This window comes from Vicia villosa, unplaced genomic scaffold (genome assembly GCF_029867415.1).
Source record: "Vicia villosa cultivar HV-30 ecotype Madison, WI unplaced genomic scaffold, Vvil1.0 ctg.000101F_1_1_3, whole genome shotgun sequence".
NCBI classification, from domain to species: domain Eukaryota; kingdom Viridiplantae; phylum Streptophyta; class Magnoliopsida; order Fabales; family Fabaceae; genus Vicia; species Vicia villosa.
In genome coordinates, this window is record NW_026705013.1 from 144,869 (window position 1) to 289,047 (window position 144,179).

Sequence of the window (144,179 nt, forward strand, 5' to 3'; positions counted from 1 at the left end):
AGCCAACAACTTGAAGAGTTGAAGAAGAAGAAGATCAGAGATGCTGGAGTTCTTGGGATGATTCAAAGAGGAGTCTCTCTATCCATCTTCCCAAGGATTATGAGAGCTAAAACATCAAAAGAAGCCTGGAGTATCCTACAACAAGAGTTCGAAGGAGACTCAATGGTGCGAACGGTGAAGCTTCAATCTCTTAAGAGAGATTATGAAAATGAAAGGATGAAGGAGAATGATAGCCTGAAAGAATACTTCAACAGACTCTCCGAGTTGGTGAATCTGATGAAGTCACATGGTGATACGATAGAAGATCGCAGAATTGTTAACAAAATTCTGATTAGTTTGACAGCAAGATTTGGCCCAATGGTGGGTGTGATAGAAGAAACCAAGGATCTATCAACCTTGACTGTTCAAAGGTTGACGGGGTCTTTGAGATCCTACAAGCAAAGGATGTTACGACATTCTGAAAAATCAATTGAGATTGCCTTTCAATCTAAACTCAATATTCAGGCCTTCAATGGTGAAAATAAGCCCCAAATACAAACTAGAGATGAGTCTTCTAGAGGTGGCAGGTTTGGAAGAGGCAGAGGTAGAGGTCGAAACTCACGTAGCAGATCTGGAAGAGGCGCAAATGGTGGAAGATGGAATTAAGCATCAAACAAATGGTGCAAAATTTGTAACAGGATTGTGATATGATAGAAGATCGCAGAATTGTTAACAAAATTTTGATTAGTTTGACAGCAAGATTTGACCCAATGGTGGTTGTGATAGAAGAAATCAAGGATCTATCAACCTTGACTGTTCAAGGGTTGATGGGGTCTTTGAGATCCTACGAGCAAAGGATGTTACGACATTCTGAAAAATCAATTGAGATTGCCTTTCAATCTAAACTCAATATTCAGGCCAACAATGGTGAAAATAAGCCCCAAATACAAACTAGAGGTGAGTCTTCTAGAGGTGGCAAGTTTGGAAGAGGCAAAGGTAGAGGTCGAAACTCACGTGGCAGATCTGGAAGAGGCGCAAATGGTGGAAGATGGAATGAAGCATCAAACAAATGGTGCAAAATTTGTAACAACTATTGATATCAACCCATTTTCATTTAAATACAAGAACTTTAAACACAACATAATAAATTTCCCAAATCTCTTTAATCACCCCAAAGTAGGGTGTAGATTCCATAACCGGGTTTTTATCTTTAGCACTAGAGAAGTGCATGGACTCGGCCACAATCATAACCCTACTATTTTGCGTGGTACTACGTGTCATACCCCAAATTTGTCCTACCCTTAATTTCTAACTGGTTTAGGCTTCGCATCCATGTACATACCTCCCATTAGGTCATTTAACACATCATGCATCATTAATCAATAAATCTGGTATGTGGTCGAGGATCTTGGTAATTAGGGTTCTTTGTGGCTTTAAGGCTGTCATCTCAAGTAACTCTTTCATCGTCAACATGCACCTAAGGCAAATGGATTAGGGTTTCTTATTCATCATGATTGAGCTTGTTGACTTCCATCTACTAAGGCTATTTGGTTTAAGGTTTCATGTCACTTGGAGCTTATGGGGTGGATTGTGAGAGAACGGGTCATGGTACAAGGCATAAGAGACAAAAGTTTCTCTATGGTTCAAAACACGTCCTTCACTTCAATACTTGTGGCTTGTAATGCAAGCTACTTGGTCAAAGTTTAGATAAGTCATTGAAATCGATATGAAGATTAACGGCTTAAAATCATAAAAAGAAAGAATAAAGAGAAAGGTGAATATTCATGCGGTTTCTTGGTACGAGTTGCAAGGTATCAAGGCATTATCATTTCGATGCAAGTGTCAAGAGTTCTCCAAGTTACAAATGCCATCACGTATCCAAAGTTACAAGATGAAAGATGAAGAAGATTTGACACTACAAATTTACCACTTGATTCAAGTTTGGCCAATTGAAGAATTTAAATATGGGAATATCAAGTGAAGTACAATGGAGGGAAAACTCAAGATTTGAATAAAGTTACAAAGAGCCAAATTACATTTCCAAAGTTCAAATACATTACAATTACCAAGAATACATCACAAAAAAAATATACAGAATTACATAAAAATTCCAACTTTGACTTTTGTCAATAGTTGACTTTTTGGGTCAACTATTGACCGAGTCAGACGTTGACTATGTTGACCAAAGTCAAACTGAGTCTGAACCCTCACACGAATCTTCAAAAGGCTTTAGCTTCTGCTTGGTCTTCAAAGTTCCAAAGTGCTTCATGGGCAAAACCTCATATTATACCCAGGTGACTACTACAAGCTCTGGTTGAATTCCATGTCATGCTTTCACAACTTGAAGCTCATCACCATAACCAACCGAAACTAACCTGCATCAAAGCAGACCACAACAGAATCATGTTCAAGCAGCAATCAGGAGAAAAAGTCTAAACCTGTACAATTCAAAACAATCACACTATACCCTACAGCCTGCAGGTTCAAAGAAAAAGAAGCTATTCCAAAATAAAACCAAATGCACACAGGTTCATATCTATTTCCATGTACAGCCACTGCAAATACATCCATCAACACAAGCTTGGAAAGATACACACATACCAGAATTTCTAAACTCATTCCTACAGTTACTAACAATTTCTAACATTACAAAAACCAGTACAACCATATACCTTTCAATAACCAAACATAACCTGCTACATTCAAACCACATCACTGCTAATGAAATCCAGCCCTGCACATATTCGCATAACCAGCTCCATACACATCAGAGAAAGATAAGACGAGTCTCGAAACCATTCAAACATACACATTCAGGTTAGAAGTAATCCAGCAATTCACTACACCACATATCCAATGTTTAAACCATTTCCAAACCTATCAAAACAAAGTAAAACAGTTATACATTCAATTCAAAAACCGATTCTAACTTTCTTAATTTCCTTCATTCTCAACTCTCACAAACCATAACAAAGGACTGATGGGGTCAGAACCAAAAAACCTGCATAATAAACAACCACTTTGTAACAAACCTCTAACTGTCAAAACAGTATTAACCAACTCACACTTCTGCTTACAACTGCAATAACCAACTCTCTAACCATTCAATCCTCAGCCTCCAATTCATAACCGAAAGTCATCATCTAATGGCTCAGAATCACCTCCCTCTAACTGAATTCAACTTCCCTCTTCAACCTATATAACTGAACCTCTCTCACTGATTCAACCTTCACGCCATTTTTTCATTCACCACCTTCACTCCTTCTCTTCACACGCCATTCTCTTCCATTCACTCTCTCTCCATAATCATCTTCAACCTCCTTCAATCACCATCACTTCTGCAACTTCTCTTCTTTCACTCTCTGCAACTACTCTCCATCTCCTCCATCAACGCTCTCCACTTCACCTTCACTATACGCTCAAATCGCCACTGTTGCTAGAGTCTCAACCTCTGAGATTCTAACAACAGAGCTAAACTCCACTCAATCCTCTCTCAACTCATCCTCACAACGCAACGACCGCACAAGAACCTCAGCACCATCGCAGAAGGAAAAATAGAAAAAGAAGAAGAAGAAGAAACGGAAATTGAGAAACGAATTCAAGAACGTCACCTGAAGATCTTCGTGCTCCCCTGAGTTTATTTGGACTTCGTTCTCTTCATCTTCAAATTCAAGAGGCACCGGACCTGTCTCCGGTAGGTAAGCCTTGAAACTCCCTCTGTCTTTCGTCTCTTTCATACTTCTGTGTGGATTGAGACTCTATGAATCATAACCCTAGGGTTTCGTAATCTGATTGTGCATCCTTGCTATGTAATCGGAATTTGTTCACCTAGGGTTTACAATGATTTTTGCTAGATTTAGGAAGATTGAAGTGAGTTCAAACGAAACTAGGCAACAATTTAGAAAGATGAGGGGAAGACGAGTGGGGTGGTGTGTTAAATTTGTGGTTCTCGGCCGTGCCGCCGCCGGAGACGGCTTCAGATGCGACGGCGGCGATTTCAGATAAGAAAGGAGAGAGACGAGAGTAAGAGTTGATAAGAAGCTCAATAGTCACATGAAATTGAACCCTAATTCCTTTTTTTCATTTTTAGTTTCCTTAGTGTTTTTAAATTCTTTTTTTTATTCAAATAAAAATCTGAATATGACAATCTGGATCATACAATCCTCATTGGGCCCAACGTACTGCTCATTACACCCCCTGTAGCCCATTGCACCGTTTTTTGGACATACGAGATTCTGAAACAAAACGCCCTTGGGCCAAACTTCCTGGGCCCTGCGCCCAATTACTGAATGCACCACTGAACATCATTTTCACCCCCCTGATCCATGTAGAATTAACTAGCTATTTAGTTTTTTACTTAGATTTCTATGCTTCTTTTAGTAATAAAATCATTAATTTTCTTTTAGACTTTAATACAATTTTTGTCATATAAAAAATGTTCATAAAAAAATGTTAGCTTTAGGTTTACATTTTAGCTTCTTTAGCTTGATTAAAAATTCCATTCTTTCATAAAAACCATAAAAATAATAGTACTTTTAATTCACTTTTGTGCTATATTTTGACTTGTTCTTTTTCATGCTTTTATGCTATTTTCAATATTCTACTTAGTGCTTTATTTTTCATGTTTCTTTTACTCCTAACCTTAGGTAGAAACCATGACAACATTAGGTAGAAATTCCCTTCATATTAGGCTAGCTTTCATTTAGGCTAGTTTCTTTTTTCTTTTACAACCTAAAACATCTAAAAATATTCAAAATAAAATCCCTCTAAAAAATACAAAGAAAACACTTAAAAAACACTAATAAAAAGTGAAAATCATTAAAAAGGGAATGGAAGCTTGGATCTCCCTTGCTTTAGGGAATCATTCGAGTGCCTGGATTTCCCTTGCTTTAGGGTTCCATTCGGGCGTAAGTTCCCAAATTCTAAAAAACACAAACCATAGAGTAACTCGAGTTTCCCTTGCTTTAGGGATTTCCTCGAAACACTCAAACCCTCTCTCTTCTCTCCTTTCTTAAGGGCATTGTTATCTCCGCTCTATTGCATCCTAGGCTGTCCCCTTATGCAAGAGCGCGAGCGTTAACTCCGCCCAACTAAAAAACACAAAAACAAACAAAACTATGGAGCCGAACTACGGTCGCTCTGATTCCTTGTAAGGGATACGTAGGCATTAGGTCGCGGGGCCTAAGCGAGCACACTTGTAAATAATTCCTTCTTTTCCCCGTATTTCTTTTGCATTCATTCATATATAGACATAGACATAGTACACACCCTTTAGATAGAAACAAACATAGGTGGATACCATCGAGTACGATGGGCGCGAGGGGTGCTAATACCTTCCCCTTGCGTAACCGACTCCCGTACCTTGATTCTCTGGTCGCAAGACCCTGTTCCTTCCTTTGTTAGGTTTCCTGGTATTCCTTTCCCTTATGGGATAAATATATTGGTGGCGACTCTGTTCATTTTTCGCGAGCGTGCGACACTACGGTCATCCTTTTACTTTGTATAAAAGGAAGTTTTATTAATATCATATCCACTCCAAGTTATTATGTTACATTTAAGCTCATAGGAAAACCACTTAATTGTTTTTGAAGCCCTATCATCACTGGCAATTTTTTCTTTAAACCACTCAAAGAAACTATTATTATGCTCTTTTAATAACCCTTTTTCATTCATCTTGGGGTACTTTTTCTTTATGATGCTTTTGTGAGCAGATAAGTAAGGTTGAACTTCATCCATGTTATTCAATAAATACAAATACGCTTAAACAACCACATAAATACTTAAGCTCTTGACCTTTAAACCTTGTGTACCCACACCCTCACATCTTCCATCATGACAAGACTTGGGAACCCCTACGGCATTCACTTCCTACAAATAGTTAGAACAAAACTCAATTGCTTCTTTTACAATGTACCTCTCAATAATCGATGCTTCCGGACGGTGTGGGTTTTTGGTATACGCTTTTAGGATCTTCATGTATCGCTCTATTGGATACATCCACCGTAAAAAAAATTGGACTACGTAATCTAATCTCCCTTACTAAATGAACAATCAAGTGAACCATAATGCCAAAAAATGAAGGAGGAAAAAACATCTCTAATTAGCACAATATAACTGCTGCCTCATTTTCCAAATCGTCTAACTTTAATGGATCAATGGCTTTGCAACAAATTGCATTGAAAAACAAGCACAACCTAGTTATAGTCTTCCTAACATTTTTAGGCAATATCCTATGAATAGCCACTAGTAGTAGTTGTTGCATTAAGACATGAAAGTCATGAGATTTTAAGCCAACTAATTTTAGATCTTTAACCGATACAAGCCTCTTGACATTTGATGAGTAACCATGTGGCACTTTGATACTTTCTAAACATTCACAAAAACTTGTTTTCTCTTTTTTAGACAAAGTGTAGCAAGCAGGAGGCAAATACGTCTTTTTACTATATAATGTTATCATCAAGAATTTCAATAATTAAAGTTATGAACATGTTATTTTAATATCAAAAGGTAAGGATAGCTTAATTTGAACAAATAGGTGGAACCTATATATTATGAAGTTAGCTCTTCTCGTATACCCATCACATCAAATCTAAACGAGCATTAATAACATCCTTTGTCTTGCCTTGAATGTTGAGAAGTGTTCCGATTACACTATCACATACATTTTTCTCCATGTGCATCACATCAATACAATGTCTTACCTCAAGACTAGACCAATATGGAAGATCGAAGAAAACTGACCTCTTTTTCCATATATTTTTCACAATAGGTCGCTTTTGGTAATTTCCAAAGACAACAGTAATGCCCTGTTGTCATTCATAAACTTCCTCTCTAGTTAAGGGCTTTGGAGCAACACCATGCTCTTGTTCCCCATTGAAAGCTTTCCGCAATCTACAATGTGGATGTTAATGCTTTAGAAATTTTCGATGCCCGAGATAAACAATCTTTTTTCCTTTTTCAAGATGATGGTAACATGTGTCTTTTTCACATATATGACAAGTTTTATGCTCTTTAACTTTATACCCAGACAAATTTCCATATGTCAGAAAATCGTTGATGGTGCAAAACAACATGGAATTCATATTGAACTGTTCACCAGAATGCGCATCGAAAAAATCCACCCCTTCCTCCCACAAAACTTTTAAATCATCAATCAGTGGACTCCTGGTTGTTTTGGGCCCGAAATCATCATCGATAACATAACATATTTACGCTTCATGCACATCCTAAGAGATAGGTTGTAAATCATCGGAAGAACAAGCCAGGAAGAATGGTTAGTATTTAGATTACCAAACAGATTCATTCCATCAGCAGAAAGTCCAAGTCTAAGGTTTCTCGACTCTTTGCCAAATTTTGGAAACAAAGAATCAATTTTCTTCCATTGCAAAGAATCAGCTACATGGCAAATTTGTCCATCACATTTTCTTTCTTCTGCATGCCATCGAAGATTCTTTGTGTCGTCTACATTAGCGAATAATCTCTCGAACCTTGAAATGATCGATAGGTACCATACCAATTTCGCGGGAGAATCCTTTTTGACCTCCTCATCATCACTACATTCACCATGTCTCTTTTTGTAGCATGACGCCTTGCACTTTGGACAATGGTTATAGTTTACATACTCCTTTATGTATAATATGCAATCATTAGAGCATGCATGTATCTTTTCATACTCCAAACCCATCAGACACAATATTTTCTTTGCCTCATAATAACGACTTGGCAGTATGTTGCCTTCTGGAAGCATTTGTGTCAACAATTCAAGCAATTTGGTAAAACTTTTGTCAGTCCACCCGTTAATTGCCTTCAGATTAAACAATTTTAACACGACTGACAAACGTGTAAAATTTGTGCATCCCGGGTACAAAGGTGTATCCTTGTCATTGCATAAACTATCATACGCATGTGCCCTCTTAAACGAATCTTGTCCAATATCCCGCATCATGTCTTCTAGACGATCATCCATTTCTACACTATCATTATCATTTTAGGACACATTTGACTTTGCTACTACTTCACCGTGCCATATTCATTGTGTATAACTTTGATAAATCCCTATACAAATTAGATGATTCATGATTTCTTTCTTACTACGCTTTGGTTCTTGATTTGCACAACGAACACATTGTTGCACCCCAAAATTTGCCCTCTTTTCCGTGCTATGAGTTATCAACGACGTTTATTTCGTCGTTCAAAAATCGAGAAAAAATAATAAAGAGTTCCATTGTACATGGTGTGCGCAATCGCTAATTCAACTGAGATTAATTGGATTCCATGTCAAGATATTCTTGTGTGCTTCAATGCTTATCTTCTTCAAGAATTCCTTAAGATGTTATTGTTATGTCGGATTAGAGTTTGAGTGCGGATCATGGCATAAAGAAATAAAGTGGCGATCAAGACAATTGTATGGTCCCTCCGTTGCTTATGACTTGTTGCTTATAACGTGAGTTAATTTGAGATTGAGTTAGGAGCTCATTAAAAATGCAAGACAATTGAATTTGAAGTTGATTCGGGTGTTTCCATAACTTCGAATTTTGTTCAAGATTTTATAAAGTTTTTAAACTTGCAAAATTATTGAGTTGTTCATAAGGTTTGCTACAAGGTTCACAATGTTAGGTTCATATTTCATTCAAATGCTATTCATCGTCCAACTTCATCCATTTATCAATTACAAAGTTCCAATATCCATACAAAATTCATACAAAAGCCCACTTACAAAACTATACAAAAAAAATCAATTGTCTAAATCTATTACAAATCATATACAAGAAACCATAAAAAAAGGATGACATGAAAAAACAAATAACTGGCTGCTAGCAAAATAAAATCCACTTGCAACTTCATCACTTGAACCGAACCTGCACACAAAGAAAAAGGAACCTCATTCTCACTTCAATCTCAAGATGTAGCAAACTTCTGAATGCTCGCTATTCATCATCTCCATCATCTTCTTGAATCCACCGCGAATCTTCATTCACCACAAAATCAACAACAGAGAACCAAAAAGAGATAACAGAATTGAAAAAAAAAGCTCTCGGAAACTTCATAACAGAAAATTATCAGAAAAAAGATGTAACAAACTTCTTCCCTCTCAATCTTCACTCTCCATCTTCTTGATAACACCACAATTCACAGAAAAAAGATAACAGAATACAAAAGAGATGTAACAAACTTTTCTGGATCGGAAATTTTCATCTTGCTCTCATCGTCTTCATCACTCTTTTTCTCGAATCAACCTTGGAAAAAACCTTCTCCAATTCTTTTTCTCTCTGAACTTCATCAATCACAGAGTCGCGAGCTCCTTACTTTCAATCTCTGCAAACAACAACCATCATCATCATCATGAATAGTATCGCAAAACCAGAAGAAAAAAAAGAAGCAGAAGGAGAAGCCTACCGATGTTTGAAAATTCAACCGGACTTATCGATATCCTTCAGAAACAACGGCACAACAACAACGATTTCCATCATGTAGCCTTCATTCATCTCACATCATCATCAACACCTGCAATCGGCGACTTCGTTATCGATCTACAGAAAACAAATGCAAGAACAACGTCGCAACATCATCGTAGCACCGATTCAGAGACGAAAACGAAGAAGAATGGATTCGAAGCTTTACTAGATTCACCTCTGAATCTCTCGTCGTCGTAACATTGTAGGAGGTGGCGTCGGAGTCACTCTGATGCGAAACAAAATTGTTGCGGAGTTGAGTCGGATGTATGAGGGATAAAGGAGGAGCATTGTGTTGGTCGTCGTTGATGTTTACGGCGGCACGCGGCGTGGTTCGATCGGGGAAGAAGGGAGATATGGCCGTCGTCGTTGTTCTCGTGGTGAGAAGAAGAAGAAGAACGAACATCTCCATGGAAACACATGTAACCCTAATCCTTTTGTTTTAATTTTCAATTTTAGTTATGAGTAATTGTGATTAATGAAAATTAATTGAAAAGCTGATTGGCTAATTGTGATTAAATGATATAAAAAACTGAAAAATGTGTTGAATCAAGTTTAGAAACATGGATTGGATCAAACAAGTTGGACACAAATATGAAGAATAATTGGGCCTCTCACACGAATTCCTATCCTCACCCCTTTAAGTCCAATTCATATCTGTTTTGACACAAAATTGTAACAAAAACATTTTCCTTGGGCCATTGGGCCTGCTGCGCCCCATTCTCTGTTTACACCTTATTTTCACTCAATAAACCCCCCTGACTCCATATGTTTCTTGTTAGATTTTAGTTTTGTTACATAGTTTCTTTCTCTATATTTTTGCATGATAAAAAGGTAATACAAAAACATGTGATCTCTTATTTTTGTTAGTTTTTAGATAGAAAATGTCATGAAAAATATTATGTTTGATTAGAATTTGCTTGATGATAAAAGATAATAAAAAACATGTAATATGTTCTCTTGTTAGAATTTATATGTTTTGTTACATAGTTTAGTTCTAATTCTTTGATAAAATGCCATGAAAAATATGATGTTTGATTAGCTTTCTCGCATTGATAAAAAATAACCAAAAACATGTATTATTTTCTTGTTAGAATTTAGATTCTTTTATTACATAGTTTTGTTCTATTATCTTTTAGATGAAAATGCCATAAAAAAACAATTCAATCTTGTTAGATGTTGTTTTAGAATTTACTTAGAATTTAGCTTCTGTTATTTTCTATGGCGGGTGCGTGTCTCCTTGTTATTACTGATTTGTTTGCGGAGATGTGCGAGGTACTTTGAGAGGGTTCGATTGTGATTTGATTGCTTTGTGTTCCACTTTATTTGTGGGACACGAATTCGCTTCCGATGCGACTTGATTTGCACTGTCTTCCACTTTATTTGTGGGACACGAACGTATTTCCGATGCGATTCATCTGATCTCTCATTCATTGAGATGTATATTCCTATATTGTCTGGCTTGTGTTTCTCTTGCAGGTTGCTTGCGTGGTTATGCTCGACGCGTATCACATGTCGCTCGTGATTGCTTTTCACGATAATGCTTTCCGACTTTGCTTGATGTTGGCTTACGCGAAGTATCCCGGACTTCTTTGCTTACGCTTGCTAGCTCATTGCGGATTTGCTATCCGTTTGGTATCGTTCCCTATTCCCTTTTACTTCTTTCTGTACTTTATAGCTTTCTCGCATCATCCTTTAACATGAGAAGTAGGACTTAGACATGCATCTGGCCAAGCCCTCGAAAGAGGCTCTGTTTTTGTTGGTGTGTTTACATTTGTGCTTTGCGGCAGGGAGTCACGGTGTAATAAGTCCTATATGGCACTCCGTTAAGTCCTCATGGAAGGCACGCGGGAAGGGTTAGCAATCAACCCCCGCCTAGTCTCATCGAGTCTGTTCAGTAAGCGCACGCTACGCGTTGCTCGCTTCTGAACCAGCACAAGATCTTGTTATCGAGTATGTCAGGTAAAGGGTTCATGCAATCGGACCCCCGCCTTTCCTATAGCTCGCGTCGCTCGACATTGATGCTCGGTGTACGCACGCACCGTTTTTCTTTACGATCTGTGACGGCTTGGTTGCTGAGAGGGGTCCGCCCTCTTGTCTATGGCCCGATCATTTTCGCGAGGTCTGATGCTTGGTTGACTTGGGTTGAGCTGCTCCCCTTGGCTATGGAGGGACCGCCTTTCTACCATTCGGCCAGTGTCGTTGGTTTGTTTGCTTTACGAGCGGATGCTCGTTTGTGTGCTATCTTTATTTGCTTCCGCTTCTCCCTGTAGGTTGATAGTTTAGTTTAGACTGGTACTGTAATACGGTGAACTGACTTTTTATTAATCGAAATGTCGCGGTAAGCAAGAGTCGCCACCGACTTTTATTTTATCCAAACAAATTCGGAAAGGCAAAAAGAAACAGAAAAAAACCTTTTTAAAGAAATCTAAGTTCGGGGGGTAATTTATGCAAAGGGAAGGTGTAAGGCACCCTTTGCATCCATGGTTTTCCATGGGCTCTTAATTGCTTTGCTTGCTCGTTTGTTTAGAAAATGTAGATGAAAGAGATAGGGACTTTAGCTCGTAAATGAGCGTAGCCCTTTTGAAAAATTATGAGAAAGAATATAATGAAAGTTTGAGCATTGCAAGGCAATTAGGGGCAATTACCTTAAACTCAGATGATAGGTCTCTTTTTAGCCTTTCAGAATGAAAGGGTCTATCCTTGCCATAAGAGGGCAGGAAGCCTTTCGTTTGGAGGTTGAAGGATCGTCGAAGCATCCTTTGCCATAAAACTGTCCCATGCCATAGAAGGGCAGGTAGTCTAAGGCAAGGATCAGAATAAGCCATTTTTCCGTTAGGCAACCAGAAGATACCTCAGCCATTTTCCGTAGGCAACATCCGAGGGTCGAGGTCATAATTGTGTATCGAAGGCAGCATCATTTAGGGTCGTATGACCTTTTAATTATCGAGGCAACAGGCTGAGGTATCCTCGTATTCGATGGACGTGGCTTATTCTGCAAGAGACACAAGGCAACAGGCAACAAGGCAACAGGCAACAGGCAACAAGGCAACAGAGAGGTTACCCAAAAGCGTGCGTGTGTGCACCAATCACGTGATTATATTCAATTATATTATCTTGTAAATTAGCGATTTTAAATTCAATTCATGGTTGCCACTCCCTATTTTACTAACCACGCAGATAATATAAGGCAAGAAACAGTAATATGGGGGAGGGAAATTGTAACCAGCGGATCCCTTAATAGGGTTTGACACAAGTAATAATTAAAAAAGTATTAAAGCCAGGGTTTAGGGTTACCAAACATTCGTAGCTTTGGCAATCATCGAATCCTGAAAATGCAAACAAAATAAAAATAGGGTGAGCGTATGGCTAATTCAGAGGCGAACATCTCTAACCATAAAATAAGAAGGTTGAGACAATAAATTGAAATGAGCAAATAAATGACAGGTACTTAGCTTTTTGTATTTGATCTGATATGGTTAGTAGTCAGGAGAGATCTCAGGGTTAACCCTGAAAAAGACAAAGGCAAAAAAAATGGGGAGTGAATGTAGGCATAGTTCAGAAATATAAGGGCAAACCCTAAAATCAAAATAGACTTTGAATTTTAAAATCGAATACTTAGCTTTGGGTTTTGAAGTGGCGCGTAGTCGGGAGGCACCTGGAAAGACAATCCTGAAAAGGCACAGAAAAATAATATTTCAGTGTAGGGTTATTCTTCGTAAACCCTAATCAGAATTCAACTTGAGTATACTGGTAAATTAATTTAATTAATTATTGGTCTCGCGACCTAATTAATTAAATCAGGGATAAGAAAATTGAATCAAGTGTAAAAATAATTTTTAGGAATTTTTGGAATTTAAATAAAATAAATATGAATTTATTAAGGTTATTTGAATAAATAGACTAATTTTGAACAAAATAAAAAAAGGATAAAATGAATAATATAAATAAAAATAAATAAATATTAGTAAAAGAAAATAAATATAATAACAATAATAATATAAATAATGATATAAACATAATAAGTATTTAATAGATAAAAGGATTTAATTTAATAAAAAGATTTCATAAAGAGAGAAAAAAACAAGTATACGTATATATAAAATTAAAAGCAAGTTATGTAATTAAAAAAAAAGTAAAAAAAATTATAAATGTCTTAGCTTGTGATCTGGTACGGCGCAACGCATGAGGTCCATGGTGTGCCTGCATCCTTGGAAGCGCTGGATCGATCCATCTGGGGATCTGACGGTTGGCAGCATGAGGGTGCGTCGTTTGCACGAATGGGAGAGGTACCGGATCCAACGCCACTCCAAGTCTTCGCGCGCCAAAGCCAATTCGAATCTGGCCTATCAGCTACCGCCACGTATTGTCTTCTTCGTTGAGAAATTGCAGACTGTATTTTCGCAGCGCTTTTTTTCAGAAGAGCTATAAAAAGCCATGTTTTCTACACCTGTGAAAACCAAAAAGCAAGCAAAACTAACCAAAAATTTTTCGCGACCACTCCATTGTGATCGTCCGGAGGTCACGAGTTCCGTGGTCCATACGAATTATTCTAATTTTTAGTTAATCAAAAACCCCCAATTGAAGAACCATAAACCCTAACATGGTGATATGATGAATAGGCACACAACGATCAAATTAGCAAACCAGAAACAATCAGTGCATCAATACAAACATATATGCATAGTTAAATCACGGGAAAGATGCATGAAATGTGGTGTTCGAGGGTTTTTAGAATGAGGCAAACCGTGAGCTATTGGTGCCGATTCAGAGTGATTCCGAGTGAGATAATGATTGGGAATGCTTCTTTGATGCCTTGGGAACCTATTAGAATCGACCAAACACCTTGAATCGGCCTAGAGATCAGAATTCGAATTTGAGATTCTTTGAGTTTTATTTTTTTGGCTAGGGTTCCTTTTTTTGGCTGCAGCCTCCTCCTCTATGATCTGTAATGTTTAGGTACTTATATGAGGAGAATTAGGGTAACAAAAACTGAACAAAATCTTGTTGAATCTTGAATATGCCATGGAAAAATTTGATTGGAAATTTCTCATGAAATCTTTCTATATTTGCTTAATTCCAACCCAATCTCTTCAAATATATAATTTGCACGAATTTGACTGAGTATTTTGACATGAATGATGATTGGATTTAATTCCCATATATTTTTTAAATCAAATATTTGATTTTTTATAATTTATATGAATTATTTATCACTTTTATTTGATTAATAATTCATAAAAATCCAAATAAAATCAAATAATTCGTGGACATCATCTATGGGGCCTTAGATGACTTGTGAATCAAGTTTGGGTCATGAGATATTGGGCCTATTTGCAAAAAGTTCATTTTGAATCCTTTTTTTCTCACATTTTTCTCCCCAAAATAGTCCAACTTTGAAAAGGCCTATCTCCCTCACTTTTTGAGGTATGGAAGTGTTATAAGACTTTTTAGAAACCTTAGAGAGCCCTCTAACCAATGTCTTTGGTCTCGTATCAAAATCATTTTCCATTCTCCTTTTATGACCTTTTAAAAAAATGTCTTTTTGTTGACTTTTGAAAAGGACCTATAATGTATGAAGCCATATCTCTTAAACCATTGACCTATGAGCTCTGTTTCTTGGACCATTGGATAGAGGAATGAATTCCCTTCAAAATGAGCTTTGGTGGGAATTTTTCTGATGAAGTATGAATATTTGGTGAGTTTTCAAAGTTTGGTTGACTTTTTCAGTTCATGCCCAAAATAGTAACTTTTGACTTTTGACTTTTCTGATCTTTCCTTGCATCATCATGATCAACCCTTGATCAAATGATGATTTTAGGGTTATGAGGATGTTGTTGACCAAATATCTTGAACTTTGACTGTATTTTGACTTGAAATGACTGTTTTGCCCTTGAGAGTCGACCGTTGACCTAATCAGGATTTGAGGGACCAAATTTGCTCTGTTTGACTTGAAATTTTACATGGGGATACTTTGGGATGTTTGTAACCCTATGGATTCCACCTTGAGCCATTGATTCAATGATTTTCTTTTGAATGACCTAAACCCTAATTCAGGGCCTTGTATAGGAGAGTGTATTTTGGAGCTTTGTGTTTTGATTTGATTTTGTGCAGGAGAAAATGTGTGGGCAAATTTTGGGGTATGACAGCTGCCCCTGTTCAATTATCTTAAACCTGAAGATGTAGAGTGGTTTGTATGCCAGTCGGTATCTGAAGGTGGAAGATGATTGAACACTAGAATACCAAGAAATTTGCCCTAGCTGAAGTAGGGATTTTTGTCAGAGATGGGCTTGGAGATGCCATCCAGATTCTTGGGATTTGATTGTGATGGGTTTGAAGATGCCATTTGTCTCGATAAGTTTTGAAAGTCAGAATGAATCATACGTTAGATTATATCTGAACTTGAAGTGTTGAGAAGTGGTTGTTAAATGTTAATCGTGTCATTTCTGTTCGTAGTAACAGGAACTTCTACTTCTTAGGCTCAAAGGGGTTGACGATAGATTTAGATCTTGTGAATAGAATACCATAACGGGTCATACATTAGACCATATCTGATTAAGAATACCGGAACGGGTCGTATATTAGACCATATCTGATTAAGAATACCGGAACGGGTCGTATATTAGACCATATCTGATTAAGAATACCGGAACGGGTCGTATATTAGACCATATCTGATTAAGAATACCGGAACGGGTCGTATATTAGACCATATCTGATTAAGAATACCGGAACGGGTCGTATATTAGACCATATCTGATTAAGAATACCGGAACGGGTCGTATATTAGACCATATCTGATTAAGAATACCGGAACGGGTCGTATATTAGACCATATCTGATTAAGAATACCGGAACGGGTCGTATATTAGACCATATCTGATTAAGAATACCGGAACGGGTCGTACATTAGACCATATCTGATAGAGAATGTTTGTTTGTTAGGGTTGATGAGTTATTTGACGAAGTTTTGGAATGAAAAAGGCTTGTCAGAATGAATCTCCAGCTCGATTATATCTGAGAGGAGTGATTGTCGAGGCGGAACCTGAAAACAAAGTATGCAATGTCATGATGCATGTAATGAATGAGATGGGTTTCTCAAAATAAATGAGAAACTTGCATGAAGTGATGTATGCAATGTATAAATATGTTTATGACATATGATATGCGAATATGATTTATGTTGTCCTGATTGAGAAAATAAATCTCTATATCCTTGTGATTTTATTGTCGGATCTTGTCTTGAAGATGCTCAGCTGGTGATTTATGGTTTCTGCTTGGGGATGATTAGTAGCTTAATGTACCCTGACTGGGGATAAGATATTAGTAAACCATGTTGGAGAAGAACAAAGTGTTGGAGAACCAGTAGTGTTGAAGATGTAAACTTTGTTGGGGAGCCATTTCCTTGTCGAGAGTGTTTGAAGATATCTTCTTAATGATTACTCTGTGGGTATATGATCTTATGAAATTGGAATTACGGGAACACAGGGATTGCCTTGAACATTGCCCCCAGTATTATAGTACTACCATTCCTGGATTTGATTAGAACACGCCACTGAGTATTTGGTAAAGATGTAAAAATTGGACTTGCATAGATTTGCCCCAGTTAGTAGGAACTTTGGAAAGATTCGCCTCGCGAGGACTTTACCATGAGCGACATGTCCCCAGTAATCACAAACTTAGGATGATGATTGAACACTCGGCGTCCTTGAGAGATTCTCTGAATCTTGATTTGATTGTCCCAGATTGACCGGGGAATAGTTGTAACCATTTGGGATGTATGCCTTTGACCTTTTTGCCTTTGAGAGATTCTTCGAATCTTGACTTGATTGCCCTAGATTGATTGGGCAAAGCGTGCCATGCCCCCTTGTATACATAGGAGACATTGCTTCTTGGAGTAATTTTGTCTGTCGGGATATCTTTCAGTCATTAGTTGTACCCTGTGCAAATTCTTTCTGTTGCTAACGTTTGAAATTATGTAGCAGAATTTGTTTAATAATAAATTCATGAGATGCAATGCATACGTCTGTCTTGATTTTTATTTTTATTTTTTTGAAAATAGTAACAAAAGATGTAAAATCGTGATATTTGTAAAACATGCTATTTATAACGTGACGTTTGTAAAAATGAAGTGTCAACTCAGCATTTTTGGCAAACCTTAAGGAGTCGGGATACCTTTTGGTGACAGTATGCTTTCGAACTAACCATGCTTCAGTTAGGACTTTCAAGGGTTGTAACGTGGCTTGGTTAACGGTTTAAGAAACAAAGGATAAAGGCTCAAAATTTATTTATACCCATCCCCTTCTTCGTGATGTTCTTCAGCCCTAAGCTTAGTTAATTCAACTTACGCATTCAGATTCCAAGAGACTTTGGATTTGCACCTTTGATAATGATGATGGTTCATCAGCAGAGAGAACTTTTTGAGATGGCAGTCACTTCTTCCTTTTGGGTAGTCACAACATTGTGTTGTTCAGGAATTTATTGACTTCTCTTTTTTCATCTTTTTGATATCCCTAACTTTTGCCTGAACTGCCTCTTTTGAGCTTACAGTCAGCGGGATGCCTTGATTCTTGCCTAAGTCATCTTTTTGATTTTTGACTTAGCAGGCTTTTCTTTGTATATATGTTTTTTCATTTTTTTTTTGAAAGATATTGACTGCCTTGCTTAATGATTGATGAACCATTATTGGCTTTTGGTTGTCATTTCCGACACTTCTTTGATGTGTGCGGATGAACGCTTGTGATTGAAACCTTTGTTGAAAGGTGTACTGAATGATTCTGTTAAAATAGAATGCACAACCAAATTAACTGAGAACTACCCTGCCCCAGGTTACGATCAAGGGTTTTAATTAGCACAAGAAAGAAACTTCTACTTCTTAGGCTCAAAGGGGTTAACGAGGGATTAACATCCTTATATCTCCACTGTTTATGAATTGAAACAATGCCTGTACATCGTCAACATAGTCCGTTCAAAAGCATATTGTATGAGGTTGCGGTATTGTTTTCGTCATCCTCCCTTAAAAGGCTTACAGCTTAGCAGGAGTTGAATAAACACAAAACATATGCAAAGTAAATACGTGATTTAAAATGAGTGATAGCGAAATAATTAATTCAAGACAAACATATGCAATGCACTGATGATGTTTATTAAAATATATAATGTCTATCATAATTCGAATGTTTAAACAAACAGAATAGAAATTGCAAATGAAGGTAAAGCTAATGATCTAAAACGTTCATCCTTCTAGCCACCCATAGTATTAGCAATCTTGTTGTGATTAGGCATGGGAGCAGTGATCACATTAGGAGTTGCAGGATGGTCGAACTCAATTTCACCAGCGTCGATCATATCTTGGATCTTGTTCTTCAACGGCCAACAATTCTCTGTGTCATGTCCAATACTATCAGAGTGATAAGCGCATCTTGCATTAGGATTATACTGATGAGATAAGGTGTTGGGCTTCAGAGGAGGATCCTTTAAAGTAATCAACCCTGCTTTAAGCAACTGTTGTAACGCTTCGGCCAAAGTTATGTTGATCTTTGTGAATTGCCTTTTAGATGCACCTTGTTTACGTTGGTTGCCCCTTTGTTGTGTCGGCACTTGATTGGAGGCTAGGACCGTCCCCACAGTATTAGATACATTCCTCTCATTGTGCGCTTTCTTTGAGGTATTAGCATACGTAGCCACTTGAATTTTACCGCTTCGAATACCGCTTTCAACACGTTCCCCAGTCAGTATGAGGTCAGTGAATCCAGATGACGAACTTCCCAGCAAATGACTATAGAAGGGGCCAGTCAGTGTATTCATGAACATATCTACCATCTCTCTGTCGGCCAAGGAAGGTTTGACTCTTCCAGCTAGATCTCTCCATTTCTGAGCATACTCCTTGAAACTTTCCTTAGGTCCCATAGACATGCTTTGTAGTTGCATGCGAGTTGGTGCGAGATCGGAATTATATTGGTATTGCTTATAGAAGGCAACAACTAAATCCTCCCAGGTATGGATGTTGGTACTTTCCAGTTGATAGTACCATTCGAGTTGAGTTCCAGATAAGCTTTCCTGAAAGAAATGGATCCAGAGCCTCTTATCAGCAGTGTGAGGCTGAATCTTCCTTACATAAGACCTCAAGTGTAGTTTAGGACAAGAGACTCCATCATACTTAGCAAAGGCGGGAGTTTTGAATTTTGGAGGAATAACGACCCCAGGCACAAGTCCAAGCTCTTCAAAATCCAGCCCGGGTACCTTCTGAATTTCCACACTTCTCAGACGCTCTTCTAACATCTTGTATTTGTCATCAGGATGTTCATCCTCATGGTGATAGTCCTCTTCTTCTTCAGAGGGTTTAGCAGAATCATGGTTACTTTTTGCATCGGTTTTGATACTAACATCATCATCTTGCTCATCCTCATCACTATCTTCAGAGGGTTCAGCATCCCGGAGTTGCAAGATTGGTCTAAGCTTTTTCGCCTGAGTCTTCTTACCCTTCTTTTTCTTCTTTTTAGTCAGCATGGCTTTCAGCTCTTCTTGCCCCTTGGACAAATTCAGAATCAAGGCTTGGAACTCAGTGTTTTGAGCTTGGAGATCCTTAACTGATTGTTCGAGATTCATGATGCTGAAATAAACAGCGAGGAAGGATGAGAAATCCATCATAGGAAACCTGTTATGCGATGTTATGAATGCAAATGAAATGTTTTCAAGGATCTTTAGGAATTTAGTTAGCAATATTAGACATGATTTGAGCGTATCTTCGTTTGAAGACTTCTGACTTTCGTCTTTGAGAATCATGCTCACCATATCGAGCGGGTCATCGCCTCTGATTCGGGATACTTCTGAACTAGAAGGTACGTGGCTAGAGGAAAATAAATCCTATTGCCCCTTGTTAGGTGCTAAACCTTTGGATCGGAAGGTATGTGGCTAGAGGAAAATAAATCCTCTTGCCCCTTGATAGGAATTCAGCTTTTGACCAAGACACCTAAAATCGTGCGCCCTAAATTCCTAAGATCCTTGAAAGGGTTAGTCAACATGTTATGCTTATGATGTCATGATGTCGTGATGTTATGCGAATGCAGTTCGTTGGACTTAGTGCGAGATGGTAAGGACAAACAAGTCATTTTAAGAAAACCTGCAAGGAAATGAAGGTTAGTAGTAAACGCAGGCAAGTCACGCAAGTCACACAAGTCACACAATTTTTGGCTTAAGGCTTGCATGGAGTCTGATCAGGTGTCCTTCCCAAGGGTATTTCTATGGATAAGGAGATTTCAGCAACGGGTTCTACCAAGTGACTCAGAATTGTCAGCCCCCTCTAAAGCACCCTCGAACATGGTACATGCATACCACGCAATGATACTTTAGGAAGAAACCTATCTGAGCTGTAGTATCGGGTAGCGACCATAACTTGGCATGCACCAAGAATAGCCCCCCCACTACGTTCCTAAAAGTTAAGATGGGTTAAAGGTTACTAAAGGTCCTTGAGCTCCGACGCACCCAAAGATACATGCATAAACCTCTCTCATGCAAAAGAGGTATACAATAACCAGTGGAGGCCTAACTCAAGTGTGAACTTCATTTTGACCAACCCCAAGCATGCACAAGGGGGGTCTCCATGACTATGCCACTCCTAATCTTAAGTGTTCTTGAATCCGGGAATAGGATTCGTCCTTCAGTTTTCCCAAAACGCCCCTGAAAAATAAAACAAACAAAGCAAACAATAGAAAACATTTTAAAATGAATCCTAAACCTTTAAGGTAACCCCTCTTAATCGAAATATCCCCAGCAGAGTCGCCAGTTCTGTAATACGGTGAACTGACTTTTTATTAATCGAAATGTCGCGGTAAGCAAGAGTCGCCACCGACTTTTATTTTATCCAAACAAATTCGGAAAGGCAAAAAGAAACAGAAAAAAACCTTTTTAAAGAAATCTAAGTTCGGGGGGTAATTTATGCAAAGGGAAGGTGTAAGGCACCCTTTGCATCCATGGTTTTCCATGGGCTCTTAATTGCTTTGCTTGCTCGTTTGTTTAGAAAATGTAGATGAAAGAGATAGGGACTTTAGCTCGTAAATGAGCGTAGCCCTTTTGAAAAATTATGAGAAAGAATATAATGAAAGTTTGAGCATTGCAAGGCAATTAGGGGCAATTACCTTAAACTCAGATGATAGGTCTCTTTTTAGCCTTTCAGAATGAAAGGGTCTATCCTTGCCATAAGAGGGCAGGAAGCCTTTCGTTTGGAGGTTGAAGGATCGTCGAAGCATCCTTTGCCATAAAACTGTCCCATGCCATAGAAGGGCAGGTAGTCTAAGGCAAGGATCAGAATAAGCCATTTTTCCGTTAGGCAACCAGAAGATACCTCAGCCATTTTCCGTAGGCAACATCCGAGGGTCGAGGTCATAATTGTGTATCGAAGGCAGCATCATTTAGGGTCGTATGACCTTTTAATTATCGAGGCAACAGGCTGAGGTATCCTCGTATTCGATGGACGTGGCTTATTCTGCAAGAGACACAAGGCAACAGGCAACAAGGCAACAGGCAACAGGCAACAAGGCAACAGAGAGGTTACCCAAAAGCGTGCGTGTGTGCACCAATCACGTGATTATATTCAATTATATTATCTTGTAAATTAGCGATTTTAAATTCAATTCATGGTTGCCACTCCCTATTTTACTAACCACGCAGATAATATAAGGCAAGAAACAGTAATATGGGGGAGGGAAATTGTAACCAGCGGATCCCTTAATAGGGTTTGACACAAGTAATAATTAAAAAAGTATTAAAGCCAGGGTTTAGGGTTACCAAACATTCGTAGCTTTGGCAATCATCGAATCCTGAAAATGCAAACAAAATAAAAATAGGGTGAGCGTATGGCTAATTCAGAGGCGAACATCTCTAACCATAAAATAAGAAGGTTGAGACAATAAATTGAAATGAGCAAATAAATGACAGGTACTTAGCTTTTTGTATTTGATCTGATATGGTTAGTAGTCAGGAGAGATCTCAGGGTTAACCCTGAAAAAGACAAAGGCAAAAAAAATGGGGAGTGAATGTAGGCATAGTTCAGAAATATAAGGGCAAACCCTAAAATCAAAATAGACTTTGAATTTTAAAATCGAATACTTAGCTTTGGGTTTTGAAGTGGCGCGTAGTCGGGAGGCACCTGGAAAGACAATCCTGAAAAGGCACAGAAAAATAATATTTCAGTGTAGGGTTATTCTTCGTAAACCCTAATCAGAATTCAACTTGAGTATACTGGTAAATTAATTTAATTAATTATTGGTCTCGCGACCTAATTAATTAAATCAGGGATAAGAAAATTGAATCAAGTGTAAAAATAATTTTTAGGAATTTTTGGAATTTAAATAAAATAAATATGAATTTATTAAGGTTATTTGAATAAATAGACTAATTTTGAACAAAATAAAAAAAGGATAAAATGAATAATATAAATAAAAATAAATAAATATTAGTAAAAGAAAATAAATATAATAACAATAATAATATAAATAATGATATAAACATAATAAGTATTTAATAGATAAAAGGATTTAATTTAATAAAAAGATTTCATAAAGAGAGAAAAAAACAAGTATACGTATATATAAAATTAAAAGCAAGTTATGTAATTAAAAAAAAAGTAAAAAAAATTATAAATGTCTTAGCTTGTGATCTGGTACGGCGCAACGCATGAGGTCCATGGTGTGCCTGCATCCTTGGAAGCGCTGGATCGATCCATCTGGGGATCTGACGGTTGGCAGCATGAGGGTGCGTCGTTTGCACGAATGGGAGAGGTACCGGATCCAACGCCACTCCAAGTCTTCGCGCGCCAAAGCCAATTCGAATCTGGCCTATCAGCTACCGCCACGTATTGTCTTCTTCGTTGAGAAATTGCAGACTGTATTTTCGCAGCGCTTTTTTTCAGAAGAGCTATAAAAAGCCATGTTTTCTACACCTGTGAAAACCAAAAAGCAAGCAAAACTAACCAAAAATTTTTCGCGACCACTCCATTGTGATCGTCCGGAGGTCACGAGTTCCGTGGTCCATACGAATTATTCTAATTTTTAGTTAATCAAAAACCCCCAATTGAAGAACCATAAACCCTAACATGGTGATATGATGAATAGGCACACAACGATCAAATTAGCAAACCAGAAACAATCAGTGCATCAATACAAACATATATGCATAGTTAAATCACGGGAAAGATGCATGAAATGTGGTGTTCGAGGGTTTTTAGAATGAGGCAAACCGTGAGCTATTGGTGCCGATTCAGAGTGATTCCGAGTGAGATAATGATTGGGAATGCTTCTTTGATGCCTTGGGAACCTATTAGAATCGACCAAACACCTTGAATCGGCCTAGAGATCAGAATTCGAATTTGAGATTCTTTGAGTTTTATTTTTTTGGCTAGGGTTCCTTTTTTTGGCTGCAGCCTCCTCCTCTATGATCTGTAATGTTTAGGTACTTATATGAGGAGAATTAGGGTAACAAAAACTGAACAAAATCTTGTTGAATCTTGAATATGCCATGGAAAAATTTGATTGGAAATTTCTCATGAAATCTTTCTATATTTGCTTAATTCCAACCCAATCTCTTCAAATATATAATTTGCACGAATTTGACTGAGTATTTTGACATGAATGATGATTGGATTTAATTCCCATATATTTTTTAAATCAAATATTTGATTTTTTATAATTTATATGAATTATTTATCACTTTTATTTGATTAATAATTCATAAAAATCCAAATAAAATCAAATAATTCGTGGACATCATCTATGGGGCCTTAGATGACTTGTGAATCAAGTTTGGGTCATGAGATATTGGGCCTATTTGCAAAAAGTTCATTTTGAATCCTTTTTTTCTCACATTTTTCTCCCCAAAATAGTCCAACTTTGAAAAGGCCTATCTCCCTCACTTTTTGAGGTATGGAAGTGTTATAAGACTTTTTAGAAACCTTAGAGAGTCCTCTAACCAATGTCTTTGGTCTCGTATCAAAATCATTTTCCATTCTCCTTTTATGACCTTTTAAAAAAATGTCTTTTTGTTGACTTTTGAAAAGGACCTATAATGTATGAAGCCATATCTCTTAAACCATTGACCTATGAGCTCTGTTTCTTGGACCATTGGATAGAGGAATGAATTCCCTTCAAAATGAGCTTTGGTGGGAATTTTTCTGATGAAGTATGAATATTTGGTGAGTTTTCAAAGTTTGGTTGACTTTTTCAGTTCATGCCCAAAATAGTAACTTTTGACTTTTGACTTTTCTGATCTTTCCTTGCATCATCATGATCAACCCTTGATCAAATGATGATTTTAGGGTTATGAGGATGTTGTTGACCAAATATCTTGAACTTTGACTGTATTTTGACTTGAAATGACTGTTTTGCCCTTGAGAGTCGACCGTTGACCTAATCAGGATTTGAGGGACCAAATTTGCTCTGTTTGACTTGAAATTTTACATGGGGATACTTTGGGATGTTTGTAACCCTATGGATTCCACCTTGAGCCATTGATTCAATGATTTTCTTTTGAATGACCTAAACCCTAATTCAGGGCCTTGTATAGGAGAGTGTATTTTGGAGCTTTGTGTTTTGATTTGATTTTGTGCAGGAGAAAATGTGTGGGCAAATTTTGGGGTATGACAGGTACCCTTTGTATGCTAACATTAGGTAGCAAGTCTTCCCCCCTTAGCTTAGGTCTTCCTCATGCATCTTTTAAAACACAAACCACACTCTTTGATTTTCTTTTCTTAAAAACTTGTTATTTCCGCTCCATTCCCAAGCGTAAGTCTCCAAAGGTCGAGCAGCGCAGTGTGAATGTAACTCGTTCACCTAAAAAACACAAAACAAACAAAAACTAGTTAGCCGAGCTACGGTACCTCTGATTCCGCAAAACGGATACGTAGGCAGCGGGGTAGGGCCCGTGCGAGTATAACTCTTTCTTTTCCCTACATTCTGCATTCATTTTTGTCCAGATTAGCGTAGATTTGTTACACACCCATAGTTTTAGACACAGGCGTGGATACCATCGAGTACGATGGGCGCGAGGGGTGCTAATACCTTCCCCTCGCGTAACCGACTCCCTTACCCTTTTTCTCTGGTCGTGAGACCATTGTTTTGTTTTGTGGTTTGCTGGCATTCTCTTCCTTTTCAGGATAAATATGTTAGTGGCGACTCTGTTAATTTTCGCGGTAGCGACAGCTGGCGACTCTGCTGGGGAAAGAACTCGACCTATTGCGGGTCCGGACTTAGCGAGTCGATCCTAGCGCTTGTGTGTTTATCTTTGGGTGTTTTATTGCTTTGCATATTTATCTGTTTGCATTGCATTCTATGTGCGCTTTACTTTTCTGCATCATATTCTGGACTGTCTGGATCTCTGTTGTTGGGTGGGTGTTTCAAGAGGTAAAAGGCCCAATACCCAGGCTATGAGTGATACCTTAGGAACTAGGACTAGAGTGGCCGTGACGGACAGAAGGCGTATGCCTGATTGATCTGATCACGTATCCACGGGCAGAGCTTGGTGGAATGAGGCAATATCGTATGATAACGCCTACATTCGATCCTCTGTTGGCTTTTTGACCTACCTTGGCCTAGATTCACCCGTGAGTGGGGCGGGAATCAATCATTGCTTGACAGGTACATTGATGGTGACTTTGGTTCTTGTTCGAGGGTTACCGCTGTTCTCGTTCGTGGGTTACCGCTGTTCTCGTTCGTGGGTTACCGCTGTTCTTGTTCGAGGGTTACCGCTGTTCTCGTTCAAGTGTACTATTGGTTCCTGTTCGTGGGGTACTATGGTTCTTGTTCGAGTGGTGATCTGTGTTCTATTCCGGTGTGTTGTTGACTATGGGTGTTGGTTCCGTGGTTTGACATTCTATGTTCCGTGTGGAATACTATTTGGGGCCGAACCTTTGGCTCTATGTACAGTGTGTTACCGGCAGTCCAGAATGCCCGGTGGGCGGCAACAAGTCCCACCACTTTGCATCATAGCATATTTATTTCCCAAAAGAAACGCAAAAAAAAGTAATAATAACAAGCATTTGCATGTCATGTTTTTCAGGGCCATTCAAGAGTTCACTCAAGTTGAAGATGGACATTCCCACTGATACTGTCAAAGAACGTACGAGGCATACTAGAGCTTACAAGATTCCGGATATTGATGTTTCAGGGTTGATAGGTTTGAGTTCTCGGTTGAAAGAGAAGGTTCTCCGTGACTTCAATCGTGATTATGGCAATTTACTCTCCATTCTCAATACATCTTTTGATCCGATGGCTTTGATCACTCTGTTTCAGTTCTATGATCCGCAGTTGAGATGTTTTACATTTCAGGACTATCAATTGGTCCCCACGCTCGAGGAATTTTCTTACATACTCAATATCCGAATCATTGATGATGTACCTTTTGTTCAAGTTCCCAAAGTGGTGAAGTTTGAAAAGATAGCTGAAGCTCTTCACATGGGTATAAAGGAAGTGGAAATAAATTGGAAGTCATCAGGTGGTGTTCCTGGTTTCTATCTTTGCTTTTTGATTAGTAAGGCTGAGGATGCGGCCAAGAAAGAGTGTTGGGTTGATTTCAGTCGATTGCTTGCTATCATGATCTATGGTATTGTCTTGTTCCCATCAAGGGAGAACTTTGTGAGTTTGGCGGCAATATGTGTTTTCATTAACAAAAATCCCGTGCCAATGTTGCTTGCAGATGCCTATTTTTCGATTCATTCGAGAAACAAGAAAGGAGGATATGTTGTTGGTTCTTGTCTTCCATTGTTGTATAAGTGGTTCATGTTGCATTTACCGGTGAGAGGACCTTTTGTGCTCAAGAAGAGTTGCCTTAAGTGGTCAGATAGGATTGTTAACCTCACATCTTATGACATCAGGTGGTTCTATTATGTGGGGAAAGTTTGGAACATCATCACTAATTGCGGTCAATATCCCAATGTCCCTCTCATGGGAACCAGAGGTTGCATTAGTTACAATCCCACGCTCGCTTACCGTCAATTGGGATACGCAATGGAAGGGTCTCAGAAGGAGGTAGAAGATTTCAAATCAGTGTACTTTGCTGATGTTAAAGATCCTTTGGAGCTAGAAAAGATAGCGTATGCTTGGACTAAAGTTCACAAGAAAAATGAGACAACTTTGAGCAAGAAAGTTCCTATTGCTATGGGTCCTTACAGGAAATGGGTTGAGGCAAGAGTAGCAGATCAATTGTTGCCATTTGCGAGGTCATGTCCATTGTACGAGCAGCCTCCTGTGGTTTTATCTGATACAGTTGCAGCTGAACTCTATATTCAAGCCAAGGCAGACAACATCCAGCTGAAAGCAAAGGACGAAGAGGTTGGCTTAGAAAGGTATTTTCAAGATCGCGAAAAGGCAGAATTGGCTCGTAAGCTCAAGCATGCGCAGGGTGAAGGTTCAAACATGACACGTGCTCAAAGGCGATCTCAGGACTTGATGGAAGAAAGCTTGTATCGAAAATAGCAGGAATGTGCGAAATTGCGAAGGTCTGAAAGCAGTAGCAAGAGAAAGGTGCAGGATTCGGAAAAGCAATTGACGGAAGAAAAAGCCAAGTCAGCTCGACTTGAAGAAGAGCTCGCAAGACTCCGAGCCCAACGGAGAGGAGATGGAGGAGCTCATCCTGTTATCAGACGATCCTAGTGCTGCTGTGGAGTGGATTTGTTTGGTCTACGGGGTCGATTTGCTGTTTATTTTGATGTTTGTCGCCCATATCCAGGATGTGAGCTTAATTGACGGAGCAGATGAATGCGCAGATGGCGCAGTTCATGGAGGCACTGACTAATGTGACCAAGGGACAGGATGACTTGCGAGTTCTCGTTGAGAACTCCAGAAGGAATGAGAATGGAGGACATCATGGGCTGTTTGATGATGTGTCTGGCAGGATTGATGATTACCATGATCCGAATGAGTTTAATCACGTGGGAGGACACTATAATCCTTTCAATCAGCATCATGGGTTTCCACCTCCACCTCCGTCTCGTCTGTTGGGAAGGAGAGGTAATCAGGGCCGTGGTAATCTGGATTTCAATGGTGAGAACTTTGATCAGGTATCAAGGCATAGTGCTAAGGGTGCACATGAGGAAGTTGAAAGGTATCGTCTGATTGAAGAGCGTCTTAGAGCTGTTGAAGGCAAAGGGGTGTTAGGCATGGATATCAATGACTTGGGGTTGGTTTCTGGCGTGAGGATTCCACCGAAATTCAAAGTTCCATCTTTTGACAAGTACAACAGAGCAACTTGTCCTATGACTCATGTTAAGGCGTATTATAGGAAGATGTCAGTATACTCTGAGGATGAGGGCTTTCTAATGCACTTCTTCCAGGATAGTCTTGCTGGGGCTTCTTTGGAGTGGTATGTACAACTCGAGCGCACTCATATTCATTCTTGGAGAGATCTTGTGGAAGCTTTCATCAAGCACTATCAGTACAACATGGACATGGCGCCGAATCGAACTCAACTTCAGAGTTTGGTTCAAGGTCCGAAAGATTCCTTCAAGGAATATGCTCAAAAATGGCGCGAGCTAGCGGCAAGAGTTCAACCACCAATGACTGAGCGTGAGATGATCGACATGTTCACCAGTACTTTGTCTGGACACTACTACTTGGCTTGTAGTGCTTCCGCCAATTTTTCTGAAATGGTGAGATATGGCGAGCATGTTGAGATGGGCCTCAAAATGGGGAAAATTCAGTTAGGAGCTTCTTCTAATACTTCTAGTGGGAAGAAACAAGCTGAGGGTTATGCCAGAAGGAAGGAAGGAAATGCGGATGCCATATATGGAAGAAGGGGTTCAGGGAGAAACAATTCACAGGTCTATGCTGTCATGATCCCAGTACCGCAACAACAACAACAACATCAGAATGGACAGCGTTCCAACAATGATCGCTACCCTCCCAGGACTAGGCCTCATAGAAAGATTGATCCGATTCCCATGATCTATGCTCAGGTGTTGCAACATTTGCTCAAGATTGAGAAGATTACTTTGAGAGATGCTCCGAATGCTCCAGACACACAATCTCCGAATTACAATGCAAACGCACGATGTGCTTTCCATTCAGGCGCTCCTGGCCATGATACCGAGAGGTGTATTGCGTTGAAGAACAAAGTCCAAGACTTGTTGGATCAAAAGATAATCCAGTTCACTCCTACACCCAATATTGTCAATAATCCGATGCCTACTCACGGAGGTTCGGGTGTGAATGCCATTGAGAGTGAAGAGATAAGTGTTGTGTCTGATGTGGGCAGTTTGACCTTTCCTCTTGTGTCTGTGAAGCAACATCTGGTTAATAGCGGTATCTTCCCGGGCTGTGGTGTGAATTGTGAGAATTGCAAGAGTCAACTCGAAGGTTGTGCTGAGTTGAAAAGTATGGTACAAAAGCTTATTGATGAGGGTCCTCTTCAATTTTATCGAAGGTTGAGAGGCGTGAAAAGTGAGGATGGTGAAGTGGCTGTGATCTCAATTCCTTATGAGCCAGTTGCTCCAATATGTATCCAAGTGCCTATTCAGATACCTGTCAGTATCCCATATGAGGAACAACCAGCGGCGTTGATGATTACCGTGCCAGGGCCAATTCCATATGAGAGTGAGAAGGCCATCCCTTGGCATTATGGTTCAGACGTGTATTACTATGGCACAAAGGAAGAGGGTGAGCCGTCTAAAGAGAAACTTGTGGAAGCCGCAGTTGCAAACACTGATAATTTCGCTGGTACCGGTAGAATCACTCGCAGTGGCAGGGTGTTCTCCCCTCAGCCAATACAAAACAATGCAGATGCTTTGGCTAAGGCCAAAGGCAAACAAGTGATGACTGATGTCCAGAATTCTCCGACTCAGAATGAGGCACCTGATAGTGCTGTGCCTTCCAAGGATGTGGAAGAGTTGTTGAGAATCATCAGAAAGTCTGATTACAAAGTTGTTGAGCAGTTGGGTCAGACCCAATCAAAGATTTCCATCTTGCAATTGTTGATGTGTTCAGAAGGTCATAGAGACGCTCTCTTAAGAATTCTGAATGGTGCCTATGTACCCCAGGAAATATCTGTAAATCAGTTAGAGGCGGTGGCCAACAATATTTCAGCTGGAAATGGCTTGGGGTTCACCGATCGTGATCTTCCTCCTGAAGGGAGAAACCATAACAAGGCGTTGCATATTTCGATGGAGTGTAAGGGGACGACTTTGTCCCGTGTTTTGGTTGATACAGGCTCTTCTTTGAATGTGCTTCCCAAGTCGGCTCTCATGAGAATTGACTATGCTGGTGTTGAATTGAGGCCTAGTGAGTTGGTGGTGCGTGCCTTTGACGGTTCAAGAAGGTCTGTGTTCGAAGAGGTAGATCTACCAATCCGAGTGGGTCCTCAGATCTTTACCACAACCTTTTATGTGATGGATATTCAACCCGCTTACTGTTGTCTGTTGGGACGACCCTGGATTCACAAGGCTGGCGCTGTGACATCCACTCTTCATCAGAAGTTGAAGTATCCGGTTGACGGTAAAGTGGTGATGGTTTGTGGTGAGGAGGATTACATCGTGAGTCACTTGTCTTCCTTCCGATATGTAGAGATTGAAGGTGAAATACACGAGACGCCGTTCCAAGCGTTTGAGGCTGTAAATGCTGTGAGAACTCCTCCTTATGAGATAACGAAGCCAGAAACGGTTATGTCTTCCCTGAAAGACGCACAGGTTGTTGTCAAGACTGGAAAGGTGGAAGGCTGGGGGCAAGTAATTGACGTGCGTCCCAAATTTGACAAGAATGGTCTTGGTTTCAGTCCTGGAAAGCATATTGCATCGCCAATGCCTAATATCCTTAGCCCAGTCAAGTTTGTGAGTGGTGGTGTCATCCATGATGGTCAGGTTAATGCCATTGTCAATGGTGAAGAGGTGGATAGTGACTGTGATTTTGATAGCTGGATTCGACCAAGTGCTCTTGGAGAGAAGATCAACAACTGGACAATTGAAGATGTCATTCAAGTCACACAAGCTCAGGAGTAAATTTCTTGTTTTTACTTTTCTTATCATGCAATAATCCCTACGCTCTGCCCAAGGCGTAGTGAATCATTTGTAGGGCCATGCAGTTCGCATTTTCAAAGTTAATCATGAAATAAAAGGACGTTTTTGCATTCAAATGTTTTGTTCTTTGTCTTTATTTTTTTAACTTTTTCCTTTAAATGGCAATGTTTTTGCACACACTTGCACATAGCCTAATAAAAATAAAACTAAAATAAAAACATCAATCATGCAGATGTTCCACTACCACGGATTCCATTGGTAACAGTTCCGCTATTGCTTATTATGATTTTGACAATCCGATCTACCAAGCCGAGGAGGAAGCTTATGAAGATTGTGATCTCCCCGACGAGTTAGCCAGATTGTTGAAACAGGAAGAAAAGAAAGCAATTCAGCCGCATCAAGAGGCAATTGAGATGGTAAATGTTGGCACTAAAGAGCAAGTCCGAGAAGTCAAGATAGGGGCTGCGCTTGAGAATAGTGTGAAGCAGACGCTTATTGCTATGTTGAAAGAGTATGCGGATATCTTTGCTTGGTCCTATGAGGATATGCCTGGTCTCGATACAGATATTGTGGTACACCGTCTACCTCTCAAGGAAGATAGTCCTCCTGTCAAGCAGAAGCTTCGAAGGACTCGCCCAGATATGTCTGAGAAGATTAAGAAAGAGGTTGAGAAACAGTTTGATGCTGGCTTTCTGCAAGTTGTGAATTACCCACCATGGGTTGCTAATATTGTTCCTGTGCCTAAGAAAGACGGAAAGGTCAGGATGTGTGTTGACTATAGAGATTTGAATAGGGCGAGTCCAAAAGATGATTTCCCTCTTCCCCACATAGATGTGTTGGTGGATAATACTGCTCCTTTCAAAGTGTTTTCCTTCATGGATGGCTTCTCTGGTTATAATCAGATCAAAATGGCACCCGAAGATATGGAGAAAACAACATTTATCACACCATGGGGAACTTTCTGCTATAAAGTCATGCCTTTTGGGTTGAAAAACGCAGGGGCAACATATCAGCGCGCCATGGTGACTCTTTTTCACGACATGATTCACAAAGAGATTGAAGTGTATGTTGACGACATGATTGCAAAGTCTCATACTGAAGAAGAGCACTTGGTTCACTTGCAGAAGTTGTTTGAAAGGCTTCGGGAATTCAGACTGAGATTGAATCCAAACAAATGCACTTTCGGAGTGCGGTCCGGAAAGTTGTTGGGCTTTGTTGTTAGTGGAAAAGGTATTGAGGTCGATCCTGCCAAAATAAAAGCTATACAAGAGATGCCTGAGCCGAGAACAGAAAAAGAGGTTCGTGTTTTCTTAGGGAGATTGAACTACATTGCTAGGTTCATCTCTCATCTTACGGCCACTTGTGAACCAATATTCAAATTACTAAGAAAAGATCAGACGGTCAGGTGGAATAATGATTGTCAAAAAGCATTCGAAAAAGTGAAGGAGTATCTGCAGGAACCTCCGATACTGATGCCTCCGGTGCCAGGAAGGCCTTTGATTATGTACCTCACAGTTCTTGAAAATTCAATGGGATGTGTGCTGGGTCAACATGACGAGTCTGGTCGAAAAGAGCATGCAATATACTACCTTAGCAAAAAGTTTACCGACTGTGAATCCCGATACTCACTGCTCGAGAAAACTTGTTGTGCTTTGGTGTGGGCTGCTCGCCGGCTGAGGCTGTATATGTTGGTTCACACCACCTTATTGATTTCCAAGATGGATCCTATCAAGTATGTCTTTGAGAAGCCCGCTCTTTCCGGAAGAGTAGCTAGGTGGCAAATGATTTTGACTGAATATGATATCCAATATACTACCCAGAAAGCCATCAAGGGTAGTGTGTTGGCAGATTATCTTGCGCATCAGCCGGTCGAAGATTATGAACCGATGAAGTTTGAGTTCCCCGATGAGGATGTCTTGTACATTAGAGATTGTAACATTCCCGGACCAGAGGAAGGACCCGAACCAGGATCGCGATGGACGCTCGTGTTCGATGGTGCCTCTAATGCACTTGGGAATGGTGTTGGAGCTATGATTACTTCTCCATCAGGCTTTCATATTCCGTTTACAGCCAGAATCTGTTTTGATTGCACTAATAACATGGCTGAGTATGAAGCTTACATATATGGTATTGAAGCTGTGATCGATTTGCGAATCATGTACTTGAAAGTTTACGGGGATTCCAATCTTGTCATTAGCCAGATCAATGGAGATTGGGAAACTCGCCATCAGAATCTGATTCCATACAAAGAGCATGTGATGAGACTCATTCCGTACTTCGATGAGATCACATTCGAGCATATTTCTAGAGAAGAGAACAATCTTGCTGATGCTCTCGCTACTTTGGCTTCCATGTTCAAAGTGAAATGGGCCAATGAAGCACCTAACATCACCATCAACAGATTGGATGAGCCAGCGTTCTGCTTTGAGGCTGATGTTGAACTAGATGGAAACCCATGGTATCATGATATCAAGAAGTTCCTCGAAACTCAAGAGTATCCTCCCGAAGCGTCGGTGACTGATTAGAAGTTTCTGAGAAGGTTTGCAGCTAAGTTCTACCTCAACGGTGGGGTTTTGTACAAGAGGCATCATGACGGTGTGTTGCTCCGATGTGTTGTGAAGGAAGAAGCTTCAAAAATCATAGAGGAAATGCACGAAGGCGAGTTTGGTACCCATTCTAGTGGGCATACGATGGCTAAGAAGATCTTGAGGGCTGGTTACTATTGGTCCACTATGGAGATTGATTGTCATAACCATGTCAGAATTTGTCACAAATGCCAAATCTATGCTGATAAAGTGCACGTACCACCGGTGCCTTTGAATGTATTGACTTCTCCGTGGCCTTTCGCAATGTGGGGCATTGACATGATTGGAGAAATTAAGCCTACTGCTTCCAATGGACATCGCTTCATTTTGGTTGCCATCGATTACTTCACCAAGTGGGTTGAAGCTGCACCTTATGCGAATGTTACCAAGCAAGTGATTACTCGTTTTATTAAGCACAACATAATCTGTCGTTATGGGATTCTTGAGAAGATCATTACTGATAATGGATCGAATCTCAATAACAAGATGACGAAGGAGCTTTGTGAGTCCTTCAAGATCAAGCATCATAATTCTTCTCCGTACCGTCCAAAGATGAATGGCGCTGTCGAAGCGGCTAATAAGATTATTAAGAAGATTGTGCAGAAGATGGTAGTGACTTACCGAGATTGGCACGAGATGCTACCTTTTGCCTTGCATGGTTATCGCACCTCTGTGCGTACATCGACTGGGGCAACTCCCTTCTCACTTGTTTATGGCATGGAAGCGGTATTGCCTGTTGAGGTTGAGATTCCTTCCCTGAGGGTTATGAAAGACGTCGAGCTTGACGAGTCAGAATGGGTACAGAATCGGATGAATCAGTTGAACCTCATTGACGAGAAACGCTTAGCGGCTATTGGACATGGTCAGGTATACCAAAAGAAGATGAGAAAAGCTTTTGACAAGCGGGTGCGACCCCAAAGCTATAAACCAGGTGATCTGGTACTCAAAAGAATCATCCTTCCTCAAGGTGATCCTCGAGGCAAGTGGACTCCGACGTATGAAAGCCCTTTTGTTGTGCAGAAAGTATTCTCTGGCGGTGCCATGATGCTTGCAACAATGGATGGCGAGAACTTTCCGCACCCTGTGAACGCAGATGTAGTCAAAAAATACTTCGCATATACCTGATAAAAAAAAGAAAGAAAAAAAGAAAAAAAAAAGAAAAAGAAAAGAAAAAAGAAAAAAAAAGAAAAGAAAATGAATTAGGCAAAAGAATGAAAAAGAAACAAATATACCCGCTAAGTTGAAAACCCGAAAGGGCGGCTTAGGCAAAAAAGGGACAAAAGCGAACGACTACATCTCGCATGCCACCTTGGCAATCACTCTTCATACGTGCTTAGGGCTCCCGACTACATCTCGCATGCCACCTTGGCAATCACTCTTCATACGTGCTTAGGGCTCCCGACTGAGGGATAAGCAAGACTCCGTGTTCTTGAGTTTGCACCTGGCAACTCAAATCCCTAAAGCATTCTCTAATTCCAATTGTCGTGTTTAGGGCTCCCGACCGAGGGATAAGCAAGACTCCGTGTTCTTGAGTTTGCACCTGGCAACTCAAATCCCTAAAGCATTCTCTAATTCCAATTATCGTGTTTAGGGCTCCCGACCGAGGGATAAGCAAGACTCCGTGTTCTTGAGTTTGCACCTGGCAGCTCAAATCCCTAAAGCACTCACCAAACCCCGTCGGGTCCACAAATTCCGGGATGTTGTATCAACCAGTCATTAAATCGGGCAGTGATCAATCCTAATGAGTACAGTCTTCCAAAGCAAGGAGATGAGAACGTCAAGGTTATAAAAGTGATAGCGGGATTGAAACCAATGGATATCCGTTTCACATTGCCATTTCTCTTGTATTAAAAAAGGTGTGGTTACCTCTTACTAGGAACTACTTCGGAAATGTGTTCGCTCTTTTACGAGCACCACTCTGTTTTCTATTAATAAAGATCTTTCTATCTTAAAAAGTTGTTTTCTTTTACTGTTTTGTTTGCATAAAACGTCCTGAGTTTCTGTTAAACTTTGCATATGAAAACTGCATTGCATTTACAATACATGATTTGAAATGATAAAACCTTTGAATTTACTTCGAAGTTTTGTGTAGCTAGGATGGAAGGCCAAGATACCCTGCTATATCCTGGGGCATTTTTATGTGTTTACCTCGCAGGTACATCCTTTCGAATATGCCATGTCAGCGCGTTGGTGGATCTATCCGAGTGAGATTCTCATTCCCCAGCCAAGCGCATTCAAATGAGAGGTCCTCATTCCCCAGCTGGGTGCATTTTGATGAGATTTTCTTTGTTCCAAGATTCTCGTCTCCTCAGTAAAGCACATCTCAATGCATTCTTCATGCTTCAGAAGCCTTATTCCCCGGTGGAATGTCTTCTCCCCAGTTGAATCATGATTGAATGGTATCTGATTCCCCAGCAAGCTCTTAATGAGGTTCTTTGCCCGAATGTCTCTCTTTCCCCAGTAGAGCGCTTCTCTCTCCAACAGATGAACCCACTTTCCTCAAGAGAGTCATCTTATTCCCCAATGGAATGGTCTTAACAAAGGTTCTTATGCTGAGTTCCTTATCCCCTGTGGATTTTTTATCATCCCCAGCGGATCGCTACGCAGAAGTATTCATCTTCCCCACTGAGTTATTTCCTCAGCAGAGATTCATGTGCATCCTCAGCAGAATTTGTTTCCTTCAAGGATTTCCCCAACGGAATGCATCCTATACAAGCAAGTTGGTCACTCCCCATCAGAGTTGTTGCCATGACTTGCCCTTATCTCCACATCCCCAGTGGGTCGAGATTTGATCGTCTCCAGCAGATCTTGTGGCAGGATTCATTCCCAAAACAGAGCTCGCGTCTAGATTTGATCGTCTCCAGCAGATTTCTGATCCATCTTTGCCAGCTCGTAGTTGTGACTTGTGGTCACTCATCTTGTCCTCCCTGCAGAGTTCCATATTCTCTCCAGGACTACTTCAGCAATTCAGTGCTCTTCCGTTGTCTCCCTAAGCAACGTTCGAATCATGCATCATTTGCATAGCATTCTCTAAGCAAGTAGCGTCTTCCTCATCGGAAATGTTATTCCATAAACATTCATACATGCATCATGCATAAATCATCTCATATCTGTTTCTTTTTGCAGGAAAGTTACCCAGATACAAATGCTCCCCATAGAGCAATATTCGCTTAGTCATTACAGGCGTTATCCTGATATTGAGATCAGAAGAGGATTGTCAATTCATCCATTGAAGACATTCTGTTCCCGGCGCACACAGTTCGGATGAGATATCTGTCCTTATTCTTGATGTTCAGATCAGTTGAAGGGACCGCCTCCGGATCTCTGTCGATCTTACGAAGGAGCCAGCCACTGATATCTAGATCAGATGGAGATGTCTGCCTGGTTGACTTTGTCATTCAGAAGAGGATTGTTCTACTTATTTTCTGACGCAGCTCAGATCAGTTCAAAGACATTCCTATTCCCGATGCCCCCAGATCGGTGTAAGATATTTGTTCCTATCCTGATATTCAGTTCAGTTTTGAAGGAACCGCCTCCGAATCTCTATAGATCTTCCAAAGGAGCAAGCCCTCTGGTACATCAGATCAGTTGGAAATATCTACTCCCTGACGATTTAGTTTGTTCAGAAGAAGAAATTCGTTTGCCCAGTCCTGATGCCTAACCATCAGTTGAAGACGTTTTCTTTACCCGGCGTACACAGTTCGGAAGAGATATCTGTTCCTATCCTAATATTCAGATTCAGATTAGTTGAAGGAACCGCCTCCAGATCTCTGTCGATCTTCCGAAGGAGCAAGCCACTGATATCATCAGATCAGATGGAGATGTCTGCCTGATCGACTTTGTCTTTCAGATGAAGATTGTCCTACTTATTTTCTGGCATCATGTCTAGATCAGTTTAAAGGCATTCTTTCCCCGACGTACACAGTTCGGAAGAGATATTGTTCCTATCCTGATTTCCAGTTCAGTTGAAGGAACCGTCTCCGGATCCCCGTGGTCTTACGAAGGAGCTAGCCGCTAATTCCCAGATTAGTAGGAATATCTACCTGATGATTTAATTGCATCAGAAGAGATGTCTGCCCAGATTCCCAGATCATGATTCCCAGATCAGAGATACCTATTACCCGTTGATGTCCAGATCAACCGATGTATCTCCCTCGATTCCCAGATCGACTTAAGACATCTATCCTGATGCAAGTTCGGAGACATCTGCTACGTCTGATACTCAGATCAGTCGAGATGTTCCTTCTCTTGATAACCAGATCATTTGAAGTGTTTCCCCTGCTTGTGGGTGCCTGTTCCTCCTTTTTTACAAGTTGGAGCTTATTTATTATCCAGGTCAATTGAAGTTTTTTCCCCCTGCCTGCGGGGTGGTACATTCTTTCTTATTGCAAGATGGAATCTTCTATTGATCAAGAGCGCAAATTTTCGAGTTCATTCTGGTATTCAATCTCCTTCCACCTCAACGGTTCGAAACGTGCATTTCTCACTCGTCAGGTTCAAGAAGTTTGAATAGGGGCAGCTGTTGCACCCCAAAATTTGCCCTCTTTTCCGTGCTATGAGTTATCAACGACGTTTATTTCGTCGTTCAAAAATCAAGAAAAAATAATAAAGAGTTCCATTGTACATGGTGTGCGCAATCGCTAATTCAACTGAGATTCATTGGATTCCATGTCAAGATATTCTTGTGTGCTTCAATGCTTATCTTCTTCAAGAATTCCTTAAGATGTTATTGTTATGTCGGATTAGAGTTTGAGTGCGGATCATGGCATAAAGAAATAAAGTGGCGATCAAGACAATTGTATGGTCTCTCCGTTGCTTATGACTTGTTGCTTATAACGTGAGTTAATTTGAGATTGAGTTAGGAGCTCATTAAAAATGCAAGACAATTGAATTTGAAGTTGATTCGGGTGTTTCCATAACTTCGAATTTTGTTCAAGATTGTATAAAGTTTTTAAACTTGCAAAATTATTGAGTTGTTCATAAGGTTTGCTACAAGGCTCACAATGTTAGGTTCATATTTCATTCAAATGCTATTCACCGTCCAACTTCATCCATTTATCAATTACAAAGTTCCAATATCCATACAAAATTCATACAAAAGCCCACTTACAAAACTATACAAAAAAATCAATTGTCTAAATCTATTACAAATCATTTACAAGAAACCATAAAAAAAGGATGACATGAAAAAACAAATAACTGGCTGCTAGCAAAATAAAATCCACTTGCAACTTCATCACTTGAACCGAACCTGCACACAAAGAAAAAGGAACCTCATTCTCACTTCAATCTCAAGATGTAGCAAACTTCTGAATGCTTGTTATTCATCATCTCCATCATCTTCTTGAATCCACCGCGAATCTTCATTCACCACAAAATCAACAACAGAGAACCAAAAAGAGATAACAAAATTGAAAAAAAGCTCTCGGAAACTTCATAACAGAAAATTATCAGAAAAAAGATGTAACAAACTTCTTCCCTCTCAATCTTCACTCTCCATCTTCTTGATAACACCATAATTCACAGGAAAAAGATAACAGAATACAAAAGAGATGTAACAAACTTTTCTGGATCGGAAATTTTCATCTTGCTCTCATCGTCTTCATCACTCTTCTTCTCGAATCAACCTTGGAAAAAACCTTCTCCAATTCTTTTTCTCTCTGAACTTCATCAATCACAGAGTCGCGAGCTCCTTACTTTCAATCTCTGCAAACAATAACCATCATCATCATCATGAACAGCATCGCAAAACCAGAAGAAAATCGGAAGAAAAAAAAGAAGCAGAAGGAGAAGCCTACCGATGTTTGAAAATTCAACCGGACTTATCGATATCCTTCAGCAACAACGGCACAACAACAACGATTACCATCATGTAGCCTTCATTCATCTCACATCATCATCAACACCTGCAATCGGCGACTTCGTTATCGATCTACAGAAAACAAATGCAAGAACAACGTCGCAACATCATCGTAGCACCGATTCAGAGACGAAAACGAAGAAGAATGGATTCGAAGCTTTACTAGATTCACCTCTGAATCTCTCGTCGCCGTAACATTGTAGGAGGTGGCGTCGGAGTCACTCTGATGCGAAACAAAATTGTTGCGGAGTTGAGTCGGATGTATGAGGGATAAAGGAGGAGAGCATTGTGTTGGTCGTCGTTGATGTTTACGGCGGCACGCGGCGTGGTTCGATCGGGGAAGAAGGGAGATATGGCCGTCGTCGTTGTTCTCGTGGTGAGAAGAAGAAGAAGAACGAACATCTCCATGGAAACACATGTAACCCTAATCCTTTTGTTTTAATTTTCAATTTTAGTTATGAGTAATTGTGATTAGTGAAAATTAATTGAAAAGCTGATTGGCTAATTGTGATTAAATGATATAAAAATCTGAAAAATGTGTTGAATCAAGTTTAGAAACATGGATTGGATCAAACAAGTTGGACACAAATATGAAGAATAATTGGGCCTCTCACACGAATTCCTATCCTCACCCCTTTAAGTCCAATTCACCTCTGTTTTGACACAAAATTGTAACAAAAACATTTTCCTTGGGCCATTGGGCCTGCTGCGCCCCATTCTCTGTTTACACCTTATTTTCACTCAATAAACCCCCCTGACTCCATATGTTTCTTGTTAGATTTTAGTTTTGTTACATAGTTTCTTTCTCTATATTTTTGCATGATAAAAAGGTAATACAAAAACATGTGATCTCTTATTTTTGTTAGTTTTTAGATAGAAAATGTCATGAAAAATATTATGTTTGATTAGAATTTGCTTGATGATAAAAGATAATAAAAAACATGTAATATGTTCTCTTGTTAGAATTTATTTGTTTTGTTACATAGTTTAGGTCTAATTCTTTGATAAAATGCCATAAAAAATATGATGTTTGATTAGCTTTCTCGCATTGATAAAAAATAACCAAAAACATGTATTATTTTCTTGTTAGAATTTAGATTCTTTTATTACATAGTTTTGTTCTATTATCTTTTAGATGAAAATGCCATAAAAAAACAATTTAATCTTGTTAGATGTTGTTTTAGAATTTACTTAGAATTTAGCTTCTGTTATTTTCTATGGCGGGTGCGTGTCTCCTTGTTATTACTGATTTGTTTGCTGAGATGTGCGAGGTACTTTGAGAGGGTTCGATTGTGATTTGATTGCTTTGTGTTCCACTTTATTTGTGGGACACGAATTCGCTTCCGATGCGACTTGATTTGCACTGTGTTCCACTTTATTTGTGGGACACGAACGTATTTCCGATGCGATTCATCTGATCTCTCATTCATTGAGATGTATATTCCTATATTGTCTGGCTTGTGTTTCTCTTGCAGGTTGCTTGCGTGGTTATGCTCGACGCGTATCACATGTCGCTCGTGATTGCTTTTCACGACAATGCTTTCCGACTTTGCTTGATGTTGGCTTACGCGAAGTATCCCGGACTTCTTTGCTTATGCTTGCTAGCTCATTGCGGATTTGCTATCCGTTTGGTATCGTTCCCTATTCCCTTTTACTTCTTTCTGTACTTTATAGCTTTCTCGCATCATCCTTTAACATGAGAAGTAGGACTTAGACATGCATCTGGCCAAGCCCTCGAAAGAGGCTCTGTTTTTGTTGGTGTGTTTACATTTGTGCTTTGCGGCAGGGAGTCACGGTGTAATAAGTCCTATATGGCACTCCGTTAAGTCCTCATGGAAGGCACGCGGGAAGGGTTAGCAATCAACCCCCGCCTAGTCTCATCGAGTCTGTTCAGTAAGCGCACGCTACGCGTTGCTCGCTTCTGAACCAGCACAAGATCTTGTTATCGAGTATGTCAGGTAAAGGGTTCATGCAATCGGACCCCCGCCTTTCCTATAGCTCGCGTCGCTCGACATTGATGCTCGGTGTACGCACGCACCGTTTTCCTTTACGATCTGTGACGGCTTGGTTGCTGAGAGGGGTCCGCCCTCTTGTCTATGGCCCGATCATTTTCGCGAGGTTTGATGCTTGGCTGACTTGGGTTGAGCTGCTCCCCTTGGCTATGGCGGGACCGCCTTTCTACCATTCGGCCAGTGCCGTTGGTTTGTTTGCTTTACGAGCGGATGCTCGTTTGTGTGCTATCTTTGTTTTCTTCTGCTTCTCCCCGTAGGTTGATAGTTTAGTTTAGACTGGTACCCTTTGTATGCTAACATTAGGTAGCAAGCCTTCCCCCCTTAGCTTAGGTCTTCCTCATGCATCTTGTAAAACACAAACCACACTCTTTGATTTTCTTTTCTTAAGAACTTGTTATTTCCGCTCCATTCCCAAGCGTAAGTCTCCAAAGGTCGAGCAGCGGAGTGTGAATGTAACTCGTTCACCTAAAAAACATAAAACAAACAAAAACTAGTTAGCCGAGCTACGGTACCTCTGATTCCGCAAAACGGATACGTAGGCAGCGGGGTAGGGCCCGTGCGAGTATAACTCTTTCTTTTCCCTACATTCTGCATTCATTTTTGTCCAGATTAGCGTAGATTTGTTACACACCCATAGTTTTAGACACAAGCGTGGATACCATCGAGTACGATGGGCGCGAGGGGTGCTAATACCTTCCCCTCGCGTAACCGACTCCCTTACCCTTTTTCTCTGGTCGTGAGACCGTTGTTTTGTTTTGTGGTTTGCTGGCATTCCCTTCCTTTTCAGGATAAATATGTTAGTGGCGACTCTGTTAATTTTCGCGGTAGCGACACACATAAACAGAGAAAAAGCGTAGGAAGACTTTCTTCAGCATTACTTTCAGCGAACTGTAGAAATTTCATCACTCCATGTTCGTACTCAGCACTTAATCGATTAGCTCTCATCCAAATACGATCCATACATATGTTCTGAAATTACTGCATAAATAATTAAATCATTATGACGCCTACAATTGACATTAAATATTTGTCCAAAAGGTGGGGGTGCAGACATTATTTCTAATATAATTATTTCATGTTTAGCTTAAGTATATCATGGATGGAAGACAAGTATTATATAATTGTTGATTAAATAACTTTTCAAAGATTATATAAAGGGAAATGGATGACATGTTTTGTTTGTTTGTTTGAGTGGCCTCAACACAAATTCTTTTCCTGCAATAATAAATCACGCATGCAGTATTCCAATGATAAAATTCATATGCAAACTATGATTCCAACCTTAAATAATACAAGTCCAATTGCAAAAACAACATTGAATGAAATAAATAAATAAAACATAGATAGTTTTTATAAGAATAATAAACACAAGAGATAAGAGGGATCGGAAGAACGAACTTACAGAAGAGTTGTGGACGGTGAGGAAGAGGTGAATGATTATCGGTTTACTGTGATAAGATTCAAATCAAATTGGTTTGCACAATTGGGTTGGGGTTGGGAAATTTGGGTCGGGAAAACAACAATAAGAAACCGTAAGAAAGGGCATAAAGCGTAAGAAATTGTAAGAAATTTGGGTCGGGCAAACAAAAATAAGAAACACGTACCTGCTTCTTCATAAATGTGCGTTGTGCGCCGTCAGGCTGAAGAAGCTGGCTCAGTCGCGTGCCTTCGGTCTGAAGACGGTGGTATTGGTGGTTCGATCGTAGGCTGAGCAGGAGGTGGTCGTCGCAGATGAAGGTGGTTTGGTCGCGACTGAAGGCGGTCGTAGGCAAGGCTGAAGGTGGTTCGGTCGCGACTGGGAGAAAATAGTGGAAAGGGGTCGCGGCTGAGAGAAAATAGTGAAGAAAGAAGAAAACGAAATGTCTGAGTTTCAGTTATGGTTTTAGTGGAAATGGGCCTTTTCCCATCGGTTATTAATATGGGCCGATGTAACAAAGTGCCAGCTAAGGGCACTTTTCCCATCGATGGAAATATGGGCCGATGTAAAAGCCCACTCAGTAAAGTTTTCACATCAGTTTTTACATGAGCCGAAGTAAGCTAGTGCCAACTAAGGGCACTTTTCCCATCGCTGGAACACGAGCCGATGTAAAAGCCCAGTTAGTAAACTTTTCCCATCGATTTAGGAATAGCACCGATGTAAAAGGCTTTATAAACCATTTTCATTTTAATTACAAGTTTACCACCGCGTTATTTTTTTCATCATTGGAGTTAAATGTCCGATGTAAAATCACTAAATCAAAATTTTTTTCACATCAATTATTTATAAAATATGATGTAAAATCCTTTGACAAATATTTTTCACATCAGTTATCTTGATACCTGGTGTAAAATCTTGAAACCAAATGTCTTAATTTATCCTATCTCTGACAACAAATGGGTTAGTCCAGGCCAAGAATTACCCAAAGTAACAGGGTAATCAATGTGCATCGACTATAGAAAGTTGAATAAAGCTACAAGAAATGATCATTTCCCACTTCCGTTTATTGACCAAATGGGTTAGAAAAGCACATCCACTTCTACTTCCTAGATGGGTATTATGGATTTTCCGAATTCCTATCCATCTGAATGGTCAAGAAAATACGACCTTCACTTATTCTTACGGTACATTTGCCTACCGAAGAATGACCTTTGGCCTATGTAATGTGCCTGCTGCTTTTTCAGCGCTGCTTGATGTCAATCTTCTTTAACTTTTTATAGGACATGATGGAAGTCTTCACGGATGACTTCGTAGTTTATGGGAGCAATATGAGGTTTTCTTAGCAAATTTAGAGAAAGTCCATTGGAGGTGTGTAAAAGTCAACCTTGTGTTAAATTATGATAAATGTCACTTAATTATGAAGGAGGGTATACTTCTTGGACACCTAGTGTATAAAAGGGGAATAGAGGGTGGAAAGGAAAAAATAGAGATCATGGATAAGCTAACACCTTCTACCCCTGTTAGAGAAATTTGAAGTTTTTTTTTGGCCAACCCGGTTTCTATCACTAGTTTATAAAAGATTTTTCAAACATTTCAAAGCCTACTGATGAAAGATGTGGAGTTCAACTTTGATGAACAATGTCTGAGGCCTTTTTGAAATTGAAATAAGCATCAATCTCCACTCCCATTTTGCAACTTCCATATTGGAGTCTGCCAATTGAGATTATGTGTGACGTCAACGAATACACAATAAGCACGTTGTTAGGCCAAAAAAAGGATATTTTTTACTCTAAAGGAATCCCTGTGAGTGTCGCACTAAATGACTTTAAGCAAAGCGCTGCGTGGAAAGCAATCCACAGTTTAATTAATAATTTCATTTGTTTTGTAGGAAAATAATGAGTTTCATCAAAGTGGAGGAAAGTATGTTCTAAGAAGATTTTCATAAGCAATTTTGAAAGACATGAGCAAAAATGAAAGCATTAAGAAAAACACCATTCCAAAACTTCTAAAAACAACCATTTTAAAGAAAATCCAGTGACAGTTACCTTGGGCCGTAAGAAAGCCTTTTGCCCGTAATTGCAACGAATTAGAAAAAACCCAAGTTTGAATTGTATCTATACTTTTGGGGATTGGTTATAACTGGCTCATTAGACTTTAATTTGTTTAGAATACAACAGACAATAACACTTGGAAGTGAGTGTGGCATATTCATGCTCTCGAATAGGTGAAATTCTTCTTTTGGATGACTTTGCATATATCCCATCCTACGAAATTGATGTTGTTTCGTCGTGCTATTCTATATACGAATATCAGTCTTAGATACAACCAAGAAGTTGTGACGACTCTACATTTTTGGATAGACTGTGAATTTGCTCTCACTTTTGAAAACTTATTGTCTTCTTGAACCCCCTATTCGTATGGATAGTTTATATGATTGTATTAGACATGACATCGATGATGACTCTATCTTTTTGGCCGCTTGTTGGTGGTTGTGATGTGCTAGGAACAAATCGGGTGTTGCGAATGAAGTTATATCTTCCTATACTTTGAAACTCATAACAGTAAATTATGCTAATTTTTTAACTAAATATTTTCTCAAGCGTAATTTGGTTCATCCAATGAGAACGATTACATGGAATGCACGCAAAGGTAGCAATATGATTTTGAGTGTTAACGGAGCCCCGGTTATCCTGACATTTTGGGTTTTGGTAGATTGATTCAAAATGCTAATGAGTAATATTGATTATTCTAACATCCTTCATGCTGAGTTGATGAGACTATTTCTCTAAAATTTACTATCAAATTTATCTCAGAGTTTCTTAGTGTTTGGTATCCCTATGCCACAAATCTTTATAAGATTAAAGAGTTTCTCTCTCTAAAGAATAATGATTTCAAATATTTCATATTCTTAGAGAAGAGAATGTTTGAGGTGACTATCTAGCGAAACATGAAGTTAGTAATAATGGAGTGTACAGATGCTTTATAGAGTCTTCTACGAGAATCATGGAAACAAATTCATGGAGGAAAAAGGATACATCACCTTCTACAACCACAATAATATGTATTTGTGGCACCATTCAACTAATTATAAACTAATTAAAAGTAACTACTAATTATTATTATTATTCCTATAAAGTTTCTCATTTGTAAAATTCTTTGATACATATTCATCGCATTCTTTGTTAAAAACAATTGTCTAGTACGCATGAAACAACGATTTGAACCGACAATCAAGCACAGTCAAGCCAAACAATAGTTATGAAAACACCATTTGCACTATGGAAAAAATCTTTATATTGACCATAACATGAATTAATAATAGTTGATTAAAATAGCAAAATGAAGAAAGACACAGTTGTAGTTGTAAGTTCCATAGACATTTTGTTTTGAATTAGTGACAGAAAGGTAAAATATGCAAATCCACTAGGGCTCTTGAACAACATTTTATCAGCTCTATTTGTGAACAAGGGGGCACCTAGCTGTAAAACATGAAACAAATATAAAAATAAAGTTAGAACTTTTACATACTACCAAAAAATCTATAAACATATATTAGTTGTCATAGCTATAACTTAAATTCTATGTATGTAGTGTGTTCATCTCGGTGTAATTGAAATCGACACCGACATTTGTAATTACGTTTAATTTATTCATTTTTTAAAATTATTATCGGTATCGACGTGTTTGTGTAGGTATCATGTTTCTGGTGTCTGCGCTTCACAGCTTAAATTACACCCATCAATTAGAATACTAAAGTTATCCATTTCAGGTCCTACCAAAGCTTTAGATTTCTTGCTGTCATTTCATATGCTTAATAACAATGTGGGTTGGTTCATATCAATTAACATATTGGCTACATATTTGGTAGGCTCGTCTTTAGCATGGATCATTATCAAAGCATAATGACAGCACACAAGATTTTTGTCAAACAATCCATAACTACATTTCACAGAGTGTCAATTCAACTATACACAAAGGTTAGAGGGGAAACAGAAAATAGAGTAATAAGGCAAAAGTATCTATCTTAAAAATGTTGAATGCACACCTGACCTTAATTAATCAATAATCAACAATGTTAACCTCTGCTGAGGGTGAGTTTTGAAGCAAAAACTCCACTAATCCATCCGGTAAGGGTGAATTATATTTCTTTTTTACTTTCAGTGACTCCATGTTACATAAGGAAGAGAACTCAGACTTCAATAAATCGGGAGCATGGGAAAGAACCTAAGCAATCGGGACGAATTAGTATCAGTTCAATAATATTTTTCATAATTGAAAGTGAAACATATCGAGTAGAACCAATTATTTTGTCAAACATGCTCTAAAGTACCTTAAGAGTAGATGAAGTAAGTGTCAATGATTTGATATTAGCAAGCTCAACCAGCCAGTTGAGTAGAACAAAAGAAGTATTACCATCAGTCAAATCGAACCAATACTTGACTTTAATACTTACATGCTTGACCATGGAGAGATTGCCATTGGTCTGACAGAGTTTCCGAAAGGGAAGACCAGTAAAATTAAAGGTAGAAAGACTTGGTGCAGATAGCTCAAATCCGAAATAGGCCGTAGCTGCCCTATCACTAGTGACTATAGTTAAATTGACAAGTGTGGCACTTGATATGCCAAGGATTTTTGCACCCATGACTTCACATTTGTTAATGATCAAACTATTCAACTTGTTTAAAGCAGAAAAAGGCTCCACGCGTCCATCATCGCCGACAAGAAAGGTGAATGACCTTAGATACAAGCTTGTTAATGCCGGCAAATTCAGAGAGTTAGGGAAAAACACTCTCTTATCAAATATTGTAGGGAGGAAAACAGAAAGTTTAAGAGAAGTTAAAGAGCCACATGAAAATAAGCACCGGGGAAATTGTTCAAAACGACATTTGAGATATATATCTAAATGCCGGACATTGTGTGAAACTGCATGTTTTATAATCCGTTTGACTAGGCCAGGCTTCCTAATTGCATAGCGGTGAAACTCAAGAGTGTGTAGAGTCGCTGAGGAATCCCGACAAGACAAGATTTTAGACATGAAGTGGTTGGAATTCTTGACAGAACCTAATGTAAGGACGGGAAGAGACTTCCAAAGGTTGTTCCATCTCTTGGAGAGAATGCAAGTCCGAACAACTCTTTCGGCATTCAAAAAGGAGAGTATGTGAAGTAAAAGGCAGTTTGGAAGCTCACTGAGTCTGTCTTTGTTTTCACAGTTTGGAAGACAGTAATTATCATTATGCCTTCGTCTCTTCATTGTCTCAGAGAAGAAGAAGAATCAAAGTTGAATAAAAGTGGAGTTGTGTTCTTCTATAAAGAAAAAGTTGAAATCAAGATTACCTGGGTTCACTTTTGATTCTTCCTCTTCCTATATCTCGACACAGATGTAATACCCTTTATTTCCTTCTGCTATAAAACCCTAATTATAAAACTTTACTTCTCACTTTTTATAATACCTTCCTCAATCAATTAATTACTTTTTTAAATATACTTTTAATTATATTACATTTTTTTTTTAAATATACTTTTAATTATATTACATCTTTTTCAGTAATATATATTAAATACTCTTTTATAAATATTTATTATTTGACCTTCCTAAAATAAATCTGTAAAATTATATCAATAGCCAATAAATTTTATGATAATCAAAATTGGCTTGGATCCACCGATTCAATCCGTCGAACCGAGAACAAGAACTCTAACATATCCCAATAAATTTTATGATAATCAAAATTGGCTTGGATCGACCGATTCAATCCGTCGAACCGAAAACAAGAACTCTAACATATCCCAATAAATTTTATGATAATCAAAATTGGCTTGGATCGACCGATTCAATCCGTCGAACCGAGAACAAGAACTCTAACATATCTGTTTGGACTTGAAAATCTTTATGCAGAAGATCATAGATTTAAAACAGAAAATCGGGTAAAAATTGGAAAACCAAAGATTTGGAAGGTTAGATCGGATTTGGCTTTATTTATAAAAATATGATAAAGAATTTCATATACACTAGGATAGAGTAGGCATGGCAACGGGGCGGGTCGGGGACGGTTTTTACCTCCCCCAAACCCAAACCCAAATCCCCAATCAGTCCCCGCAACCCGCCCCAAACCCAAACGGGGATGGGGAATTAAAACCCAAACCCGTCCTTAACGGGTTCGGGTTGGGTTCGGGTATCCCCGCCCCGCCACCATGTATTTCGTAAAATCAATTTTTTTAATAAAAATATTTACTTTTTCATAAATCAAATTACATTATAAATAACAAAATAAAACAATCTCAAAAAATTTCATACATATATTTCAAATATTTAAAATAATAAATACAAATCAAATTATTAAAACATTAACCACATATTTAATAATATAAATTATGAAATTTAAATAATAATGTACATATTGAAATAAACGGGGCGGGTTCGGGTGGGTACTAGTGTCCCCATTACCCGACCCATCCCCATGTTTTCTATTCGGAGAAAACCCAAACCCGAACCCAAATCCAGTCAAAACGGGTTTTCCCCGTCAACTTTGGGACGGGTTCGGGTGGGTACCCGTGGGTCTGGGTTTTATTGCCATGTCTAGGATAGAGAAACCAAAGAGAAAAACCATGAATGAAAGTGGATTTTATATAACAATACATATTACATAGTTGGTTATTAGTTTTTTAGTCCAAAAAAAAAAGTTCAACATTAATTGTGTTTAACACCTTTTGAATAAATTAAAAAATTCATAACCGATAAATAAAATTCCTTTATTCAGAGAAGTTTTGGTCTTCACTAATAATAAAAACAATTTCAATTTCTTTGAGTTATACTTTGATTGCAATTATTATTCTCACAAATTAAAGTGGTAAAACTTTCTAAATGAATCAGTGCATTGATTTAATGATGCAATGACAATTATGAAAATAACCTTATCTGTAAATTATTATGGAAATTGCAAAAAAAAAAAATCAATTACTAGTAAGATCATAATTTAGATCAAGGAAGAGGAAAGGGCATTTTAACATAATTACTAATAACATCTTCAATTTTGCTTCTTCTTCTCCTCTGTGACAATGAAGAGAGAAAGGCGTAAACATAATTACAGTGAAAACAAAGACAGACTCAGTGACCTGCCCAATTGCCTTTTACTCCACATACTCTCCTTTTTGAATGCCAAACGAGTTGTTCAGACTTGCATTCTCTCCAAGAGATGGAACAATCTTTGGAAATCTCTTCCTGTCCTTAGATTAAGTTCTTCAAACTTCAAAACAGACCGGGCTGCTTCAAGCGTCGAGGCTGTGCAGAATTTCAACAAATTCATGTCTAAAATCTTATCTCTTCGAGATTACACAGCCTCACTTCACACTCTTGATGTTCACCGCTATGCAATTAGGAAACCTCGCCAACTCAAATGGATTATAAAATACGCTGTTTCACACAATGTCCAGCATTTAAATATCTATCTCAAATGTCATTTTCAACAATTTCCCCCTTGCTTATTTTCATCTCGCACTTTAACCTCTCTTAAAATTTCTGTTTTCCGCTCTAGATTGTACACAATGAGAGCAATTTTTCCCAATTCTCTGAATTTGCCAGCATTAACCAGTTTGTCCCTACAGTCATTCACCTTTCGTGTTGGCGATGATGGACGCACTGAGCCTTTTTCTGCATTAAACAAGTTGAATAGTTTGATCATTGATAAATGTGAAGTTCTTGATGCACAAAGCCTTTGCATATCAAGTACCACACTTGCCAATTTAACTATAATCACGAGTTATAGGGCACGTAAGGCCTATTTCGGATTTGAGCTATCTGCACCAAGTCTTTGTAGCTTTAGTTTTAGTGGTCTTCCTCTTCAGAAACTCTGTCGGAGCAATGGCAATCTCTCCACGGTCAAGCATGTAAGTATTGATGTCGATTATTGGGTTCTTGCGGCTGATACTCCTTTGGTTCTACTTAACTGGTTGGTGGAGCTTGCTAATATCAAATCATTGACAGTTACTTCAACCACTCTTAAGGTACTTTATAGCATGTTTTGTTTGAGAAACAAAATTGTATCATTTTCAGTTATGAAAAATACTAATTCGTCCTGATTCCTTAGGTTCTTTCTCTTGTTTCCGATTTATTGAAGTTTGAGTTCTCTTCCTTATGTAACTTAAAGTCACTGAAAGTAAAAAGGAAATATCCTTCCTCAGTACCTGATGGATTAGTGGACTTTTTGCTTCAAAACACACCCTCAGCGGAGGTTGACATAGTAGATTGATTAAGGTCGGATGTGCTTTCAGCATTTTAAAAAGAGATTTTTTTGGCTTGGTTAACTTTATTTTTGCATCCTTCTCTATTCTGTTTTCCAGTATTTATAGTAAACAACTGTACATGTATACTATTATAACATGATCTATTCTGTCACAACCTAAGTGGATGCTATATAGAAAATATTAGAATTGAATGTAGTTATTGATTGTTTGGAAAAAAATCTTGTGGGTGATGTAAAGTTATGTGACTTACATAACATTTGGTGTTATCAAATATCTGTTATGGTGGCGCTATGGGGGATATACATAGCTGGTTTTGGATTCACCGCAATGGAAAATATCAATTGATATTGTAGATTTTCTACCATAATGCAAAACAACCTGTATGTCAGGATTTTGGCTCTCCGTCATGGACCGCCATTCTCCGTCGACAGCACTAACATTATCCTTTTATAGGTAAGGATTAGCTTGACAAATATATAGTTATGCTATTTATATATTCCTGAGGGAGATGATGTTTATAGAGCCTTTTGATAGTATGTAAGAAGTGCTAATTTATTTTAATATCTGTTTCATGTTTTAAAGCCTGGTCAGCCCTTGATCACAAACAAAGCAGATGCTGATGCTGTGACTAAATTTATGAAAGTGCCGTTGAAGGTTCCCAATGGATATGCATATATTAACTTTGATGATCTCCTTTACCTTGCTGTCACTAATTCAAAACAAATTGTTCTATTCTATGGTTCTGTTTTTATGTTCCCTTTTAGCATTATAAACTCCTTCAAAACTATCATGTAACAAGACAATTACATGATTCAGTAGAAAATTAAATATCAGTTTTCACATACACAATATGATTGCGAGTTGGTTTGGGAAAGGTTTTGAAGGGAAGAGATTTTCTGAATCACATCTATAATTCTCTAAAAATCAACTCACAAGTCACAAAAACCACTCACGATAATTATGCTCTAACTCTCGGCCTCCATATTATTTCACTACTTAATGTTAGCACAACTCAATTCAGTCTCTTGTGATGCAAGAAATTAAATACATACAACAAGATTTTTTTTTTGTGTAAGCAAGATTCATTAAAACGGAGAACTAAATGTTCTCAATATCTGATTACACAGACGAGGAAACCCCGTAAAAAGAAATTACAAACCAATTTAGAATTACGATAGGAATAACAACGGATCCTTGTTAAACTCGTAAAAGCTACAAATGGGATGTGTAATTTCTCCAATAAAAGACCATTTCCAAACCAAATATTTAATCTTCCACAATGTATTATTCACATCCCAACCTTCATTTCGAAAACAAATACCATTCCTACTAAGCCAAAGAATCCACATAGTAGCTAGCCACACCACACCTAATTTACCCTTCTTCACTTTGTTCTTTTTACAAAAAGAATACCAATCCATAAAACACGTTTTGCACTCTTCTTCCATCGCCCTCCAAGGCTTCCCAATCCAAGAAGAAATTTCCCTCCACACCACCTCCACACCTTTACAAACCATAAAAGAGTGTTCCCGGTTTTCCGGATTAATACCACAAAAAACACACTTTAAATTATCCGGAGTTAAAACTATACCTCTAACCAAAAGTAAATCCTTAAAAGGAAGCCTATTCACAAAAAACCTCCAACCAAAAGCTTTGATTTTGTAAAGGACATCCAACTTCCAAATCAAAGACAAGACCTCGTTGAACTTCTCAAAAGGCCCGCAAGGAATACGCTTAGTAACAAAAAGTCTATAACAAGATGCCACGGAGAAAAAGCTATCACCCGAACCCTTCCAATAAACCTCATCCCTCCCTATACAAGACGGCCCCCTTCCCAAAAGAGAATTCCGAAAAGAGACCCAAATCAAATTCAAGGGAACACAATTAATTTGAGAATCCAAAATGCCACAATTTTCTCATTCCCAAATACCTTTGTTCCACCCTCCCATACCCGCCACCGACACTTTTTTCAAAGCCGAAAGAGAAAATAACTCTGGAAACTCCTCTTTTAAACTCAAGTTATTCCTCCACTTTGCCTCCCAAAAAGGAGTAGCATACCCATTACCCTATTTAAAACCACAATTTCCGGAAAAAGGATCCTCCCTCTCAATGCTACCAAGCGAAAGTAAATCTTTCCACCACCAAGAAAAAAAGGAGTAGATGAAGAGAAGGTAGAAGAGTTATGAGAAGAAAGAGTAGAAGACATACCTCCACAAAAGCTTTTTATGGTGATGTCACCATAACGGGCTTTCAACAAGTCGTACCAAAGCGAGTTCTCTGCCTTAATAATTCTCCACCTCCATTTGTTAAGAAGAGCCATATTAAAATCCGCAATATTTTTTATTCCGAGACCTCCGTATTCAAACGGAAGGCAAACATTCTTCCAACTAACCCAATGAATACGTCTTTTATTGTCCTCCACCACCCCTCCCCAAAGAAAATTACTTTGTAATTTTGAAATCTCCTTCACCACTTTTAGAGGCATCTTATAGAAAGACATCGTGAAAATGGCAAGCGAACCAAGAATAGATCTCAAAAGGTTTAATCTTCCTCCCAAACTAAGAAAACGGTTCTTCCAACCCGCGAGGCGCTTCTTCATCTTCGATAAAAGAGGCAACCAAGAAGCGTATTTCCTCGGGTTGCTCCCAATGTTAATCCCAAGGAAAAGAAACGAACTATCCTCCACTTTACAAGAAAGCACAATAGCGGCGGCCTCAAGAAAGCTTCTCGATACATTTAAACCTATCAACTTACTTTTATGATAATTGATCCCAAGACCCGACACCATCTCAAAAGCCTTCAAAACCACTTTAATAGCCCACACTTGTTTCCAACTTCCCTCTCCTATCAATAAAGTATCGTCCGCAAATTGAAGTATATCCACCGCAACATTGTCATTAAAATCCATTCCTTTAAAAACACCATTGTTTATCGACTTCCGGACAAGACCCGTAAGGCCTTCGGCTATAAGCACAAAAAGAAAAGGCGATAAAGGATCACCTTGCCTTAGACCTTTCTCAACACAAAACTCCTTCGTCGGACACCCATTAACTAAAACGGACATATCACTATGCAAAACCAACCTCTCCATCCACTTCCTCCATCTCTCTCCGAACCCCATTATTCTTAACATGTATCTAAGGAAATTCCAAGAAACTTTATCATAAGCCTTCTCGAAATCTACCTTAAATAAAAGACAACCTCTACCTTCTTTCTTCGCAAAATCCACTAACTCATTAGCAATCAAAACCCCATCAAGTAGATGTCTATTCGGAACAAAAGCACTTTGACAAGACGAAATAATAGAATGAAGAACCCTCTTCAATCTTCCCGCCAAGATCTTCAATACCACCTTGTACATACAACCCACCAAAAAAATGGGCCTATAATCATCCAAAGAGATAGGATTAGATGACTTAGGAACCAAAGACAAAAAAGAGGAAGTAACCGCCTTAGAGATGAAACCACCGGAATGAAAATAATTAAGAAAGTTTAAAAAGTCTTCCTTGATGAAACTCCAACACTTCTTTATAAACATAAAGGAGAAACCATCCGGGCCCGGACTCTTAGAAACACCGCAACTATCTATGGCTTCCTTAATTTCCTCCTCTTGAAAAGGCCTTTCAAGAAACATCGCATCATTAGAACTAATGCTATTAAAGGGAATGCCATCCAAGAGGATTCTATCCGAATCTTCTTCCAAAAATTTATTAGAAAAATGCTTCCATACTTCCTCCCTTACTTCCTCAACCTTTTCCACCATCCCTCCTTGAGTAACAATGGGACCTATATGATAAAATCTTCTTCTTTATTTAACAACTTTGTGAAAAAACGCACTATTCGAGTCACCTTCATTTAACCATTTAAGTCTAGATTTTTGAACTAGCATATTCTCTTTTATCCTCAAGTTCAACCAAAATCTCTTATTGGCCTCTTGCCTACCTAAAAGAGACTCTCCAATCAAATCATCCATCGTATCCTCCAACCTAGAATCCCCCTCATTGATATCTCTAACTCCTTCCTCCACCTCCAAATCAATTCTACTAAAAACCGTCTTGTTCCACCATCTCAATCTACCTTTAATCCGGGAAAGTTTTTCCTTGAGCACATAATCACCTCTTCCTTCCACAACCAAATCCTTCCATTCCTTTTCGACAAAAGGAAGAAAAGAACTAAAAGTAAACCATTCATTGTTGAATTTAAACGGTTTAGGTCCCCAATTAAGCTTATCCACCACAAGCCACACCGGACAATGATCCGAAATATCACGATCCCCAACTAATTGCCCAACAACTCCCCAATCATTAATAATTTTGCTCGACACAAGGAAACGATCAATTCGACTCATAGATCTACCATCTCCACTATACCAAGTAAAGTTTTTTTCCTTTGCTAGGAACGTCCACCAACCCACTATTATCAATAAACTTTGCAAAGAGCTCCAAACCCGACTCCATATCCCTAATCGATATTCCTTTTCTTTCATGAACATTTATAGACGCATTAAAGTCCCCTCCAAAGATCCACTCCCCATCCGAAAAAGAGCTTTTCAAATTTAACAAATTGTCCCATAAATCCTTCTTGTTTTGAAGAACACAAGAAGAATAAATGTTCACTACATAATAAAAATTCTCCTTCCACTTCACCTTTATCCCTAAGAAGCCCTCTCCTTTAAAGCTATTAAGAACTTCCATCCTATCCTTCCTCCAAAGAGTAAGAATCCCTCCCGATCTACCAATCGAGAAGATGAAGGTGTGATGAAAGAAAATGGATTATAAATTAATCAAAATTGAATTACAACCAACTTAAAATAGCTTGTTGGTTACATAATCAACCCAACTAACTAGTTAGCTAGTTAATTTTTTTTAGGAAATTTCTTTACCCACCTCCTAACCTTCTTGGTCACCTCTGGTGAATTTACTAAAATACCCCTTGTTTCGGAAGTTCATTTCCGAAAACGTACTTTTATTGAAAAAAAAAGGGGTTTTCGGAAATGTATCTCCGAAAAGGTGTTTTTTTTTAATGAAAAATATTGATTTCGGAGATGCATCTCCGAAATAAAGTTGTTTTTCAGAAAATTGGTGTATTCGGAAGTTCATCTCCGAATTCACCCCCCTTGGAGGAATTCGGAAATGTACTCCCGAAATAAGGTCTTGACAGAAGAAAAATAACAAACAAGAACGATTCGTTTTATTTAATCGGATGAAGATTACATCGATCACATTACATAAGATTAAAGTTACATATTGTTAAACACAGGTATGTGGGGATGAGTCAACATTTTGATAACGTCGTCCGCCGATCTTTGAAGTTTCGCGTCCAACTCGATCGGGCCCTTCGAAGAATATCGGTCAAACATTGTCCACAAAACCGCTAAATCTTCGTCGTTCTTGATCTCAAAAGGTGTGAACTTAATGCCTCCCTCGTCGTTAAGCGATGGCGAGCGGTACTCGATCTTGACAACCTTTCGATTTTCGGGATATTGCAAAAGCGTGTTGAGCGACGTTATCAACTCCGCAAACGGCGTGTCGCGCGAGAAGCAAAATTGGAACGGCATCGGGTAGACGGTGGTGAAGTAGACGAATGCTAGGTGGGGGTAGGTTTGTGTCATTTGTGTTTTCTGGTGTGAAGAGGATGAAGAAGAGTGTGTTGTATTTATAGACTTATTGGAGCAATGATAGCCCAACAAACCTTATCCTGCTCAGTGGACTTTTCGGAAATGAACTTCCAAAAATTGGAGGCAGACTAGTATATTTCGGAAGTTCATTTCCAAATTATACAGAAACAGATGTAAATTTTGCATTTTGTTGATTGCTTAGCGTTTTGTGTAAAAAATACAAAAGGGATTCAAAATAGACATAAATTAGACAATGATGACATAAAACATACTTATATTATATATGTATTGAATCGGTCCGATTTTACATGATAAACAACAATACATACAAAAATGGTCATTACAAACAAAAATGATCTGAAACAAACTAAAATTCACAGAACCAATCGGTGGATCCTAAGTCCAAGATAGGTATGTTCTTCGACCGCTCTCTATTTTGTCGCCGCCAACATCAACGATGTTATCGATATATTTGTGCATAAAAAGTGGCATCTCATCAATGTAGACAATGGGTGATTTTTTGATCGGCGGTGTGCGAGGTGGCTTCGAAATACAGGCTCCTTTGTTACCACTACACTTGGACTTCGGTCTCGGTGAATCCGGGAATGATGCATCAACATGTTCAAAGTAGGAAGGAGATCGTTTTGTTGATGTGTCTTCTTGTGTAATTTTGGACTTTTTCGGTGCACCTTTCATTTTAACCGATTGAGATGGCGGTTTCAAATCGGTGGTCTCCAAAAATACAATTTTTCGCAATTATTCTTTTATGTGCATTTTCATTGTGTCATCCGCTTTAGCAAACTTCTCCATTATCACTTCCAACTCGTCGGAGATGGTGATTTTGGAGTCATTTCCTTTCGGCGGGTCAAAATCATCAAAATGAAGCTTCTTCCAATGGTCGGCTACCTCATCCATGCGTATTGGTGGATTCAACTTCTTCTTTTTTGAAAGTATACAAGCACATGGAAGGCCGTATGTCTTTCTAATGGTACACCCACATAAAGAACTATCCGGCCCCGTGGTCTCCGACCGCTTCGCTTCATGAAACAAAAAATTCAAACCCGATCGGGATATGTTATAAATCAATTGGGAGAATAAAATTTGGCCCTTATACCGGTGTTCCATAACCGTCTTGCTCCGACCGAACGATGTTTTAATTTCATTGTGTTGATTTTCAAGCATTTGGTTCACGGTGTCCCATCCCCGACACAAATCTCCCTTGCTATCACCCAACCACCTCTTGAAGACCGCATGTGCGGATTCAACTCGGTTCGTCGTGGTGCAACCAAGATGTCTAACTCAATTTGTCCAAGCGCACACGACTTTTTCTCTGACTTTGTCAAGAATGGTGGATTCGACATAATGACAAAAAGTCTTAATGGAACCACACAAAGACCTAAAGTGTACCAATTTCTCGGTATACACCTCTTCGGAGTATGCATCCAAAATTTCCCTCCATGCCGCCATTTTCCTATCAACCACAACACCGGCTTTGATAACTTTTCCGTTTTCATCCGGCCTATCTTTTGTCACAACCGCGGGTTTCAACTTACTTCTCACGTTGCAAGTTTTGTGATACCGACAAAGTAACGCGGTCGATGTCGGGAAGACGGTATCAACCGCATTCATCAAAGCATTGTCCCGGTCGGTGACAATGACGTTTGGCATAACCTTTTGATCAACTAACAAAGACTTGCATATTCCCAAATCCCATGTAAAGTTATCTTCTTTTTCACACTCCAAAAAAGCAAACCCGACCGAATATGTCTTGTCCGTCGAGGTCACACCGATAATCTCTAGAAGAGGAAGCCTATACTTGTTGGTCTTGTACGTAGAATCCATCACAAGAATGGTTGGAAATGTGTTGAATAACTTGATACTTTCGGGATGAGTTCAAAAAATATCACGCACCCTAACTTTCTCCTCGGACGTTCGGAAGCTTGACACATATTTGTTATCGCCTAATAGTTTCATAAGTTGTTGCATTTCGGACCGAGGGCCCATTTTCAAAACTTTGAGATTGTGTCATTCATTGTAAACTTGCTTGATATTTTAAACGTTATCCGGTTTTTTACGCATCAAATCGGCAAGTATGTTGCGAGGCGCCACTTTGACTATCGTTAAATCCGAAATCACATTCTTCTCTTCGCGGGACAAACAACACGCCATTGGATGTCCGTGTAACTTGGCATCCAAGGCATGATTATGAATTCCACAAAGTACGGTTAAACGCCACAAATCATCAACCCTCCGAGTCGCGCGCAACTTAAACGGACACCCGCACTTTCTCGATCCCGTGTCTTCGTGTTTTAGCACCCGGTTTGATTGTGCATAAATCCCACCCCGTTCGCAATTCAAAACAACGAAAGCTTTCCGCCTACTATTTCCATTGTCAGACCTTAAAATAACAATACCAAATCCAAGTTTACTAGCTTCGTTCCGAACCCAATCAATCAATTGTTCTCGACTACCGAAGCTCCGATCATTTGTAAATTGTTGTCGAACATCAACCACATTGATCATAGGATTAACATCGATAATCGGATCGTTATTAACGTTGACAACTGCCGGAACTACTGTGTCATTGTCTTGCACAATGTTGTCCGGATGCACCATACCTAACATATGCAAAAATTAGCAAAATTGGCCAAAATTGTTTTTTTTTTAACTGCCAGGGCATATTTCGGAAGTTCATTTCCGAAATTTGTTAGGTAATATGTTTCGGAAATGAACTTCCGAACCATCACAGGTTTCAGCATAAATTTGTTGAATCAATGTAGTGAAATAGGGGATGAAATGAGAGATGTTTGCCTCAAATTGTAGCTTTCTATGCCCCCTTTAACGTGATCAACGGTTTGAAACTTGATTTTAGGAAGAAAAATGGATGGAGATTGATTGAGTTTTGGAGAGGGTTTGGAGAAGTTTTGGAGAAAAAATGATGAAATAGTGAAGGAGGGAAAATTGTATATGTAGCAATATTTTCGGAAATGAACTTCCGAAATATTCACGGTTTTGATTTTTTTTTGACTTCGGAAATGCATCTCCGAAAACACCACTTTTTTGGTGTTTTCGGAGATGCATTTCCGAAGTAAAAAAATTCAAAAAAAAAATAACTTCGGAGATGCATCTCCGAAGCAGGGGTAATTTTGGGATTTCGCTGGGGGTGACCCCCAAAGAGAGGTGGGTAAAGAAATTTTCTTTTTTTAAGCAACTAATCACGAATCACTATCAAGCTAGAATAATTGTTGTTATGGATTAACAACTAACTCATCATTATTGATCCATAAACCTAAGCATACATCATCTTAGTTGTTCTCTTCAGAAAACAAATCTATCAATAGATGACTTTGAATATTCTCTTCATGACTTGTTCCTTAATAAGATAGAACATAGTGTAAAGTTTCCTTGGCTTGAACTAAGAAACTTTCTTGTTAGATGCGATGGGGTTCCTAATACATTCGGAGGTGTGATTTTAAAATCACACTGCAATTGCGGTCTAACCCACGATTTTTGAACTAATAATGTCGTTTGTTTTGTTTTATAGAAAAATAATGAGATTGGTCAAAGTGGAGGAAAGTAAGTTCTAAGAAGGTTTTCATGAGCCAATTTTGAAAGACATGGGCAAAAATGAAAGCACTAAGTAAAACACCATTCCAAAACTCCTAAAAACAACCATTTTTCAAAAAATCTAGTGACAATTACGGGTGGTTCGTAAGCAAGCCTCACACCGCTAATTGTTACGAAGTAGAAATAACCCAAGTTTGAATGGTATCTATACTGCTGAGGATGGTTAGAAGTGGCTCATTAGAATTTAATTTGTTAAGAATACAACATACCATAACACTTGGAAGTTGGTGTGGCATATTTCTGTTCTCGAGAAGGTGAAATTCTTCCTTTAGACGTGGGTGTGGCATATTTATGCTAATTTGTTGACTAAATATTTTCTCAAGCATAATTTGTCTCATCCAATGAAAACAATTACGTGGAATGCACAAAAAGGTAGTATTATGATTTTGAATATTGATGGTAGTTGCCCCGGTTATCATGGCGTTATGGATTTTGGTGAATTAATTCAAAATGTTAATGAGTTTTGAGTTTATGATTTTGCGGGTAATATTGATTATTTCAACATCCTTCTACTGAGTTTATGACGCTATTTCTTGGATTGCAGATGGCCTGAGAACTTTACATAAAAAATCTGATGTGTTATTCTAACTCCAAAATTAACTATCAAACATATCTCAAAGTTTTTTAGTGTTTGTCATCGTTGTGCCACAGTTCTTTAAAGAGCTTCTCTCTCTAAAGAATGACGGTTTCAACTATTTCATTTTCTTAGAGAGAGAAATGTTTGTGTTGGGTATCTAGCAAAAACATAAAATTAATAATATTATAGCACTACGCCAAATAAGCTATTTAATAGCGTTTTTTTGTTTTCGATAGCACTTAAAAGCGCTATTAACCGCGCCGCTATTGTAAATATTTTTTGTTTAATAGCACTTTAAAAGTGCTATTAAAATACCAGTTTTTAATAGCGTTTTTCCTTAAGCGCTATGGAAGTGGGCATTTTGTGCGTCTTTTGATTTGATTTTGATAGCACTTTCAAAATAAGCGCTATTATAAGGCCCATGTTTGATAGCACTTTCAAACAAAAGGCTATTATATGGCACATGTTTGATAGCACTTTCAAAAAAAGCGCTAATATATGACACATGTTTGATAGCACTTTCTCTAAAAAGTGCTATTATAGGATGTTTCATTAATATCACTCTTTACAAAACGCTATTGTAGACCCTTTTTTTTTACGCAAAATTACTCTTTTTGTGTGCAAATATCAAAACACTACATTCAATTTAATACCAAATAACGCTTTAAGTTACTCATTGCATACATATTATGATCCATCAATACCAAATAACATTTTTAACCAAATCCATTTGCTTAAATATAGTAACATATATAGTGGGCATCTAGTGTACTAAAAAAAATAGGGCATTTACATAGATAAATTTGTAGATGCATGTGTTCTAGCTAAGAGTACTTCAATTTAAATCTCAAAACAAATTGTCATACTTTCTAAACAAAATTTGATGATTATAGAGGTACCAACACGTTTACTTTTTATGCTCGTCGGTTAAGACTGCATTCAAAGCCTCGGTGACAGAGAGAGTAATAACCTGTTTAATCATAGAGTTGTTGTCATTATGAATGAAAAGTGAAAAGAAAAACTAAACGAAAACACACAAGTTTTGAATAGGAGAGGAATGTAAAAAATTACCAATCTAGACATAAGAAACATGGGACCTCCAGAATCTCGTGGCCAGTGTCCAGAATCTTCTTCTTAATGTTGTTGTGATAGCCTCTTCTGTTATATCCTCAATATTTTGACTTTGACTTTGGGTAAAACTTGGTTGATAGGGTTTTCTTTTGCAAACTACATTGTTAAAGTCAGTGAAGTTAGAAATTCTTACTAAAACAGTGAATATGAGAAATAATGAGAGAATTTAGCAAAACATAAAAAATGAATAATGAAAACCCGAAGGCGCATAAGTAGATCATCGTTGTGTTTGTGAGTGAAGCGATTATCGTGAAATTACAGTGAGCAGTTTCAATATCGTCAAGATCTTGAGGAGGTCCGGAATGAGGATCGAACTCTCGTATATGTCTTCGGACATGATTGTTCAACGTCCGAAGCCATGGACTACCTCCTTTGGCAACCTTGAACTTCCACATTTTTCTCCGGAACCAATGTTTTTCTTAAAATTATTCGTATAGTTTTTAATGTCAGAAAAACTGAAGCAGTGAGCAACTTCTAAATGACCATCACTCTTAGATTCCAGGTTTTTTTGAGTAGCGGGTGAAATAAGGTGGTCTGCAAGGAGTGCAAAACAGAATGTCAGATACTATCATATCAAATCTCATAAATTATATGAATTTTTGATTTAGAAAAACACATTGATCATAGTTTCTTTTTTCTTTCCTTTGTCCATAAATAAGCAATAAACGATAGTAGCTAAAAGTAAAATGGCAACGCCAGCTGCTGAACCAATAATCACATACAATTGGTCCTTTTTTTGGCTTCCTTTATGAAGATCGTAGTTTCCGGAGTAGCTGTTGAGGGCAGAAAAAAAGTAGTTGTTTGATGTGTAAATATTTGAACTTAAGAGAAATGTATTGATTCATTTGAAGCAATTGTGTTTCATATTTGAACTTAAAAGAAATGTATTGATCCATTTGAAGCAATTGTGTTTCATGGAAAAACAATACTAACTTTAAAACCAAATTTCTGCTCAAAAGTTCAGACGGTACAGTTCAAGATAACATATTGTTCTGAACATACCTGCAACAATATAAGCACAACATAAATATCAAAACATAACGTTTGAGAGTGCACACACGCGATATTGTTGCATTCGTAAGTGATAAAACTACTCACGTGAGTGCGAGATAGCTGACAGTTCCCTCAAATTCAGAAGGTTCTCCAAAGATTTGTTCTCAAGATGACTGCATAAGAAAAAAGTGGTTGTAGTTAAATTAAAACTGAAAAAAATGAATCCTGAGAATGAACTTATCATGAATCAAGATCTTTAAGTTCGTGCATCCGGTGAAATCTGGTACCGGGCCTGTCGGCATATTTCCATCAAACCATCTTCAACCTAAACGTGACATTCTATAAGTATGTTGAGGATTTAACGCTCTTTCTCGATTTTCACTACTAACTTTCTGCATTAATTAAAAAATTATATTGACATACATTATTGTAAATCCAACTCTATAACACATCACAAACACTTCTTTCATTAAACAAATAGTGTCCAGCAAAATCAAGTTAATAACAAGATAAGGAATAATCTTGTAAATATAATATATTAATAGAGAAAAGAAAGAATATAATCCAAATATTGATCTAAGGTATCCACCAGCTACATGAATGATCAAGAACCATGTGTAAATGGTATAAAAGCAGGCAATAAAGCAGAGCATGTTTCCACAGCTTCCAAAATCAATCCACCTGTAATAATTGATATGCTTAACCCATAAATGGCAGCAAACACAAATGGGAGCAAGAATCTTTTCTCTTTTTCCAAAAACAGAGCATGTATCAGTTTTTTGTTTTGATTTGAATGATGCTTTGAGAGAAAAAATGTTTGACAAATACTTATAGCAATTAGAATATAATCAAACTATTCAACATATATCTTAATCTCAATTTAGTAAAATATTATAAAGTACTTGAAATATTAAGGATATCTATCAAAAAGAGAAGCAAAAAAATAGATTTAAGAGAATATCTACTTTCTGCTTTTCCAAGCATTTTGAATGAAAACCAACACCAAAAAAAGTCATAAACCAAAGGGTTCAATATATTTTTCTAGAAATGTAAGAAAACAAAGGGCTTTTACTTTTTATTAAGACATGAAGAGCAATTACAAACTCTTATTGATAATTTCTTCTTGAATAATCTAAAAAAGAATTATATTATCATTTTGCAATGAATTTGTGCAACTACATATAAAAGAGAGACGTAGTTGGAATCCTTCAGTACTAGAACCAAAAATATTAACAACAAAAATAAAATTATAAAAACTAGACCGAATAACAAACGAAAGGATAAACGATAATCATAATTAATTGTAATCAATCTTTTCATACCAATCCATGATGCACATACAGCTGAACCAGCAATTACGAGATCATATTTCATTGCAGTTTTGAAGCTGAGCTCTGCTTTATCATCCAACACCTTGATCTGTCTTCTAGAAAGCTCTGACAACAAACCACCCTTCCTGCTAAGTGCAACAGCTGAAACAGTGGCTCCACATCTCAAAATTTGCTAACTTGGAATTCCAATGAAGATCCAACTAGCCTAACAGAAATGCACTTTTTCCCCAAAACCTTCAAAACAGTAGCCATCTTCCAAGAAAAATTTCGATACACTTCTACAATTTAACCTGGAGTCCAGTTCTCCACGAGTTCAAATGCAGGCGGAAACGGTCTTACAGATTTCCTCGAAACTCTCCCCACGATTTCCTCACCAGTAGCACCTTCAAACCCCTTATACTTAACAGTGTAATGGTGGCCCTTACCACGAATAATCTCTGCACATATCTAGGAGCCAGAAGGCACCTCATCTTTGCTTAACACTTCCACCTCAGTCCCTTTCTTGAGTCTCATGATCGCCAATATATTTCTGCAAAATTTCAACCCAGTCAGCATCTATTCAAAACAAAATCTAAACAAGAAGCAGAACAAATATCTGATTTTTACAACGACAGTTGTCATCTACTTCAAATTCAGTATTAAAAAAGGAAATAGATTAAAAATCTAACATCTAATAATCACTATCAACATTTAAAAACCATTGATTTGATGATCATAGCAAATTAGCGATCAATAAACACAATAGGCACATAAACTAACTAGAACCCAAATCACAGGTAATGCTAATTCGGAAAAAAACATTATTCCAGAACTCTTACTTCAAATAGAGTTAATGACCATATCAATCAATTAACAACATTTAGAAGCTATCAATTTTATGATCATAGCAATCAATAAACACATTAGACAAGCCTTATTAAAATCCATTAAACCAAAATCAGCTTCATCCCCCAACCCCCTATGAGCAGAAGCACTGAGCAATGTATTATTAGTTACAAAATCAGGTTGTATCCCTTCATGTCTCATTTCATCAAACAACCCTAACAAACCCTCCCAATCCAACCCACCCTTAGCACAAGCATTAATAACAGTATTATAAGTCAACACACTAGCAGGAACCCTCGCTTGTTTCATTCTATCAAGCAAATCCTGAAACTGACCATTACGACCATAAGCATTAATAACAGCAGTATAAGCAAACACACTCCGAGGAACACCTTGGCTAGGCATTTCATCGAACACCTCGCGACACTTATCTAACAAGCCCTCCGTACCCAAAAAAGTGATTATAATCGTATAAATGTGCTCATTCGGTTTACACCAAATCTATCTCAGAAACAGTCACCGCCCTACATCTTGTCATAAATTAACCAGATAAAAATCAGCGCCCTATGTTTATATTCTCATAAAAAATCCAAAAACGTTTATGCACACTCAGATTTAAATCAAACAATATGATTTATATCAAACAAATAAGACTTTGAGATGATTCTCAGTTTCAAAATCCCTATGTTTCTAAACATCCGATTCAAACAGAACCAAACATGATTGCAAGCGAAAATAGCTAAAAATAAAGAAGAATTTTTAACTTACCTTTGAAGAATCCAGCAAAGACTTCAACTCTGAATCGATGAACCGTGGCCGATGAACAAAGAAGAGAGCGTGGCTGGGTTTGACGGTGTGAGTAGGTTCCACGGCGTGAGTGGATTCGGCGGAGAAGATTAATCGACGAGAGATGATATTTGCAGAGTATTCGGCGGAGTATTCAGCGAAAGAGTTAGGAGAGAATGCTTTTGGGGGCAAAATGAAAAGTTTCCCCAATATTGTGCGCCAAAAATGAAAAAGTGTCCCCTTTTTTATTTTATTTTATTAATTTATTAAGTTCCACAGTATTAGGGATGACTAAAATAATAGCACTTTTACATAAAGTGCTATCTAAATGAAAAATATTTTTTTCAAAAAAAAGTAGTGAAGATTATTAATATCGTTTTTCAGAAAGTGCTATTTTAGTGTATAATATTAATAGCATTTTTTAGAAAGCGCTATCAAAATGTACAATATTAATAGCGTTTTTCAGAAAGGGCTATCTTACTAAAATTTAATAATAGCGTTTTTCTATTAAGTGCTATCAAAATCACATTTTTTGTATTTTATAATAACGCCTGACCATAAAGTGTTATTATAAATATGTTTTTTCCTTTTTAATAACACTTTTTTTAAAAGTACTATTAAATTAGGCGCTACGAAATATCAATTTTGGCGTAGTGTAGTGTGCCAATTCCTTTGAAGAATCTTATGTTAGAAGCATCACTCTATTAGCTTAAAGGGAGTTTAATATAAAATAAGAATCATAGAGGAAAAACTCTAAGTCACCTTCTACAACCAGAATAATATGTATTTGTGGCACACTTCAACTAATTAAAAGTAACTACTAATTATTCCTATAAAGTTTCTCATTTGTAAGACTCTTTCATACATATTCATCACATTCTTGGCTAAAAACAATTGTCTAGTACGCATGCCACAGCAATTTGAACTACACAATCAAGCACAGTCAAGCCAAACCAAACGCTCAACAATAGTATGGAAAAACACCACTTGCAGTATGAAAAAATCCTTTATATTGACCTTATCATCAATTAATAATAGTTGATTAAAATAGAAAAATGAAGAAAAACACAGTTGCAGTCGTAATAGACAATTTGTTTTGCACTAGTCACAATATCTGCTTTATTTGTGACCAAGGGTGCACCAGGCTGTAAAACATGAAACAAATATAAAAATAAAGTTAGAACTTTTTACACAACCAAAAAATCTATAAACATCTACATTATTTCTGTTAAATTAGTTGTCAGAGCTCTAATAGTAAAGAAACAATCTCTTAGAGAAATAAATAAATAATTTGTTCAAACTTTGAAGGCATGCAAGTAACATGACTTAATCTTCTCATCTATTACTATCTATAAAGTCTAGTAAACTTAAATTCTATATAGCACTGACACCTCTAAAAAAATGTGTGTTCATGTGAGTGTAAGTGTCTCAAATCGACACCGACACTTGAGATTATGTTTACTTTATTTATTTTTCAAATTATCTCCGGTGTCTGCACTTCATACCTTAAATTAACATTTCAGGTAACCAGAACTTTAGATCTCTTGCTGTCATATGCTTAATAACACTGTTAGCTGGTTCATAACAGTTAACATATTGCTACATATTTGGTAGGCTCATCTTTAGCATCGATCATTATCAAAGCATAATGACATCACACAAGATTTTTTCAAACATTCAATAACTATATTTTCACAGTGTCAATTCAACTATACACAAAGGTTAGGGGGAAACAGAAAATAGAGAAGGTTATTTTTAAAATGTTGAATGCACACCTGACCTGACCTTAATTAATCAACAATGTTAACCTCTGCTGAGGGTGAGTTTTGAAGCAAAAACTTCACTAATCCATCATCGAGTATGGATGAAGAATATTTCTTTTTTACGTTCAGTGACTCCATGTTACATAATGAAGAGAACTCAGACTTCAATAAACGGGGAGCATGGGAAAGAACCTATGCAATCAGGACAAATTAGTATGAGTTCAATAATATTTTTCATAATTCAAAATAAAACAATTTTATTTCTCAAATCAAACATGCTCTAAAGTACCTTAAGAGTAGATGAAGTAAGTGTCAATGATTTGATATTAGCAAGCTCATCCAGCCAGTTGAGTAGAACCAAAGGAGTATTAGCCTCATATATCCAATACTTGACATCAATACTTACACGCTTGACCGTGGAGAGATTGCCATTGCTCTGACAGAGTTTCTGAAGAGGATGACCAATAAAATGAAAGGTAATAAGACTTGGGGTAGATAGCTCAAATCCGAAAGAGGCTGTAGGTGCCCTATCACTCATTATTATAGTTAAATTCACAAGTGTGGCACTTGATATGCCAAGGTTTTTGGCACCCAAAACTTCACATCTGTTAATGACCAAACTATTCAACTTGTTTAAAGCAGAAAAAGGCTCAACGCGTCCATCATCGCCGACAAGAAAGGTGAATGACCTTAGAGACAAGCTGGTTAATGCCGGCAAATTCAGAGAATTAGGGAAAAACAATCTCTTAGTAAACATTGAAGGGAGGAAAACAGTAAGTTTAAGAGAAGTTAAAGTGCCACATGAAAATAAGCAACTGGGAAATTCTTGAAAACGACCTTTAAGATATATATCTAAATGCCGGACATTGTGTGAAACTGCATATTCTATTATCCATTTGACTTGGCCAGGCTTCCTAATTGCATAGCTGTGAAAATCGAGAGTGTGTAGAGTCGCTGAGGAATCCCGACAAGACAAGATTTTAGACATGAATTGGTTGGATTTCTTGACAGAACCTAATGTAAGGACGGGAAGAGACTTCCAAAGATTGTTCCATCTCTTGGAGAGAATGCAAGTCCGAACAACTCGTTCGGCATTCAGAAAGGAGAGTATGTGAAGTAAAAGGCAGTTTGGAAGGTCACTCAGTCTGTCTTTGTTTTCACAGTTTGGTAGGCAGTAATTATGATTATGCCTTCGTCTCTTCATTGTCTCAGAGAAGAAAGAAGAATCAAATTCCAAGAATGAGGTTGTGTTCTTCTATGAAGTGAAAGTTGAAATCAAGAGTAGAGGAAAAGAGTACCCGGCTTCGCTTTTGACTCTTCCTCTTCCAATATCTCGACACAGATATGTAATACCTAATTATAAAACCCTTTAATTCCTTCTACTATAAAACCCTAATTGTAAAACCCTTTAATTCCTTCGACTATAAAACCTTTTTAGTTTTTATAATACCTTCCTCGACCAATTAATTATTATTTTTTTAAATATAATTTTAATTATAAAACATCTTTTTCGGTAATATATAATAACAACTCTAAAATAAATATTTATTATTTTTTCTTCTAAAATTAATTTGTAAAATTATACCAATAATCAATAATTTTGATGGTAATTATAATCGGATTGGATCCACCAATTCAACCAGTTGGATTGAGAACTAGATCTTTGACTGATCTGTTTAGACCTAAAACCGACATGCAGAAGATCATGAATGTAAATAAAAAATTGGTCAAAAATCGGTCAAAAAATCAAAAACCAAAAGTTTGAAATGTTAGATCAGATTTGATTTGATTTATAAAAATACAATAAAGGATTTCGTTTAGAATCAAAATGTTGTTTGATCTAATTTTTTTTCCTTCTCCAATCATTTTGTATACACTAGTATAGAGAAACCAAAGAGAAAAATCAATTAGATGAATGAAAGTGGATTTTATATAACAATACATATTACATAGTAGGTAATTAGTTTATTAGTCCAAAAAAGTTCATCATTTATTGCATTTAACACTTTTTAAATGAATTAAAGAATTCATAACCGATAAATAAAATTTATTTATCGGTGTAATTAAGGTTGACAATGAATTAAACTAACTCCAAAATAGTTCAAAATTCGATTCGAAAATTAAATCGTTGAGCTAGGTTCATGAACCACAAATGAGCTGATTATGAGCTAAAAACTAATTTCGTTACTAAAGGCAGCACTTTTTTTCACCTTGAAAGCGCTACTAAAGACCCCATTTAGCCAGCACTTTTACTTAAAAAGCGCTGCTAAAGGCCCAATTTAGGCAGCGCTTTTTCTAAAAGCGCTGCTAAAGGCCCCCTTTAGGCAGCGCTTTTCTCAACTTTAGACAGCGCTTTTCATTAAAAGCGCTGTCTATTCTGCCTATATAAAAATTGTTTTCACTTAAAACAAAGCGCTGTCTATTATAAGTCAGCATATATGCACCAGATTTTCACCATTTTTGCACCAAAATTTCATAAACTTGAAACAAATTTGTAGCTTCAATATAAAATTTGAAACAACAACAACATCAATATACATCTTCAATCCATACACTAAGAGAATACTGAGAACAAACTCATACAAAATCTCAGAACCTAAGTTATGTCAACATGGATTCTATACAAGAGGATTCAGTTTAAAAAAAAAAAGCCTAAGTTATGTCATGACATATTTATATTGATGTAGCTTCAATATAAAAAGCCTAAGTAAGCATGCATATTTATATATACTAATAATCACCAAAGAGTGATCAAGTAGACACTACTATTTATTATTATAATTTATCAATGCACAGTTGTCTACTTATACCTTCCTTAGACCTTCCTCTGTGAGAGATTGCACAGTTATGTACTTGAGGAAAGAGTCCAAAGACACACCGTTATACATTCTTGCATATCCGTAAGTGGGAAGGACGTGGTTTGTCCCACTTGCGTAATCACCGACACTCTCTGGTGTCCATGGCCCTAAAAACACAGAACTTGCAGAGGTAATTGAATTGCCATCAAGGAGACATATTGTGGTCATCTAACAAGAATTCAGAAGCATAAAAGGCGCCAAGAAATGAAGAATACATAGATTGTATTACCTGCATTCTCGATAAAACTTTCCCACTTCTCCGCGTCTTTTACATTGATAATCAAATGCTCGGGTGCATACATGTTTGAGAAAGTGATGGCCTAGAAGATGCAAAAGTAACTTTTACTTCTATAAAAAAATTTCAGCTTATTTCCATAAGTTATCCATGATAACTTATGAAAACAACTAATAGCTTATATACAAACAGTTGACTTTATTTTATCTTTTAGATTCAAATAATGAAATGCAGTAGAGAATGTGGATGCATATCAAGAGATTCAAATGTAAAATATAAACACACATACTTGAAGTATCATTTTTGCAGTTGTGACATATTGATTTCCAGGGCCAAAAATCTTCTCAACCTACAAAAGTTCCTCACAAATTCACTTAGAATATATTGGTAACGTATATGTTTATTTAAGTAAATAACAGCATGGTAGCCTAAGCTTATCCTAAAAAGAGAAATAGGTGCCATATTATTCAAAATAACTTAGAAAGACTACAACAATCATATTAAAAAAGAACAAACAAATCTCGTAGACAAAATGATTAACAGATGAATTATCAGTACTGCACCGCGGCCCTTGCATTGAATCTAAACCATAACCATGGAAATAACACTCTCATTTCAAATCTGATAAACCTTGTGTACAAGTACTGCTAGAGTAAATGAAAAAGCATTGACACAATTTTCGAATTAGAAAGGAGCCAAAAATAACTATATATACTTATGGTTCTAATGCTTATGCCTTAATGACTAATTATATATACAACCTTAACTTTTAACTATAACTATATATACAGCCTTAATGACTAATTTTCGCATTACAAAGGAGCCAAAAATAAAGTAAGAAGTTTTTTCTAAACTATATACACACGTGCTCAACCATCATGCTTACTGGAAATTTGGTCCTTTGAGTCCGCAAGTGGGAATCATGCTTAACCATCATTACACACGTGCTCTCTACAAATGATGGCTACTATGAATTAAGCCTCACATACTAAGTAAAGTAAGAAGTTTTTTCTAAACTATATACTAAAAGTAAATATTTTATATTGCTTTGACCACTTTGTATTTTTATTAACTTTTTAAGTAGGTGAATATTTTTAATTTTTATACACTAGAAAGAGGCGTGGGTTGGGAGGGACCACCTATCTAGTGTTGGGTTCTATAGTATCTATAGATTCCAAAATCATTCATAAAGCCATCTTTTTTATTAAACCCTTTTGCAGTGTTTACGTATGATGCAATATAGACAAAGAAATGACAATTTACCAAGAGTTACCGAAAGTATAACTATAGAAAGACCAAGCTATTTCATATGATCATCAAAGAACATGAATTAACCTAAAATGAATGTCACTCAAAATATTTGTCTAATCTGAAAAATACAGTGACATTAAAAATCTAATAAGTAAGAGCTTAGTCAATTATAATGAGAAATTGATGTTGCATATATGTGGGTAGACATTACCAAAAATAAACGATGCTCAACAAATTATGACAGTATCAATGAATGCCTGAGAATACGACAAGGACATAAACCATGGTCAGGGACAAAATGTGCAGCAAATACCAGAAAGGTCGCATGGGCATCCGCTAAAAGAAGAATAAAATAAATCCTGGGACACAAGTTCTCATGTAAGCTTTTAAAAGCATTCAAAACTCAATGAAAACTCAATTTTGCATAGATTCTTAAGCATGGAAGATAGTTCTGTCATATAAGCGGTCTACAAGCGGCTGCATCATAAAGTCGGAGATAAGGGATCCAGGTTCCATGTTCTTCTGCCTCACTGGTGTTTTCATGAACCTAATTCAAAAGGTCATAATAATGGGAGTTCCTAATGAAGTTTTGAGACATAACAAAGTAAACGAAGACACCAACAGTTCTCTCTATGTTACACTCAGCCCAAGCTACATGTTCTGCAATGTTCTCTCATTGGCATAGAGAAATTCTAGCCTCTAGAAACCTCCCATTGGGTATGAAAATTCCAAACGATGCTCGTCCTTGACAAATTCTGTCATTCCTTAATGCTCTTGATGAACATTCAATGCAAGACAAAATAGTTTAGTTACAAACAATTTAATTTAACTAGATAAAACATTATCTAAAACACCCAAACCAAACACAAGTGAATAAGAACAAAGAGTACAAACATATGCTCATATGTCCTCTACTTCATATCCTCACTCTATAAAGTATACAACAAGTGAAGAATGATTGAATCATATGCAATATCAAAATTTTGATTCATCCCGAACAAAGAACCCTAAAAAATAAAAGAGGGATTTTACCCATATAACTGAAATCAAAACCTATAATTAACTTAGGTCTTAGCTTGAGACAAAATTGAATCTTTATAAACACACACAGACACAAATGTGAAACTACACCAAAAAACAGAACAATAGATGTCTCAAAAACTATGAACAAGTAAAGCAAAACAAAACCAAATGCATTTCAAAACAACTGAAATTACCAGTGGAGCTTGAACTCTAGAGACCCTTTGAGAATTAGTAGAGCTTTCAACTAACTGGTTCATCTCAGACCCCAAATCTCGTAAAGAAAACGTACTTCTCAAAGCAAATTAACCATCTTGAAGCATATCAACTCAACCCCTCTCAAATCTAACCTTGAAAACCCAAAACCCGATCCATTAGAAAAGCTTCAATTTTTAACACCAAAACTGCGAAAGAAAGAGAAACAAAGAAATGGGTCATTAGAAAATGACAAGTTTTCAAAATAGCTTTGTAGAAAGGGTAACCTCTCAGAGTCTCACCATCATCTACATGCACCTTTCCTTGTTGTGAAAGAAACCACAAATCTTTTCCTCATAAAAATTGAGAGAGACTGAGAAGAAGGAACTTAGGGTTTTAGAGTTTTGATAGACTAACCTTTTCCTTTGCGTTTTCTGGATGACAGTGGTGGTTTTCATTTCTTCTGGTGGAGGGCGTTGGTTGCGGACAGAGGGGAAGCGGGCGACAGAGGTCTGGACATAGGGTTTTTTTGCGGGAGAGAAGAGAAACAGTTCTGAGAATAGAAAGAATGAATGAAGAAAGAATGAATAGAAAATATTTTTTAATTTTAATTTTAAATAACTTTAGGCAGTGCTTTTGTAAAGCGATGTCTAATATGAGACTTTAGCAGCACTTTTGTTAATATGGGCCTTTAGCAGCGCTTCTTACGTGGGTTTTTAGCAGCGCTTTTGATAAGTGCTGTCTAAGGTAGGCTTTTTAGCAGCGCTTTCGATAAGCGCTGTCTAAGATAGGCCTTTTAGCAGCACTTTTCCACATTTTCTTACATACTTTCCGTGTTTTATTTTTTAGTTAACTTATAGAAGCGCTTTTGGAAATAAGCGCTGTCTAAGGGGCGCTGCCTAAATTCATTTTTGGCGTAGTGTACATAGTTCGACTCAATAGGTTCATGAATCAATTCGATTATATATGAGATATATTATATTGTCTTTAATAGTAGGTTTAAAGATTTGCTCTAAATCTTCGTATCATATTTTATTTTAATCTAATGGTTTTATTGATAATTTATATTCTCAAGTGAGCAAAATGTTTCTACAAATGATCATACAAATACAATTAACATCATATACATTTCAATCTTATAACTTTTATTTTATTTCTATATTTTTATTTAAAAAATATTAATTTAAAATGTAAAATATATATATATATATATATATTAAAAAATTTACTTTTAAGTCAGTGGAATAAGTGAGTTGAACATAACAAGATAAACCTAATGAGTCGAACCAAGATATTCGTGAACTTCTAACAAGTCCAATTTGAGTTGGAAAAAAAGTTTGTGATAAACTCGAACTCGAACTCAAACTCGGTCAATTCTTAACGAGTCGAGTTTGAGCTAAAAAAGAAGTTCGTCATAAACTCGAACTCGGCCAATTCTTAACGAGTCGAACAGAGCTAAGGCGAGTTCGACTCGACTCGACTCATTTCCAGCCCTAGGTGTAATCTATCCAAGTTCAAAACCATTTCTTATGATTCAAAATCTAGGTAAAGTAGTGGGTCAACAAGGACTATTGGTGAGTCACTGATAGGACTTTTTATGGAGTGATCTCGTGGACAGCATCCGGCATACTCTTCCTAGAGAGAATGTAAATGATTCTTTTTCGTGGAGCATTACCTCGGATGGAATTTTTTCTGTTAAATCCTGTTATGATTTGTTCTAAACAAAGTTAATAGGCCCTCCTCTTAATTTAGATATTGTCAATGCAGTGAATCATCTTTGGAAGATAAAAGCGCCACCTAAAGCCCTCTTTTTTGGATGGAGGATAATTCATAATAGATTGGCTACCAAGGACCAATTAATTAAGAGGGGATTTTTGTTGAACGGCAACAATTCGGATTATGTTTTTTGCTCTACAGAGGCGGAAAGCCTTTCTCATTTGCTAGGGGGTTGTTTGGTCGTGGAGACTATTTGGATGAAGGTTTTTTATGGATAGGTCCCGTTGACGGATTATCTTTGGAGGAGTTTGAAGGGTTTATTTTTACTTCCGAGAACGTGAAGAATTTAGCCAAGAGGTCTTTAATTGTGGTAATTTGGCTAGCAAAGGCTTGGACTATATGGAATAGGCGTAACGAAATCATTTTTAAGAACGAATCTTTTAGCTTTACCGATTGTATGTCGGAGGTAGTTTTTATTTCTTGGAAATGACTTTATTCTAATTATAAGTTAGCGGCTAATTGTAACTTTCACGTGTGGAATATTCTACCGCTCATTTGTTTTGAGTAGTAGAAGTTTTTCGTTTTGTATGTGGTTGGGGTAACCCTTATACTCCGGTTATATATCAATTGCCTATTAAAAAAATATGTGCGAAAAGTAATGTATTTTTACTTTCGCGGCCTTTCCATAATTATTTTATATAATATTAAGTGTTTTCTACTAGGCAATAAACAATTTTTACCTCCCCAAACCAAAACCCAAATTCCTAAACAATTCGCGTTTCTCATCCCAATCTTCAACAAGGATGAAAAATTAAAATTAAAATTCATCACAAATAGGTTTTGATTGGATTCGAGTTTCTCGCCCCGCCACCATCTATTAGTGAACTCAATTTAGTTTAATGAAATTTTTGAATTTTTTTGATATTAATTATATTATAAATAAAATATTCAAACAATCTTAAAAAATTTCATAGATATACTTCAAATATTTTAAATAATAAATACAATTCAAAATAACAAATTGTTGACCAAATATCTAATATATAAATTATTAAAACTAAATAATAAAAGGATAAAACATAGAGATACTTTCTTCATTGTGCTTTGTACTTTTTTCAATTGAAAATATAACAAGTGTATATTTTTCTCGTATATTTTTCTCATATTTTCACTCTTTAAATAATATTAAAATAAGTTTATCATATTTTAATTGAACAAAAGTATAAATGACTCTAAGAAATTATATCTAAGTTTTTTCCATAATAACATATATAAAGAATAACCATAGTAGATTCAGGAGAAATACTTGTATGGATACGAACCTAAATCTATAATTTTAGGAACAACCAATAAAAAATGGAAAAATTAAAATTTATTTAAAATTTAATTTATTTTTAATTGTCATGGAGGTGGTTGATTTAATGGAGCATAGAGACAATTTTATTTCAATTGTTTAATTAATTAAAAAAATGCGAGTGGTTGTGTGTAAATTCTTGTGTTATGGTTGTGTTCATATAAGTATTTTTTTTTCCTAGGTTCAGATAGACTGGTTTAGAGTGGATGTTAATCTCTCTATTACTTGACTAATTAGATGAAGAAGAAGAAAATCAAACCTAAATTTAAAACCTAGGAGAAATACTTGCATTGCATAGATACGAATCTAAATCCATATATTTATGCACAGTCAATAAAAAGTTAGAAAATTGACATTTATTAAAAATTTAATTTCGTTTTTAATTGCTATCATGAGGTGGTTAGTTTAATTAAATACTTTTATTTAATTTTTTAACTAATAAAAAAATATGATTGGTTGTGTGTAAATTGTTATGGTTGTGTCTATACAAGAATTATTCTAAAACCTAGTTAACATTGGTTTTTCCGGTCAAAATTCAGAGAAGATTGGGAAACGAATTATCAATTTCCTGTTGCAATGTCTATTCTCTACCGACATGAATTCACCGTATTCATCTAGCCTTTATCCAGAACTCTTAATCCAGCAGTTAGCGTTTGAAATCTTGAGAACATCTTCTCAATGTTTTCATCATCCTCCATCTTGAAGGCTTCATATCTCTGGATTAGAGCAAGAGCTTTAGTCTCCTTGACTTGAGCATTTCCCTCATGGGTCATTTTCAATGACTCATATACATCATAGGCCGTTTCCCTGTTAGATATCTTCTCGTACTCAGCATGAGAGATAGCATTCAGCAAAACAGTTCTACATTTATGATGATTCTTGAAAAGCTTCTTCTGATCATCATCCATTTCTTGCCTTGTAAGCCTTACGCCACTAGCTTTCACTGGATGTTTGTAACCATCCATCAAAAGATCCCATAGTTCACCATCTAGACCAAGAAAGTAACTTTCCAGTTTATCTTTCCAGTATTCAAAGTTTTCACCATCAAATACTGGTGGTCTAGTATAACCATTGTTACCATTATATTGCTCAGCAGAGCCATATGTAGATGCAGGTGGGTTTGTTGGAATTTCACCAGCCATCTTTTACTGAAGCGTTTTTCTCTTCCTGAATCTTTTCTAAACACGGTTAAGTGCTTGCACCTTAGAACCGGCGCTCTGATACCAATTGAAGGATAGAAAAACACTTAGAAAGGGGGGGTTTGAATAAGTGTAGTCTAAAAACTTGAATGATAAAAACAAATTGCACAGTTATTTTTATCCTGGTTCGTTGTTAACTAAACTACTCCAGTCCACCCCTTGGAGTGATTTACCTCACCTGAGGATTTAATCCACTAATCTCAACAGATTACAATGGTTTTCCACTTAGTCCGCGACTAAGTCTTCTAGAGTATCCTGATCACAACCTGATCACTCCAGGAACAATTGCTTAGACACAAGCTAAGACTTTCTAGAGTATCCTGACCACCACGTGATCACTCTAGTTACAACTGCTTAGACACAAGCTAAGACTTCCTAGAGTATCCTGATCACACTTGATCACTCTAGTTACTTACAAATTAATGTAATCAATTCTAAGAGTATTACAATGCTTCTGAAAAGCTATAATCACAACAGTGATATTTCTCTTAAAGTGTAAGCTTAATCTCACTAATATATTACAACAACAATGTAGTGAGCTTTGATGAAGATGAAGTTTGTGAGCTTTGATTTGAACAGCGTTTCAGCAAGTTTGTATTCACAGAATTCGTCAGAATCGGTAACCTTGCTTCTCATCAGAACTTCATATTTATAGGCACTTGAGAAGATGACCGTTGGGATCATTTAATGCTTTGCGTATTCCGTACAGCATTGCATTTAATGTTTCACTCTTTTGTCAACTACCTCGAGCCTTGTTTACGCTGTGTCTACTGACGTTGCCTTTAATAGCTTCTAACGTTCCTTTTGTCAGTCAGCGTAGCCTGCCATCTTGTACTTGCTTCTGATCTGATGTTTGTGTATACAACGTTTGAATATCATCAGAGTCAAACAGCTTGGTGCAGAGCATCTTCTTGTCTTCTGACCTTGAAGTGCTTCTGAGCGTGATACCATGAGAACTTCAGTGCTTCTGCTTCTGATCTCAAGTTCTTCTGATGCTTCCATAGACCCATGTTCTGATTCTGCTTTGACCATCTTCTGATGTCTTGCCAGACCATGTTCTGATGTTGCATGCTGAACCTTCTGAGTCAAAGCTTCTGAGCGCTGATTTGTGCATACTCTTTATATATTTCCTGAAAGGGAAATTGCAATGTATTAGAGTACCATATTATCTCATCCAAAATTCATATCCTTGTTATCATCAAAACTAAGAATATTGATCAGAACAAATCTTGTTCTAACACTCTCCACGGTCAAGCATGTAAGTATTGATGTCGATTATTGGTTTCTTATGGCTGAAAGTACTCCTTTGGTTCTACTTAACTGGTTGGTGGAGCTTGCTAATATCGAATCATTGATAATTACTTCAACCACTCTTAAGGTACTTTATAGCATGTTTTGTTTGAGAAACAAAATTGTATCATTTTCAGTTATGAAAAATACTAATTAGTCCTGATTCCTTAGGTTCTTTCCCTTGTTCCGGATTTATTGAAGTTTGAGTTCTCTTCCTTATGTAACTTGAAGTCACTGAAAGTAAAAAGGAAATATCCTTCCTCAGTACCTGATGGATTAGTGGATGTTTTGCTTCAAAACACACCCTTGGCGGAGGTTGACATAGTAGATTGATTAAGGTCAGATGTGCTCTCAGCATTTTTAAGAGAGATTTTTTTGGCTTGGTTAACTTTATTTTTGCATCCTTCTCTATTCTGTTTTCCAGTATTTATAGTAAACAACTGTACATGTATACTACTATAACATGATCTATTCTGTCACAACCTAAGTGGATGCTATATTGAAAATATTAGAATTGATTGAATTGAATGTAAGAAAATTATAGGAATTTGGAGAAACAAACTATAACTTTTGTGTATAGTTTAATTGACCCTATGTGAAAATGATGTAGTTATTGCTTATTTGGAAAAAATCTTATGGGTGATGCGAAGCTATGTGACTTACATAACATAACATTCGGTGTTATCAAATATCAGTCATGGTGGCGCTATGGCGGATATAGATAGCTATTTTTGGATTCACTGCAATAGAAAATATCTATCCATATTGCGGATTTTCTGCCCTAATATCCACATTACCGGAGCCGCAAAACAACTAGGATTTTGGCTCTCCGCCATGGTCCGCCATTCTCCATCGACAACACTAACATAAAGCTTTTATAGGTAAGGATTAGCTTATGTAGCTAGTATATTTTCTAACATGAACCATATAACAATAGTATTATGCTATGACAGTAGAAGATTGAAGCTTTGGTTGGACCTGAAATAGTACTATGAATTGGATGACTATAGTATTCTAATTGATGAATGTGGGTTTATGATACTTTATATATATGTTTATAAAGTTTTTGGTAGAATGTAAAAAGTGATGATTTAATTTAATGTTTGTTTCATTTTTTACAGCCTGGTCAGCCCTTGATCACAAATAAAGCAGATGCTGGTGCTGTGACTAATTTTATGAAAATGCTGTTGAAGGTTCCCAATGGATTTGCATAATGCATATATTAATATTGATGATCTCCTTTACCTTGCTGTCACTAATTCAAAACAAACTGTTCTATGATTCTGTTTTTATGGTCCCTTTTAGCATTTAAAACTCCTTCAAAACTGTCATGTAACAACACAATAACATGATTCAATAGAAAAATCAGTTTTCACATACACAATATGACTGCGAGTTGTTTAAGGAGGGTTTTGGAGGGGAGAGATTTAGAGACTCACATCTATAATTTGATATTTTAAAAAATTAAAAAATAATATGATACATATAATATTACTTTGTTTTATTTTATTTTTAAAGATATCAAATTATAATTGTGGCCCTCCACAACCTCCAAAATTCTCTAAAATTTATCTCACATGTAATAATTACCCCCTAAAAGTGTAAAAACCACAAATACCCCCTAAAAGTATAAAAACCACTCACAGGTAATTATGCTCTAACTCTCGGCCTCCATATTATTTCACTACTTAATGTTAACGCAACTCAATTCAGTTTCTTGTGATGCAAGAAATTAAATACATACAACAAGATGAAGGTGTGATTAGAGAAAATATTATTATCTATTATAATATATAAAAAGTAAAGTACCTGATAATTACACTTTAAGCCCTCTGATTAAATAACTAAAACCGTTCAAATTCCATGGCTAAATTCGTCATTTTGATGAATAAATCAACCATATTCATTTGACATTAAATGTTGTCTGATGTGTCACATATTGATTGGTAGATTTTATTTTTATTTTTTTGGTTTTTCCTTTTTTTAATTGTTATTATATATTATATATTATTATAATTACAAACCCTAACTAATTATGCTTGCCTACGTGATAAAACAAAAAAACAACAATAGCTGGCTTGGAAAACCAAAAACACCACTACCAAAAAACTGTCCTTCCATTTCCCAATTCACACTTTACTTTGTCTATTTTCTTAATAATTGTAAAGATACACGGGAAAATGAAAATAATTACCATATCTTTAAATTTCTTCTTTCTTTTCCTCTTCCATCTCCTTTTTTATTCTTTCTTTTTTTCCTATCACAGTCTCCCTCCCTCTCTTCTTTGCACAACCGATGTGAACTTCAGCACACTGTTAATTTCTCCCCCCACATCAAGATCAACTCCTCCGTCAATTTTTCAAAATTTTGATCCTATTGAGTTAATTGGATTTCATTTTCGATTGTATTAGCAAAGAATTTTGATTTTATACAGTTTGATTTTTTTTTTTAAGAAAAATGAGGAAATGGTCCTGTGAAAGCGACGTGGTTGAGATTGAAGGGATTGATGTTAGTGTTTGTGTTGCGGCGGATGGTGGTTTTAGGGTGAGTGTTGGCTCCGCCGGTGGTCCTTTGAAAAGGTGATTTTTCATCCCGTTTATTATTCCGAACGTTTAAGAGATCTACACTTTTAGAAAACTGACTACATTTCTTAGTTTTTGATTTTTTTGCTTCCATGATCTTTGTATATAATAGTGGCTTAACTTGTATGCACACCACCTATTTGATAAAATGTTTAAGAGCATCATTTTAGTAACTTGCACTGTTGTTGGCCATGCTAAAATAATTATTACTTTGATAGTAGTATCAATTATTATGCACACCACCTTTTATGTTTTTTCATCTTTGCTAATAGATTTGTAGTTGTAATTGATATCTTTTAAATGTGTGTTTTTATATTTTGTTTGATATTATATTTTTATTGGATCTGTTATCATTCTATGCTGAGGGGCAGATAACAACGGAGAAGAATATGGATGAAGAAAGTGGTGGGGCTGGTGTATACTCCGAGAAAGACAAGAAGGGTGATGATGCACATGTTCTAGCAATGCAGACGGTGTTTCCAAAAATAAAACAAGAAGAACATGTATATCAGAGAATCCTTCTGAAATTGAGAGATGTCGAAGATAAAAATAAGTTTATCATAGTCAATTTACAATAGAGGGGTTGAACATAAATACTTCTAAATCTTCTTTTGAAGATTAATTTTACATTCACATTTTATGCAGATATAGAAATGTACAATTTGACCGCCCTTTTGAGGATTATGTTGTGATGATTTTATTTTTATTAGTTTTCATATTTGTTGCCGAAACTTCTTCTCAACAGTTAGTAAATCTTTATTTGCTCAAAAGGGTTTGGCTAATTTGATATTATTGTTGTTTCATTTGACCAGGTATATGCAAAGATTGTTCCTAAAACAATTCTGGAATTGGTTCAACTTTCCGATTCCATGCCCCAAGTTGCCGCTCTCCTTGGCGAAAGACGTCAAAGAATCCAGACGCACTTCCACTTTTCTCAGTATCGTTGGTTTTGGCAATGTTATAAGTTTCTTTTGTTTGATCCATATTCAATTTAAATTTCTTACATTTATTCATATTGCATCGGATGCAGGACAACAAATTTGAGGTTTAATTTATGTTTCTTACATTTATTGTGTATAATTGAATGCCCAGTGGTTATTACATGTTTGTGTAATATAATAGCTTTATATAAGGCTTTTAAACTATAATTTTTATTTTCATTTTCAGCACTAAAACTTTGAGATTTTTTGAATTGAAATATTCCTTAATTTCTTCTATTTCGGTACATTTTATTCTACTTTATAATCTTTATTTTCATACTGAAAATTGAAACTTAACTTTTAATTAGGTGTTGCAAACATATGGAGGAGTTTTTCTGCAAAAGAAAGAACATAAACAGTTGTTTGAAGTTGTTCAAGAATTGCACAAGTACTGTGCGAAAGAGCCAGTGAAATGTCCTTTAATATTTGGAGGTGAATCCATATTTGCAGTTAAATCATACCAATTGTTTTGCTGAATATTTTAAACCATACCAAATAAATGTTATATTTCATATTAGATGTAACTCACAAATGCCACACGTTTGACTCGTTTTGAACCTTCAGCTCATTAATGCCACACGGTATTTGCAAAATCTACCATAAATAAGCCTATTGTGTATCTCTTAAGACCTAAACTATTCTTCCTCCAGATTGCAAGTTGCCAATACTCAGGTAGTATAAGCATCATAGATATATCGGCTCTCTACTTATGTTTCTTTTGAATCTGTTGTCGTTTTCGTTGTTCTGAATCATAGTATCATCCATTTGTGAAGTCATTTCTTCTGCGTCGATTTTAACGTAGTTTTTGTAACAGGTCTTTAGAAACATCAACGACGCGCCCAATTGAAGCGGTGAGTGACATTAACGACTCAAAGGATTTGAGGGAAGATTGTTGTTCGTCGTAAACATATGTGTAATGTGACAAGTTCCTCCAACAAACAATACTATTTTACTTGAATCAAAGGTACAAGGTTTAGGGTTATTTTGTTCCTTTTATGTGTGTGAGTATTGATGTATTAAATCAAGTATCAACATAAGATGATTTTAAAATATGGACTTAATTTTGGTTGTGTTGCAGGTCTTATCGAAACATGTGTTGGATCCTTATCCATAGAACAATATATTTAAGATTTCATTTTGTAGCAACCCTGTTTGAAATGTACTAGAATACTCAATAAAACACATTTTTCCTATGAATAAGAACTGAGACGTTTCCTTACTCTTAAAGCTGAATTATCGATTGCTTTGCTTTTGTTTAGTGGTGTAGAGACGAGGAAAGATGCTGGACCGAGGAGTGAGGCACAGATTTATTGTGGTGTGGTTGATTTCAAATGATGGTTTGGTGTGTTTTCTTGGTTTGGATATCAAATTGAAATTGAATGAATTGTCTTATGTGGTTGATTCCATGATAGCAGTGTTTGATAGAAGTTATAACAGTATTACAACTTTGATTTTACTGTTATAACTTTGATAGTAGTGTTTGATTTCATGATTTCACAAAGTTGCAATATTGCTATCAAACAGTATTTCATGATTTTACAACTTTGATAGCAGTGTTTGATTTCATGATTTCACCAAGTTGTAATACTGTTATAATAGTATATACTTTGATAGCAGTGTTTAATTTTATGTTTTTTAACTTTTGAAATTATGTTATAACAGTATAACAACTTAGTATTACAACTTCTAATTAAATATATAGCTTTGGTTTACAAGGAATATATAGTTTATTATAGAAAGTGTTTGATACATTGTGTTACAAAAATTTAATATCTATATAATTAATTAGTATTTAAAAATTACGTATGGTGATAAAGTGTAGTAGTCAATTTTTAATAGAATAAAGGGTAACTTTTTATTTAGATTAAATGTCACTCTCTATTTGTCAAAAGAAAAATATCACTCTCTAAATTATTTCTAATATTTTGGTTAGTTGAGTCGTCATTGATAATCCCAACATAATTATCAGATTTTTTTTATTTTTTTTAATATTGTTATAATTATAGGAATGAAATAATTAAAATGAGTTTTTAATTACTAATGGCATAACTATATTGGACTAGGGGTAATGATACTACATGTTCCAATTCTAGGTTGAAAAAATATTGAAATATAGTCGTTTTAACGATCAAATAAATAGGAATATATTTTATGCTTTTATGTTCTGCAATTGTTCTGCGATTTATTTTACTGACTTTGTTGCTCAATGACTTTGTTTTACACGCTTCTCATATTAATGTACTCTAACAAAATGCATAAAATGAATACAACCATAGATTTTGTGATTTTTCTTGAATGAAATAAAATGCAAATGAATAATAATATGCTAAATGTATTTTTTTATGATTTTTGAAATAAGAGATGAAATGATGAATTAAAAGAAACAATGTTATTCAGCAAGTCTTGAAGAAGTACGATCTATAAGAGAGGATGGTATCCTGGCCAGTGGGACTCTCGAAGTAGTACGATCTATAAGAGAGGGTGGTATCTCGGCCAGTGGGCATTAGATAAAAATAGTAAGGGATAATATTAGGGTATAACACTTGGTAAAATCCAACTATCCTATTCGGCAAGTCTTGAAGAAGTACGATCTAGATGAGAGAATGGTATCCTGACCAGTGGGACTCTCGAAATACGATACTCAATATGTCCCGAGGAGTAGAATTAACTCATAAGCTTTGATAGATTTCATGGCACAATTCAACTTTCTTATAGATTGCCTCTCCAACATAAAAAGGAGAAGTGTCTGGATAGTCCTAGTTGGACCTGTTATAATACTCATCGAGCAAGCCTTAAAATTCGAGTTCACCACCTGCAGCAACCTGGCGGAGTACGAGGCTCTCATCAGTGAAATGATCATCGCCTTATAAATGGGAGCCTCCAGATTGAAATCCAAAAGTGACTCTCAGCTGGTCTTCAACGAAGTCTCTAAGAAGTACCAAGCCAAAAAGCTTTAGTTGAAAAGATATTTACAAAAGGTATGAAATATGTCCTCTCTCTTCTACTTCTTTGAAATAGAGCATGTCCCCCGCAAACAAAAGTTCAGAGCAGACCTCTATCCAAGCTAGTCACATTAAAAATGGCGAGGTTAAGCAGAATAATTATCCAGCAGACCCTTGCCTCCCCCATCATAGAGGTAGACGAGGTGTACTCCCTCGAAGTTATCCTAGAATTTAGATGGATGTCTCCCATAATACTATATCTAAAGACTAGAAAACTTCCACTGGATGAGGGAGATACGAGAAGGATCCGGATACAGGCTATTAATTACACCCTGCTCCATGGAAAATTATATAAAATGGGAAGCGCATCTCCCATGTTATGATGTTTGGCTGAGCATGAAACCGCTCTGGTTCTTGCGGAGGTAAACAAGGGCGCCAACAGTAGCCACACTTGCAAAAAAGCCCTCACACGCAAACTTCTAGGGGCATGGTATTATTGGCCAACCCTAATGAAAGATAGCATCAATTTTATCATGAATTATGATCAATCTCAAAGACATGCATAACTTCACCTCGCCCCATCAGAACTTCTCCAATCGATGACTTCGCCCTAGCCTTTCTATCAATCGAGCATGAAATTCCTTATAGTAGCAATAGATTACTTTATCAAATGGATAAAAGCATATGTTGTTTCCAAAATCACGACGCGGAGAGTACGTCATTTCGATTAGTAGAATATTATGTGCATATACAAACTTCTTGGAGCCATTGTTTTTGACAATGGGATCCAATTTGCCAATGCCATGGTAACCGAATTCTGGAAAGACGAGTACAAACAAAATTTGTGTCTGTGATACACCCTCAAGCCAACAAAATTTGTATAATTTGAGGACACTCTACAAAGAATTCACATCTTATTTCACCTCTCAAAAGCACCAACCGAAGACATTGGTCGTACTGATAGCCATTCTGAGGAAAAAAGAAGGAGAGTATATTGAAGGTGTAATACGGTGAACTGACTTTTTATCAATCAAAATGTCGCGGTAAGCAAGAGTCGCCACCGACTTTTATTTTATCCAAACAAATTCGGAAAGGCAAAAAGAAACAGAAAAAAACCTTTTTAAAGAAATCTAAGTTCGGGGGGTAATTTATGCAAAGGGAAGGTGTAAGGCACCCTTTGCATCCATGGTTTTCCATGGGCTCTTAATTGCTTTGCTTGCTCGTTTGTCTTTAGAAAAAGTAGATGAAAGAAAAAAAATGGGCTTTAGCTCGTAAATGAGCGTAGCCAGTTTTTGAAGAATTGTGAGAAAGAATATGAAAATTGAGCATTGCAAGGCAATTAGGGGCAATTACCTTAAACTCAGATGATAGGTCTCTTTTTAGCCTTTCATAATGAAAGGGTCAATCCTTGCCATAAGGGGGCAGGAAGCCTTTCGTTTGGAGGTAGAAGGGTCATCGAAATATCCTTTGCCGTAAGACTGTCCCATGCCATAGGAGGGCAGGTAGTCTAAGGTAAGGATCAGAATAAGCCTATTCGTAGGCAGCCAAAAGATACCTCAGCCTTTTTCCGTAGGCAACTTCCGAGGGTCGAGGTCATATTTGTGTATCGAAGGCAGCATCATTTAGGGTCGTGACCTTTTTATTGAGGCAACATGGCTGAGGTATCCTCGTATTCGAGGGACTTGGCTTATTCTGCAAAAAACACAAGGCAACAGGCAACAAGGCAACAGGCAACAAGGCAACAGAGAGGGTTACCCCAAAGGGTGCGTGTGCAACAATCACGTGATTATGTTCAGATATTTATCTTTTAATTAGTTATTCTAATTCAGTTTAAGGCTTGCACTCCCTAAGATTACTAACCACACAATAATATAAAGCAATAAAGGGGGCGGGAAATTGTAACCAGCGGATCCCTTATCAGGGTTTGACACAAGTAATAATAATAAAAGGCATAAAATAAAATGAGGTTTAGGTTACCAACAACGTAGCTTTAGCAATTGATAAACCCTGAAAAGGAAAAAGACAAGACAGAAAACATATAGTGAGTGCATTATCAAATTCGAGGGCAAACCTCATTAACTACAAAAGAAAACAGGATAATAAATTAAAAATAGAATAGGGAGAAGGTACTTAGCTTGGCATTTGCCTGACAGGATTGAGGGCAAGGGTTTGCCAGAAGCATCGACTCTGACCACTAGGAATGAGCAAAGAAACAAATAAGGCGTGAGTGTATTATCAGATTCGAGGGCAAAGGGATTAACCCTAAAAATAAAAAATAAATAAGTATAAAAATAATAGTTAAAAAAGTGAGGGTACTTAGCTTTGTATTTGATCTGATATGGTTGATAGGACGCTTTAAGGTTGACCCTGAAAAGAGACAAGGCAGAAGAAGATGAAGGCAAAACAAACCCTAACATCAAAATAATATAGATATAATTTAAATTAAATCGGAATTAAATTACTTAACTTCGAGGTTTGTTGAAGGCGCGCGCTCGGGACAAATCATGTTGCTAACCCTGATAAAGTATAGAAAAGAAAACAAATCAGTGTATCATCAATCCTGGTTGAGATTCAAATAGAGTGTAATGATGAATTGATTTAATTAATTATTGGTCTCGCGACCTAATTAATTAAATCAGGTTCAGAAAATTAAATCGAGCGTAAAATTGTATTTATGAAATTTTTTGGAATTTAAATGAAATAATTATGATTTCTTTGAATAATTTTAACTTGATTAATTAAATTAAATAAATATGAAAATATAAATAAATATAAATAAATAAAAAAGAATATTAAAAGAAAATAAAAAATAATTAGATGTTAATAATAATAAAAAAAATTTAGAAATAAAGAGAATAAAATTTTATTATATATAACAAAAATCAAATAATGAATATATATATATAAATATGAATATATAAAAAAAACATGGAGATTATGCAATTAAAATTAAAAAGAAATTGGAACTTAGCTGGCTTGATCCTGTGTGACGCACGCGTGGGGACTATGGTGCGTCTGCAGCTGCTTGCGCGTTGGATTTGGGAAAAGAGAGATCTGATGGTGGATGGCTGAGGGTGCATCGTGGTCTTTAAGAGGCGCGTAGCGCAGGATCTGTTTTTAAAAGCCAAAAGAGAATTAACGTAAAAATAAACGCAAGAGGCAGGGTTCGAACCCCTGCCCTTGCGGTGTAAAGCCTTAACGCACGCCTCTCTCCACCAGGCTGCTTGTCATTCGTTGTTTGGTTCACGCGCTTCAAAGACTATAAAAGAAACAAACTGATGACATAGAAAGCTGCGCGCGAAATTTGAATGGACGAATGGCACGCTGACACGCCATCGTCTTCTCCAACTGAACCTGCAATTTTTCTTTTACAGCGCTTATCCAGATTAGCTATAAAACCTCATACCTATTACACCTGTTAACCGTTAGGACCCTGTATGTGCATGAAAAATAAAATCCAAAACCAATACGTGACTCGTTTTGGCCATGCGAATTCCATGGTGCTTGAATTAAGACCTAATTCGCCCTAAATTAATTAGCCCCAATTTGAAAACTCACGAACCCTAGCATGGGGGATAGCCGTATATACCAGCAACCATCAAATCAAGCATCCAGAAATAATATAGACATCATTGTAAACACATACATGTAATCGAAACATGAAAATAATGAATCAATCACCACAAACGAAATCAAAAAGATATTGAATGCAAACCGCGATAAGAGGTGACGATTCTGCGCTTCTTGATTGCTGGAGAATATCTGTTTATGTCCAGAACTCTTCAAGGAATCGGTTGGGACCTTTTGTTTAGTCTGGATCGAGCTAGAACTGGGAATTCGGGATTGGCCTTTTCTTGATTTTTTGAGAACGAAATTCCAACCCTTGGAGCCTGCAAATCCTTGTCTAAAAAACCCTCTGCCTCAGGGTATGATTATGTACTTATAGTGGACTGATTTAGGGCAACAAATTGTAGAAAAATCTTGATAAATCAATCTTTGCAAATTTGATGGGAAATTGAATTCAAACTTTCTAAAACTTGCCCTAATTTCAATCTTTTTTCTTCAATAATGTCCTGCACGAAATTGTATTAACAATAGCACTTAAATGATGATTTAATTTGATTAGAACCAAAATAAAATCAATCTTTTCTATTTTCTTTCAAAATATTTGATTAATATTGACTTTTTAATGAATAAAAATTCATATAAAATCAATTAATCATTAATAATTCGTGGCACAGAGATTGGAGCTTCTAGATGACTTGTATAGCAAGATTGGGTTATAAAACATTGGGCCCCTTTGCAAAGAAATTCATTTTGAAGCCTTTTTAGTTCACATTTCCTCTTCAAATTTGTTCAACTTTGACAAGGTCTATCTCTCTCAATTTTTGAGTTATGGAAGTGTTCTAGGGCTTCTTAGAAACCTTAGAGAGTCATCTAACCAGTGTCTTTGGTCTCATATCAAAATCATTTTCCATTCTTATTTTATGACCTTTTGAAAAACATGTCTTTTTGTTGACTTTTGAAAAGGACCTATGATGTATGAAGCCATATCTCTTAAACCATTGGCCTATGAGCTCTGATTCTTGAACCATTGGATAGAGGAATGAATTCCCTTCAAAATGAGCTTTGATGGGAATTTTTCTGATGAAGTATGAATATTTGGTGAATTTCCAAAGTTTGGTTGACTTTTTCAGTTCATGCCCGAAATAGTAACTTTTGACTTCTGACTTTTCTGATCTTTCCTTGCATCATCATGATCAACCCTTGATCAAATGATGATTTTAGGGTTATGAGGATGTTGTTGACCAAATACCTTGAACTTTGACTGTATATTGACTTGAAATGACTGTTTTGCCCTTGAGAGTCGATTGTTGACCTAATCAGGATTTGAGGGACTCAATTTGCTTTGTTTGACTTGAAACTTTACATGGAGATTCTTTGGGATGTTGGTGACCCTATGGAACCACCTTGAGTCATTGATTCAATGATTTTCCATTGAATGACCTAAACTCTACTTCAGGGCCTTGTATGGGAGAGTGTGTCTATGAGCTTTTGCATATGGACTTGAAGCTTGAATAAGAGAAATACTGTGGGCAAATTTTGGGGTATGACAGCTGCCCCTGTTCAATTATCTTAAACCTGAAGATGTAGAGTGGTTTGTGTGCCAGTCGGTATCTGAAGGTGGAAGATGATTGAACACAAGAATACCAAGAAATTTGCCCTATTTGAAGTAGGGACTTTTGTCGGAGATGGGCTTGTAGATGCCATCTGATAGTTGTTAGAGTGTAGATTGTTACGCAATTTCTGCTTTTGCTGTCTTCCCTCTTTTGAATGTTGAGGAACCGTCAAAGGTATCGACTCAAATCTGTGTTGGGTTATTTAAGGAACCGTCAAAGGTATCGACTTAAATTCGAAGCATATTGTTGAGGCACCGTCAAAGGTATCGACTCAGATATGCGGATAGATTGTATAAGGAACCGTCCAAGGTGTCAACTTATATCTGAAGTATGTCGTTAAGGAACTGTCAAAGGTGTCGACTTAACTCTTGATGCGGGTTGTTAAGGAACCGTCAGAGGTGTCGACTTAACTCTGAAGCATATCATTGAGGCACCGTCAAAGGTATCGACTCAGATATGTAGATAGATTGTATAAGGAACCGTCAAAGGTGTCGACTTATATCTGAAGTATGTCGTTAAGGAACCGTCAAAGGTGTCGACTTAACTCTTGATGTATTAAGGAACCGTCAAAGGTGTTGACTTAACTCTTGATGTATTAAGGAACCGTCAAAGGTGTCGACTTAATAATTGAGAATAGATTGTTAAGGAACCGTCAAAGGTGTCGACTTAACTCTTGCAGATAGAGATAGTAATATCCTGAAAAATAGAGGTTAGTTTTCTTATGTCATGATGCATGCGTTTATGTGATGAGTATCTCAAAATAAATGAGAAACTTCGTATGTTATGGATTTGTTATATAGTGATGTATGCGATGTATGAATATGTTTGTGTCATATGGTATGCAAATATGATTTAGTCGAGAAAATAAATCTCCAAGTCTTTGTAGTTTGGATTTCGTCTTGAAGATGCTCAGCTGGGAATTTATAATTTCTGCTTGGGGATGATTAGTAACTTGATGTTCCCTGATTGGGGATAAAGGGAAACCATGTTGGGGAGCCATGCCTTTGTCGGGGTAGGAGTGTTGGAAGACATCTTCTTAGGGATTACTCTGTGGGGATATGATCTTGCGAAATCAGCTTTGTGGGAAGACGCGGATGTCTTGAATGTTGCCCCTAGTATTATAGTACCTGTCGTTCCTGGACTTTAATTAGGGCACGCCACTGAATGTTGATCAAGATGTCAAGCTGGACTTGTATAGATTTGCCCCGGTTAGTAGGAACTTTGGAAAGATTCGTCTCGCGAGGACTTTATGAGATATGAACCATGGGCGACATGCCCCTTAGTAACCATTGGTCCAGGACAATGCCCCATATTGATTGGAAATAGCTTAAGATTTATTTGGATGCATGCCCCTGATTGTTTTTGGCATCTTTGAGAGATTCTCGGAATCTTGACTTGATTTCCCCAGATTGACCGGGAAATAGTTTGACTTCCGCTTGGGATGTATGCTTTTGACTTTTTGGCATTTGAGAGATTCTTCGAATCTTGACTTGATTGCCCCAGATTGATTGGGAGAAACGTGTCATGCCCCTTGTATATGTAGGAGACGTTGCCTATCGGGATAATTTCTAGTCATTAGTTGTACCCTGTGCAAGTTCTTTCTGATGCTAACATTTGAAATTATGTAGCAGAATATGTTTAATAATGAATTCATGAGATGCAATGCATACGTTTGTCTTGAGTTTTTTTTTGAAAAACATTAAAACCAAAGATGTAAACGTGTGATGTTTGTAAAAAAACATGATATTTGTAAAAACATGATATTTATGACAACGTGATGTTTGTAGAAACGTGATATCAACTCGGCATTTTGGTAAACCTTAAGGAGTCGGGATACCTTTTGGTGACAGTATGCTTTCGAACTAACCATGCTTCAATTAGGACTTTCAAGGGTTGTAACGTGGCTTGGTTCACGGTTTAAGAAACAAAGGATAATGGCTCAAAATTTATTTATACCCATCCCCTTCTTCGTGATGTTCTTCAGTCCTAAGCTCAGTTAATTCAACTTATGCATTCAGGTTCCAAGAGACTTTTGGATTCGCGCCTTTGATAATGTTGATGGTTCACAAGCGAGGAGAACTTCTTGAGATGGCAGTCACTTCTTCCTTTTGGTAGTCACAACATTGTGTTGTTCAGTAATTTATTGACTTCTCTCTTTTCATCTTTTGATATCCCTAACTTTTGCCTGAACTGTTTATTTTTGAGATTATAGCCAGCGGGATGCCTTGATTTTTGCCTAAGTCATCTTTTGACTTTTGACTTAGCAGGCTTTTCTTTGTATATATGTTTTTTCATTTTTTTCTTTTTGAAAGATATTGACTGCCTCGCTTAATGATTGACGAACCATTGGCTTTTGATTGACGTCTCCAACACTTCTTTGATGTGTGCGAATGAATGCTTGCGATTGAAACCTTTGTTGAAAGATGTACTGAATGGTTCTCTTAAAATAGAATGTACAGCCAAATTAACTGAGAACTACCCTGCCCCAGGTTATGATCAAGGGTTTTTAATTAGTACAAGAAAGAAACTCCTACTTCTTAGGCTCAAAGGGGATGACGAGGGATTAACATCCTTATATCTCCACTGTTTAGGAATTGAACAAATGCCTGTACATCGTCAGCATAGTCCGCTCAAAAGCATACTGTATGAGGTTGCGGTATCGTTTTTCGTCAGCCTCCCTCAAAAGGTATACAACTTTAGCAGGAGTTGAGTATCACAAAAACATATGCAGAATAAAGACATAATTTAAAATGAGTGGTAGCGAAATAATTAATTCAAGACAAACATATGCAATGCACTAATGATTATTATTAAGACAAATAATGTCTATCATAAGTCGAATGTTTAAACAAACAGATAGAAATTGCAAATGAAAGTAAAGCTAATGATTTAAAGTTCATCCACTCTGACATTAATCAGTCTTGTCGTGATTGTGCATGGGAGCAGTGATCACTATAGGAGTCTTGGGATGAGGGAATTCAATTTCACCAGCATCGATCATATCTTGGATCTTGTTCTTTAATGGCCAACAATCATTCGTATCATGTCCAGGGCTATTGGAGTGATACGCGCACCTCGCATTGGGCTTATAGCTAGGAGCGGAAGTGTTGGGCTTCACAGGAGGATCCCTTAAAGTAATTAGCCCTTTCTTCAACATCTGTTGTAATGCTTCAGCCAAAGTCATGTTGATCTTTGTGAACTGTCGTTTAGGTGCCTCTGACTTGCGCCTTTGTTGTGGAACTGGTGTAGAAATCAGAAATGTCCTCACAGATTGGTTGTGTTCATTGCGACCTTTCCGATTGTACACAGCCTTAGTCATGTGAGGTTCTTTAGGTGAGTTGAAGTCAATGATCTTTTCATCAATTAAGTCTTGAATCTTGTGTTTCAACGGTCCACAATTCTCTGTATCATGACCAGGACTATTCGAATGATAAGCACATCTCGCATGGTACTTATACCCAGGAGCAAGATTTGTAGGGATTGAATATGAAGGTAATAAGGTTATCAAGTTCTGGTTGAGCAGTTGTTGCAGAACTTGAGACATCGGCATGTGTAACGGAGTGAATGATCGCTTGGGTTTGGATTTCCATTTACCTTGACCATCTTGTTGCCTATGTTGATCCTTCTCCTTCTCAATCAGAAGTGCCTTTAGTTCTTCTTGCCCCTCGGCCAAGTTAAAGATCATCTCTTGGAATTGGTTGTTCTGAACTTGGAGATTTTTGATAGATTGTTCAAGGTCCATGATGCTGAAATAAACAGCGAGGGAGGATGAGAGACCTATTGTAAGAAACCTGTTATGCGATGTTATGAATGCAAATGCAATATTTTCAAGGATCTTTTAGGAATTTAGTTAGCAGCTTTAGAAAATGATTTGGTCGCGCCTTTGTCTGAAGAAATCTGAACTTTGTCTTTGGACGTCTTTCTTTGGGAATCAAGCTCACCATATCGAGTGGGTCATCGCCTTCGATTCGGGATACCTCTGAATTTGAAAGTATATGGCTAGAGGAAAATAAATCCTCTTGCCCCTTGATAGGTATCGTGTCCTTAAATTGGAAGGTATGTGGCTAGAGGAAAATAAATCCTCTTGCCCCTTGATTAGGACATCAACCTTTGATAGAGGTACCTGAAATTGTGCGCCCTAAATCCCTAAGATCCTTGAAAGGGTTAGTTAAATCATGTTATGCTTATGATGTCATGATGTCATGATGTTACGCGAATGAAGTTCATTTGGCATAGTGTGAGATAGTAAGAACAAACAAGTCCTTTTAACAAAACCTGCAAGGAAATGAAGGTTAGTAGTAAACACAATAAGTCACACAAGTCACGCAAGTCACACAATTTTTGGCTTAAGGCTTGCATGGAGTCCGATCAGGTGTCCTTCCCCAGGGTATTTCTATGGATAAGGAGATTTCAGCAACGGGTTCTACCAAGTGACTCAGAATTGTCAGCCCCCTCTAAAGCACCCTCGAACATGATACATGCATACCACGCAATGATACTTTAGGAAGAAACCTATCTGAGCTGTAGTATCGGGTAGCGACCATAACTTGGCATGCACCAAGAATAGCCCCCCCACTACGTTCCTAAAAGTTAGGATGGGTTAAGGGTTACTAAAGGTCCTTGAGCTCCGACGCACCCAAAGATACATGCATAAACCTCTCTCATGCAAAAGAGGTACACAATAACCAGTGGAGGCCTAACTCAAGTGTGAACTTCATTTTGACCAACCCCAAGCATGCACAAGGGGGGTCTCCATGACTATGCCACTCCTAATCTTAGGTGTTCTTGAATCCGGGAATAGGATTCGTCCTTCAATTTTCCCAAAACGCCCCTGAAAACTAAAACAAACAAAGCAAACAATAGAAAACATTTTAAAATGAATCCTAAACCTTTAAGGTAACCCCTCTTTTATCGAAATTCATCCCCAGCAGAGTCGCCAGTTCTGTAATACGGTGAACTGACTTTTTATCAATCGAAATGTCGCGGTAAGCAAGAGTCGCCATCGACTTTTATTTTATCCAAACAAATTCGGAAAGGCAAAAAGAAACAGAAAAAAACCTTTTTAAAGAAATCTAAGTTCGGGGGGTAATTTATGCAAAGGGAAGGTGTAAGGCACCCTTTGCATCCATGGTTTTCCATGGGCTCTTAATTGCTTTGCTTGCTCGTTTGTCTTTAGAAAAAGTAGATGAAAGAAAAAAAATGGGCTTTAGCTCGTAAATGAGCGTAGCCAGTTTTTGAAGAATTGTGAGAAAGAATATGAAAATTGAGCATTGCAAGGCAATTAGGGGCAATTACCTTAAACTCAGATGATAGGTCTCTTTTTAGCCTTTCATAATGAAAGGGTCAATCCTTGCCATAAGGGGGCAGGAAGCCTTTCGTTTGGAGGTAGAAGGGTCATCGAAATATCCTTTGCCGTAAGACTGTCCCATGCCATAGGAGGGCAGGTAGTCTAAGGTAAGGATCAGAATAAGCCTCATTCGTAGGCAGCCAAAAGATACCTCAGCCTTTTTCCGTAGGCAACTTCCGAGGGTCGAGGTCATATTTGTGTATCGAAGGCAGCATCATTTAGGGTCGTGACCTTTTTATTGAGGCAACATGGCTGAGGTATCCTCGTATTCGAGGGACTTGGCTTATTCTGCAAAAAACACAAGGCAACAGGCAACAAGGCAACAGAGAGGGTTACCCCAAAGGGTGCGTGTGCAACAATCACGTGATTATGTTCAGATATTTATCTTTTAATTAGTTATTCTAATTCAGTTTAAGGCTTGCACTCCCTAAGATTACTAACCACACAATAATATAAAGCAATAAAGGGGGCGGGAAATTGTAACCAGCGGATCCCTTATCAGGGTTTGACACAAGTAATAATAATAAAAGGCATAAAATAAAATGAGGTTTAGGTTACCAACAACGTAGCTTTAGCAATTGATAAACCCTGAAAAGGAAAAAGACAAGACAGAAAACATATAGTGAGTGCATTATCAAATTCGAGGGCAAACCTCATTAACTACAAAAGAAAACAGGATAATAAATTAAAAATAGAATAGGGAGAAGGTACTTAGCTTGGCATTTGCCTGACAGGATTGAGGGCAAGGGTTTGCCAGAAGCATCGACTCTGACCACTAGGAATGAGCAAAGAAACAAATAAGGCGTGAGTGTATTATCAGATTCGAGGGCAAAGGGATTAACCCTAAAAATAAAAAATAAATAAGTATAAAAATAATAGTTAAAAAAGTGAGGGTACTTAGCTTTGTATTTGATCTGATATGGTTGATAGGACGCTTTAAGGTTGACCCTGAAAAGAGACAAGGCAGAAGAAGATGAAGGCAAAACAAACCCTAACATCAAAATAATATAGATATAATTTAAATTAAATCGGAATTAAATTACTTAACTTCGAGGTTTGTTGAAGGCGCGCGCTCGGGACAAATCATGTTGCTAACCCTGATAAAGTATAGAAAAGAAAACAAATCAGTGTATCATCAATCCTGGTTGAGATTCAAATAGAGTGTAATGATGAATTGATTTAATTAATTATTGGTCTCGCGACCTAATTAATTAAATCAGGTTCAGAAAATTAAATCGAGCGTAAAATTGTATTTATGAAATTTTTTGGAATTTAAATGAAATAATTATGATTTCTTTGAATAATTTTAACTTGATTAATTAAATTAAATAAATATGAAAATATATATAAATATAAATAAATAAAAAAGAATATTAAAAGAAAATAAAAAATAATTAGATGTTAATAATAATAAAAAAAATTTAGAAATAAAGAGAATAAAATTTTATTATATATAACAAAAATCAAATAATGAATATATATATATAAATATGAATATATAAAAAAAAACATGGAGATTATGCAATTAAAATTAAAAAGAAATTGGAACTTAGCTGGCTTGATCCTGTGTGACGCACGCGTGGGGACTATGGTGCGTCTGCAGCTGCTTGCGCGTTGGATTTGGGAAAAGAGAGATCTGATGGTGGATGGCTGAGGGTGCATCGTGGTCTTTAAGAGGCGCGTAGCGCAGGATCTGTTTTTAAAAGCCAAAAGAGAATTAACGTAAAAATAAACGCAAGAGGCAGGGTTCGAACCCCTGCCCTTGCGGTGTAAAGCCTTAACGCACGCCTCTCTCCACCAGGCTGCTTGTCATTCGTTGTTTGGTTCACGCGCTTCAAAGACTATAAAAGAAACAAACTGATGACATAGAAAGCTGCGCGCGAAATTTGAATGGACGAATGGCACGCTGACACGCCATCGTCTTCTCCAACTGAACCTGCGATTTTTCTTTTACAGCGCTTATCCAGATTAGCTATAAAACCTCATACCTATTACACCTGTTAACCGTTAGGACCCTGTATGTGCATGAAAAATAAAATCCAAAACCAATACGTGACTCGTTTTGGCCATGCGAATTCCATGGTGCTTGAATTAAGACCTAATTCGCCCTAAATCAATTAGCCCCAATTTGAAAACTCACGAACCCTAGCATGGGGGATAGCCGTATATACCAGCAACCATCAAATCAAGCATCCAAAAATAATATAGACATCATTGTAAACACATACATGTAATCGAAACATGAAAATAATGAATCAATCACCACAAACGAAATCAAAAAGATATTGAATGCAAACCGCGATAAGAGGTGACGATTCTGCGCTTCTTGATTGCTGGAGAATATCTGTTTATGTCCAGAACTCTTTAAGGAATCAGTTGGGACCTTTTGTTTAGTCTGGATCGAGCTAGAACTGAGAATTCGGGATTGGCCTTTTCTTGATTTTTTGAGAACGAAATTCCAACCCTTGGAGCCTGCAAATCCTTGTCTAAAAAACCCTCTGCCTCAGGGTATGATTATGTACTTATAGTGGACTGATTTAGGGCAACAAATTGTAGAAAAATCTTGATAAATCAATCTTTGCAAATTTGAGGGGAAATTGAATTCAAACTTTCTAAAACTTGCCCTAATTTCAATCTTTTTTCTTCAATAATGTCCTGCACGAAATTGTATTAACAATAGCACTTAAATGATGATTTAATTTGATTAGAACCAAAATAAAATCAATCTTTTCTATTTTCTTTCAAAATATTTGATTAATATTGACTTTTTAATGAATAAAAATTCATATAAAATCAATTAATCATTAATAATTCGTGGCACAGAGATTGGAGCTTCTAGATGACTTGTATAGCAAGATTGGGTTATAAAACATTGGGCCCCTTTGCAAAGAAATTCATTTTGAAGCCTTTTTAGTTCACATTTCCTCTTCAAATTTGTTCAACTTTGACAAGGTCTATCTCTCTCAATTTTTGAGTTATGGAAGTGTTCTAGGGCTTCTTAGAAACCTTAGAGAGTCATCTAACCAGTGTCTTTGGTCTCATATCAAAATCATTTTCCATTCTTATTTTATGACCTTTTGAAAAACATGTCTTTTTGTTGACTTTTGAAAAGGACCTATGATGTATGAAGCCATATCTCTTAAACCATTGGCCTATGAGCTCTGATTCTTGAACCATTGGATAGAGGAATGAATTCCCTTCAAAATGAGCTTTGATGGGAATTTTTCTGATGAAGTATGAATATTTGGTGAATTTCCAAAGTTTGGTTGACTTTTTCAGTTCATGCCCGAAATAGTAACTTTTGACTTCTGACTTTTCTGATCTTTCCTTGCATCATCATGATCAACCCTTGATCAAATGATGATTTTAGGGTTATGAGGATGTTGTTGACCAAATACCTTGAACTTTGACTGTATATTGACTTGAAATGACTGTTTTGCCCTTGAGAGTCGATTGTTGACCTAATCAGGATTTGAGGGACTCAATTTGCTTTGTTTGACTTGAAACTTTACATGGAGATTCTTTGGGATGTTGGTGACCCTATGGAACCACCTTGAGTCATTGATTCAATGATTTTCCATTGAATGACCTAAACTCTACTTCAGGGCCTTGTATGGGAGAGTGTGTCTATGAGCTTTTGCATATGGACTTGAAGCTTGAATAAGAGAAATACTGTGGGCAAATTTTGGGGTATGACAGCTGCCCCTGTTCAATTATCTTAAACCTGAAGATGTAGAGTGGTTTGTGTGCCAGTCGGTATCTGAAGGTGGAAGATGATTGAACACAAGAATACCAAGAAATTTGCCCTATTTGAAGTAGGGACTTTTGTCGGAGATGGGCTTGTAGATGCCATCTGATAGTTGTTAGAGTGTAGATTGTTACGCAATTTCTGCTTTTGCTGTCTTCCCTCTTTTGAATGTTGAGGAACCGTCAAAGGTATCGACTCAAATCTGTGTTGGGTTATTTAAGGAACCGTCAAAGGTATCGACTTAAATTCAAAGCATATTGTTGAGGCACCGTCAAAGGTATCGACTCAGATATGCGGATAGATTGTATAAGGAACCGTCCAAGGTGTCGACTTATATCTGAAGTATGTCGTTAAGGAACCGTCAAAGGTGTCGACTTAACTCTTGATGCGGGTTGTTAAGGAACCGTCAAAGGTATCGACTTAACTCTGAAGCATATCATTGAGGCACCGTCAAAGGTATCGACTCAGATATGTAGATAGATTGTATAAGGAACCGTCAAAGGTGTCGACTTATATCTGAAGTATGTCGTTAAGGAACCGTCAAAGGTTAAAGGGTCAAATGGCGAGTTAAAGTGTTAGATCATTAAAAAAGATTTGAGGCCAGATTGCATATTTTGCAAAGAAAAAAAAAAGGTTTGGAATAGCCATATAGAGCATTAGCGAATTACTCGCTAGAGCTTATATAATCATATTTGAATTATGAGGATTGGTTGAAAAAATTTAGAAGAATAAAACATCTGAAAAAATCAGAGACAACAAACATCGGGAAGACAGATACAAAGAGAGGAACAATGGACCTCGTTTTCGTTTCTCATAGTAATCGATTTTATTTAGTGAGATAAAACTCAATTGTTGTTTGTTTGACACATTAAATATTATAATAATGTATTTTTATAGTTTATGGGCTATATATATTGATCTTCTTAAAAGTTCGGCCGTGGTATATTCAACTTTTCCCATGTATGCTTTCATAAGAAGGAATGTAACTTATTGCCATGCTTGATTACTTTTAAAATCTGCTTGTTATTCTTTACATAGGCCAATATACAAAGAAGCTTATCATACAAAGTATCTAATGTTGATTATTGCATCAAGCAGAGTCAAGCCAAATCAATCCTTCCATAATAGTCTTTGAAAAACACCATTTGTAGTATGAAAAAAGCATTTATGTTAATTGATAGTCGATTAAAATAGCACATGAATATGTAATTAGCGCAATGAGGAAAGACACAGTTGTACTCTTGAGTTGCATAAACATTTACGAACCATCTATAACATTTTCATAAATTTAGTCACAACATCATCATCTGCTATATTTGTGACCAAGGGGTGCACCACATGTAAAACATGAAAAAAATATTAAAATTAAATTAGCAATTTTTACAAACTACCAAAATCTCAATAAACATCACTATGCCAAATTTGTCTTTTAGCAGCACCCCTACGAAAGCGCTTTTAGGAAAAAGCGCTGGCATAGGTTTCGCTAAAAACAAAATAAAAAAACACGCAAAAAAAGCGCTCTTATAGGGGGGGTTACGAAAGCGCTTTCAAAAAGCGCTGGTAAAGGCATGGGTACGAAAGCGCTTCTCAAAAGCGCTCTTATAGGGGGGTTATGAAAGCGCTTTCAAAAGCGCTGCTATAGGGGGTGGTGTACAAGAGCGCTTTTACCCTAAAAAGCGCTGGTATAGCCGTTGGTACTAAGGCGCTTTTCAAAAGCGCTTTCATAGCTGTTTCATAATTAAAAATTTTAAAATCAAAATTATTCTAATGCGTTTCATAATCCCTAATCCTCTTTCTCTGCCATCACTGCCCAGAAACTGAAAACTCAACCTCAAAACCTCAAAACTCCATCGCTGAAGAAGACGAAGACGAAGAACTTAACCTCAAAACCTTACCTCATCCTCAAAACCGCAACACTTAACCTCCATAAAAAGACCCTCCACAACCCACGCCCAGAAGACGAAGACGAAGAAGAATTCGAGAACGCTAAAGAAGTTAAGCTGGAGAAGAATCGCTAAAGAAGAGAAGACGAAGGAGGTACACAATTTAAAGGTTCTTCCATTTTCAAGTTGTCTTCATTTACGATTGTATCACTGTGTAACCTGTATGCTCTGATTTTGATTTAATGAAACTTTGGGTTATTTAGGGATTGACTGGGATTAGGGTTTATAGTTCTTGAATGGTTGTTGCGGTATTTCTGTTTTTGACATTTGAAAGATTGAACATTGTTGAGAGAAATCGCGAGTGAGAATCCATGATGATAGAAAGCAATCGAGAGAGATGGTCTTTGCAAATTGTTGTTATTCATATTGATGTTGAACACTAATTGTTGTTCATATTGATGTTCATATTGATGTTCATATTGATGTTGAACACTAATTGTTGTTATTCATATTGATGTTCATATCGAGAATCCATGATGAGAGAAAGCAATCGAGAGAAATCGAGTGAGAATCCATTTGAAAGATTTGAAAGATTGAACATTGTAGAATTGCGTTGATATTCATATTAATGTTGAACACTAATTGTGTTTTTGTTTAGCTTACTTAACAATAAAACCATGATTTACTATTGTTGTTGTGGCTGCCCGGATACTAATAGCATGATAAAACCATGAGTTAATTCTTGTTTTGCCCACTTTTGAACTTAATTGGAATATACCATGAACTTGTTGGTTTTAAAGCTATGGAGTATGACCTCATTTTTATGTATACTCACAATAATGCATTACTTATGCTCAATAAATACACATGTAAAAATGCTTGTCTATCCATGTCATTTTATACTCTTCAATTAAGTTTTTTATTTAATATTTTTCAGGAATATCTTTGCTAGATAGGGGTTACTTGTGAAGAGTGAAAGTTTGATCGTTTTCAAGAATCTTACATTGTGTGGGTCTAGAAGTTGCTTACTACTATACAGGTAATTAATTGTTCTCTCTCGCCAAAGTAATATGTTGCGTTTTATTGCTTCGGATTCATTCTGTGTATCCTTTGTGTTTTGACAGAAACGCATTATACCGTTCTGTGCCTTAATAATTAGTTGTTTTTGTTTAGCTTAATTAAGACATGAGTGATAGATTCTAAACTGTGTTAATGTTTTAATGTATTGAAGTTTTAACATGAGTGATAGATTCTAAACTGTTTTAATATTGTTTTAATAGATAGATATAAGAGAGGTTTATGTTATAATATATTTGTGGTAGGCTAGAGAGGTTGCATGTTAAATCTAATAGTTCTGTAACATAATTTTTCCCTACCAGCCTGTGGCTTATTTTCTCTGATTCCAGACTAAATACAGAACAAAATACTAACAATTGAACTGCCATGTCCCTTTGTGTCATTCTCATTGGTGTAGTGTAATACTCATTATTCCGACATGTGGAATATTCTCCGATTTTTAAGTGATGAACTTACTAACTTTGTAACTTTTAGATTATATTAAGTAATACTCATTATTCCGACATGTGGAATATTCTTGATGTCAATTTCGTTAATCGTTAAGTGATGAACTTACTAACTTTGTGAATTGAATTCGCTATAGGGGTTACTTGTGAAGAGTGAAAGTTTGATCATTTTTGTTTAGCTTAATTAAGACATGGATAAGACATGGATGAATTCAAACCGATTGTCGAAAGAGTACGAGAAAGGGGGTATGGGAATTCGTTAAGTTTGCGGTTGCGCACTCCAAAGACCCGATTCGAATGGCGTGTCCTAGCATGGGTTGCTATTATGGGGATAAGGTTGACGGGAATCAGTTGGCATCGCATTTACCACGGTTTGGAATTGATAGAAGTTATACAGTTTGGAGTTTGCATGGTGAGAAAAGTAATGGGAATGTTGAGTCGAGGTGTAATACGAAGTATGCTTCAAATGACGATTGCACAGACACATATGATTGTTGTAACACCCCGGAAATTATTTCTAATTATTTAATTTAAATAGGATAATTATTTAATTGGAATAATTGATGTTATGAGAATTATTGAGAAATATTGGTCTTTGGGCCAAGTGCGGTATTTAGCAATGAGGGGATGTTAAGTTGTAAGCCCATTGCTAAATTATGTTATGTTTTAATAAAACAAGGAAATAGGAGGAAATTGTGAAATAGAGGAGGAAAACCTAAGAGGGAGAGAAGAAGAACTCATGGGCAAAATCTATTTTCGCAACCCTTTGGCAGCCTTCACAAATCATGCCATAACTCTCTGCTCGTAACTCCAAATCAGGTAATTCTTGAAGATTCGGATTCTACACGAAATTTTCTTCGATTTGATATATTAATTCGTGTCAGGGAGGTTCTCGATGAGGGAGATAAGCGAGTTTGAAGATTGGGGATTCTTGCTGAAAGTGAAGAAAAGAGGCTTACGGGTTTGATGGAGGAGAAGGGGAAAAGTCCATACTCTTGGCTAAGGTAAGGGGGGGACTCTCCATTTAATCTCTATTATCATGTTGTGAATGATGATATTGATTGGGAATGTTATTTAGATCAATAGGTTCCATATTTTGATTGTGTCAATGTGATGATTTTGTATGTTAAAACCTATGATTATGAATCCCTAAAAGATTGAGTGGAATTATGTTTGGATCGAATGAAATAGACATGGATTAATAGACTATAGATGATAGACAATTACCATGTGTTTAGAAGTGCAGAAAATCTAGTTTTAGATCCAAAATCGCAGGTTGTACAGGTGAAATCGCGAGGAAGACGAATGGGTAAGTCGCAGGTTTTGAGAACTGCTGCCCATTTGTGTATGATACGCGTATGGGGGAGGTGGTACGCGTATGGTACACTCCCCGTTGTGCACTAAAAGGTGTCTTTCTGCTGGTACGTGTATGGTACGCGTATGGCATGGTGTTGGTACGCGTATGGTCTTGTGGTACGCGTATGTGTGTGTTTTGTGTGGAAAACTGATTCTGTTCATACGCGTATGATACGCGTATGGTGTGTGTTTTTGGGAATTGGTTATGTTCGTACGTGTATGATACGCGTATGGGGCGTGTATTTGTGAATTTTTGGCCCTGTTGGTACGCGTATGGCCAGCGTGAAATACAGATTTTGCTGTTTGTGAATTTTAAAAGTTTGATGATGAGTAACTTTTAAACTGCTGATCTGTTTGGAATGAAGTTTGAATTATGATGATTAGAATGAGATAAATCGTATGATTAGTTGATATATGACTTTATTGAATGATGCAATTATATATATATATTGAACATACTTGTTAATGATGATGATGAATGAGTAAAGATGATGCTACTCATAGTATGATGATGATGATGGTAGGTTGTATATATGTTTTCATGCATTCATAATCATTTGATGAGGGTTGTATCCTAATGATGAGAGGATTCAGTGAAGAGCAAGATTCCCATTGTGTGGAATCTGTGCTGGCAGGGCCGTATCTGGATGATGATAGATCGGTCGGTGGGTTTTCCCATTGATGATGTTGGTACCACATGCATAGTGTCAGTTTCATACATATGCATGACTTTTATAACATGATTTATATATGTTATGTGATGATTTAATGTTTGTGGTTGTGTGACGATGATGTGTCTGAATATGAAACGATTGGGTGAATGATATGACTATGATATATTGTTGTTTATGATGCAATAACATTGGTTAACTGTGATGAGGATAGCGGCGCGACTTAGTGAGGATTAGCTCATAAGTCGGTTTAGTTGTTGTGTCGGTGTCATGCTCTAATAGATGTAACACTGGGAACGCGATGTTTTGAGTTTCGATTATAACTCTATTGTTTATTTTATTTGAAGTATGATACATTAATGATGTAATGTTGACTTGATGATTTGATTCCGCTGTGTAAACATGATTTTTATCTAATGAGTTATAATTCAGATGTTTTCAATGAATACATGACATATGCCGAACGTGTGCTTTCTTTTATTTATGAATTGTGGCACCTCTTTACATGTTACTCTGATTAATATTTGTTATTTGCCGCGGGGTATTAGAGGGGTGTTACAATTGTGATCGAGTCGAAGAGATTGCAGAAGCGCTTGAAGAAGATCTTGAGGATTGTCCCAAAATGTTCGAGAGGTTGGTAAGCGATGCAGAGAAACCGTTGTATGATGGTTGTTCAAAATTCACAAGATTGTCTGCAGTGTTAAAGTTGTACAACTTAAAGGCAGAAAATGGATGGTCGGATAAAAGTTTCACAGAGTTATTAGCCCTTATGAAAGATATGCTACCAGAGGATAATGTTCTTCCCAATCGAACGTATGAAGCCAAAAAGATGTTGTCCTCTATTGGCATGAGCTATGATAAGATACATGCATGTCCAAACGATTGCGTTTTGTTTCGAAACGAGTATGCAGCGTTGAATGAGTGTCCTAAATGCGGTGCCCCTCGATATAAGAAAAAGTTGTCTCCGGCCAAAGTCTTATGGTATTTTCCTATAATTCCGAGATTTAGACGCATGTATCGTAGTGAAACCGATTCAAGACACTTGACTTGGCATGCAGATGAAAGAATTATTGATGGAAAGTTGCGACATCCGGCAGACTCACCATAGTGGATGAAAGTTAATAGTGAATATCCTGAATTTGGAAAAGAAGCAAGAAACCTTCGCTTGTCATTGTCTACTGATGGAATGAACCCGCATGGTATTCAAAGTATCTCGCATAGCACATGGCCTATGATTCTTATAATTTATAACCTACCTCCGTGGCTATGTATGAAGTGTAAGTACATGATGTTATCTATGCTAATTTCTGGGCCTAAACAACCAGGGAATGACATAGACGTATACTTGGCACCCTTAATCGAAGATTTAAAGTTTTTGTGGGAGAACGGTGTGGAGGTTTACGATGGGTATAGGAAAGAAAGTTTCAACTTGAGGGCGATGTTGTTTGGAACAATTAATGATTTTCCAGCATACGGAAATCTATCCGGGTACAGTAATAAAGGTCAAAAAGCGTGTCCTGTTTGTGAAGATGAAACTGATACGACACAATTGGATCTTTGTCAGAAGAATGTCTTTCTCGGCCATCGTAGATTCTTAAATTCTAATCATCACTACCGTGGGTGGAGAAAAGCATTCAATGGAGAGGCCGAACAACGTACAGCCCCGCCTTTTTTGACAGGTGATCAAATTTTTGAAAAGGTGAAAGATGTGAGCACTCAGTTTGGCAAGCCTTTTGCACATTCACTTGTCAAGGGTGGGTGGAAGAAGAAGTCAATTTTTTTTGAAATTCCATATTGGAAGTCGTTGTACGTAAGACATTTCCTCGATGTTATGCATATTGAAAAAAATGTATTTGACAGCGTTATAGGTACGTTACTCAATATACAAGGAAAGTCTAAGGATGGCCTTAACATAAGGAAGGACATGGTAAACATGGGAATGAGAACTGAATTGGGACCCGTGACGAAAGGAAGACGAACATATCTGCCACCTGCTGTTTACACTCTATCTAGAAAGGAGAAGAAAACATTGTGTAAGTTCCTCAGCGAAGTTAAAGTTCTAGAAGGCTACTCGTCAGATATTAGAAGACTTGTGTCCATGAAAGACCTCAAGTTAAAGAGTTTGAAGACGCATGATTGCCATGTTATAATGGAACATTTTTTACCAATAGGTATACGTTCTATTCTGCCAGAAAAAGCAAGAAGCGCAATAAATAAACTGTGTTTTTTCTTCAGGTCAATTTGCATTAAGGTGATCGATCCCGCGATCTTATCAACATTGCAAAAAGAGATAGTTGTTACTTTATGTGATCTTGAAATGTATTTTCCTCCATCGTTTTTTGACATAATGGTTCATCTAGTCATTCATCTTGTGAAAGAGGCACAATTGTGCAGACCAGCTTATATGAGATGGATGTACCCTGCTGAACGTTATATGAAAATATTAAAAGGGTACGTGAAAAACAGAAGTCGACCGGAGGGGTGTATTGCCGAACGATACATTGTTGAAGAAGCGGTTGAGTTTTGTACTGATTTTCTGTCAAATGTTCAATCAATTGGACTCCCCAAATCTCATATTGTTGAAAAAAAAGAAGGAAAAAGGCTAATTGGAAATAAAGTTGTGACAGTATCAATGGTCGAGCGGGATCAAGCGCACTTGTATGTTCTGCACAATGAGATTGAGGTTGAGCCGTACGTTGAAATGCACAAGGTTGTTCTCCGAGATTTAAATCCGAATAGAAATGAGAATTGGATAGTAAGAGAGCACAATCGAAGTTTCATTCCATGGTTTAGGGAACATATTTATTCAAAGTATCGTTCAGATCCTACTTCAGTAACAGAAAGGTTGAGATGTTTAGCATATGGTCCAAGTATAATTGTGTTTTCTTATAGCGCATACACAATTAATGGATACACATTTTATACCAAAGAACAGGATGATAAAAGTACTATGCAAAATAGTGGTGTTACCTTGGTAGCTGAAGCAATGCACATATAAAGTGCGAATGACTTAAATCCGAAATTTGCAAATTTGTCATATTTTGGGGTTATCGAGCGCATTTTGGTGTTTGATTACGCGAAGTTTCAGATTCCTGTATTTGGTTGCAAGTGGGTTGAAAATAATAATGGCATACGAATGGATAAGTCGGGATTTTTGCAAGTGGATCTCAATAGGGTGGGGTATAAAGATGAGCCTTTCATTCTAGCCTCTCAAGCTAAACAAGTGTTCTATGTCAATGATCCGACAAGTACGAAATGGTCTATAGTGCTTTTATCTAACAAAATAGTTGATGAAAACATTGGAGATCAAGGTGATATTGGTGTTGGCATTAATCTTGTACAAGAAACGATCAAAATGAGAATGAATCTTGTACTAGAAATGATCATAATGAGGGTATTTGGATCAATCCAACCGTCCGCGTTGTTAAGAGACACGTAGAACACAATCCTACCAAGAAAAGAAAGAGATGTTAGTGAAAAAGGTAATAGTATACATATTCCGACTAATGTGCTTTATTCAATTTGTACCGATTGTTATATATTCAATTTGTATAGCTTTTTTCAATTTGTACTCCGATTGTTACAATACTTATTCAATTTTGGTGCATATTTTTGTTTTGTACATAACTTTTGAATCATGTTTCCGTTTGTCGACTTCTTTACATGTAACTATACTATTTTGACGATTCCGGAGCTGCTCATGCACTTATCTTTACATTTCGGGATTGTTTTTTATCGGTTTTTCTTCTGCCCGTAATCAAAAGTCGGGCTTAGGGTCTGAATTTTGGAAAATCGACTTCATTTTTGAGTCCGTGAGGTCGTTTTACCATAGCCATGTAAATTTCGTTCAATTCCGACAACTTTCTTTTTTTTACGCTTATTCTGATTTCATTGATTTCGATTCCGATTTACTTGTACATGCATGGTTTGACTTCCATTTGACTTGTATAGATTGTTAGCTTATTAATAGTGTATTAATGTGCTTTAGTTTGTTTGATACATGTTCAATGGCTAGTAATCAAGAAAACCCACAAGAAAACTCACAAGATAGAGATGCTCCGGATACAAATCCTCCACCCGATACATCATCAAAAGAAGTTGCATGAGCATCACCATTATGAAGGGAATCATTCGACATAGAGATCAATGATTAATATATAATTTGGAATGGAATTCTGATAACCAACCAATTGGTCCTAATTCTACAAAGTTGACAAGCTATATTGGTACACTTGTTCGTTTGCATATTCCAGTCTCCGTAGCTAAATGGAATCTGAAAAGCAAAGAGTTGGACGAGAAAAAAGACATGATTTGGGACGAGCTTAAGGTATCATATATGGTTGTTGTTATTATCTTGACGATAATTTGTTTAAATTACTTATACTAACACACTCTATGCGTATGTTTGTTTGCAGAGGTCTTTTAACATACCAGATGAGCGTAAACGCTACATTTTTGGTTTTGCCAGAAAAAGATATAGAGGGTGGAAAGCTTATTTAACAAACACCTATCTTAAGGATAAAGAAGGAAACTTTCTTGAAGAGGCCCCGGGACGTCCAAAAAAGTATGGGATCTTCATTGATGAAGAAGATTGGGTTGAGTTTGTAAATCAGAGAGATGAAGCTTTTCGGAAAAGGAGTGCCACAAATAGTGCGAGAGCATCAAAAGCCGCGTATCCATTCAAAAAAGGGCGTTTGGGATATGCACGCTTAGAGGAAAAAATTGTAAGTAAATAGAAATGCGTCTTAATTAATTGTCTAAATGTGTTTTATTTGACGATTTTATCATTTGTGTCAATGCATAGTTAGAGGAGACGAAAAGTGAGGAAACCTCACTTCCAGTACATGTGTTATGGAAGGAAGCTCGTGTGGGCAAGAATCGAGCTGTCGATCCCGATGTTCAAAGAGTTTATGCTGAATGTGTAAGTACAACACTGTGTCTTTAATTAAATCAAATATTTTTTAATATATAATTGATTTTTTATCTCCACTAATAATTATTGAAATGTAAATGAATTACAGGAGACCTTGTCGCAATCGATATCCACCGGTGAGGACCAGGATGATAGGAGCGTACTTAGTAGAGTACTAGATGCTCCTGAGTATCTCGGTCGGGTGAGGGGTAAAGGTCATGGTGTGACTCCAACCTCTTTTTACAAGCATTCTAGGAGAAGAAATCCTACCAATGAAGAAGTGTTTCAAAATTGCAGGAATTACAAGCACAAGTCTTTGAATTGCAAAGAGATAAAGAGATGTATATGAGAGAAAAGTGCAGCACTTCATCGGTGAAAGAAACTAGTGATAAAGCTAGTATCAACTGTCAAAGACAATTTCCTGAGGTAATTATAAATTTTTTTCCTTACAAATTGTTCTATTTTATTAATGATAATGACTCTATATTTACTATTGGTTTAGGGCATTTCATCTTGTCAACTATACTTATCGTCACCGAATTATCGCCTAGTTGGCAAGGGAAAAGTGCACAACACTTTGGGAGATTTACTTCACCATAGACCGCTCCCGGATGGACACCTGAAAGTATCAGTTGATGTTGTATTAGATCATGATGCGGTGCTACCGGTACCTGACATGGTCTCAGAGACAACATTGATGCGAGATGCAATAGGGTCATTTGTTGCATGGCCCTCGGAGCTCATTATCATTGGTGATGAGGTATATTGAAAACCATTATGAATCATTTAATTTTTGAATGTCAATTCTGCACCGTTACGTTAATTATTTTTTACATTTTAATTTTAGACTGCTCCTACAAAACCCGCAATTAAGGGTAAAGGGATTTTACAGGAGGAGAAGTCTGTTGCATCACTAAAAGAGGTACATTTAAAGTGTTAATATATAATTTGAATCTAAAACTGCATGATTTTATATTTTACCGATTGTTATATGATTTTTAGGCATCTGCTCGGGGGTCACAACAAGTGACACAGCAAGTTCGTAGCGTACCACCCAAGGGTCCTCCGAAGCAAGCGGCAAAAAAAGGTGGTGCTTATGTGCCTCGATACCGGACGACGCTCAGAACACTTGTTGATATGTCCGATTTGGAGGATGGTGCTTTCCATGAAATCAATATGGATGAAGGTATCTTTGGTATTGAATTCATGTCAAATATTGCACTAGATGACTTGGAAGAGATTTTTACGCATGAACAACTAGGCGTCGCTAATATGCACTCATACATCCGGTAATATTCACTCATCCGATATATTATTTAATTAGTCGAACAATTTATTTACACATTTCAATGAAAATAATCTAATGTTTATTATGTTTTTATTTAACGTTGTTGTATGATAGAGTGTTGCGCGGGACTGCATTGTAAAACAGATTCCGTTTCGTGTCTTCTGCCATTGCAGCGGAATGACAATTGCTACGGAACCGGAATCAGTTAGGCAGCGCTTAGTCGATAGATTCCTGTCCACCAGCAATACAGAAAGTCTGATTCTTTGGGCGTATAATACCCGACCAGTAGGGTTAGTTTCTCATTCTTGGTTCATCTAATCTTTGTTTCTTTTGCGTAGCAAAATTTTCATATAACCTATTGTTTTAATTTATAGAGCACACTGATTGTTGCTTGCTATCAACCCTATAAGAGAAGTGGTATATTTTCTGAATTCGGTAGATGGTGAGTGGACCAATTATCCGGCTATGAAGACAATGATTGATACGTAAGTGGGATCGTTCTAAATATTCGTGTATATTTATATATTTAATTATTTGTGAGATTGATCTAAATATATGCTTTTAAATTTTTGTTAGATCAATACAAGTGTTCCGAAGTCAACGAGACGCACAGGTATCCCGGACTAAATCAAACAACATTACTTGGATCAAAGTGCAGGTACATTAATTTTCACAATTTTGCTTATAATATTTATGCTACTTGATAAAACAAGACAACTATAAAATCTTATTTGTTTTTCTATGTAGTGTCCGATACAACGAAACAGTTCAGATTGCGGATACTATGTTTTGAGGTTTATGAAACAAATCATTCAAACGAATCAATTATAGATTCCAATCACGGTATGGATTTATAACTGAAGATAATTTCTTATAATTTATTACATTTAACTAAATCATTCATATTATGTTTTTGTTTTGTAGTACTTTGACGACTTCTATGCTGCTTCTTACACGAGACTTAATTTGGAAGAAATCAAAGAGGATTTGTGTCAATTTTATATTCAGCAACTATTCATATAGGTATGAATACATTATTGTGTGAACAGTTTTATGAATACATTATTTTGATAATGACTTTGTGTTTGAGTTTCTTTGGTGGATGTTGGTTCATGTTTGTTTTTGTTGTTGTTGAACCTTTAATTGACCGTGTTGTTCTGTTCATACTTTGCAGGATCAGGCCGGGAAACAATCAAACTTTTGAAGTATAATATTATAGTACTCTAGGATGGTTACTAAATTTGTTCATACTGTTGCCAATATTTGAAGTATAATATTGTTGATGTTACTGATTTAGTTTGTTTGACATGAGTTAGTTACATGTGAAACTTTCTGTATATATATCATACTTTACATGATTTAGTTTGTTTGACAGGAACTATAATGATGTATATATATAATTTTGGATATTATAATGGTATTATATTAGTATATATATATTGTCCTACCTATGGTTGAAAATATATCGTCGAAAAATATATTACAGGTCGAAAATATTACAGGTTCAAAATATATTACAGGTCGAAAATATTACAGGTCGAACTGGGAGGCTTAAAAAACACGTTGCACTTTAAAATACCTCATTTAGCAACGACAGCGCTTCTAAAAAACGCTCTTAAAGGGCCACCTACTAAAGCGCTTCCTAAGTTTAAAAAAAAACATAAAAAATAAAAAAACGCAACCTACGAAAGCGCTTTTGGAAAAGCGCTCTTATAGGGGGCTACCAGAGCACTTTTTTGGAAAAAGCGCTCTTATAGGAGGCTACCAAAGCGCTTTTTCTGGAAAAGGCGCTCTTATAGGGTGGGCTACCAGAGCGCTTTTCTGGAAAAAACACTCTTATAGGGGGGCTACCTGAGCGCTTTTCTGGAAAAGACGCTCTTATAGGGGTGGCTACTAGAGCGCTTTCAAAAGCGCTTTCGTTACCTACGGCAGCGCAGGCTTTGGCAGCGCTTTAAAGCGCTTTAGTAGCCCAAAATAAGCGCTTTTAAAGCCCTTCCGCGTTGTAGTGCATCTTCTATATTTTTGCGGATAAATTAGTTCTCAAGGGTCCAAATCTAAACATAGAACTTCTTCAGAAATATATAAATGTTTTGTTCAAACTTTGAAGACATCCATATATCATGACAGGTTGAATTCCACAAGTTTAAAGGTACGGTTTATGGGTATTATTGTAATCTAGATCATTACTATTCCTATATATGTTTGTAATACTGAAATCCTAATTTGTAGAATTTATAATTCAAAATGAATCAATAAGATGGAAGGATAACTACGTAAGCAATTTGGTCGAACCGAACAAAGCTTTTGTGTTTTCTCACTACTCTGACTTGTATTCACGTTTCTGTACTAACATGAACTTAAATTAAAGTATCATAAACTTAAATTAAAGTATCATAAACTTAAGGGTTAATGAACTTTTTCGTCCCTTTAAATATTTCAAATTTCGTAGCTAATCAGTGGCTAAAGTCGTAGCTAATCTCTAGCAAATTTGACGTTAGGGACCAATAGTTTAGACGAAAAATTTTGAAGGGACGATTTCTTAAAGGAAAATTTTGGAGGGACTAAAAACGAAATCTGCAATATTTAGAGGGACCAAAAAGTTCATTAACCCTAAACTTAAATTACATCCATCAATTAGAATGAGTTTATTCATAGAATAACAACTAACAGATATATTATTTGTGTCTTCCATGAACAGAAAAACAACCTAGTCTAGAGATTTTAATTACCAATAAAGAAGACAAAGCAGATTACCTTATTTTTGCTACTAGTACTATTAGCGCTTAGTAATTTTACAACAACCTTAACTCAGCCAAAGCCACAGCCAAATAGCCAACCCTTGACCAATTTGAATTAGTACTTTGCTCATAGAATCTGCAAATTCAATAGTTAATACTTTTTATCTTTAATGACAACAAAAATATATATCTTTAAAATGTTGAATGCACACCTGACCTTAATTAATCAATAATCAACAATGTTAACCTCTGCTGAGGGTGAGTTTTGAAGCAAAAACTCCACTAGTCCATCATCGAGTATGGATAAAGAATATTTCTTCTTTACTTTCAACAACTTAAATTTTACACAAGGAAGAGAACTTAGACTTCAATAAATCGGGAACAAGGGAATGAGCCTAATTAGCAATCAGGGAGAATTAGTATCACTTCAATAATAATTTTCATAATTGAAAGTAAAACAATTTTGTTTCTCAAACCAAAAATGCTCTAAAGTACCTGAAGAGTAGTTGAAGTAATTGTCAACGATTCGATACTAGCAAGCTCAACCAGCCAGTTGAGTAGAACCAAAGGAGTAGAAGCCTTATATAACCAATTATCGACATCAAAACTTACATGCTTGACCGTGGAGAGATTTCCATTGTTCTGACAGAGTTTCTAAAGAGGAAGACCATTAAAATTAAATGTAATAAGACTTGGGGATGATAGCTCAATTCCGAAAGAGGTTGTCATGATTATAGTTAAATTGACAAGTGTGGTACTTGATATGCCAAGGTTTTTTGCACCCATAACGTCACATTGGTTAATGATCAAACTATTCAACTTGTTTAAAGTGGAAAAAGGATCAACGCGTCCATCATCGCCGACACAAAAGGAGAATGACTTTAGAGACAAGCTGGTTAATGCCGGCAAATTCAGAGAATTAGGGAAACACACTCTCTTACTATACATTTGAGGGAGGGAAACAGAGAGTTTAAGAGAAGTTAAAGTGCAACATGAAAATAAGCAACGGGGAAATTGTTGAAAACGGCATTTGAGATATATATCTAAATGCCGGACATTGTGTGAAACTGCATAATTTATAATCAATTTGACTCGATGACACGTCCTAATTGCATAGCGGTGAAAATCAAGAGTGTGTAGAATAGCTGAGGATTCCCGACGAGACAAGATTTTAAACATGAATTGGTTGGATTTCTTGACAGAACCTAATGTAAGGACGGGAAGAGACTTCCAAAGATTGTTCCATCTCTTGGAGAGAATGCAAGTCCGAACAACTCGTTTGGCATTCAAAACGGAGAGTATGTGAAGTAAAAGGCAATTGGGCAAGTCACTGAGTCTGTCTTTGTTTTCACAGTTTGGAAGGCAGTGATTATCATTATGCCTTCGTCTCTTCATTGTCTCACAGAAGAACAAGAAGAAGAGTCAAATTTGAAGAAAACTGAGGTTGTGTTCTTTTATGAAGGAAAAGTTCAATCACTCGTTAAATACAAGAACACCAAAGAGTACCCGTGTTCGCTTTTGATTCTTCCTCTTCCTATATCTCAACAGAGATGTAATACCTAATTATAAAGCCCTAATTATAAAACCTTTTTTTTTTATAAGCTATGGATTTTATTAAATAAAGAATACAAAATGTACTCAGCCTTTTACAACAGACACAGGTTTTTTAAATAAAGTCCAAAGGACTTCTAAATCAAGAATAAAAATCTCTACACCTTTAAGGATTATAACCTACAGCATGCCAAAACCATGTACTCTCAACAATTTTTTCAACGATATCTTCCACTCCGAATCCACCGTTATTAAAAACTATGTTGTTATTACGTGTAGTCCATATTGCCCAACAAACTCCCAACCAAAATATCAGAGCCCTTTTGTTGTTTGTTTTTCCTTTCAATGCTGTCACAAAACGCAAAAAATGCAGCAATATAGTACTTTCGTCGAAGACCGGCACACCTAACCAAAACATGTCCCTCACTTTTTATAATACCTTCCTCAATCAATTTATTATTTTTTTTAAGAGTTTAATGGTTATGCACTGACAGTGTAAAAAAGTTTTACACTGTCATCCAATTAGAATATAACATTCTGCCATGTCATACAAGTTTTTTAAAATTTTCAGTCTGATCTGTCCTGATTCATGATCGTCATTGGTTGACAGTGTAAAACTATTTTACACTGTCAGTGCATATTCCTTTTTTCCTTTTTTTAAATATACTTTTAATTATATTACATAATATAAAATGAGAAAAGGCAGATTGATGACTCTCTTTTAGATGACTACTTTAAAAAACTATTTTACACGGTCGGTGACCTTTTAACTCATATAAAATATTCTTTTATAAATATTTATTATTTCTCCATCCTAAAATAAATTTGTAAAATTATACCAATAGCCAATAAATAAAATTTATTTATTAGGAGAAGTTTGGGAAACGGATTATCCATTTCCTGTTGCAATGTCTATTCTCTACCAGCATGAATTCACCGTATTCATCTAGCCTTTCGTCTTCACTAATAATAAAAACAATTTCAACTTCTTTGAGTTATACTTTGATTGTAATTATTATTCTCACAAATTAAAGTGGTATCATTTTCTATATGAATCAGTGCATTGATTTAATGATGCAATGGATGACACTTATGAAAATAATCTTATCTCTAAATTATTATAGAAATTGCGAAAAAAAATCAGTTACTAGTAACATCATAGTTTAGATCAAGGAAGAGGAAGGGGCATTTCAACTTTCCCTTCATAGAACAACCACTCCACTTTTCTTCAATTTCGCTGCTTCTTCTATGAGACAATGAAGAGAGCAAGGCATAAACACAATTACTATGAAAACAAAGACAGACTCAGTGACCTGCCCAATTGCCTTTTACTCCACATACTCTCCTTTTTGAATGCCAAGCGAGTGGTTCAGACTTGCATCCTCTCCAAGAGATGGAAGAATATTTGGAAGTCTCTTCACGTCCTTAGATTAAGTTCTTCAAACTTTAAAACAGTCCGGGGTGCTTCTAGCGTCGAGGCTGTTCAAAATTTCAACAAATTCATGTCTAATATTTTATCTCTCCGGGATTACTCAGCCTCACTCCATACTCTTGATGTTCACCGCTATGCAATTAGGAAACCTCGCCAACTCAAATGGATTATAAAATACGCTGTTTCACACAATGTCCAGCATTTAAATATCTATCTCAAATGTCATTTTCAACAATTTCCGCCTTGCTTATTTTCATCTCGCACTTTAACCTCTCTTAAAATTTCTGTTTTCCGCTCTAGATTGTATCATATGCGAGCGTTTTTCCCTAATTCTCTAAATTTGCCAGCATTAACCACCTTGTCTCTACAGTCATTCACCTTTCTTGTTGGCGATGATGGATGCACCGAGCCTTTTTCTGCGTTAAAGAAGTTGAACAGTTTGATCATTGACAAATGTGAAGTTCTTGATTCACAAAACCTTTGCATATCAAGTACCACACTTGTCAATTTAACGATAATCATGAGTTATAGGGAACATAGGTCCTACTTTGGATTTGAGCTATCTGCACCAAGTCTTTGTACCTTTAATTTTAGTGGTCTTCCTCTTCAGAAACTCTGTCGGAGCAATGGCAATCTCTCCACGGTCAAGCATGTAAGTATTGATGTCGATTATTGGGTTCTTGCGGCTGATACTCCTTTGGTTCTACTCAACTGGTTGGTGGAGCTTGCTAATATCAAATCATTGACAGTTACTTCAACCACTCTTAAGGTACTTTATAGCATGTTTTGTTTGAGAAACAAAATTGTATCATTTTCAGTTATGAAAAATACTAATAAGTCCTGATTCCTTAGGTTCTTTCTCTTGTTCCCGATCTATTGAAGTTTGAGTTCTCTTCCTTATGTAACTTGAAGTCACTGAAAGTAAAAAGGAAATATCCTTCCTCAGTACCTGATGGATTGGTGGACTTTTTGCTTCAAAACACACCCTTGGTGGAGGTTGACATAGTAGATTGATTAAGGTCAGATGTGCTTTCAGCATTTTAAAGAGAGATTTTTTTGGCTTGGTTAACTTTATTTTTGCATCCTTCTCTATTCTGTTTTCCAGTATTTATAGTAACTAACTGCACATGTATACTACTATAACATGATCTATTCTGTCACAACCTAAGTGGATGCTATATTGAAAATATTAGAATTGATTGAATTGAATGTAAGAAAGTTATAGGAATTTGGAGAAACAAACTATATAACTTTTGTGTATAGTTTAATTGACACTCTATGTGAAAATGATGTAGTTATTGATTGTTTGGAAAAAATATTGTGGGTGATGTGAAGCTATGTGACTTACATAACATTCGGTGTTATCAAATATCAGTCATGGTGGCGCTATATGGCGGATATACATAGCTGTTTTTGGATTCACCGCAATAGAAAATATCAATCCATATTGCGGATTTTCTGCCATAATCTGCAATAATGGAGCCACAAAACAACGTGTATGATAGGATTTTGGTTCTCCGCTATTCTCCAACGACAACACTAACATAAAGCTTTTATAGGCAAGGATTAGCTTAACAAATATGTAGCTAGTATATTTTCTAACATGAACCATATAACAATAGTATTATGCTATGACAGTAGGAGATTGAAGCTTTGGTTGGACCTGAAATGGTACTATGAATTGGATGACTATAGTATTCTAATTGATGAATGTGGGTTTATGAGACTTTATATATATGTTTATAGAGTTTTTGGTAGAATGTAAAAAGCGCTAATTTAATTTAATGTTTGTTTCATTTTTTACAGCCTGGTCAGCCCTTGATCACAAATAAAGCAGATGATGGTGCTGTGACTAATTTTATGAAAATGGTGTTGAAGGTTCCCAATGGATTTGCATATAACATTGATGATCTCCTTTACCTTGCTGTCACTAATTCAAAACAAATTTAGAACTCCTTCAAAACTGTCCTGTAACAACACAATAACATGATTCAATAGAAAAATTAAATATCAGTTTTCACATACTGCGAGTTGTTTAAGGAGGGTTTTGGAGGCGAGAGATTTAGAAACTCACATCAATAATTTGGCCGCCCTAACCTTTTGTTAAGGTTGTTGTTATCTCTCTACCTCTCTATCTCATTGATAAGCCGCAAGTTTACGACAATACTAAAATAATACAAAAAATTATCGTTCCACGAAGACCAATTTTCTAAGTACCATATTATTTTGGGGACAACTTCTCTACCCATCACAAAAAATTGGGTAGTGTACCTACAACTAATAACAAGATTCCATTTAATTTTAAGTCTTTTAATTAATTATAAAATAATACAATTGTATGCTGTTTTCAATACATTTTACATTGAAGGTAATTTTACCCAACTTTTTGAGTTGGATAGATAAGAATTCACCTATTATTTTTAATCTATGTTTAGTTAAAGCGGTTGGAATTTTAGTTTTGGAAAAATGATGTTTGACAAATAATACGATGCTAAAAACAAGGCCTAGGGTATTGTACCATTCGATAAAAATTGACAAGTGTTGGTTGGAATTTTCGTTAGGTAGTCCAGCAAACTGATTTTGCTGCACCATACCTACAATTGTGAGTTTAATTTTGGAATTATCAAGCCTTACAACAGGATGGATATGGACTACGCTACATTGTGGTTCTTCGTCTGTGGGAAAAACATAATCCTTAAGGGGTTTGGTATTATTCAGCCAAGACTTGCTACTGTCTTAGTAATCAGCATCTCTCGTGTAAGAAATGGTCGATTTTGTATATCGATTCGTCGAGATATCCCGCAATACGGGACCTTTGCATAAAATCAAAATTGAAAAGGGTGGAAGAAAATTTTAACAAAAACAGAAAAATGATTTAGTTTAGACGGCAACGAAATGGAATAACAAAAGTAGAAAATTTTGTCCCCTACAACGACGCCAAATACTTGATACGCCACAAGTATACAACAATATTGAAGTAATATAAAAGATTATAGTTCCACAAAGATCAAATTTCTAAGTACCAGGTTCTATTTAATCTATCTTTAGCCAAAGTGATATGAATTTTAGTTTTGGAAAAATGAAGTTAATTTGAACAATTTTAGTTTTGGAAAAATGAAGTTTGAACTAACAATACCATGCTAGAAATAGGAACTAGGATATTCAATTTATATCTTAAACAGTATCACATAAACTTATGAACTCAATATAAGAAAAATCAATTTATAAAAAATAGAGTTATTTGGACAACATCAACTTTCGTCAGAGTGTTGTCGTATCTTAAACAAATAATCTATCCACTTTTATCGGCGTAACTTATTTGTTTAAGATCGATTATTGCACACCTATTAAAACAGAACTTTCTTAATCGAGGTTTGAGACACTCTCGTCGCCTCAAACTCGATTGTCCAAAATAAGTATTCGGATATCAATTCATTCCCTTTCAGCGTATGAATGATATATAAATTAATTCTACTTTTGTAAAAATTTATAAGTTAAAAACTCAAATTCTGAAACAAAATTTAATTTCTTTCTGGTATTAAAGTTGTAAAGAGTTTACACGAGCCTTGTCAAAAGACATTCCTCATAACCTGTAGTCCTTAAGTGACTACTCTAACATGGCGATCATAAACATAGCATAAACTAAAGCATACAAGACATACATGATACATGGTAATATCGATAAAGTAAATTTGGAATAAGCATAAATGAGACTTGAATAAAAAGAGTGCTCCAATGGAGTATTTAATCCAATACAACAACAACAAGAAAATAAGAAAAATGCGTGGAGACGAATTTTGTTCCATGATTACAATCTGTTATATAGGCTTCAAATCCACTAAATTTCGCATTAAAGGCCCTAAATGATCTCCTAGAAAATCAAGGAAAACATATTAGAAATGGGGAAATCCCAAAGACCAAAACTAAAATATGGCAGAACTAGGTTGTGAGCCATGCTTACAGGCCACCCGTAATCCCTTCGGCGTGCTAAGGTGGGGTTCTTCTCTATATGGCCATTACAATCTTAATGCCTCCTTACTGACTAGTCGTAAGCTCTGCTGCTTGCTCGCCCCTTTTTATGCCTTTCATAATCAACGGATTTCCTTGTTTTACTTGAATCATGGATAAAATACCTTCTTTCTCCTGAGAATAAAATGAAATAAAAACAATAAAAAACATAAGAAAAACTTAATTAAAAAACGGTAAAAACACTGACGATCATTTAAGGTCAAATAAAATACCATTGACACCTCTTCTTGTTTTATAATATGAACCATCCACCTCTGTGGTCTAATAAACTGGCACAAACTCCATCTCTAATTTTTAGTAAGAGCAAAAAACTGTAGATATATATGACATTTATCTATGATATTTTGTTGGTCACTAAAAAATTTATGTTGGTATATGTAAGCTTATGAGAGGATAGTACATATTTTAAAAGTAGAGGAGATGTCGATGTCATTTTAACGAAATTAAGAAGAGGTGAGTGTAAATTTCTTTTAAATTATTGTTCATTTACTAACCTAAAGTGTAAAATTATTCAATATTTTTTAAAACATATAATTCAAAATGTGCTGATATTATATGATTACCATAATGTGGAAAAAATATCCGTATTTTATACAACATAATGCATTAAATTAAAATTTATATTTAATTATTACTAGTTAATTATGTATCTAATCCGTCTTGATAAGTCAGCTCACTTGGTATCCGTTGATATTTACTTACATGTCATAGATAATATTTTTTTTCTAAAAGTATTTTGAAAAAAATATATTTTCAACCTTTTTAAATTATTACTCCCTCTGTTTTAAAATGACTGTCGTTTAAAATTTTTGCACTCAAATTAAAGAATGCAATAATATTTTCATAAGACATTGCATTTTTATTAGATTAACCTTATTAATATGTTAGAAATAGTGTACAAAGTATAATTAAATGACATGATAGAAAAAAGAGCAATCATTTTTACCTTGAAAATTAAGAATGCATTCATTTTGAAACAATTTTTTTTTCTAAAACGACAGTCATAGTGAAACGGGGAGAGTATCATATAACATTTGTTCGGGATGAGTCAGAACAGGTGGCCAGCAACGACGGCTTGATCTTCGGTGATGGTTGAGGAAAAAAGGAGTTGTACCTGCAAAATACTCCAATGCCAAAATAGGAAAGAGAACAAAGATACAACAGAAAGTGTGAAGTTTTGGGCAAAGTTTGGATTACCTTGCCCTCAAGGAGTAGAGGACTATTTATAATGTTCTCATTAGGGTGGACTAGGTCGTCCTATTTTTGTGGGCTTGGGCGTAATTTTCGGGATCAGAATATAGGAATCAGTGGAAAAGGTCCTGGTTAGTCGAGCAAGGGGAACTAGCTGTTGGCGAGGACGGAGGCCCTGCGTGCTCGGATAGTCCTACTGTGGGAGACCTATTACTAAGTCCTGCTCGGTCGAAGGGGAAGTTCGTCGTCTCCTTGCTCCAAAGAGTGAGTCAATGCTTATTGGGCTTCTTTACACTAACGTGGGTTGGGCCAATTAAGACAATTGGGCTAGTCCAGAACTACATCCATACAATTGACTCTCAATTTAATAGTAAAATTTCATCAAATTAATTTCTCTCTTTTTCCCCAAAACATAATAACATCCAAACATAATACTCATACTTTTTATTTTTAACAAAGACAAATAAAAGATATTGTGATTGTGAGTAATGATGAAAGAGCAAACGACAGACGAGTAGGAAGAAAGGCACTGGTTAGACAGAGGAATGACGATACTAGTTGGTTGGATGATAAAACTATTGAATTGAAGCCTAGAGTATTGAAGAAGTTTAAATATGAAATGGTCAAATAGAGTTTGTATAAAATATTAAAGGTTTTTCTCACCGAAAAATTAAAAAAAATATAAGACTAATTTTTTTTGAAGATAAAAAGATTGAGTATAATAATTAGAGCTGTCAAAATGGACTAGTCCATAAAGACCGGCCCGCCCGACCCAAAAAATCATAGGGCTTAGGCCTTCAAATTAGAGCTCATATTTTTAAGGACTTTTTTAGCCCAACCCTAAACAGCCCGCTGCCCATTAGGGCTAGCCCATATGGGCCATGGGTAGCTCATTAGCCCCGCACAACTATAAATTTTAAAAAATTATATTAATTCTTACATTGTGTTACTCCAAAATAAAACATTAATTTTTCTCACTTCACGAAATTTTGTTTTTATTATATTTAATCTTTCTCTTTTAAATATTATACATTAATATAATCAACATTATTTCCTCATATTATATTAGTTTCTCTTATATTAAATATTTGAGTATTATTTTCTACAATTTAACCATATATTGTATTTAAAAACACATTATAATATTTATAAAAGATAATATAGTATTTAAAAATGTATTATGTTTAATATAATATAATATAATATAATTTTTGATTTTATTTATAATAATTTTATAGATTTTTTATTTTAACTAAATTGTGACCCGCGCGATGCGCGGCTATATATATATACACACACACACACACATATATATATATATATATATATATATATATATATATATATATATATATATATATATATATATATATATATATATATATTGTTTCAAGTTCAAATTAATTTCCATATTATTATATTTAAAATATTTATTAATGGTTTCAATAATTTTAGTATTTACTAATGGTTTCAAATTATTCAATCGGTCTTGTAAGTATTGAAAAGATAAGAAACATTTTAAAAGATTATACTTAAACAATTGTGATGTTTAATAGTTATTGATAAATTAATATTGTTATAAAGAATCATTATTACGATGAAATTAAAAGTATTAAAAGAAATTCAAAAAAGTATCGAATGCTTATTGAAAAAGTAATAACTTTTATATTATTATTAAGAAGTCGTGGGTTCAATTTCTACTTAGATATATAATTGAAAAAGTATTAAAATTGAATATTAAATTATAAAATATATACTTTTAAAATTAAATTATTATAAAATTACAATTGTCGCACTAAATATATTGTGAAATTTCGATAATTCAATTGCTTATTTAAAAAAATATATAATTATAATTCAATAAATAAATATTTTTCAGTTATAGTTATGTAATTCTATTTAATAATAGTTTATACTGAAACTAAAATGTTTTTCAAAATGACAGTATTTAATGAACTAAAATTGTAAATTATACAAAAAGAATTAATATAGTTTTATTTTTCAATTTCATAAAGTTCAATACAATTGAATTATATAAGATAGTTGTTTATGAAATTATTATAAGTCATTTTACATATTATCAGTATTTGATGAATTAAAATTGTAAATTATACAAAAAATAATTAATATAGTTTTTTTTGTCAATTCCATAATGTTCAATACATTTGAATCATATATTATAGTTGTTTATAAAATTATTATTAGTTATTTCAAATATTATTGTAACAGTTTATATATTTATATTTAGGGTTATTACCATTTTTCCCCCTGCCATATAGGCGACTTCTGGTTTACCTCCCTGTAAATTTTTTTTTTGTAAAAGTAACCTTGCCATTTCAAGATTCTGTTTTTTTAGACCTTGGAGGAAAATGGCACACGCCCAAAACCTATGTGGCGTGCTTAGTGGCATTTTTTTTCTTTTTTATTTTTTTTAATTTCAGCTAAGCTGACGTGGAATTATATTTTTTTATTTTGATTTTTTTTTATTTCCGCGTGGATTTTCTTCTTTTTTTTTCAAAAAAATAATTTTTTTTAAAACAATTTTTTTTTAAAATAGTTTTTTTTATTTTTATTTTTATTTTTTAAATATATTTTTTTAAAATTATTATTTTTACGAATATTTTTTTTGCGAAATAAAATACCTGCGGATTTACCTACGGATTTTAAAATACCTGCGGATTCACCTACGGATTTTAAAATACTTGCGAATTTACCTACGGATTTTAAAATACCTGCGAATTTACCTGCGGATTTTCCTACGGATTTTAAAATACCTGCGGATTTACCTACGGATTTTAAAATACCTGCGAATTTACCTGCGGATTTTAAAATACCTGCGAATTTACCTACGGATTTTAAAATACCTGCGGATTTACCTACGGGTTTTAAAATACCTGCGGATTTACCTATGGATTTTAAAATACCTACGGATTTTAAAAAATAAATAAATAAAAAATAAAAATAAAAATAAATAAAAATTAAAAAATAAAAATAAAAAATAAAAAATAAAAATAAAAAAAAATAAAATAAATATGACGTGGAATTAAAAATAATAAAATATAAAAAATATAATTACACGTCAGCATATTTGAATTTTAAAAAATTAAAAAAAATAAAAGAATTACACAATCAGCATGCCACATATGCAAATGGCATGTGCCATTTGCTGGCGAGGTCTAAAACGACAGAATCTTCTTTTGGCAAGGTTAGTTTTGCAAAAAAAAAATTTACAGGGTGGTAAACCAAAAGTCGCCTATATGGCAGGGGGAAAAAATGGTAATAACCCTTATATTTATTAGAATACATAAATTCATTTGGATTTTAACTTTTTTAATAGACAATTGATTCATATAATACATATAATATTATTGTAAAATAATTTAAATAATGTTAATCGGGATATTAATTCTTAGAAATTAATAATGTATTTATTTGACAGTTTTCAATGTGAAATTTATTTGAGATTTATATTTAAAATAAATATAAAATTCTATAAATTATAAAAAAAATTAGAAATTAGGCATAGCTTGAGAAACTTTGTGAGATTGCCACATAAACATCAGGCTAGAGTTTTATCTATGGTTGTCATCGTAACAACCTTAAATTTATATTAAATAGATTAAGAATTATTATATTTATTTTTAATGTAGGGTTAAATTAGTAAAGTTAAAATTAGGGTGTAGGGTCAAATTAGTAAAATTAGAATTAGGGTTTGTGTTTAGAGTTGTTATCAGGTTGACATGTGGCTAGGGTTGCCATCATTACAACCTTGAATTTATATATACTAGTAAATTACCCGCGCGTTGCGCGGTAGTCCTGTAATATATTGTTGTCATTGTTTATGAAATTTTAAATTTTATCAAAAAAATTTATTATATTGTTTCGTTTATGGATGATTTTTCGAATGATTTTAATTATTATATGTAGTTTTATAAATACATATTTGAGAAAAAGTTTAACTTTAAGAATAATATAGATGATCAGTTGATTATATTTGTAGGATTTTATTATAATGAGTTTATTTGAATCAATATTATATATGAGTTTATTATAATATTTAAGAATATGTTAAATTGTAAGGAGTAATAAAAAAGATCAATATAATTTTAAATAACATAAGAACTATCAAAATGTTATCAATTAGCTTATATCTTAAAAATTTAATGATTTTAATGAATGAATATTATATAAAACAACAATTAGATAATCTAATTTTAAAAATCGGACCGGATCGGCCGGTCGGACCGGTCGAACCGGGAACCGGCCAGGTAACCGGTCTGGTTCAATAGTCAGATCGGGTATGCCATTAAACCGGTGGGAACCGGTGAAAACCGGGAAAACCGAAAAAACCGGAAAACCGGCGGTTTAATTGCTTTTTTTTTTAAACTTTTTTTTATTTTTTTTTTTAACTTTTTTTTTTAACATTTCTTTTAAACTTTTTTTTTTAATATATTTAGTAGTGTATTACTTAAATAGCATTCTCACATAGTTTTTTTCGTTAGTAACAAATTAAAAACTTTATTGTCTATTTGTTATCTTTGCTAATAAATTTTCTTAAATAGCATAAACATATTGAATTTTATTTGATTTTCTTTTTAGGAGGATCCTATTTTGAATTAAATTTGGTACATATTGGAGTTATTTTGTTATAAACTATTCAATTAGATTATGTTGTAATTAGACTTTGTTTAGATTATGTTGTAATTAGACTTTGTTTGCAATTAGACTTTGTAATTTTTTACTATTTTGTTATGTGTGATACCTTTGTTTAAATTTTGAATTTAAGTTATGAAATTGTGAATTTATGATATGATATTTTAAAAAAATTTAAAAGTTAGTTATATTTTTTTAGAGACTGAATCATCCGGTTCGACCGGTTTTATACCTATATAATGACAGGTCTATTCAACTGAGTTATCCGGTTTAATCCGGTTTAGTCGTGCGGTTCGACTAGTGACCCAGTGGTTCGACCGATAAACCACACTAGTACAAAAATGTTAATTTACACCCGTTTTTATTAAATTTACACCCATTATTTTTAATAAAAATCGGGTGTATATCCACAGGGTGAGAAATGTCTAACAAATTTACACCCGTTTAAAACGCGTTTAAAACGGGTGTAAATACGTTTGTAATTACTCCCTATTTTAAAAATATCGGGTGTAAATACGTTCTACGTTACACCCTATTTTAATAAAAATCGGGTGTAATTGGGCGTAATTACGTTTTTAATTACACCATGTTTTAATAAAAATCGGGTGTAATTGGGCGTAATTAGGTTTTTAATTACACCCTGTTTTAATAAAAATCGGGTGTAATTACGTTTTTAATTACACCCTGTTTAGTAAAAATCGGGTGTAATTGAGCGTAATTACGTTTTAATTACACCCTGTTTTAATAAAAATCGGGTGTAATTGGGCGTAATTACGTTTTAATTACACCCTATTTTAATAAAAATCGGGTGTAATTGGCCTTAATCACGTTTTAATTACACCCTATTTTAATAAAAATCGGGTGTAGATATGTTCTTAATTACACTATATTTTAATAAAAATCGGGGGTAAATACGCCATTTATGAATGAACAATTATATCTATTTACACCCTATTTCATATACACCATTTAGTTATATTTCATTTTCAATCATAATATTGCAAATACTATAAAATCATACACATAAAAATCATATTTTAACTAGGTCAAAATATTTTTAATATTAACCAAAAAAGTATACAAAATCAGGTACAGTCATAATATTTCAAGTATTATAAAATCATACACATAAAAATTATATTTTAACTAAGTCATAACACTTTCTTCATATATAATTTTACGCCATGATTGACTGTTAGCTTTGGTGTTCTCTAGTCCAATTGAATCCAACCGCTTTCCACATGTAGAATTGAATTCATCCATGGCCAAAATACCACGCCCTGGAGAAGCAATTGCTTTCCGCAATTCGATCCGGAGGAAGACCTTCTACATTCGTGTACACCGACTTCATCTTCTCAAGCAAAGTCTACAAAATTATTCATTATATAGCAATTCAGAGCCACACAACAAACCTCTAATTTCTTAAAAACTACGAGGTTAAAAAATATTTTACCATTTTGCCAGCCTTGTCAATCCCTAAAATGAGTACATGAAGCTCAAACTTGCTGAACATGTACTGCCAAAGTAGATTCACAAAATAAATGGTTCGTATATTTACTCCATATATTGCATGTTGCAGACACACGACATTAGTTTATTCTTTTTTTCTAAATAAACACACAAGACAAATTCCTTCACCACCAGAATTAAAGGATCTCCATTACTCTCGCTTTTCTCTATATTTATATTTAACCAAACAAATATAACACTTGTGCTACACTGTTGATTAAATGATTGTCAAAACCATGACACGTTGCAAGGCTCTCAAAAACAAAATTCCCTGTAAAACTGGATGTTGCAAAACATGAGATATCTTATTGTTTTAGGATAGGAAGCATGAAGTATCTATCCGTTGGAAAGCCTAATTAGAGAGCTTGAAATTGTTGTGCACCTTAGTAGATTCAAACAACTGCAAAATGGAATTACAAAGCTGGAAAAGTTGAGGTTACTTTGCTACTGATGCTCCATTTATCTCTTTCATTTTTAGTCAATTTATAAGAGATAGACACGCAAAAATTAGTGAAGTCTATTGGCATAATCCACTTAATAAGTTAGTAAAACTCATGTAAGACTTATGATGTCATGATAAAATTGTGTAGCAGAAAAACCAAAAAGAAAACAGAACCTTCGCACATTATAGTGTTTATAAAAATTGCCCTTCAATGAGTAATAAAGGGATACACCAATTCAAAAGTTTACTCTTAGTCTTCTTGAACAACAAAAAGAGAAGGAAACACCACTATATAACAACAACCCAATCATATTCCAGTTCACTCCAATTCTTTGGGGTGATATGAAAATACACATAATGCACAATATTTTTCCCTCAAACCTCAGTAATGAAAAATACAACCCAAAACACCAGCGCATGCACAAAACAACTCTACAGAATGAAGTGAATACTAAGGTGGTTATTTATTACCTTGTAATGCTGCAAGACAATAATCATCATTTCCACATCAATCATCATCAATACTTTCATCATCCTTCATGTACTTCTCTTGCACTGCTGCAACTGTAGATTGATGAGTTAAGGGAATCTCATAATTATTGAGAACTATAATATTGTGTGATCGCCAGAACATAGTTGAGAAACGTGTGATTGCCAGAACACTGTCATCAGGTCTGAAATGCAATTCAAATATTACTGTTCTATTCCCTTTTATTTTGAATCATCCATGGACTTGAAAAGCCTCTTTCAGCATTGTTGAGGACTTAGATTGACCACTCAAATGTACCTAAAGTCTAAATAAATAAATAAAACATTTGATAATTAATGAGACCTGAAATATGTCACCAAAAATTCTTCAAATGATATGGAGAGCAATGTCAAGATTTCTAAATCAGATTAACCATAAATACACAGTGGACAACATATATATCATAAGCAAATGTTAAAAGACTGGCCTTTTTAACATTCGATTGAAAAATAAGGGCAAAGATGCCAGCCTACTTGAGCATAGTCACTAATCTTATTATGAAGTTCAAAAGATGGTTAGACAGCAAATAGTAAACAATTTCATAGACAGCAAAAAGTATATTTTTGATATAAACATGCGAAAAATATGTGTAATGCTGAAATGCACAGCTTTAATTCCACAAATGGGGCCTGCGTTTCCTTTCCTTATTCAGTATAAATCCACTTTTAACTCAAACGAATTTGGCGCGAAGTCGTACTATAAGAAATGTATTGATCCATTTGAAGCAATTGTATTTCAAGGAAAAACAATACTCACTTTAAAACCAAATTTCTACTCAAAAGATCAGACGATATGGTTCCAGATAAAAGATCAATCAATTCAATCATAGCAGACTAGATGTCCTAGAATCCAATACGCCATAGCATAAAAACAAATAATTTTATAGAGAAAGATTAATTTTGACCAACAATGAACAGCCAACTCAGTTCACAGATTATACAGATTAATTTTTTACACAGGAAACATTGACTACTTTTTAAAGAGTTCTAAGAAATATTTTTGAATGAACTAAACAAGGAGTCATCTACAATGCACGGAAATAAACAATTATTATCGAATCAGAGGAATGATCATAGTAGTATCAATTACATCAGTGGTCCACCTAATTGGTTTAACTTGTCTTACACGTATCAAATAAAAAACTGGGGAAAAAGTTACAAGTTTACTTGATTCAATGTCTACCAACAAAAGGATCAACATGCCAACCTCCCCCGCATTTTGTGGGTATTAAAAGAAAAAGGATTATATGTTAATGGATTTAAAAACCACACATAAGCTTTGAATGTGAATTGTTTCTTTCCGAAATCAAATTCTCTACACTTTTCCTGTCCAAAACTTGAGAAACATATAGCATCACAAAAACTCATCATTCGAAAAAATAACTCACCACTACATCTTATGACTATTAACTGTTTCAGCTCCAAATATAACTGAGCTCCCAGTTTGCTGCATCAAAGATGAAAAGGAAAATGCAAATTGAAATTGTTTTTCCTCCAAAATCTGTCTTATCCCACTAACTGGGATCAGCTACATGGAACAAACACGCCATAATGTCCTATCAAATATCATACTTCTATTTAACTCATTAATCTCGAGATCTTTTCTAATAGTTTCTCTTATTATTTTTCTAGGTCTTCCTCTACCTTTAGCAGTTTGATTACCCTCTATCTGATTTCCTCTCCTCAAACAGAATTCACAAGTCTTTCTACATGCTTAAACCATTCATTTATTGGAAACATCCCATTGATTGATGCATCAATCATTTTTATCTTTGTCGCCAGCATTTTGGACATTTTTCGTTACACACAGTTACCTGTTTAATGACTAGACTTCCTTCCAACTCCAAATCTGTTGAAGTCAAAGGTGTTTGGTTGTCTCTAATTCCTTTGGCTTAGGGCCTTATTCATTAGGACCTGGTGTTTGGTTGTCTCATCTTCACATAAGTATTTATATTACTTAGTATAATAATTTAAAGTTCATTTCTTGTATTTCAAAGTATGGTCGAATTAGAGTTTTATAATTCAGCAAGAGTCATCCCTCAAGTATGCCACATACTACACTTCCCTCACCAAAGAGTGTCTCTCTCAATCTTCCCTTGCCAAAGAATTCATATATTTTTCTTCAGTTAAGTCTTATAATGTGTTGTTCTAATTTAACAACAATAACATACATTGCTTAAGTAAAAGGAACCATCACTTATATCATTCTAACTATAACGGAATTAAATTGACATTTATAATATCATTAAACATTAAACATATATCAAGCTTTCATTGAATTAGTATTTGCAGCGGTACTGAACAAACTAGGCTCTCTACAACCGGTGGATATAAGTTTTTGCAGTTTGCCTTAAATTTCATATATTCCATTCGGGTGTAAAAACCTCAGTTCTGTAGTCTCACCTTAAGCATGATGCCTACTCACCAGCCTCACCTACCTTCATTAAACTTCTAATTTTGACTAACCGACACAACGTCCTATAAGTTAAATTTATTCCTTTAACTGTGCAGTTTGGGCCCCTCTGGCATACGAAACTCTTGCGCCGAAATCTAGGTTCAAACTCCTACCCGACCTATGATTTCTACTACAGCCTTTAAGTTGTTTACTTGAAGTCTGAGAAAAGTTAAAAATATACTCAGATTAATCTGAAACTTTATGCTCAAACATATTCCGGGACAAAAATTGTGCACGCAGAAATGTTGGCTCAAAAACATCTCAGAATTGAGTTAGTATTCGCGACCCTCTTTTAGGTGTATTTAGTCTGATTTTGGAACGTTAGGTGCCTGGTTGAGAGTTCCATGGAATGTGGAGGGATTTAAGAGTTTCATTGCATCTATTTCAAATTCGCATTCACATCAAGTATATCATTGTGAGTCCAATTCAGCCTCCTTAACCTTAAGTTATCAGGTATATGTCTCCCTCCTAATCCACTAGTCCTCACGTGCCATCCATATCACAACCCTCAAGCTCATCACCTGTCCAAAATTCTCCCATTCTGCCATCATATCAGTCCCCTACACCTCCAGCAAGTGCCAGCACAAGGTAAATTGAAAGTTTGAAAGTATGTATTATACTTACTTGAGCTTCATCTTGTGGTTGCTTCTTTGGTTTAGTTCTTTTGTGCTCCTTCTGCTTCCGCAGGGGTTCATATTTTTTTCTATGCTCCTCAATTTTGTGGACATTAGGCTCAATCTGTGTTGTAAAAATATAATATAATTAGAAACAAAAGAACAGACAAAGATTCGTTTAAAATTTGCAGGCTTCCTCGAAACAAAGAAGGAAATAACCTTTTTAAGTGCCACCCTAATCTCTTCGTCGTAGTCTATCCCTGAAGCCACGCGAAGATCACTAAGTGATTCTCTCCAGAGTCCCAAACATATCCCTTGACAATCCCCGTATTTTATATCCTTTCGCTGAATCTGGATTAATCTGGAATAAACAATACACCTCTGAGTAAAGTAAAGACATCCATGTCACAACGAAATTTCTCCAATATCGAGTTTTGCTGTCGCAACAAACGAACCTTCAAGGCAGTGTCAGCATCACGAATAGCAGCATTTGGTTTCTTCATCTTCATAAACACACTAGCTGAAAATAACAAATTGAGGCTCCAAGTATTGATGCAGTAGGTAAAAGTGAAACAGGCATGTGAGTCTGGAAGATTCATAAGACAGCACCTCTGGTGGCATAAAGTATGGCTGAATGCGGATTCAACAAAATGGTTTCTGTGAGTAAACCAGCATGATACACATAACACCCTACACTTGCATGTTTCAAAACCAGTTGCTGCTGCAACCATCCACTATGCACAATTCCTCTACTCTTCACTCTCTCTCTCTGAACACTTTTGGTAATGCTCTTTCCAGCTCAATCTCAGCATTGAGATTTGATGGAAAGTTTAAGACCAAAATGAAAGGTAAGTTTGTAAGCTCCAAACCAATTGCTAGTTCACTGATTTGTTCATCACTTAGAAATGTTTCACTACCAAAGGAACACAATATCACAGATTTTTCTGGAAAATTATCTAGCCATTTTGTCCATTTTTCGTCGAGAACATCGGTCGATGGCTCGGGAACAAGTACTCCAGAAACAAGAACTGGTTTTTTGAGCTGGTTTTGAAAATGATCTATGTAAGGACCTTCAATTTCCCTGCAACTTTTAAACACTATTAGTGAGCATTCACTGAGTATCTGTATGACTCTATCAGAACCAGTAGGGTTGTTGCCATATCTTTGGAAGATCATCATGAAGATTGTTCTTGCTTGAAAGGTTTGAAGGGAAAGAACAGATAAAAGAACTGCTTACAATAATTACATGAAAAGGAACATTGATAACCATTATTCTACATCTAATATTTTTATTGATATAAGAACTTCCCCAATTGCAGTGAACAAAATTGCCACCAAATGACTTACCCTCAACAAAAACCCCAAAATAAGAGTTTCAATGTTCGAATTTCTGAAAATGCAAAACCATAGTTAATTATTAGAAACCTAAAATGGAACAAACATGCATTGAATTTGGGATTGGAAGAAGCTTACCAAAATGAGAGTGAAGAAACGGTGGCGGTGACGGGTTTTGCAATCTTCTGCAAATTTCTGCTTACCGAAACGAGAGTGAGCGAGTGAGCGAAGAAATCCACAGAAACCCTTACCGAAATCCTTACCGAAATGAGAGTGAAGGAAAATTGAAACCGAAAATGAGAGTGAAGGAAAATGAAGATTTACCAAAATGAGAGCGAATAAGTTAGTAAAACTCATGTTAGACTTATGATGTCATTCTAAATAGGCGGCGACGGGTTTTACAAACTTCTGCGCGACTGAGCGAGCGAAGAAATCAAACTTTGGCAGAGTTGAAAGAGTTTCGTGAAAATGGGTTTCGTGAAATCAAACTTTAATCTCGCTAAATGAGTTTCGTGAAATCAAACTGCAGAGTTGAAAGAGTTTTTGAAAATGAGTTTTCTGAAAATGGGTTTTCTGCAAGCGTGCAAAAGTTGATAATGGGTTGGTGAAAATGAGTTTTCTGAAAATGAGTTTTCTGAAAATGAGTATTATGTTTAGAGTTTTCTAAAAATAAATAAATTTAGAGTATTATATTTCAACTAATATTATAATATTATAATATTATAATGTTTAAAATATTTTACTCACTCATTAATATGCCACATAGATTATATATTTTGAGTTATAAAATTAAATAAATTTTTTTGTTCATATAAATTTACACCCGTTTTTTTGTTTAAAAGGAGTAATTAAAATTTGATTATAATAACATTTTCAATTGAAACCCGTTTTTAGAAAATAGGGTGTATATTGTCATCTGATAATATTTAAAATGATATTTTATTTACAAAATTGCCACCACATTTCTTATTTACACCCGTTTTTAGTATATTGGGTGTAAATTTTAAAATTATATTAATCTTTTTGCACTAGTGCCAGTGACCCAATACCCTCACCGGTTCGATGACCGGTCCGGTTTTTAAAACACTGATTAGATTAGTTGGTAATTTTTTTTTAGTGATTATCATTATTATGATTATTATCTATTACTATTATTTATCATTATTATGATTATTATCTATTACTATTATTTATTATTATTATTATATAAATATATTATTATCTTAATATTTAAAATATATTAATGTTAAATTAATTATCAAAATTAATTTATAATTATATAAGAATTAAATTTTAGAAAATAAACAAAATATTTAAAATAAAGTTTAATATATGATAATTTTTTTTGATGCCAAGTCTCGAACTAAGTACCCCAAGGTTGAAGGGTAAGTTTACAACCAAGGGACTTCTCAGAAAACTGGCAAGCATTTGATTAGAATTTGTTTAAGTAAACATTTAATTACAATTTGTTTAAGTAAGCATTTGATTACAATTTATTAATGTAGATTTGCTTTCTAGTCCTTCATTACATAAAAGAAGTTAGGATTTGTTGTTTATAGTTCGTGGGTTATTAAATAACCACAAATTAAATTAAAATTAAAGAATAAAAACAAATTTAAAGATTTAATTTTTTTAATTAATATTTTGCAATTATTATACTGTTATTATAGTCATTGTCACATGTTGGATTATGGAGTCAATGGGATGAGATTGTATGGATTATAGAAATTAACTAATAATACTATTGTACTATTATTTGTCAAAAGCGTGTGTGTATATATATGAGAAACAAAATCCTAAATTTTAAGATTAAGAAATTAATTTGGAGTTCTTTACAAAGCATTTAATATCATAACTAAAAATTTAGGCCAAATAAAGACAAATTAGAATATCATTCTTTTAGTAGAGATTATTGTGTCATAGTTCACTCTCTATTAATAATTGAAACAAAAATATTGAATATTAGATAATAAATAAAAGAGTAAAAATAATTAAAATAACAAAAGATAAGAATATTACAATCCATTTTCTTAAATTTCTTTACCAAAAATAATGTGATGCTTTAAAATGTATACCTACAAAATAAACATAACTAAAAATTAATCAATAATAATAGAATTAGGAATAAAAGAAAATAAGAATAAATATTAATAAAAATAAAACACAATATAATAAATTGAAAATTCATTTTTTTATAAATATTTTATGTTGTATTCATTTAATTTACCATAATATTTATAAAAATGAAAAATATTCAAAATATGCCTTAAAAACATAAATAACAAATACAAATATTAATAACTAAAATTAATAAACAATAATAAAATTAATAATGGAAGGAAATAAAAAAATATGACACAAAAAATAAAAAATATTGTTTACCATGATATTTACTAAAATGCTAAGTCTTCAAAATACACCTTAAAAAACATAATCAACAAATAACAAACAACAATAACTATTAAAAAAAAATAGCAAAGAACTTAATTTATGAAAAGAAATATGAGAGATTGAAGAAGTTTTATGAGCAAATTTTATTTTGTGTCTTCAAAATACACCTGAAAAAACATAACCATTCAATAGCAAACTTCAATAAATATTAGATGAAAATAACAAAGAACTAATTTATGAAGTGAAAATTGAGAGAGTGAAAAAGTTTTGTGAACAAACCTTATTTCGTGTCTTCAAAATACACCTAAAAAACATAATAACAAATAACAAAATTAATAAATATTAGAAGAAAATAAGAATGAATCAGATTGCAAAATTACATACTAAGAAATTGTATGCTCCGAAGAATATTGATAGTGTGATTTGGATGCGTGCAAGGAATTTCTATTACAAAATGACATGTTAAGAAGAGTAAGGCAAGGTAAAATCTCTTGTGGCTAAACTATATGAAAATGAGGTTCATGACTAAAGTTAAAGGTGGGATCCCTTGCAAAGTTACATGCATCATACATAAGTAAACGTGGCCACTAAAAATATGTCAAGAATGGAAGTTTGGTTTTATTTTAACTAGATTGTCGACCCGTGCTCCACACGGGGAACACAGATATATTAGAAACAAAACTATATTTTTTATAATTACATTTTTTATAATAATTGATATTTAACTTTTATTTATATATAAAATTGTCTTGTAGGATATTTAAAGTATTTTGCAATTATATTATTAAATTTTTAATGCGAAACAATAATACAAAAAGTATTTATAATATTATTTTTTAGGTTATTAGAAGATTTATTATGGTTTCATTTATATATTCAAATAAGTAAGTTATTTCTTACAAAATATGACTACTTGAACTATATTGAGTTTAACATTTAACTCATAATATAAATTAATTTTTTTTACTTATTATTTAAATTTAAATATGAAATATAGAAGAGAGAGATTCTTTAGCTTATATTTTAGAAATGATAAATACATATTAAAATTATATTTTTATTTTTATTTATCCTCTATTTTAAATTATTTATATAAAAGTTATTTTTTAATCATGGAAGTAATTTCAAAAGTCAAGTAATTGTAATAAAGTTTAGACAATAATTGGTAATAAATTGAAAGAAAGAAAAACTTTATGAGTGTTAAAGCTAAATATATTTAGTGAATATGATTTTCCTTTAATGAGTTGTTTTAAATATCAATACATAATTGCAAATAAATGGAAATGAAGGAAAATTTATAAGTGTATAATTGAAAAATAAAGTAAAATTCATGCTAATATTTATTATTTATTAATAAAAAATCATGGCTAATATCTTTTATTTATTAATAAAATATTTGACTGTTATTACATAAATAAAAAAGTCGTAAAACAAATCAAATTGAAAAAGAGTATCAATCATCAAATCGAAAAGAGTGAATCATTCTGTTTCTTTTATTTTCAAACATAGCAATTTTGACTCTTTAGTGATGGATGCATTGTCACCTTCGAGATCAATTGTTTCTAAAGATTCCAAACTCATAGCTTTCGCTCTCCAAGTGAGTTGCTAGTTGGAGTCTGGCAAGTATTAGCAACAACCACTTCATCTTTGAAATTTGAATCACCACCTTCAATAACTTCCTAAATTACATTTTAAAAGTAATTATTAGAGATAAACACTAATAAAAGTATTCATATATTTTTATTAATTTTAAATACATAATATAAAAGTAATAAACCAAAAAAAAAACATAATATAGATAAAAAGAATTACCTTTAATTAGGTATATTTGAGATATGATGAAGAGGAATTGGAAGGTTAATATTCTGTATTGTTATCGGGAGGTAAATCGGTGTGCTAATGTGTTAGCTCAGTCGAGACGTACTTTTAATGCTTCTTTAACAGTTTTTGAGAATTGTCTTCCGCATGTTAGAGAGTCGTGTGAGGTTGATCTTAGGGGACATGCTACCCCGAGGCATATTGTTGTGTAATGTTTTTTTTGTCGGGTTTAGACCCCCACTCTTACCAAAGAAATACTTTATCCCAATTGATCATGAATTTGTCTCTTACCAAAGAAATACTTTATCCCAATTGATCATGAATTTGTGCGATTAGGTGTAATCCATATAACAACAAAACAACAACAAAGCATAAAGTTAATCATGTAAAATAAAATACAAAATATGATATACTGATGATATGTTTACAATACTAACCATTGATAGTAATTTTGACATCTTGCCACTCAAAATCTCAAATGTTAGAGTTATCATAGAAGAAATATAAACAAACAACAAAACAACACTAATCACTGATTTTAAAAAATTTCGTGTGTGATGAGAGGCCCGTGTGTGATGAGATGATCAAAGAGAGATAATAAAAGAGGTATTTATAATGAATAATAAAAATATTAATATTAATATGAATTAATATCTATATGAAAGTTACAAAATATTAAGTAATATAAATATGAATTATATTATATGAATGCTAACGTAAATATGAGTACTATGTATCAGTTTTTTTATTGAAATAAATGTATCAGTTTTGTTAACGTAGAATTCTAATAGAGAGGTGAATTAATTAAATGGTGATTATATTTCAATTATGCATTGATATTCAAAACGGTCTATTAAAACAACATTATATTCACTAAAATATTATAATTAAATTTATAATATAATTACATTGATATCCATTACATTTATTATAATTAATTCAAAAATTATAATATTAATTAATTAATGAATGAAAAAATAAAGGAAATAAGTAAGATTTTTAATATTTGGATACAATATAAAAAATTTACTATATTAGAATTAGATCTTTTTATAAAAGTAATTAATTAATGATTGAAAAAATGAATGAAATAAGTAAGGTTTAGATATAAAAAAAATTGATTTTTAATACTCAAATTTTTTTTTATTTCATTTGTATACCAATGATTAATTAAATTACTTACAACCATTTTATTATATAATTTAAATAAAATATTATTAATCATTTATAACAATAGTTTGAATTTTTTTAAATTAATAAAATATGAACTTATATTAAATTTTTTTTTATTTTAAATCTAAAATAAATTAAATAATAAGGACTTTTAATTTTTTGTTACAAATTACATACAATCATTTTATTTTTTAATTTAATTAAAATATTATTAATCATTTATAACAAATGACATACAAATTTTTTGTTACAAATTACATACAAATGACATTCTTAGATTTATATTAAGGTGATTATTATTATTATTATTATTATTATTATTATTATTATTATTATTAATATTATTATTAAGGAAATTATTATTATTATTATTATTATTATTAAGGAAATTATTATTATTATTATTATTATTATATTATTATTATTATTATTATATTATTATTATTATTATTATTAATATTATTAATTTGACATTCTTAGATTTATATTAAGGAAATTATTATTATTATTATTATTATTAATATTATTATTTTTTGTTACAAATTACATACAAATGGCATTCTTAGATTTATATTAAGGAGATTATTATTATTATTATTATTATTATTATTATTATTAATATTATTATTATTATTATTATTATTATTATTATTATCTCTTACTATTATTAGTTAAACATTATGTTATTATACATTATTTATATAATTATTATTATTATTAGTTATATTTAATTTAATATCAAATAATAAAAGTTAGAATTAGGGGATTGTATAAATTATATTACTTATATAAATAAAGTAATTTTATATAAATAATTTTAACATTTTTTGTTACAAATTACATACAAATTACATACAATCATTTTATTTTTTAATTTAATTAAAATATTATTAATCATTTATAACAATAGTTGGAATTTTTTTAACAAAATTAATTAAATATAAAATTATAAAAATTTATTTTTATTTTTAAATCTAAAATATATTAAATAATAAGCATTACGATTAGGTTTGTGTCTAGGGTTGTCATGATGACATTCTTAGATTTATATTAAGGAGATTATTATTATTATTATTATTATTATTATTATTATTATTATTATTATTATTATTATTATCTCTTACTATTATTAGTTAAACATTATGTTATTATACATTTTTTATATAATAATAATTATTATTAGTTATATTTAATATAATATTAAATAATAAAATTTAGAATTAGGGGATTGTATAAATTATATTACTTATATAAATAAAGTAATTTTATATAAATAATTTTAACACATAATTTTATAAGTATAAAAAAATGAATTCTTAAACTATATTAATATAAAAATTTAAGTTAAATATTATATATTACATACTTATATAATTATTAATATTTGTGACTGAATATTATATTATATTATTATGATAATTATTATATTTTTAATGTAGGGTTAAATTAGTAAAAGTTAAAATTAAGATTTTTATTTAGATTTATCGTCAAAGTGACATGTGGCTAATTTTGTTTAAAGATACTACCAAGGTGACATGTGGCTAGGGTTGCCATCATGACAACCTTGGATTTATATATATTAAGATTAAGATAAGATTTAGTAAACAACATAAATTTATGTAGTGGGGTTTTAGTTATTAATTATTAATTAGGAAAAAAACCGTTTTTATTATTTGACAATTTAATTAATAAATTATTATTGTAACGTTTTGTTTTAAAATTAATTATTAATTATGAAAAAACCGGTTTCAATTATTTAGCAATTAAATAGTTAATTGTTAGTATGTTTACTGTGTTTTATTAGTGTCATTAATAATACTACTACTAATAATACAATAAATAATTAATAAATCTAAAATAATAATTAAAATAATTATTTTTTATATGCAAAATTATTAGTTAGTAGGATGATTATCAAAAAATAATAATTTAATAATTAAAAGAGATAGTGGAATAAAGAAATTAGTTAGTGAAAAAATTATCAAAGAAATAATAATAATTTAATAATTAAGAGATAATTTAATAATTGATATAGTGGGGTTTTAGTGGGTTTCAGGAATCATATTTTGAGGCCCATATTACCGTAGAGTTTTTTTGGCCCAGCCTTAAAAAGCTCAGGCCCATCAGGACCAGTCCAAAATCTGACACACACTACAGAATATTTAAATTTGACAGGCTAATTTTGGGTCGGGTAGTCAAATTTGACAGCTCTAATAATAACTAAGAATATTTAAATAATTTTTATAATTTATTAAGGGATCCGAATCTCCGCGGGCACACACTACAAAAAATAAGCTCTGTAGCGACGTGATTCCCATGCCACAAAATGGAATATCACGTCACAACACAAAATTAGCGACGTGGACATTTATGTCGCTTGGGAAAGCGTGGCAACTTTGTTGTGTCATGATTTTCACGTCACTAAATAGTGACATGGAAATCACGTCGCAACGTGATGCACAAACACCAACACACTTTTCTGTAAGAACAGACAACGCGAGGAAAAAGTAGAAAGGCACAGAATACGGAGAAGTTTTGTGACATCGTAATCATGAAGCTAGCGACTTGGTAATCATATCACAAACTTAGTGACTTGTATAACACGTCACAAACGATAATTTTTTTTAAAAAAATAAATAAAATTATTATTATTATTATAAAAAAGGTTTTATTATTAATATTTTTTATTCAAAATTAATAAATATTAATAAAAATATTTATTTAATTGAAATAATAATAATAAACAAAATGCTAAATATAATAAACAAAATACTAAAATATATTGAATTTATAATATAATAAACGAAATGTTACATAAAATTAAATTATCCTACACAATTTCAAATTTAAATAAAAATAAAATTAATCCTTAGGGTCATCTGGATCCGGAAAATTCTCAAGGTTCATATCTTCATCATCATTCTCTCGCTCATTTTCAACCACTCCTACATTTCCACCAAACGGTTGACTACCACTTCTTTGTTGGAATTGCATAAATAGTCGCATTTGCTGCTCCATCTCTGCTTGCCTCTTCGCCATTGCCTCTATTTGTTGTTGTCGCCCCTCCATTTACGCTTTTAACGTCGTCTCACATTGCGCTTGCTCATCCATTTGGGCTTTTAGCGTCGCCTCACGTTGCGCTGACTCACGTCTCGCCTCAGTTAGGGCCAATCGTCTTATTGTTTCCATTACTTGCGGTGTCAATTGTGCTGGACGTGACGATCCTTCCCCATCTCTAACTCTTTCAAATAAAGTTCTATCCCCACTTCTCAAGCTTCCCGCCAAATTTCCACCACCTTAAAAACATCCATTAGGCCCTTTTCCGCCAACGACTTCATTTCAAATATAAAAATCAACATCTGGATGAAGCGACTCTCCTTCTCTAGGAGTATATTTGGGATTATTGACCAAAAATGTTACAAGCAATGTTTGATAATCTTCCTACACAAAAAAAAATATTAAGTATCTAACTTAAATTAAAATATACTAAATAATAAAATAAAAATTAGTTGTCATGTGATTTTTATGCCACAACATTAGAGTTGCCACATGAAAATCACGCCGCAACTTTTTTAGTTGCCACATGAAAATCACGCCACAACTTATTTAGTTGCCACGTAAAAGTCACATCACAAAATTTCCATTAAATATAAAAAAAATATAATAAATATTGAATAACTTACCAAAGCTTTTCGTGTACGCTCATCAACAAAATCACCCGATTTTTTGGTCCGAGTTTCTTTAACCAGCTCGACCATCAGTGGTTGTCTCCCTAACCTCTTAGCCTAAATAATAAAATAAACTTTAATTAAAAACAAATAATTAATCAAAACATAACTTTAAAAAATGGTAATAACTACCATGCGTCGAGAATGTTCGTAAATGCTTATACTTCCAACTGCATTAAGGTGGACCCCTTTTTCAGATGCCCTCATTTTTTTTGCCACTTTGAGATTTAGCCTTAAATTCGTCTGATTTCCAATACACAAGAAGTTTATCAAAAACTTCTTGGCCCATCCACTCGGGACGAATACCATCACGCTCCCAATGCTTTCTAACACGTCGCAACGTGTCGGAAAGTCTTTTTGATGTTCTGCTATAATAATTTTTTCTAACAAGTTTCTCGCTCATTTGATCTCAAGTACACTTTCCTGATGACATTTAAATAAACTATTAGAAAACTATAGTAAAAAAATTTAAATAAACAATGACTAAAAAATGAATTAATTATACCTTAAAATAATTACACCAAGCCTCTTTATTTGAAATGTCTCCAATAGTCGTTCAATTTTCTTTATACATTTGTTGAATCACATAGTACACACACCTGGAAGCATTCTGACTCGGTCCAAAACTAAAAAAACAATAATTTTAATTAGCATGCATTAAATATAAATTTATATTTAAAAAAAGAAATGTAAACTTAATTAAAATTTAATATATAAGATACTTACGAACTTCCTGCGGGCCAAATATAATATCTGCCGTCAATGATATGAATCTCTTTCGGATCATCCTCCCCCTGAGTATCTTCACCATCAGAGTGATCATCTTCTCCATGCGTAGTATCATCCCCATCCGGCTCCACATGATCATCCTC

General features: G+C 35.3%; 8 protein-coding genes, 1 long non-coding RNA gene and 1 pseudogene across 13 annotated transcripts; 4 read left to right on the forward strand and 6 right to left on the reverse strand.

Annotated features, from left to right (window-relative positions):
• Positions 1-26,509: 26,509 nt before the first annotated feature.
• Positions 26,510-27,895, forward strand: LOC131624072 (uncharacterized). Its single transcript, XM_058895060.1, has one exon. The coding sequence runs from the start codon at positions 26,510-26,512 to the stop codon at positions 27,893-27,895; it is 1,386 nt and encodes a 461-aa protein (XP_058751043.1).
• A 290-nt stretch (positions 27,896-28,185) lies between these two features.
• On the forward strand, positions 28,186-47,202 carry LOC131624073 (uncharacterized). Its single transcript, XM_058895061.1, has 4 exons — positions 28,186-28,350; positions 28,480-30,336; positions 30,454-30,731; positions 46,992-47,202. Exons 1-4 carry the CDS (start codon positions 28,186-28,188, stop codon positions 47,200-47,202), a joined length of 2,511 nt encoding a protein of 836 aa, XP_058751044.1.
• Positions 47,203-47,358: 156 nt separating this feature from the next.
• LOC131624074 (F-box/LRR-repeat protein At3g26922-like) lies at positions 47,359-48,550 on the reverse strand. Its single transcript, XM_058895062.1, has 2 exons — positions 47,630-48,550; positions 47,359-47,523 (listed from the first exon to the last, which is right to left on the reverse strand). Exons 1-2 carry the CDS (start codon positions 48,548-48,550, stop codon positions 47,359-47,361), a joined length of 1,086 nt encoding a protein of 361 aa, XP_058751045.1.
• A 1,799-nt stretch (positions 48,551-50,349) lies between these two features.
• Positions 50,350-51,545, forward strand: LOC131624084 (F-box/LRR-repeat protein At3g26922-like). Its single transcript, XM_058895070.1, has 2 exons — positions 50,350-51,300; positions 51,384-51,545. The coding sequence occupies exons 1-2, from the start codon at positions 50,356-50,358 to the stop codon at positions 51,543-51,545; spliced, it is 1,107 nt and encodes a 368-aa protein (XP_058751053.1). The 5' UTR covers positions 50,350-50,355.
• Positions 51,546-62,147: 10,602 nt separating this feature from the next.
• Positions 62,148-65,963, reverse strand: LOC131624085 (uncharacterized). The gene is made up of 6 exons (XR_009290449.1): positions 64,808-65,963; positions 63,591-63,877; positions 63,426-63,494; positions 62,691-63,026; positions 62,433-62,588; positions 62,148-62,331 (listed from the first exon to the last, which is right to left on the reverse strand). It is a non-coding gene; the product is annotated as an uncharacterized LOC131624085 (long non-coding RNA).
• A 2,083-nt stretch (positions 65,964-68,046) lies between these two features.
• Positions 68,047-69,394, reverse strand: LOC131624075 (F-box/LRR-repeat protein At3g26922-like). Its single transcript, XM_058895063.1, has 2 exons — positions 68,480-69,394; positions 68,047-68,382 (listed from the first exon to the last, which is right to left on the reverse strand). Exons 1-2 carry the CDS (start codon positions 69,392-69,394, stop codon positions 68,218-68,220), a joined length of 1,080 nt encoding a protein of 359 aa, XP_058751046.1. The 3' UTR covers positions 68,047-68,217.
• Positions 69,395-70,403: 1,009 nt separating this feature from the next.
• On the reverse strand, positions 70,404-74,316 carry LOC131624086 (histidinol dehydrogenase, chloroplastic-like). Of its 5 annotated transcripts, XM_058895075.1 has the most exons (7): positions 74,167-74,316; positions 73,752-73,958; positions 72,746-73,307; positions 71,804-71,865; positions 71,573-71,632; positions 71,278-71,368; positions 70,404-71,155 (listed from the first exon to the last, which is right to left on the reverse strand). In XM_058895075.1, the coding sequence occupies exons 4-7, from the start codon at positions 71,858-71,860 to the stop codon at positions 70,995-70,997; spliced, it is 369 nt and encodes a 122-aa protein (XP_058751058.1). In that variant the 5' UTR covers positions 71,861-71,865; positions 72,746-73,307; positions 73,752-73,958; positions 74,167-74,316; the 3' UTR covers positions 70,404-70,994. The 5 variants fall into 5 exon arrangements, with proteins under 5 accessions (XP_058751058.1, XP_058751057.1, XP_058751056.1 ...); XM_058895074.1 differs by lacking the exon at positions 72,746-73,307; XM_058895073.1 differs by having other exon boundaries at positions 71,804-73,307.
• Positions 74,317-114,512: 40,196 nt separating this feature from the next.
• On the reverse strand, positions 114,513-115,853 carry LOC131624076 (F-box/LRR-repeat protein At3g26922-like; annotated as a pseudogene).
• Positions 115,854-117,147: 1,294 nt separating this feature from the next.
• On the forward strand, positions 117,148-118,455 carry LOC131624087 (F-box/FBD/LRR-repeat protein At3g26920-like). The gene is made up of 2 exons (XM_058895076.1): positions 117,148-118,210; positions 118,294-118,455. The coding sequence occupies exons 1-2, from the start codon at positions 117,266-117,268 to the stop codon at positions 118,453-118,455; spliced, it is 1,107 nt and encodes a 368-aa protein (XP_058751059.1). The 5' UTR covers positions 117,148-117,265.
• A 15,163-nt stretch (positions 118,456-133,618) lies between these two features.
• LOC131624077 (UDP-glycosyltransferase 79A6-like) lies at positions 133,619-134,554 on the reverse strand. The gene is made up of 2 exons (XM_058895064.1): positions 134,401-134,554; positions 133,619-134,091 (listed from the first exon to the last, which is right to left on the reverse strand). The coding sequence occupies exons 1-2, from the start codon at positions 134,552-134,554 to the stop codon at positions 133,619-133,621; spliced, it is 627 nt and encodes a 208-aa protein (XP_058751047.1).
• Positions 134,555-144,179: the final 9,625 nt, after the last annotated feature.

Coding starts and splice junctions, on each gene's coding strand:
- LOC131624084 (XM_058895070.1), top strand. CDS start 50,356: ATGAAGAGAGAAAGGCGTAAACATAATTACAGTGAAAACAAAGACAGA. Junction 51,301..51,383: donor TTACTTCAACCACTCTTAAG/GTACTTTATAGC, acceptor CTGATTCCTTAG/GTTCTTTCTCTTGTTTCCGA.
- LOC131624074 (XM_058895062.1), bottom strand. CDS start 48,550: ATGAAGAGACGAAGGCATAATGATAATTACTGTCTTCCAAACTGTGAA. Junction 47,524..47,629: donor TTACTTCATCTACTCTTAAG/GTACTTTAGAGC, acceptor CCGATTGCTTAG/GTTCTTTCCCATGCTCCCGA.
- LOC131624087 (XM_058895076.1), top strand. CDS start 117,266: ATGAAGAGAGCAAGGCATAAACACAATTACTATGAAAACAAAGACAGA. Junction 118,211..118,293: donor TTACTTCAACCACTCTTAAG/GTACTTTATAGC, acceptor CTGATTCCTTAG/GTTCTTTCTCTTGTTCCCGA.
- LOC131624073 (XM_058895061.1), top strand. CDS start 28,186: ATGGCGCAGTTCATGGAGGCACTGACTAATGTGACCAAGGGACAGGAT. Junction 28,351..28,479: donor ATCCGAATGAGTTTAATCAC/GTGGGAGGACAC, acceptor AACTTTGATCAG/GTATCAAGGCATAGTGCTAA. Junction 30,337..30,453: donor TCAGAAAGTCTGATTACAAA/GTTGTTGAGCAG, acceptor TATGTACCCCAG/GAAATATCTGTAAATCAGTT.
- LOC131624075 (XM_058895063.1), bottom strand. CDS start 69,394: ATGAAGAGACGAAGGCATAATCATAATTACTGCCTACCAAACTGTGAA. Junction 68,383..68,479: donor TTACTTCATCTACTCTTAAG/GTACTTTAGAGC, acceptor CTGATTGCATAG/GTTCTTTCCCATGCTCCCCG.
- LOC131624077 (XM_058895064.1), bottom strand. CDS start 134,554: ATGAGTTTTACTAACTTATTCGCTCTCATTTTGGTAAATCTTCATTTT. Junction 134,092..134,400: donor ACTCGCTCACTCTCGTTTCG/GTAAGCAGAAAT, acceptor TATTGTAAGCAG/TTCTTTTATCTGTTCTTTCC.
- LOC131624072 (XM_058895060.1), top strand. CDS start 26,510: ATGGACATTCCCACTGATACTGTCAAAGAACGTACGAGGCATACTAGA.
- LOC131624086 (XM_058895071.1), bottom strand. CDS start 73,814: ATGAACCAGTTAGTTGAAAGCTCTACTAATTCTCAAAGGGTCTCTAGA. Junction 71,369..71,572: donor CTGCAAAAATGATACTTCAA/GTATGTGTGTTT, acceptor TGCATCTTCTAG/GCCATCACTTTCTCAAACAT. Junction 71,156..71,277: donor AAGTTTTATCGAGAATGCAG/GTAATACAATCT, acceptor CTGTGTTTTTAG/GGCCATGGACACCAGAGAGT.